This window comes from Haemaphysalis longicornis, unplaced genomic scaffold (assembly GCF_048455015.1).
Source record: "Haemaphysalis longicornis isolate Haplotype H1 unplaced genomic scaffold, Haemaphysalis longicornis Haplotype H1 scaffold_10, whole genome shotgun sequence".
Lineage (NCBI taxonomy): Eukaryota > Metazoa > Arthropoda > Arachnida > Ixodida > Ixodidae > Haemaphysalis > Haemaphysalis longicornis.
Window position 1 is genome coordinate 73887980 of NW_027526204.1, and position 144179 is coordinate 74032158.

The 144179-nt window shown below is 48.7% G+C and overlaps 3 protein-coding genes across 3 annotated transcripts; all 3 read right to left on the minus strand.

Annotated features, from left to right (window-relative positions):
• Positions 1-17906: 17906 nt before the first annotated feature.
• Positions 17907-94442, minus strand: LOC144158764 (ATP-binding cassette sub-family C member 4-like). Its single transcript, XM_077689902.1, has 27 exons — positions 94124-94442; positions 88480-88629; positions 86132-86266; positions 84056-84199; positions 82720-82860; positions 78009-78076; positions 76193-76315; positions 69516-69647; positions 68393-68549; positions 64904-65161; positions 63992-64195; positions 63215-63361; positions 59583-59676; positions 56973-57166; positions 54107-54283; positions 52555-52722; positions 50790-50974; positions 48105-48180; positions 47030-47237; positions 42976-43286; positions 39784-40116; positions 35547-35648; positions 33682-33873; positions 31961-32119; positions 26783-26949; positions 23213-23407; positions 17907-21080 (listed from the first exon to the last, which is right to left on the minus strand). The coding sequence occupies exons 1-27, from the start codon at positions 94139-94141 to the stop codon at positions 20927-20929; spliced, it is 4392 nt and encodes a 1463-aa protein (XP_077546028.1). The 5' UTR covers positions 94142-94442; the 3' UTR covers positions 17907-20926.
• Positions 94443-102392: 7950 nt separating this feature from the next.
• On the minus strand, positions 102393-105234 carry LOC144158765 (uncharacterized). Its single transcript, XM_077689903.1, has one exon. The coding sequence runs from the start codon at positions 105156-105158 to the stop codon at positions 102882-102884; it is 2277 nt and encodes a 758-aa protein (XP_077546029.1). The 5' UTR covers positions 105159-105234; the 3' UTR covers positions 102393-102881.
• A 19451-nt stretch (positions 105235-124685) lies between these two features.
• Positions 124686-127097, minus strand: LOC144158766 (uncharacterized). The gene has a single exon (XM_077689904.1). The coding sequence runs from the start codon at positions 126995-126997 to the stop codon at positions 124844-124846; it is 2154 nt and encodes a 717-aa protein (XP_077546030.1). The 5' UTR covers positions 126998-127097; the 3' UTR covers positions 124686-124843.
• Between the last annotated feature and the right edge of the window lie 17082 nt (positions 127098-144179).

Below are 144179 nucleotides of genomic sequence, written 5' to 3' on the forward strand. Positions count from 1 at the left end.
GATGTTTATGATGTTGCTGAATCCCTTTATAAAGATGAAATGTAACATATGATGCCCGTGGAAACGATTATTTTTCCGCAACCTTTATTGTTTGTGGCAGCGACACATTTATGTAATGCTACCTGTTACACGCTGGTTCTCTTGTAGCGTATTATTACATAGATGTGAGTATTCCGAATTTACATGGATAGCGTGTTTTGAACGTTAAAAACGAAAAAAAGAAAACGGGAATCGGATGTTGGGGAAAACCTCTGAGGATAACAACGGAGCAAGTGAAATATGGATGTTCTGAAGAAAAAGTACAGGGAAAAGTACGGTTGAAACTATCGACAAATTATCGAAAAGCTCGCAAAGCACTGCCAATGACACAAAAATTAAAGCGGCTTGGGGGCTGTGATGCCGTGACGGGAAACCACTATAAGGCAAAGTGGGCCACATTATGGTTTTGCTGGGTAGTCAGCGATGCCAAGTCGCATGGTGTGCAGAATCTATCTCCATAGTTACGTCTGCGCAGGAGGCCTTTCGCAACCGTGATGTGCCGAGGCAACGCCATGTTTTATCTCCCCGTAAAGAATGCCGCGCGCATTAATAAGTAATACACTCAGTTGTACAAGGTGGAACTTTGTACGTTGTTCGCACATTGTACAAATTTTGTACCTTATTTGAGATCAGCAGTACCGACTACACGGCTGTCCTATCTACGTGTCCTTGAATTTTAGCGTGGACTTCTATGCTTGCGGTTCAGTTTCCTCAAGCATATCCAGCTTACGAATTCCAATGTAGCGACTTCAAGCACAGTAATGGCTGAATTGACGTATGCACGGATGAACGCATCGTCTGCGGGTATTGATGTTCCTAGAAATGGGACAGAGATCACGAGCTCGTCGTAGCCTAACAGAAGGAACGACATCCGTTTGGCCAATGCCCAAAGAAGAATCTTGTATAGTCATTCCTAAGTACAGTCAATGGGTTGTTTTCGATGATACTTTCAACACACACACACACACACACACACACACACACACACACACACACACACACACACACACACACACACACACACACACACACACACACACACACACACACACACAAAAAAAAACAAATTTTGTCCTAACTGCCAGGAAGTGCTCTCCATTCAAAGGTCTTGAGAGATTAGACGACATCATAAATCTTCCAAGCATGAAATGTGTTTGCTCGTTTGTGGCTCAAGGTTTGCCTCATAGTGCGTAGAAGCTGCCCTCGACACTGTTGGGGCATAACGCCCAACTGCAGCGGTTAAGAAAATTTAGCGAGAGTGCTTAGGTTCAATAGATTCCATCTCGCTACATCCGCCGACGGGCTGAATGCAGGTCGTTCTAATGTTGGCGGCTTACGGAATATTGGTTTTCGGCATACGCCTCCACGTGGCGCGTGGGGCGAACACATTGCCCCACCACAAGCAGCTCTTTACTAACGCCTCGTGCATCATGGAACGCCCATATCAGGCCAGAATACGTCATTATTTCCAACCTTTACGTTACTCAATGCACGGTAATATAACCAGAGCCATTATCTTGCAGCTGTGTGCTGCTTATTGACTTACTTATGGTTTCAGATTAGTGATGAAAGTGGTCTTCCGTAGTCACCTCAGGGCTGGTTACGTCCGCTTATTCGCAACGCAGTGTCTGGAGTGCCGTCGGCGGCGTTCGTGTTTTCAAGGTTCAGACGACTCTGGTCAGTACGTGCCCTGACACTGTTCAGTGAGTGAGTGTAGAGGTAGTAAGGTACTTATGCCTTCAGAATGATTACGACAGCGGTATTTAAGTGTCGAGTCAGGAGTGTTTACGATTACATATTCGAAGCGCGAACGGTCTAGAATAGCAAGTGACAGTGCTCGTGTTTTCAAGGTTGAGTATGCAGTGTTCTATGTGTGGGCTGACATTATTTTGTGGGCGTGCTTAGACGGTGTATTAATTTTCTTTGCCTTCAAATAACGACGAAAGTGGGTTCTGGCTGTGGTGCCTGAAATCGGTGAGGCGTATACGTATTCCAAAAGTAGTGTAGAGTGACAACTTACAGCACTTGTATTTTCAAGACTAAGCTGACACTGTTCGGTATGTGAGGTTACATTGTGCTGTATTTGAACAGGCACATACTGTTGAGTATGGTGTAGATAATAAGAAAGCGGAAGTAAAGATGGGGCAGGGGAACCCTTCGCTTTTGGATGCGCTGAGGGCATGTTTGATTACGGTTGAAATGGAGCGCTTTTAGGTGCGGAGTGCTTTATAGGACCGCACAATGTCCGCCCGCGTCCGTGCGCATAGCATTTACAATTGCAAAAAAATCACACAGGTACCGGGAGGATACGAGCCTGTGTCGGGTAGACCAGGCAGAGTTAGTGTCAGTCGTCTTACCGATTGGGCTACGACCGTGAGTTAGTACCCGAGAATAAAACGGCTTACTTCGTCGCCTGTAACGGTGCGGAGTACCTTAGGACCTCCCAATGTGCGTCCGCGTCCATCCGTGCGCACACCAACATCAAGCGAAAATCAAGCGAATTTCGATTTGAGCCGTGAGTTTCAGTTTCATTTAGGGAATATAGTCAAGGTGCAACTCACGGCCCAAATGGAATGACGGTCGGGGCGCAAATCGGATATCACTCGGGGCGCAACCTGGATGCCATTTCGAGTCCCCGTACTCCGCACTATCGCCATCATCCACGGAGTGGAGATGCTGCCAGTTTTTTCTTTTGTCGTTTATTTCCCCCATCACATCACAATAATGTTTTTGTTCATGATATCTTTTTAGTTTTTGGGGCTTTGTGTGATTGTTTTTGCTTCTTTCGTTAGGTTATGGAAAGTGAAGAGGCGCAACTAGAGCCCAGTCCAAGAAAATGCAATGGAATGACTTTTGAACAGAGTGGTGCCGGAGGGCGGTGCAGGCACGGCGTATGCAGTTATGAAACCGGTTGAAGAACAGGCTTAAGGTAGCTCATTTGCGGGGAAAATTGAGGTGAATGAGTTCATCCCGGTTCGGACTAACCACGCACGGGCACACGCATACGCGCGCACACACACAGCCATCGCAGCAGTTAGATTGGTAAAACGTAAAGACGCCAGAGATTTAAAAAAAAAAAAAAACTACGCATTACAAAATAATTTGATAAGCCGGCGTGGAAAACGTAGCGTGTCCTAGATTGAGACCAGAATTCGCGCAAGTGGAAATGAAAGGCGAGCCTTCGTTACTAAGCAAGAGAATTTTGTAATTAGGGATTACAACCGACAGCGCACAGCCGATCTGCCACAGGCCAAGGAGGTTCGGTGTACCGCATCAGTCCGCTTTGACGCTATCGTCCAAGGCCAGAGTCGCTGTATTTGTGACGGCGTTCTGAGGGAGTCACAATAAAGCTCCAGACGGGACCAGTTTGTCCGCAACACGTGTGCGCATGTGTGCGTTGCGTGTGAGTACCGCGTCATTTATGCTGCCCTGTCCTCTGTAATCCCTTCAGACCTAGTAGAATTTTAAAAGGTATACAGTACAAGATAGTCTTCAACCACGGTCGTTTGGCGACATCTGAAAACACCGCAATCTACATAAATGGGGTGATGTAACTAATACTCAGTTCAGCAGTGATTACCTGCGCGTCTAAGTCGTTCCGTTTCCATACACATTAAAAAGGCAGTGAAGGCAATGTTGTTGTTTTACTTGAAACTTTGATAAATCGTTCAACTTCATTCCGGTCCTCAACGGCGCTGTTTTGACCTAAAAAAAGACGCCAACATGTTGACAAAGTATGAAATTTTCGTATTCGAAATGTTAGCAGTGTTAACAGTGGTGAGATAGAAAAACTAGTGTCATATTTCCCTGTCAGAAATGTTAACAGAGCTATCATTCGTGAGATAAAAAACCAGAGTATTGATGAATGGATTGATTAATTTATTGATTCATTGATTTATTTATTGATCTTTTGATTTTTTGATTGATTGAATGATTACAAGGTTTAACATGATGACGCTGCAGAAGTGATGAGGCGCGCCGTAGTGGTGGGCTCCGGATTCATTTTGACCATCGGGGGATCTTTAACGTGCGCCGCAATTTCGAACACGCTAGTGTGTTTGCTTTGCGCCTCCATCAGAAAAGCGGCCGCCGCCGCCGGGAATCTAACCCATGTCCTTGGGCTCCGCAGCACAACGCCATAGCCACTGAGTCACCGCAGCAGGCTCAGAATATTGATTCATGTTAACATTTAAGCACCGGTGCCATCAAACGGGGCCAGAAGCGCCACTGCAGTCGTATACAATCAGGTTTGTTGGGGGGGGGGGGGGGGGGGCAGCATTTGTCGGCTTCCGCCAATTGCACAAACCAGTCCACGTGACTTTGTCACCCTTTCGTGTGTTTTTCTGCTAATGTAGCTCAATCGCTTTTGGTTTGAATTAAATTGGCATGGCCGTTACAATGGTGTCACAATCTCCCGAATGAACCAAACGTGCATTTTGTCTTCATGGTCTCTTCAAAAAGAAAGAAAGAAAGAATTAAAAGAAAAAAGAAAGAAAGAAAGAAAGAAAGAAAGAAAGAAAGAAAGAAAGAAAGAAAGAAAGAAAGAGGTCGATGCAGTAATTTATTTATGAAGGCAGGAGAATATACCATTTACACCACCACGTTCAGAGCGCGTTAGAATAAATGAATGCGTCAAAACGCATGTCTGGCTTCGGCATATTACACATAAAAAGAAAAAAAAAACATTTAAGATTATCTTGCCTGTTTAGAAGTTTTTGAGAGAAACATAGAATCTCAGGTAACCGATACACCCACCCAACGCACGCATTCATTTTTGAAAGGCTTTTCACTAAGAGGAGCGTGCCGTGCCCCATCGTGAATGCGATCCCACTGTCTCTACCACCTCGCCGGTTGTTATCTCCTTTGACTGCCACACAGCAAGCACTCCGAAACTTCGCTCACCATGCGATAAACCAATTTAGTCACAACCAGATTGGCTTCTTGATGTTAGCTCCATATCCTATCGAAAATATCAATTTGGTATGATTTACTGTTCCCGCTGGCATCGGCGGCAGTGCTCTGGCAAACACGGTAACACCTGTACACCTTACCCGGGTCCGCCTATGTCCCGGTCCATCCTGTACCAGGTGCCGACCGTTGGCACCCAGCACTGCATTTTCCGCTGCTTTCACTTACACGTCCAGAGTCATGAACGGACACGGATATTACCCGGCAGAAATCAGCCGGAAACATCACTATTACTGTCTTCTTTGACATCAAAGCGGCATTCGACAGCGTCACGCACGAAGCCATCCGAAGAGAGATGGCATGCATAGGGCTTCGAGGACGCATGTTCCAGTGGCTATGTGACTACTTGCAAGACCGGTACGTCTACATGGCCACCAGTGCTGGCGAAACGGCCAAACATCCCGTCACGCAAGGAGTTCCTCAAGGCGGCGTCTTGAGCCCGACGCTTTTTAGCATGTGTCTCATACGCCTCCCAACAGTCCTGCCCAAAGGTGTCAACATTTCACTTTACGCAGACGACATCTGTATCTGGGCTTCAGGCAGGAACCGTCGAAACATTTGCGCCACACTTCAGAAGGCAATTCTGAAGATGAGAAAATATCTCAGATGCTGCGGTCTCATATTTTCCCCGGAGAAGTGTGCTGCGATAGCATTCAAGCGGCGCGATGTTTCACGTTATACGCTCACCGTAGAGGGTACGCCAATACCATATGTCAAGTCGTGCAAGTTTCTCGGTGTCACGTTTGACCGCTCAATGTCATGGGCCCCACATATTCGGCGACTGAAGGAGCGGCTTCTGTGCTTTGTGCGCATTCTGCGTATGCTCGGTGGGAGTTCGTGGGGCTGCCCTGTATCCTCACTCTTTTGCCTACATAAAGCCCTTTTTGTCGGCCTCTTGCGCTACAGCCTGCCGACCCTACATCAGCTATCGCCTACAAGCCTGAAGGTAATAGACTCAGTGCTGGCAAAAGCTATGCGCACCTGCCTGGGTCTACCTAAATGCACATCGACGGTTGGAACTCTTTGAGAAGCTCAGTGCTTTTCCGCCACAGTGCTACAACGCCAAGAGGTGCTTCGAACGTCTTTGCGCCATTTGACTCGGTGTCATACGCATCCATTGGCAGACCTCTCCACACAGTATGCAAGACACTTGCTTCCGGCGAGTTTTCAACAGCCTCAAAAGTCGATAGTAGCCCCGTGGGTACTGGCGCCATGGAAAATTTGCACGACGATACCTGGAATTAGCAAAAAGTCTGCCATGCCTGCGGCCGCGCTCAAGTTCTTCACACTCGAGTATATTTCCAGCACTTACAAAGGCTACACACATGTTTATGCGGATGGCTCGGTTCGCCCGGGCTCATCCGCCATCGGCGTGTGGATCCCATCAGTCCGGTGCACTATCGAAAGAAAACTTAGCCATGAAACATCCTCGACTGCTACCGAGCTGGCAGCTGTGAGGGCTGCACTTCATTACATCAGCGGCCATCATGCCCAGCAATGGCTAATATTCCTCGACTCGCGCAGTGCCTTACAAGCGCTCCGAAAGCTTAACAACAACCGCAATCAGCTTGTATGTGAAATTGCCGAAATTCACACAATGGCAGTGCGCGAAGGCCATGCAATCATTCTTCAGTGGGTACCTGGTCACTCGGACATACAAGGCAATATTAGATCCGACGCAGCCGCCAGCGCAGGCCACTTGCTGAGCAACACAACCCAGCTTCCTTTCTCCCGAGAGGACAGCAACGCCCTTATCCTCGCAAGTGGATGGGCTGCACATCGGAGTGGCAGGACCCTCACCGCAGGTATCTACCACTGCACGCTATTGACCCGCATTGTGACTTCCGTTTTCCACGCGGCCTCAACAAGCGGTGTGAAGGAGTTCTGCACCGACTGCGCCTGAATGTGGCGTTTACTCGGAGTTTTAAGTTTAAGATTGGTTGGGAAGATTCCCCCCTGTGCCGGACTTGTGGTGTGCGCGAGACTGTAAATCACTTGCTCTGCGTCTGCCCTCGATACGCTGCTGCGCGAAAAACTGCAGCGAGCTCCCTCTCTCGTGTACGTCATGGAGGCAGCCTCAAACTTTTTCATTTTCTTGGGCCCTGGGCCAATAGTGCTGACAGTACCTTAGGTACAAAAGTTCTGCTCCAGTTCCTACGAGAGACTGAACTGGACAAATCTCTCTAGATCAGAGACAGAGCCAGTGTGTCCCGATATCTTCTCTTTCGCACTGTGGCATTCATCTATTTCTTTTTCTTGGGTTGGTGTTGTTACTTTTTTTCCCGCCGTTTACTTTTCATTTTGATTGAGCGTTTCCATTAACGATTTTCTTTCCAATTGTATTTTTTTTGTCCGGACTCTGTTGGCAGCAATCTCTTGTTTTTCTTGTCCTTTTTTTCATTTTTTTTAACGCTTCATGTTTGTCTTCTTCCTACTGTAACCCTGATGTCTGATATGCACCACTCATCAACGTAGTCACCCCCCATCTGGTGTAGCAAGCCTTGTCCCTAGCAGGGCTGACCTCACCAGTTCACATTAAAGAGCATTCTCTCTCTCTCTCTCTCACGGTACTCAGTCCCCATTCCACTCATGAGGCATCCAGCCTCGTTCGGCAAGCTCTAACACCCTCAATCCCCTCCTATCACACCTTTCACTGCGTTTATAGGTGCCTTGGCCACTCTTCCTGTCCAAACTGTTCCTCCTACCCATCCATCCCTCATTCTTATTGAGAATACACCCACCATCTCTTTACAAATCCCTCGCTTGTACCACATGCTGGGAGCTCTGGCTGACCCCCCAGCCGGAAGGGAACCAACACGCTGGCGAGGAAGGTCTGTGCGAACATGTGTACCGGATCAGCGTCAACACACTTGAACACTACGCAAACCCGGCGGACTGAAGGTTATTACTCGAAGTACCTGAACGTAGATTCTTTATATAACAAGGTTTGTTCTCTCTCTCTCTCTCGCTCATTAAGCGGAGGCGCGTATGCCAGGAGGGACCCTGAATCAGCCGGATGACACAACCATCCCTCTTTGAAGGGCAGGGATTGAGAAGGAGGAGGGAAGAGGAGGGCAGGACATGACACTTCTTCCGCTCAAGCGGGATGGCGGAGTGTCATCCCACTCTAGCGCCTACTCGTCCTCCACTGTCTGTCACGATAAGCTGGAGAACGGTGTTAATGTCAGGTTCGTGATAAGCGAGGCATGGCGTTCTCGATGTGTAGTGGCCCACGTGCGTACGCAAGGAGTAATTTTTGACCTTAGGCAAACTCAAATCTGACTCTACGATAAAAAAAGAAAACATCCGTGCTTAAAAATACAACAACATCGGACCCACGTTCTTTAATTGCACGCGGCAGAAGATTTCAAATTCTTTCTTCAAAAGGGGCACCGTTCCGTACGTCTACGTGCACGCCGGTACATACGGTACGGTTCTCAGCTTTCACTCGCGGGGTCGCGGGGTACAACATAAGAGCGGGAAACAAGACCGCCACCGCTAATACGACTCCCGAGGCCTTGGCGCTGCTTCCGTGCCCCGCACGTTTCCATTCTCGCTCCAGTTATCGCAGCCTTGGTGTTTAGTCCACATTTTATTGGTATCGGATACCTTCGTACGCGACCAGGAAATAGGGCGAACCTCCCCTTCCTTTCTTGACAAGGAACCGTCGCTGCCTGCTCTCTGCTTCGGCGGTGAATCTTGTTGCAGGCGACGTGCGGTTCCCTCTCCCTCAAAATAGCGAACATGCTCCCCGCGCTCTCCTCTGTGTCAGGAACGAGTTCGCCGTACCCTCACACTGCTCTGGATGCAGTGACCCCGCCGTCCGGCTCGGAGTCACCGGGCGCCTTCTTCACGAAAACACTTGAGATTATTATGAATGGCGCAACGCACGCCGGTGCATACGGAAGTGTATACATCCGCCCCCTCGCAGCTCGGCAGGGAGTCGTGTGCATGGAATTCAAGTCCAATTTACAATCGCTGTAATGAGGCGCCGGCCGGCGTGCGCTCTTCCTCGTACACCGGGCTGCTGCTTCTTCCTTTGTGAGGATTGCATAGGCGGACGGTGATCTCAAATGAGAGTAACGGACGGAGCACGAGGGAAGGGTAGAACGCGAGCATTTAACCCCGCAAAGTTAATGGGGGATTGTTCGTACCGTTAGGCCGGTGGCTGGGCAGCAGACGCGAGGTGAGGACGTCGGGATGACAGTTCGAAATTAACGGTCGGTAGGCCTAATGTTAGACATTCATTCAGTAGCCTATTTAAGTTCACTCAAAGACGAAGACGTAAATATGCTGTTGCTGTTGCTGATGGTGATGCTTGGTGTACTTTTTGCGGTGGCGAGATTCCCTTCTCTTGTGGGTACAAGCCCAAACTGCCTGTACGCACCGAGCGCCACCTGCGTTTTATCTTGGAGTGCTCCTATTGTTTTGAGAGAGTGCTACAAAAGCCCCACTATTCAGAGCCCCACTATGCTGAAAAAAAAAAAAAGATTTTTCTATTGATTTGACAGTTATATCAGAGTGGAAAACCAGGCCCGGTACGGTACCGTGTAGGCGACCGGCGCCACTGCGCGTCCGCAGAGGTGGCAAAACTACCTGAGCGCGTGTGCTGGTCTACCGGGTACCGTACCGGGACCGGTTCTCCACTCTGATTTAACTCTATATTGTCACGGTATACGGCTCCTGTGTGTAGAGGACAATTATGGTGTTCCTTATGATTTGTTGATGCTTTTGGCCTTGCACGGGATATGGAGGTCTCGCGTGGCTTTCCTCAACAGGTTGATGCTAGGCCGGCGGTGCAGTGCTTCTGCGAAAACGTCAGAAGAATCGTAGAAGAGTAGAAGGCCGAGCCGTGCGTACCGGACTGGGTTCCGGAGGAGGAAGAAGTATTGAAAATGCCGCGCTTTTAATTATGCTTCGCTATAACAACCGTAGCGATAGCGGTTTTACTCCTTTCCGTGCGTTTTTGTTGATGTCCAAACCCGGCACTAAAAAAAAAAAAGCCTCAGTAGACTAATGTATACGACCACTGGTTTCGACGAGAACAACCTCGTTCAACACCCAGAAGTACAGAAATTTGGAGCACCGTGTTTTTTCTCTAAAATGTTCTCTTGCGTCTATACGCCTCAGTTTAGTCGCAAATAAGGATGTTCCCGCATATTTTAGTCCGGTTTAGGGGTCGGCCCGGCATACGAGCACGTTTAATTAACGTCCTGCATCGCGCCGGAAGTGTCTGGCGTGTACCTATCACGGAATGGAATATCGCTTCCTGTTGAAGTAGCTGCCGAAGTGTTGACTGAGCTGTCTTGCACGAGGTTTCGAGTTGAAGACGAAGACGTGACAGTTGCACTTCCGGTATATACCGAGGGAATACGAAGTAAGTCTGTGTGCTGCCGTTTGTGAGGACTTCCGCTGTCTAATTTAAGGTGGACCTCTGCACACATCCGCGGAACCTCAATGACTGCACGAATAGCTTCGAAGCGCGAAAGGCCGCAATTGTAATCTGATAGATATGCCAACAGCACACTTATGAATTATGGGCCCCTTAAGACGCGTGTGCTCTAGTTTAATTCTGTCTCAGGATCGGGTCATGGTTCTCACTTCAAGAGGTCAGCGCTTGAAGGGAAGAAAACTGATTGCAGCGCTAATTCTAATTCCAAGACATACGGAAGACCACACAACGTGAAGACAGACGGTATGTGTATACATCCGCTGGAGTAAGTGCGCGAGTGCGTATGTATAAATGTAAATCGCTTGGCAGCCGAATTATGAATCCTGATAAGGTGACCCATCAAGTTACCAGCGAAATGCCTAAAGCAACTAATCGCTATTGCGCCTTACAAGTATTACGGAACAAGGGTCGCCCTTTCGTGCACACTGCCCGTCCGCGTATTTCGAAACGCTTTGCTGCACAGCGCGCCCCACGTGACAAGTGTGATGTCACGTCGCGCGGTGCAGAACGTTAATTAAACGCTGTCATAGGCTGCACCCCGAACGTGAAGCGACTTAAATGGTACCAAATCACCATTAAATAAGGGAAGCTACGCGTACCATTTTATTTTAGAAAATGTTTTTGCAATTTAAAAAAAAAAAAAAAACGAATGCACATACCACTGGGGCTACAACCCAGGACGCCAGTGCCAGTACTCAAAACTCTACCTCAAGGCCACGGAGACTTTTTATTGCCTGTTTAGACGTGTACAAACGCAACATACACATGCAGTTGCGAAAATGTGCCAGCCGGAACTCGGCTTAAAGTTGGCAATATAAAATCACTTCATAGTAACAAAAGCCTGACCTAGTTGGTTGAACATACTGAATAATTTGAGGCGCTAAACAACGGGGACCGGGAGAAACATGTAGGCACAGACAAGGCGCCACTTCAAAACTAAACTTTATTAGTAAAAAAAAAAAACCCTAGGTTAAATACATTGTTTTGACGTCATGAAAACGTCACACCAGCAACGTGTGCAAACCTACACGTGTACATCTAAGAACTCGAGTTCTTTGAAGGATAATGCAACCGACGGTGTTGTATTATTGTAAGGAGCTGCAGACAACGCGGGGGACGAGACCGAGGAGGCGTCGGCGCCACACGCAGACGAAGATCACACAGGCTTGCCTGCCTCCAGCGGGTCACGTAAAGCGCCTGGGCCCCGTCACTCGACACCTCGTGCGATCGCCGCAGACGCTCTTCGGGGCGGCCACCGGAATTCGGGGAGACCCCTCCGAGGGACGTCTGTTTCCCCGAGGACGCCGGCGCACGAGAGTTATGTCTGGGTTTGTGTGTGTGTGTGTGTGTGTGTGTGTTGTGCGCGCAGTGAGTGAACGCTGTGAAATGAAGACGACTCTCCCACGCCGCCCGCTCCGAGGAGAACTCTTGCGTGGCGGTGGATGCCTGCAGCCACCCTCCCCATTCTTTTCTATATGTACACTTCTTTTCCTTCTCTCTCGATTCTGCCAATAAAGTCAGTCTGGAAACGGAACCCAACGAGGAAGCATCTTCTGTTTTTAGGCTCCTGCGCGCGTGGCTTCGCCACCCCGTAACGATACGTGCAGAAGAGCGGTAACTTGTTTCGTATAGATTATGCTGCTAAGCAAGTTATCTGCAAGCTAAGAAGAGAGAAGAAAAACTACAACAATATTTTCTGGTGCCGAAACCCGGGAGGAGGGACTTCAAAAAAGATGGACGTCAGCCGCCTCAAACGCAAGCGGACCGTGGTGCGATCGTCGACTACAAAGCTGATCAACGACATCACCGACAAGAGGGACTCCGCATCAATCGGTGAGCTGGAATCCAATTTGGACCTTCTCTCTCTTAAAGAAAGATCTCTGAAAGAACTGGATGAAGAAATCCATACAGTCATTGAAGTGGAAGAGCTAGAAGACGATGTAGCAAGCGCTGAATCCTACGCTGAGAAAATCATCGTAGCCAAAAGCGAAGTCAGAAGCTGGATAAAAGATCTGAAGTCCGGCAATGAAAAGGCAGCAGCTACTGCAGCAACGCGGCAGACAGATCCCAGGCAGCAGGCAGAAACGAGCATGACTCCGGTTCCCCCTGTGCAAGTCGTGAGGCTTCCAAAGTTGGAAATTTCTAAATTTGGAGGAGAACTGAGAAAGTGGCAAGGATTTTGGAGCCAATTCAACTCTACTATCCACAGCAACCCCACTTTGTCAAAAATTGACAAGTTTAAATATCTGAACAGCTACATGACAGCGAAGGCAGCGGCGGCCATAGCAGGGCTTGACCTATCAGAGGCAAATTATGACGTAGCCCTTACCATCCTTCAAGAAAGATTCGGCCGAAAGGAAATGATAATCGAGGAGCACATGTCGCGCTTGCTTCATGTGAAGCCGGTTCAGGATGTACGAAACCTCGACAAACTGCGTGGGCTCGTCGACGAAGTGCAGACGGAAGTCAGAAGTTTAGCCGCATTGGGAGTGAGTGCTAGCGCATACGGCGTGCTATTGCTGACCGTACTCAAGAAGGCTGTGCCAGCTGATCTTTGCCTCGAATATTACCGAAGGCACGATGAAACTAAAGAGGGCAGCGAGGTAGAAACATTTTTGCTTTTCCTAAGAAAAGAGGTAGAAACGCGCGAAAAGATACAAGCAGCTGACTCCAGACACCGCGAGCCTACCGCTGCTCCCAACCGACACAAGAGTGGTTTCAAAGGATCGCATGCGGCTTCTGCTGCTTTGCTGAACGCCGTAACGGACAAAGACAGCATAGGATGCGTGTTCTGCCACTCTTCCAATCACGACGCTGGGAGCTGTGATTCTCGGATGTCAGTTTCGGAAAAGCGGAAACTTCTAAAGCGCGACAACCGTTGCTTTCGCTGCACAAGAAAAGGACATAGGTCTAAAGAATGCCGAACAGCCAGATGGTTGAAGTGCGCAAGTTGCGGGGGGAAACATCTCACCACGTTGTGTGATCCCAACATGTCGGGCGCTGACAACACGGCCAAAGAGAATGCAACCGTAACAACAGTGACAGAGCCAAAGACAGTGTTGCAGTCGTCACTGGATGCTCGTAATCACGGGTCACAGGTGTTTCTTCAGACAGCAAAGGCTTGGGCTGAGGGCCAACAAAAGCGTACACTGGTGAGACTTCTCCTTGATGGAGGTAGCCAACGTACATTCATACGAAGCGACCTGTCCAAGAATCTGCAGTTGAAGGTCCTAGGCGAAGAGGAGCTGAACATTTTTACGTTCGGAGGCGCGGAAGCTGCGAGGCATACCAAGTCACGTCGAGTCGAGCTCTGGCTCCGAAGCCAGCATGACAGAACAGAGGTGCGGGTTGAAGCTCTCGAGGTGCCCTGCATATGTGCAGATCTTATGCCTGTTCCATCGGACGCAGACGTTTTGCGAATGCTAGAGGAAGGAATGAAAGTCGCAGACGTTTCACACGGTGATCACAGTGACGAGGGGATCGGTCTCTTGATTGGGGCTGATTTCTACTGGGCAGTGGTCACGGGATCGGTCAGGCGACTGGCTCCTAAGCTCATGGCAGTGGACACTGCTTTTGGGTGGACTCTGCAAGGCGAGGTTGGCACGACCCGATCTACGGCAATTTGTTCCACTGCGATAAGTGTGATGAGAGCGAGCGTGAGTGAAGAAACAGACAAAGATATAGCTTCACAACTCCGCTCTTTCTGGGAGCTTGAGCACCTTGGTATCAACGAAACCGAACGAGTTTGTCCCGAAGATGCCGTTCTTCAGCATCATAAAGAAACGGTCCGGTTTGAAGACGGTCGCTACAAGGTATCGTTCCCGTGGAAGCCAACAGCAACGGAATTGAGCGACAACCAAGAATGTGCTGCCAGGCGTCTAAAGTCTCTAACAACACGCCTAAGCAAGAGCGAGCACCTAATGCAAGAATACGATACTTCCATCCGTGACTACATTAAGAAGGGCTTCGCGGAGGAGGTGGAAGAAAACAAAGGCAGTACAAGCCCGGTGTACTATATGCCACACCAAGCTGTTGTACGTCATGACAGCCAAACAACTAAGCTAAGGGTTGTTTTCGATGCCTCGTCAAGCACCAACAATCGCCCCTCTCTGAACGACGTTTTGGAGAGTGGGCCAAATTTGAATCCTGAGCTCATTGACGTACTGACCAGATTCCGCACCCATAACATCGCTATTGTTGCGGACATCGAGAAGGCTTTCTTGCAGATATCTTTGGCCAAGACGGATAGGAGCGCGGTGCGTTTCCTGTGGTACGAAGGAACGCCAAAGATCGGGGAAGAACTTCCTCCAGTCGTGACCTACCAAATGACAAGAGTGCCCTTTGGCGTAACTTCAAGCCCATTTCTTTTGGCAGCGACGTTGCACCATCACCTAAGAAACCTGCCTGAGCAGTACGACGGAACGGCGGATATCCTACGCCGTCACCTTTACGTTGATGACCTCGTGACTGGAGTGGACAGCCGAGAACAAGCGACGAAGCTGTGCCAGGAGGCAACTACTATTATGGGACAAGCAGGAATGAAACTGCACAAGTGGATGTCCAACGATGCCGAGCTGCTAAACTCATTGGAACAGGGTGCTGTTCAGCAGCAATACAATGACTTCGGACATGCTGCGGCCGCAAAGGTGTTGGGAGTGGGCTGGAACCCCCAAAGCGACGTGTTCGAATACAGGTTGACCGCCCTCATCGATTTTCTCTCCGCCAGAGTGGACAATAAGAGATTTGTGCTCCAAGTGTCAGCGAGAATTTTCGATCCATTTGGATTCCTGTCCCCCACCACAGTGAATGTTAAGATGATGTTTCAAAGACTGTGGGAGCTGGGAGTAAAATGGGATGAACTTTTGCCAAGTAGTTTGCAAACCGAGTGGGATCAGTGGTGCAGCGAGCTTCCGCTCATTCAACAGATTACAGTGCCACGCATGATCGCCGCGGATTTCGGGGACGATCAAACAAAGAAAGTGCTGCACGTTTTCTGTGATGCAAGCCCCAAGGCCTACGGCGCCGTTGCATACATCGTAACTACATCAGCGTCGGGAGAGGTAGGCGTCAGCTTGATAATGGCTAGAACCCGAGTGGCACCTCTGAAACGACTCTCTTTGCCCCGACTCGAGTTAATGGGAGCCCTAATAGGCGCGCGGCTGTGCCAATGCCTCGTAAAGACGCTGCGAATGGAGCACGCTCGGGTACGACTCTGGACGGACTCTACAGTGGCCATGTACTGGATCAAGGGTTCCGCCAGCCGATGGAAACCATTCGTGGCTAACCGAGTTACAGAGTTGCAAACACTGACCAACCCTGAAGATTGGGGGCATTGCCCTGGAGCGGACAACCCTGCGGATCTCTTAACACGCGGCATACTGCCCTCGGCATTGGTGCAGAGCGCACTATGGTGGAGAGGGCCCCAGTGGCTACTGAATGATGAGTCAGGCTGGCCGATGCTGGGTAATCAGGCGTCACAACAAGCGGATTCCTACAAAGAGGAAATGAGAGTGGCTGCAATGCCAGTGATGTCTCCATCGCAAGACCCGATCCTGAATCTCAAGGATCATAGTTCGTTCAACAGGATACTTAGAGTGACTGCTTGGGTCCTCCGTTTTGTGGACAACTGCCGGAAGAAAGATGAAAAAAGGAAGGGGTCACTCACAGCTGAAGAAATAATCACCTCTGAAAAGTACTGGTTGGCGACCATCCAAAAAGAAGCCTTTGGCGACGACATCTCGAACCTGCTCACTCAAAGACCGCTTTCGAAGAAATCTCCTGTGTACCTATTTAACCCGTACATCGATGAAGACGGGCTCATGAGGGTAGGGGGGAGATTACACTTCAGCCAGAATAGCGAAAGTACGAAGCATCCAATAGTGCTCCCCGGCGACCACCCGTTCACTTCCCTGCTCATACAGAGAGAACACCTACGGCTGTTGCACTCCGGCGTGCGGGACACCCTCGCTCAATTGAGAGAGTCATACTGGATCCTCAGGGGGCGGCAGGTCGTGAAGAAAGTTGTAAATCAGTGCCTGAAGTGTCGGAAACAAAGTTGTCCCCCGGCGTCCGAGCAAGTGGCACCGCTTCCTGCCGATAGAGTAACACAGGGGAACCCGTTTGACGTCGTTGGAGTGGACTTCGCTGGCCCGCTGATGTGTCGGGAGAGCGGTGGGACGAAGAAATGTTACATCGCCCTCTTCACATGTGCCGTAACGCGTGCAGTGCACCTCGAGCTTGTCAGTGATCTTTCGGCTACCGCCTTTCTATTGGCCTTTAAGCGCTTCGTGGCACGTCGAGGAATGTGCACTACGGTCTACTCTGACAATGCGCTCACATTTAAAAGATCATCAAGAGACCTCAAGTTGATGTTCGACTCACTGCAGTCGGAAGAAACTCTATCTTACTTCGCTGATCACAGAATTAGGTGGAAATACATAGTTGAAAGGGCCGCTTGGTGGGGTGGATTTTGGGAGCGCCTGGTGAGATCGGTAAAGGTGTCGCTGCGCAAGGTGCTGGGTCGGAGCAGCCTAAACTTCGAAGAGTTGACAACAATTCTCAACGAGGTGGAGGCAGTCATCAACTCGCGTCCATTGACGTTCGTTTATTCCGAAGCTGATGAGCCTGAACCGCTGTCGCCGGGTCACTTCCTCGTGGGGCGAAAACTCACTGCTCTGCCACCGCATCGTCTTCCGGCCGCAACATCTCCAGGTGGCCAGCAACTTGTTCGGCGCTGGAGATACCGCAGCACCATCGCGGACAACTTCTGGCGAAGGTGGCGCAAAGAGTACCTGTTGGAGCTGAGATCGGCACACCTAAGCAAGCCTACCGTGTCAAGTGGCCTACAAGCTGGTGACTTGGTGCTCTTAAAGGAAGATCACCTAAAAAGGCATCTATGGAAAACCGGTCGAATCACGGAAACCTTCAAGGGAAGAGATGGCCTCGTGCGATCTTGCAAGCTCAGGCTACCCGGGGGAGCAGAGGTCAGACGGCCCATACAGTTGCTGTATCCCTTGGAACCTTAAAAAAAAAAAGAAAAACCATGAGCGCAAGAAAACGCTCATCCGGGGGAGATTGTTGTATTATTGTAAGGAGCTGCAGACAACGCGGGGGACGAGACCGAGGAGGCGTCGGCGCCACACGCAGACGAAGATCACACAGGCTTGCCTGCCTCCAGCGGGTCACGTAAAGCGCCTGGGCCCCGTCACTCGACACCTCGTGCGATCGCCGCAGACGCTCTTCGGGGCGGCCACCGGAATTCGGGGAGACCCCTCCGAGGGACGTCTGTTTCCCCGAGGACGCCGGCGCACGAGAGTTATGTCTGGGTTTGTGTGTGTGTGTGTGTGTGTGTGTGTTGTGCGCGCAGTGAGTGAACGCTGTGAAATGAAGACGACTCTCCCACGCCGCCCGCTCCGAGGAGAACTCTTGCGTGGCGGTGGATGCCTGCAGCCACCCTCCCCATTCTTTTCTATATGTACACTTCTTTTCCTTCTCTCTCGATTCTGCCAATAAAGTCAGTCTGGAAACGGAACCCAACGAGGAAGCATCTTCTGTTTTTAGGCTCCTGCGCGCGTGGCTTCGCCACCCCGTAACGATACGTGCAGAAGAGCGGTAACTTGTTTCGTATAGATTATGCTGCTAAGCAAGTTATCTGCAAGCTAAGAAGAGAGAAGAAAAACTACAACAGACGGTGTACTGATGCACTTGTTTCCCGCCTGATGAATGAAGTACACTTCCACAATCTCTCTCTCTCTCTCTCTCTCTCTCTCTCTCTCTCTCTCTCTCTCTCTCTCATTTCATAGAAACGAGTTCATTTAATAATACCGCCCTATCGGGGGATGATTCTGAACACTGTAAGGTTCCCGAATTTCTCCCATAGCGGCGATGAAGTGCTTGCGGACCGGTCTGAAGGGCCAGGGCAAGAGATAATGCCGGTGAGATCATCTGTTACGACCTCCTTCTGCAAACTTCGCACTAGTACGCTTCCGGTAAGGGTATGGTTGCCAGAAAAATTGTTCTTTGTTCCCTGGGCAATTGACTGTACAGAATGTCAAAAACAACCTGGAAAAATAGAACACGTTTCTTGGACTCTTTGGACCCAATACTCTTTTGGGAGGTGCTGCGAGAATCCGGTATCAGGTATTTCTATCCTTTTGACATGTTCATGCTTTTGGGCCTTCGCAGCTTATCGAGGCGACAACGGCCGAACGTCGGGCTCTTTTCAGTAGTTGCACAATAGAATAGCGTGCGAAGTGACGTCATACAAGTCACGTGGGGGCGCTGTACAGCGAAGCGTTTAGAAACACGCCGCCCGTCCCATGGGGGGACAACGTATGTACAGGCCGAGCCGTCAATGCAAGAGGCAGGATTTTTCTCTCAGTTGGGTCGGCGCAACTCATGTCGCGGAGTGCTTATGGTTACGCACGACAGCTCTTGCCTCGCTTGTAGCGACATATTTCGCGGGAGCTGGTAAGCGCTTGGCTCCTCGTTTCGAAGCAAAGTGTGCGCAGAAGCTCGTGACCCCGGACGTAAAGCAGAAGTGACTCGGATGACTACACCCGCTGTTGGCTGCATGTTACGCGACACTCCGACGGCAGACAAAACTCTTAAAGGGGGCATGGAGACAAGATACAACTTTGTTTAGTTTAAAAGAACTAGTTTTTGGTGACTCAATCGGCTCCGTTCCAGCGGCGACAGTAGTTTTTGTAACCGTAAAGACAAAAACGCAAGAAGTGTTGAAGAATTTTCAAATTTAGCGTCGAAGAGATGTAATGGACGGCTTGCACTCACGTCACCGTAGCTGCCATGTTTGTGACCCACAAGCACGGCCAAAGGCTGAACACTTATCTGGTGCTCTTGTCTTTCGGGGCACCGGAAAAAGGCTGGAAGGTGGTCACAAGAAAGGGTTGTGTGACATCATGAGCAAGACACGTCACATGGGCCAGCACTAAAAGGTTGGTTATCAGTGTGCTAACTGCATGTTAGCATTCAAGCGATACGATAAAACGGAACCAGAGGCCCAGCTACAGTCGCCCAGTCATGTTCCTTGGCCGTGACGTAGGTCGACGGCAGCCAATCGCACACGAGAGATTCACGTCATCGACAAATCGCCGGTAAGTGGCTATGAAGTCGCCGCTGCTTCGTATGTGTTTTTAATATCACCAAGATTTGTTGGAAGTTTGTGACAATATTGGTGTCATTGTTATTGGAACAAAGTAGTATTTTTAATAAACCAAAGTTGTATTTTCTCTTAATGGCCCCTTTATCGGTAAAATGAGATGGGCATGACGATGTCGGAGAGCCTCATGGAGTCTGAGAGCTTCCATCCGGGCTCCCAACGACGACCTTCTGGACGAGGCCTACCAGGCCACGTTCCCCTTCTATGGTTTTTCTGGTAGCCAGACAGTATGCAGTGTATACAGTGCTGTTTAATTTTCGTCTATAGAGAATTTCCATAAGAAGGCTAACGACGTCATGTACCCTCATAACGTTCTCTTTCCTTCATGCCTGAGGTCTTGGATGGACCACCCACAACATGACGTCTCTTGCCATTGCTTGCTTTGGATGCGGTATTCCTCTTTTCCCCGCTCTAGCGTTCGTTCTTCCTAGAGACCATTGGCAAACGTGGTATAGAGTTGCAGAGCGATTTCTGCGGTGTTCACAGAGAAGTTGTTAGTGCTAACTAATTGATCATGATTTTAAACGTCCCCAAGCTACACAGGCGATGAGGCGCACGTAGTGGAGCGCTACGGATTAATTTGGACCACCTGGGTGCTAGTGCTAACTAAACCGCAATCTTTAGTTTCCGACGTCACCCAAAATGAAAAAAAAAATTCAGGGTTCACTTCCCTTTCAAAAGAATTTGTGAGAAAGGATTTTTATGAGAAATGATTTGCTTACTGAAACACGCGGAAACGTACGGCGTACGCACACATTCTCCAATGTGGCGAAAGACCTAATCGCTTCGTTATGCATGTCAGTGTGTTTTATTTAATTTCAATGTGAAATTGCTCACTCTAGACTGTTATCTCAGTCGTGCTTACGCGGAAAAGCGACAGCAAGGGCTTTTGAACGGCGCGTTGAAAATAGCTCGTGCTCGTTAAGTCTGTTTGAAATGAATATGCACAATACATAGGGCGTTCTTCTTCTTCTGCGTATCCGAATGCCACACGCTTCCCTTTTAGTCCAAAACAACTTTCACCGTGTAATGCTGCGCTGGCTTTGTTGCGAGGGATGCGGTGACATAGTAAGCAGCGTAGTTCATTCGGCAGGTCATGCGGAATTCAAGACGACTCAGAACGTCGCTTTAACGCCCGAATGGTACGTTGCGTAGCTACGTGCAGTGTGTCGTGGTCAGATGCAGTTGAAGCATGACTATGAACCATCGGGAAGAGAGTGAGCTTCGCGTTGGACACTCCGTGGGAGGCGCCAGGAGAGATGATTGCAAGAAAGCAAGCAGGCACGCCGTCATAGTATGGCCGGAAAGGATGGGTCCATCGTGGCGCTTGGAGGCAGTACGCCGGATTCTCTGGCTATTTCGTGAAAGAGGGACGTAGGATCTTCCAAGAGCTTGTTCGTGGGTCCAAACTCCAGGACCTCGCCGCCACCCATGACCAGGATCCTGAAAGCGATGCACGGAAAACGACATTACGGGCTAAGGAATTGGTAAGCATATATGTACTACAACTAAGCACAACTCTTCTATGACATCGTCATTAGTTGAAATGGCATACGCATTTCCGGCACCTTTCTCTTGGTAGCTCGTTTTAATTCTTGAGACGTTTTGAACCCTTCCGTTTAACTGCTATCAGTAAGCGTTTACTGTGAGGAGAGAGGCACGCACAAACAGGCACAACGTGTAAAGTGCAATTAATTGTCAGTGTTACCTGGCAACCAACGGGCAGACCGAACAACCAAACGACCGAAGCCGTTTATAAAGGCTTCGAATTTAAATGTGGTCTCTTTATAGCCGCTGAAAGCAGTGCAATCAACAAGAGAGGACTTCGCCCCAAGAAACAGGATTCGTAAATCTGCGGCAAAGTCAACAAAAAATTACTTGGGGCTCTAAAGTCCGCTTGCGTGGCTTGAATGCGAACGCATAATGACCCTGTTGGCAGTACTCATGAAAGACTTGTGTAACGCTACATAGTGTCTGCACAAGTTAGGAGATAACGACCCCCTTTGTGTAGCACCAAGTGTCCGGAGTTGGGTTTTGCTCGCTGCATTGGATACCCCTGCTCGTAATTTCATTTCATTTCATTACATTTATTTAAACAAACCATGTCTCGGGAGGAGAGGCAAAAGGCAGATTAACTCTGCCTGACGGCGGCCATCACCCCCGGACATGTAACATTGCAACATTGCACAGCAACGGTAGAAACAAAACATGACAATTAGCCATACTAAGGTGATGTAGAAAAAACAAGACTATACATCTTTTAGATAATATAGTAGTAATTACAATAGGCGCACAACACAAATAATTAGAAACTACACAGCGTAACGATACACAATTCCACACTTAATTCCAATAAAATACAGGAAACGCCAAAATTGTACATTTATCAAAAGTAATCTAGCAGCAAGCACAGCAGGCGCACAACAAAAATTATAACAAACTACACAGAGTAGCGCAAATATAAACTACGTGGAGTAGCGCTATAGAATTCCCGACATTAAGTAATGTTTAATTTTTTTCTTTAGCGCGAGCCAAGATGTGATGTGTTGCAGCAATTCTAGAACAGCTGGGTGCTTATTTAGATAGGTGAAAATTTGGTGGTCTAATTTTTCCATACGATAGTTTGTCCGGATCATTGGCGCCCTAAAACCACTCGGCCGAAGATCGTAATGTACATTCACTGGTATATATTGTTCTAAAAGTAATAAGTGCTTTGATATTTCAGGTAGTATACCCATCAGCGACTCACCCGTAGTCTATACGAGACAGCAGAAAGAAAAGACACACAGGGCATGCACTGACCAATGAATCAGCGCTTGCCCTATGTGTCATGTAAGTCTTCGTCCACCTTTCGCGCTGTTATGTCTTGTTTAGCGAAGTTACGGCTTGCCCCACAACATATTCACCTGTAGTCCTCTTGCAGCCGGTTGTATCGTACGCATGCATATCGTTAGGAATTCCGGTTTTCCCGACTGCCCGAAACAGCGGACATATTCCGGCTGTTGCTCTTTCGTTTCAGTGTGCGCTCTCCATAAGTGTTCTGTCTGACACACGAACCTCAATCTGCAATGTTAGCACGGCGACATTCCGTTTCCAAGTCACCCCAGGACGGGCACTTCCGGGGCGCTGCAGCGCCAACGTGGTGATAAGCCCTCTGAGCACCTGAACCGACCTAAAGGTTCTCAAGCACCCTAATTCAAGAAAGAAATGCTCACAACTGGTTCAAGGGAGCATTTCTTCAATATAAAACCCCGGAAATAAAAATAAGAAGGGTAGACCTTCTGGGGCTCGAACCCAGTTTTCACCCGTTAGAAGCAGCGACGCTACTCGCTAGACCATAGAGGCCGAACAGCGAGATTGCTTTACCACTTCATAGAGAAGGTCACGGCAGTGTTAAAATGTAACCACCAGACAGCGCCTGGTGTAAGAGGAAGTGCCCGCCGTGTAGTGTCTCGGAAACGGAATGGAAGTACTTCGGCGCCTGCTCCGTCGTTTCAGTGTGCGCTGTCCGTAAGGGTACTGGGTAGGTGAAGCACAATTTGAATCGTTGGCGCGCTAGCACGACAGACACGCACTTGTCGTAGTCGAGCACGGTGTGCACGCGGTGCGCGATGGCCAGCAGCGTGCATCCGGCGAAGCATCGGCGCAGCGTGGTCTGGATCAGGCGGTCCGTGTCGCCGTCCATCTGCGACGTGGCTTCGTCGAGGATCAGGATCTTCGGCTTCCGCAGGAGGGCGCGGGCCAGGCACACCAGCTGACGCTGGCCCACGCTGGGTTAGAAGGGAAGCGCACAACGAATCAGTTCGCAGTACTTCTAAAGGGGCGATGGAGATAACTTTGTTTAAAGGCTGTGTCTGTAGTGCCGTCCAACGGTACTATAGGCACTCTACTAAAGCGACGTCCACAGCCACTTCGAGGAATAAATGCCGCGTCTGGTACTACTTCGCCCCCTTATTAACGTAACGTAACGAGAACTAACCTAGCCTAATGAACAGAACAAATCATTTTAAATAGCGAAAACTAACGTAAGCTACGAAAATTACAATTACAGGTAAAGATGTAAAAAATTGCGGAGGCACTAGCCGGACTCGAACCACCGCCCTTTGTAACAGGACGCGAAGAGGGAACCTCTACACTATAACAGCAGAAGCTGTGGCCGTTGGCAGCCTAGTCTTAAAAATTCGAATGTCCTAAGACGGCACTCTAGCCATGCTTTTAGCGCTGAGCTGGAGTGCCTTCGGATGGTATTCTAGACACTGCCCTGTTTAAATTGACAGAACTAGCCTTTGCAAACTCACTGAATTCAATTCCAGTTCTGAAATGCTTTTTGTAGAGAAAAAAGATACCAGATAATAAGAAAACGTTCAAATGTCGCGCTGCATGGCGTCAGCTATGACGTAATAAGGGGAATACTGAAAACATCGTCATCATAGGGCCTCCTCGATTATCAGTCCCGGATCGTCCGCGGACTGCCCGAGACGCGATCCGGCGCTCGATTTTCCCATGTATTCCTATAGGACTTCGGGTCCGAACACAGTCCTCGGACTGCCCGCGGACCGTCCAGGACTGGTAAATCGAGGATGCCCATAGTGTTAACTGTACGCTAGCTTTCAAGTGCTACGACCAACGGAACTAGAGGCACCACTACGGTCGCACGCTGCCAGTCACAAAACTAAGTTCATTTGACAGCATAAGGAACAGGCGAGAGTTCAGCTGGTGAGTTGCCACTGCATCATCTGATATCTGAATATCTAGCTAAGTGTTGGAAGTTCGCGCTAAAATTATCGATGTAATTGCTATTGCGTCAGTGTGATCATTTGATGAACCGAATCTTTATTTTGCCTTCATGGCTCCTTTAAAGAGCTGCAGCCATGTCGAGGTGTGAGCAAGGCACCAGGCACAGCGACCAAACGCGGAAGTATGCGTTTGGTTTTATCACCGAATCGCTCGCATGAACGGGCATGCACTCACGGACGCACGCGTATACAGAGAGACAGCCACACAGTGATGATGCAACCATGTTCCAATGGTAAATGCTTTATAACAATAGGTTCCCCAGAAGGGGTTGTTAGGCGTCGATACAATCGCTCAACTCTTCATTATCCACTTTCCTTGCCCCTGCATGCATTACTGCGTACAATTGTCCCATATGCCTCCTGCGCTGCCCCGGGGGCGCTGCGCAAGCGGCTTCCGGGCAGTACTTCCGGGTAGTACAAAGCTGCGCGGGACCCATGGGATCCCGTGTTGACAGAAGCAAAATGAGCTCGATGCTCCCGATTGTTTTGCGACATGGTCACCAGACATCCCCGACGCGTCCGATCTCTTCCAGCGGTCAACTTGGCATTAGGGGAAAAAGCTTTGCAGCACTAAATACGTTTACAGCGCCAACGAAAGTGCCGGAACGGTGCTCTGCCACTCGTACGTTCACCGATCGATCGTCGTATGAAGGGAAATTTGAAGCGAAACTTAATTTTAACTAATACTTTAGGTGAGAAGGACTTTTCTACAACAGCCGATCAAAAAAGAAGAGTGACGCAGTCGGCGATGATCGCGCTTTAAAAAGCCAGCGAGTCCGGCGGACCACTGGCTAGCTGCGCCGCGCCGCTCTTTTGCGTACCTGCGTACTATGTGTGCACTTTCATTTATCAGTGCTCGCTTGCGTCGCCGTTACGAATACATGCAGCAGCGTTAGCTTGCAGTTTTGTTGCGTGTCTCAGTGACAAAATGCAGCGAGCATCAGAAGCGTGAAATCTGTTTTGCGATTCCGAAATTAGTGGTCGTAAAACAAGGTGGTCGGGTGAACTGAAAGGCCGCTCGCTTTCCTTGCTTGCTCTCACTTTACTTAATTACGCTCTTGCATCATATATTCCCAGTAGGCTAGAATAAGGGTGAGCAACATTTTGAAGTGTAGGGCCCTGCAGTAGCATGCATAGGAGGGCTGGACAGCAAATCGGGTGGGAGGGAGAGGGGGGGGGGGGCTTTGAATGCAAAGAGAAAAAATTCATCGAATTGCCAATAATATTTGACAATAATCTGGCGAAGTGTGAAGATGGGGGACAATTCAACTGGAAACGATAAATTCTCTGTTCTTGTCTCGCTGTCTAACTCCCTTTGAGGACAAAACTGGCGTGTCGGCGTTCAGATTGTTAGCGACGACCCCTGCACCAGAAGATAACCAACAGAGCCAGTGATGATCGTATGTAAATATTGGGGGCCTTGCGCCGTGTATGCGGCTGTGTTATGTCGTGCAAATATACAAGTACACATCTCTGCAGGCAGCGGGCGTGCGATTTGGTGCTTGTTTTGCGTCCTTTAAAAGCGGTTAATTTGTTTATTTGACGCTATTGGCTCACCTACTTGCTAGTATACACGTACCCTGCCGTTCGTAAATCGTGCGGCGTAAAACGTTTTCGCAAGAATCCTTTAGTTTGCGAAAATACAAAACAAAATTTTCACTCCTTTTCATGGCGGTGCCAGGCTAGCAGTGTCAGCTGAGTCGGCTGTGCAATTCTTGCGTTCGCTTGCATGCTCCCGCTGAAGCAACCTTTTGCAGTTACCTCAGGCTATAGGATGAGCAGCGTGCCGTGCTTATGCTACTCGTGAACTTTCTTTTGTCGACCGTACGCAAGAACAAAGAATGATAATTGTCGTCAGGAAGTTAGACCACCCGACCTGGTGATACTGTCCTAAGCGGCGACGACGGCGACAGCTCGCTCAAAAGAAAGCCGATAAATAGGCTTGTTCTAGCTGATATTATTTTGTTTAGCCTCTGCAACTACTTTAAAGGCTATTTCATAAAGTATGCAGTCATGTAAATGCGCCACAAAGCGATTAAACTAAGTACAACCAACGTTCACTCTGGCTTGTAATTTAAAACACATCGAGGACGGCGACGGTCGTCTGCTTTTGTACTACCCAAAGGCGTCGGCCGCTAGGGGCGCTGCATGTCGCCAAAACTCCAATGCAGAAGCCCTATACTTCTACGTAGACAACCTACAGTCACTATTCTAATAACGCGACTTCATGATAATTTTAACTGCTCCATACATTCACACACCAGATTTCTACGAAATATCAGACACCCTCCAGCCATTTCCCAAGTTTTTTCGCGCGAGCGAAAAGTCGTGGCATTACGTCTCGCTCACCTCAGGTTGCAGCCTCCGTCTCCGGCGGCCATGTCTAGGCCGTGCGGGTTGCTGGAGATGATATCACTCAGGTGCGATTTCCTCAGGGCTTCCCATATCTCGGAGTCTGAGTGGCTACGCGTGGGGTCCAGGTTGTCCCGAATGCTGCCCGTCACAAGCGTGGGGTCCTGTCGGAGACGTCAAACAATTTAACAAGGAACCTAGACAGTCTTCGTACAGGCACGAAGCATACAAAAAGCGCAATAATTTGGACCCCTTTTCATGAACATTGGAATAGGAGGGCGGGAGAGAGGTAGACGGCTCTCCCCTCTCAAGTTTTGTTAGGTGTTAAGGGCGTTCAAAGCGCAAAACGTAAAACGAGGGACGACGAGAGGGCACAGGGACACGCGCTCCCTGTGCCCTCTCGTCGTCCCTCGTTTTACGTTTTGCGCTTTGAACGGTCTTGCAATGGAATACCAAATTGCCCAGAAATCCGCCTTAATCAGTGTTAAGGGCCCAGGTGAAAAATGGCTTTGCATGACGGGCAGACTCACTGCATTTTTAGCGGGAAACGCAGTTACGCTATTAGTCAATCATTTTGTGTACTGGTGGGCGCATTGATGCAGTATAACTCGTTCACCCTCCGGCAGCCACCTTTTGAGCCAAGAACCCTTAAAAGGACACCTCTAATGAAATATGAAATAGAATAATTTCGCGGCAGACTACAAATGACGTCGCATTGCCGTGAACCATGCATTAGGTTTGTTTTTACTGCCCGGCTTAACCGGGTTTTGTTGTGTCCCAAGTGAAGCGCGTGTTGCATTCTTTCTTTCTTATGTCGCACGGTTTATATCATTTGATAGGGACGATGTTCCGCCCTAATGTCGCTATCCTAGAGTAGTCTTCTGTTATATAGTTCTCAATGTAATTCGACGGTTCGAGAAACACCCGCACCGAAAGATAAATGCCCACACAGCACACGCCGCGGCATTCGATTCGCCGACACTCGCCCGCGCACGTCACTTTGTTGACTGCGGCTTCGACGTCTGTGTATTCTTTGAGTTATTAGAGGAGCACAAGTTGGGTTGCTCCAATAAGCTTGTTGTTTTCCTTCAAGACAACTGCGGCGCCTTTGGCTCCGTGACAATATAGTCTGTCATACCGTTCAGCCATATACCAAGGGGCAAAAACAACTACAACAACATAATAATATTATCTTTCATCGTCATCATACCTGAGCAACAAACCGGGTTTGCTTCGCTTCCGGTCTAGAACATACAGTGTGCCACGAACTACCGGCATGAGGGATGCATTTGCGGTGATAAAGGGGCAGACAACCGATTTTTGTCGAGTATATTTTCTTTATCCCAAATGAAGGGACATCACTTAAAACATCTTAGCCCGAAACGATTTTGCTGATAGCGCCGTGAAACTTTTGAAATCAGAATTTTTAGATCTACCAGCGATACGTGCCCCACCAAAAGGATTGCGGGCAACCATGAAAGTTGACTTGTGTGTTTACACACTTAACTGCACGCGAGATAAAGGAGGTATTTAAAAACTTGTCCCTGGATAAAGCAACAATTATTGTCCAACTTCTGCTATTCCCTCCTGTGGTTTTGGAATCACGCGTTGGAATCGACGGAGTTGTTTGGACACGTAACGTAGTGTCACGTTTAGAAACTGCATCAGAGACGTTAGACGTGTATACTACGTTAGACTACGTGAGACTAGGTTAGACAATTAGACACGTGACGCCACCTTGCAGGCTTAAGAAATTTTAGCGCAAAATTAAAACTATATCCGCCTGTTTATTTGGAAATTCCTTGCGGTTATCCCAATATATAAAACACTGGCTTTCGTATGAGCTAGACGGCCTGCATTACACAAAAATCGGTTGTCTGTCCCTTTGAAGGCTAGTCTGATCCTATTTAGACCGAAACAGACAGCGCTTAGGAGCACAGCAGAGACTGGTTGACAACCACAGGCAGAAAAGGACGCGCAGAGTTAGGTCAAAGTGTTACTTTAGGCAGAGCTGCTCGCGTCGGCAAAGCGCCACCTGCCTGGCAGTTTGCCGTACATTTTTCTCGCATTTGAACTCGACAAGACGGCAAGGCATCTGGTATGGTATGACTATACCTCAAGTACAACCGATTGGACGATATGCCCCTCCGAACAGCTACAAAAGTAATGTAGCGGAATAATTTAACCAACTGTTTAAACACGAGGTGAACTTTATTACACGCGGACATTTCTTAACATTGGATAATGAAGTAGAAAGAAATATATTTCGTTGTGTGTTACACGGCACTGGAAAAATAAAAAAAATGAGAAAGAGAGACTGCACCGACGCCACATCATTATATGTAATTTTTTCTGCATGCATAAATTTTGGGGGGTGTTCTGACACCGAACCCCCCACGCTACAACTCTGAAGTTGGATCACGGGAACGCCCAGCGTTGCAGGGAGCAAAAACCCCGAACTCGCGCTCTTTATCAGAACGAATTACCAGTAAGCACCGCCACGAACAACTGCGAATCTATGTAACCTGCTATACCAAAATGCTCGGTAATCCTGCCGATATTGGGACGCTACACAGCTGACTCACACAACAGATACATTGAAGTCGCCCTGGCTAGGCTACGGATAGGCCACACACATGTAACGCCCTCCCACCGGCTCACTGGAACTTCGGGGCCCATGTGTAGCAGGTGTGATGAGTGCCCATCCGTAATCTACATACTCCTTCAATGCAAGGCACTTGACACAATACGATGTAAACAGTTCGTACAACTATACACACGACATATTCCACAACACCCGTCATACTTTTTATGAGACGAGCCCATGTTTTCAATCAAACGCGTTTTTGAGTTTCTTGCAAAAATAATATTTTTACACCTCATTTCTTATCATGCATCTTGACAACCTGGCCCTTTACACTAGTCATCTTCATTACCTTGTGTTTTACTTCGTTTATACTCCTTCAATGCATGGCACTTGATGCAACACGACACAAACCTGAGTTATACAGACGACACATTCCACTAAACAAATCGTACTTTTTAGCCGACGAACCAATGTTTTCTAGTCAAAGTGTTCTTAAGTTTTTAGCTGAGGTAAAATTTCTGCAGCTCTTGTCATATCACGTGTAATCGCCCTGGCCCTATACACCAGCCATCTCCATTGTCTTTCGTTTTGCGTCACTTTTACTTTTACTCGCAGGTTTTAGCATTTACGGACTCATTAGCCATTAAATAACGTCTTCTCTGGCGCCCTTTGTCCTTGTTAACCTTGCGCCATTAAACACCAATCATTATCATCACATCAATCCTACCGTCACTCAAAGATCGACGCAGTAGCTCAGTATTACCCTCTCTGACTCAAGCGTCCACTCTGTCCTATCACGTAGACGTATCTCCGCTCGTGTTTTTTTTGTTGTTGTTGTTACTGCGCCCGTGCTGTTTAACGTTCGACTATAAAGGAGAACGCCAAGCCGAAGACGAGGCCCAGAAATATCTTAGAGGGAAAACTACTCTTTAGAAGATTGTCATGAAACGGCAGAAGTTACGATTTGAGCACTGGAAAAAAGAAGGTTGTAGAAGGGAGCGTGGTTAGGTCATTTCAGCCATGATTGGCTTTCTTCCGGGACTAAGACGTATGCTCGTTGATCGCACTCCTTACAAATTGTTTCACTACGCCGGGCGTGAAGCAATTCAGCAGCAGTTGGGGGGCTTTCTTCCGGGAGGTAAAGAAAGCGCCTTTCACAATGTCGAGTTCCTAGATGGGTTGTGTGAGTGTGTGTGAAAGGAGGCGGGGGCTGGTTTACGGCCACGGAGATCGTGAAAAATGTATGACTACGCGAGGCGTTAAGTATTCTGCAAACGGGCGCTTACGAACGCTGCAGCAAGATCACTCCGTCACGCACTTCTTACAAGAGTTCATACGCCGTATAAACGAGGCGCTCTAGCGTGACGACGGTGCCCGAAAGGAGAATCGGTGCTTTACTTTCAGCCGAAAACTTCCGTCGAGACTTCCAGTCTGATTTCGTTAGTGTGCTCAAACAATATACGCAATGTCATTGGTTACGCCTTGACATGTGGTGTCGAGTCAAACCCAGAACCTGGGAGTGTTCCCGAACGGTTTCGCAGTTGTCAGGAATGAACGTGAATCCTTCGGAAATGGACAAATTACGCGGTTTAATACAGAAAAAAAAAATGTGGAAGTGCAGGAAACCTAAGAGTTTCTTTCAATGCAAGTAGCATTGGAAATGTGATACAGCTTGACAGCGATAGCGTATGCCAGCTAGGCAACGAAAATACTATGAAGTAACAGCATGGCTGAATAAACATTTTTATGACGCCGCATACGTTGCTCCAAGTATTTTACAACAACTGTTGCCTGGAACATGAATGCACGCACCCCAAAAATCTCGGGAACGTCGAGCGCCATACGTCAGGCACTCATGCGATATGTTTTCGGCATAAAAGCATGTCGAAGCTGATGGTGCCGGTAATTTACAGTCGCAACATTGAGTCGCTACATTCCTCAGACAAAACTCGAAGTGCAGCTACATTTATTGCGTTATGAAGGAGCCTGAGTTTCTTTTAACTAACAAGCATTTTACGACTACAATAACTGCTATGGTTGTGTATCACGGTCTCCCATAATCAGTGCACGTCTTTACGGCGGAGAGTTGAGCCAGTTACTTGCATGAACATCAACACATTATTAGCGATAAGGAAGACAAGGCATCTGAGGGGAATACAAAGAACAAAAGTGTGTTTGTCCTCTCACGTGTCTCGCCTTGAAATTATGGGGGTTCAGTGCGCCGACGCTACACCAGGGCCATGAGGCGCGCCGTTGTGCAGGGTTCCGGATTGACCCTGACCATTGGGAATATTTGCCGTGAGCCGGAATCTCGACACGCGGACGTTTTCGCTTTTCGTATCCGCCTGAAAAGCGTCCACCGCGGCCGGGCTGGAACGGGTACGTGCGAGTTCAGCCTCTCAACTCCTAACCCATCTTAGCCATCGCGGCGGGCGTGTTCTGTCTTGCAGCGCTGATAACACGTCTTCGCGTTCCCGTCAACTGGCAAGTTTTAAACAAACCGCCCAATTTTCACAGGTATCGGATGTTCCGTGCCCGTACCACGGCTAAATTATAGCAATTGTCGTCGTGGCAGTGTTTGTACCGACTTGCGGAATGACGGTCACTGCGGAGCGAAGCTTCTTGAGCGGCAGCGAGTCGATGTCGATGCCGTCGATGAGAATGCGTCCGTCGACCGCCACCAGGACCCGCAACAAGGCCTGGACGAGCGACGACTTGCCGGCGCCCGTGCGGCCCACGATGCCCACCTGAAAAGAAATTAATCAGATTAGTGGTGTGAAAATGGTTTAAGGAAAGAATAGCAACGGAAAGGACAACGCGAAGCCAAAGCCGAAGCTACAGCCAAAGACATAAGACAAATATAACGAAAAGACGCCTAAGTAAATCATTATGCGGACTGAGACCGAGCACGGTTACTTATGACGACCAGATGAAGAGGAAATAGGAGGGCCAGTGATGACCAGTATGAAGCTGTGGCCGCGAGCCAGTGGCGACGGCGGTTGCAACGCGCAAGGAAAAACGGGCTGTAGTCGCAAACAATGCTCACACCAAGCTTAACTAAATATAGGGAACTGTGTAGTTTTAAAGATGGTGGGCCAAGTGGAGACGGAACTTTCAACAGGGAATATCTTTTTCCAGTACCAATCCTCCTAGCGGCCGGGCCGGCGAAATAAAAATGGCAGTAAGGCACGCTCCCCAAAAAGTCGGACTTTCGGAGAACTCGTGCACCAAATATTCTGGCCCGACAGTCCCTCCCGCCCCCATCCGTCACCCGTACCTTTAACACGACTGTCATGGTCGCAGGTTCCAGTGATTAATCTGCAGTTGAAGAAGCGCACCCTTTCCTTTCCTTTTTTCACTTTCGTTACTACCCCCCACTGGTAGCCATGTGCTCGAATCGTGGTCAGGATCAAACAACTTTGCCTGTTTCCTTTGAAAGTCTTTTTTGAGCGCATGTAGGAACCCACCACGAGCTGTCGAAAGAGATGAGTTAAGAACATGCAGAGGCAGACAGCATAGCCGCTCCTCAAGCAGCAAGCTGAGGGCGCCATTTTGTTTGTTTTGCCCGAGGCACCTGCCAAAGATGACGGACCGGCAGCCCGCGCATGCGCAGATCGCTACTGGAAAATGGTCCATTATTGGACATCGGAAACTTAAATTCAAAAACAGGCGAGAGATACAGACGGTGCAACGGTTTTTGTGGAAATCCCGCGTGCGTCGGGCGAAGTCCCACCCGCCTCCTCCTCGCTCTTCGTGCATTACTGATTCTATCGGTGTTGAATCTGCTAGAAGTGAGAAGACGTTTGCATTAGCCCAAAAATGCAGCACCCAGGAGCATTGTCCTCTTGTCGCGAGTGGATTGCTTTTTGCTACCCCGAAAACACGACATGTGTTCAGTTTCTCCGGTCGAAATTATTAAGCCTGCTTTAGAGGTCCCGCCCTTTGCTTGGAGACCTGCACTGCAAAATGCCCGTGTGCTTTTATTGATAGAGCGTTTTAGCAGTCCGTATGTTCCGTGTTGGACGTGGGTACTGTGTTGACCGGGACCCGTCTGGGCACTTGCGCATTCGACGCGGTAGGGGGATTTGTTCCGCGGGCAGGCCCTCGCCATGCTCGTGCATTCGTAACGGTGGGGTGCGCCTCCTCGCCCTTCCTCCTCACCCTTCCAAGTGCGCAGGCGCAGTCGAGTCCCGTTAATCACAGTAACTACGTAAACGACGGAACAGACGGTACAATAAAACTCTCGTTGGCGCCGTAAAATCTCGACTGCATTCCACTTTGGTGTGTATGAGCACACTTTCGGCCTTGCCTTTTCGTGGCCTTCGACGACGAAGCTGACCCTAATGAGGACATTAGGGAGTGTGCCGGGCCGGTAAGACGCCGTGTAGCGCTGAAATTCAATCTTCCCCTGTGTCGGCCAGATCTCCTCCAGGCCGATGGAGTTGCTGCGGCGTCGCCAGCGAGGTCTTGAAGGCCTCCTCTTCGACACCAGTTCATTCTCCTGCGCAAGTAATACCGGGTGTACAGTTGTAAAAGGATTCTACGCGGGAAAAAAATAATAACGAAAAAAATGACCCCGCGAATCAAGATTTCGGTAGTATGAAGTATGAACTCAGTATGGTCAGATCAACCATAACTGAATTTTGTGTCGGTGCAATAATTTTAGATAATCCACATTTTGAAAAGTCACCAGCCAAAACTTCACGCCGAACGTGAAAAACTAACGAATCTGGGATTTCATCAGGCCTTGTGTCCCAGAGGACCATAAGGCGAGCGAGCTAGTGATTCACGATTAGATAGACATCGCAAACCAAAGCAAGATACAGAGATAGGATACACCGGAGCGTTAGTGGCATACACCCTCCCTTTGTAGTTGGTTCGTTTTTTGTTCCGTCCTGCGATTAAAGTTTAGGCGCCGCCATCAAACCTCTGGGAAAGCCGGCCCTTCCAAGCTTCCCCACTGTGCCGTTGCAGGACGTCCTTGCTAAACCGTTATACTCTCGGTGAAAAGCAGCTTTAACTTTGACAAAAAAAAAAAAAAGAAAACAACGGAGCGCGTATAAAAGAGGACAGGCCGCTGACTAACGACTGAATTTTAACAGGAATTTGTTTTATGCCGGAATACACCAAGATCTGACTGGCGTCATATCCGTCCCGGAAATGACATCGCCAGAAAAACGGTAGGATTCGACCCGGCGCTCCGTCGCCGCAACGGCAGGTGCCAGGCTCTTTACAGACTCCGATACGAGCTGAAGCGAAGGGAGTCGTATGAACGCGCCATATATCTTTTTTATAACCGCCTCTATTTCGATGGTGCTGCCGTCTAAGAGAGGTCATGCGAACTAGTGCATCACGATGCTAATGATCGCCGACAGTTGGCGCCCGCTGAGCTCGTCGCAACGCAACCGTCTGCCGTACACTCCACGGGGTAGGGACGCAGTGGTCGCACATTTGCGAAAGCAACGTGCCAGCAGGTTGTCGCTCGCCTAGCACATCCAGAGGACAGACCCGCAAATCGTGCCGTGCTCTTTCGCTGCAGCGGACTGTGAGTTCACCAAGCGATTCGCTGGGAACCCGTTTGGTTTTGTTCGCATAGTTTGTGAGCGCGTGTGGTTTCATTCGGGTTTACGCAGTGCCCCGGCGCGTTCAATTCAGTGTTTAATGTTGATAAGTCTGAAGGTGCCATACCGACAAAATATAAATAGCGATGTGGAAGTTCATATCGATGCAGAATAAACATTCAACTGATCCTGTGAAGGCAAATTACACTTTTGTGTTTTAGCGATTCCTATGCAAGAGGGATCAACCACATTTCTTACAAAAGGCGAGCACACATATATAAGTAAATATTATCCGTGCGTGCTCGAAAGCCTCTGAGAGAGAAATCTACGCTGACAATTTGTGCTCCGCACAATATGATTTTCATAATTTTCTATCATTGACCTCCGGGACTGTGCGGATAATGTTTATGCATATATCTGTGGTCTGTTTTTGTAAAAAATCACTCGTTAGTCCACGGCCTGTCCTGTTTTTTTTTTCTGTTCTCCGTTTCTTTTCCGTTGAAGTTCGTTCCAGCTGCTGTCTACCGAGAAATGCGCCAACTAGCACAAAACAGAGCCACCTTACACACTAGTCTTTCTAGACGTGCCGGGAAAGGTATCGGGGAAGCCGTACCTCTTGCGGTAGTTCCGTGTACTCGAGTGCCCGCTCGAACTGCACCAAAAGCTGGAGGCAGGCGAACAGCGACTGGGTGATGGACATCATCATGATGGCCACCTGAAACAGCGAAGAGCCCAAATCAAAGAAGTGCTGGCGACAACTCCACCTTGTCGATGTCGAGTTCCTTGCTCGAGTTCCAAGATTTAGCTCGCTTCCAAGAGCCCCTTGCTACTGCACTCTCACTCCTGCCTCGACAAGAAACAAGGAATTCGAGTTTCTCGAGTACCTTGTTCCTTGTCGAGGCAGGAGTGGTAGTACATTAGCGAGGGAGCTCTTGTAAGCCTTTTATATTAAGAAAAAAGGAAACAAGTGCGTCAGCGACACATCTCTTTTGCGTGCCACTGAGTTTGATTTTTCGGAAACGTCACTTTGATTGTGACTATCATCTGTTTGGTTCTGTCTGCATAGTGTATTCCAGTGGGCATGCTCCCAGTGATAATACCTGTGTAAATACGAAACGATGTTTCAAATAAAGGTTAGTTGAAAGTGAGCGCTTGTCCCGTCGTTCTTCTGTTGTGTCGTTGTCGGAGTCGCCCTCTATTTTTCGATCACAGCGCACCAACGAATAGCTTTGCTTAATGGAGTTCCTTGGCATCATCCTTCAAGTCAGGGGATAGCCACAGGGCCTTTTTACGGGCGTGATATTTGACTGTCTCAAGAGAAGAAAGAAAAACTAGCCCTTCTATATACAAATCATGCAGGTCCAAGTGCGGTGCTTGCTATCCTGTATTTCCGATGCACCACAACACGCTCGAGTGGCCCATCCATGCCGCCAAAAAACAACAAAGAATGGCCGCGTATCTGCTCCTCTCGTTGCAAATGTCGCCGAAAGACGATAGTCGACTGGCGCCCCTGCCAAGTGAAGGCCTCCCTTCTCTTTCCCGCTCGACCCGCATGATGTTCCTTTCCTGTGTCGTTGCTCCCGAGATAACACGCTAGAGGTTTGCTCAAGTCAATTTAAATTTACCGCGTTCCACTGCGAAATATGTCGTGTTTTATAGTGCCCGCAACGCTTGTCCGGCTGGAAAGGATGCCGTATTCGCTGAGAAATAATCAGTTTAGGTTAAAAATTTTGAGTTTTTTCGCCAAATCATGTTTCGGTGACGTCTGCCATGAAATCAGAAGGGCGGGTATTCAAATAGGCTTTCAGTGCGTCATTAGGCTCCGCAGCCTTGCTTACCGTCAGTCCTCCCAGATGGCGCTACCATTCTGAGCCGCGGACCGTTGACCGCCGTTGCTTTATTTCTAACCGTATTTTCACCTGACTTTTTTTTTGTTACCGTAGAAAGTAATCGTTTCCTGAAACATGGCACATGCTCGGCAAACAGGGTCACGTAAGACAACGTCGCTTACGCAAATCGGACAGTGCCGTGTACGACAACTCCAAAGCGGCGGACTGCTGTGCAGCTAAAACATGCATACTGCGCCCAGTACCAACAGCAGTGGGCATCGGTAGGAGGCAAGGAAGGGTGTCTCGGTTATAAGGTGGTGGGCGGGTGAGGGTCGAACTTACACAGGAAACAGTGTTCGCAGGGCACAGAGTTTCGGTCGCACAGGTGTTGGAGGTTTCCCTCGAAAAATGGAGCCAAAAATCTTCCGGGAAAAGCTAGCCCCACAATTCCTCGCAGAAGAAAAAAAAAATGAGGGGAAGGGGAGATTTTGCGATGTAGGTGGGGTTAATGTTTTTTGCTGACAGCAAGCTTATATCATATTCTACGTTTACATCTCTGCGTCCTTGCTTGCTTTGCCGCAAGAGAAGCTCAGAACAAATGGATCATGCCGCGTTCTCCTTTACCTTTGAGGGACGTCGTTGGGATCTGGCGGATGCAATTGTCCTGGTCCAGAGTATTTTAAAAGGCAATGGTGGCACGGCATTAATTTTTCGCGATTTCGCTATCACGGGGCCCCTGCTTAAAAGAAATAGACCCAGCTACTACCTGCTAACAACTTGGTAGCGTAGTTTCTTGCACGCATGCCCAGTGGTCACATTCACTGTTAGCTTTTTTTGCGGAAGGTGGTGGACCAGGTGATTGTTCCGCCTCGTGTTCCGCCACAAACGTCGGCACTGAAAACTCTGTAACTGATCTCTTCAATATTCAGCACAACCAACCCGTGAGTCTTCCGGAAGTTCATGTAAGAATTTTTGGTTTTCTGACAAGTATATTGAAATCTGAAGTGAAGCTCGGCCTTGCTAGGCTTATCCGCGTCCCCTTATCGCAGTGCTTCATGACCATGTTCAATGACGCCGATCATCCGGGACGTCTATAGACCACGCGTGTGCCAAAAAAAAAGCGAAAGTTGAGTGACTTCAGCCCTGGACTAGCCTCTTTTCCTTTTCTCTCTCAAACATGGTTAACGGCAACACCTGATAGAAGTCGGCTCCTTGCAATGTTGGGCAACAGCGTTAACAGCTGAGTTAGCTGGTACATTAGAAGTAAAAGAAGAACGGTAAACAGGCATGACTCAAATCACTGGCGAGCTGACGCTCCCGTCCGTTTAGTGTGGTCCCACATTTCCGCCGAATATTTTCTCCACCGCATGATAGAAAACATTTGCGCAGCACCCAAAACTCATGGTTTGGATATACAACCCATCTGACGAGGACAGGGCGGAAGAAAGTGCACGATAGTCTTCCGCAACTTCAACAGGCGTTGACAACCTGATAACGCCGGGCAGATCACATACATCACATACAGTTGCTAGTAGCGCTTCGTCCCGTTGTCTTTCTTGTCCAAGTTTTGTTTTTGCGCTGTTTCCCATTATGATACATCGACCGCTTTGTGGGTGCCTATTCTAGAAAGCACTACCACTCCCTTTCCCAAAGGTATCCAATTAATTCTGTTCCCCAGCCAAGTTCAACTCTGTACACACACTCCACAAAAGAAATCCGAACAGTGTCCAACAGTACTGTCATCGCGTGATGGCGGCTCACGTGCGCTCTCCCACTCAATCGGATATCCGACGCTCGCCATCTCAGTACACTAGGGTTAATGGTAATTGTACCTTTCAACAAAACTTTGTTTTCACAAATTCATAGCTTTGTCGTGTTCCCACATGAATTTCTGAAACCACGCCCCCTTGATGTTATTCTTCGCAAAGTTACCTATATCTCTTTACATATTGCCTTGCGTGCTGCGACGAAAAAATAAGCAATATACTAGAGCGAGTTTGACCAAGGCTTTAGAAACAGTGGCGTGAAACAAAGCAGAAATGAAAAAAACCAGGCATGGAACCGTGGTATTAGTCAGCATTCACCGAAGAACTATACTCGGGGACAAGTTAATAACGGCAATAGCTCATGTAAGGTATCACTCCGCCGAAGCGACGGACCCGGATGTCAACGGGCGCGCGCGTTTTGAAAAGAGATTGCTTATAGATGCGTGATATCGTCTGCCTTCTCTCACATAGTTTGTCGTCGCTGCAGTAGTTTATAAGCACATTAAGTCCAAAAAATAACAGAAACTGCTCGTGCCATGTTCAGGATATTCCCTGTAACGCCCTCCCTGCGCAGCGCGGAGTAACATCCGGGTGCGGTGCTGAAGCATAGAGACAACTTCCGTTGCCGTTCTACAGGTGTACCCGAACATGAAGGAAAGAAAAAATTGCGCCCACCTCCCCGCGAAGGGAACCCTGTGTAGATGCGACGCATCGTGGGGTTCACTTGGTGTTTCCGTTGGATTGATTCTTAAATCGCGTGAAACGTGTCGGGAACGCGTATGATTATTATGTTTTATGATTATTATTATGTTTTATTGGCAAATCTTGGTCAATCTCTCTAAGTGGTATGCTTGGGGCTTCGCTGTCGCAACGACCTTTACTCCATCATTGTTGCTGTAAGTGGGAGCTTCTTTCCTTTTATTGCAAGTGTTAATCATTGCCCCATCATGCGTTGTATAAGTAGCTTCTTGACGTATTTTGAATGAGTCAAGGATATAAGGCGCGTTCGTAGCACTTGATTCTGTCTCGGTTTTGTGGCGCAGTGGGAAGAGCACCATGTACCTCGCGTTCCGCCCACAGGGTCGTGGGATCGAAACCGGGCGCCGCTAACTATTATTTTTTTTATAGTGTAGGGGGAGGGGTGTGGACGGACAACAACGCCGTATGGAGGGACAACGCGAGTGAATGAGATGCGGTCGCATCTAAAAGCTCCATGTACCCGAGTACAGAAGAAACAACGGGCCGGACTGCGTACCGACAGCGCCGAGCTGAGCGCCAGCCCGACGTTGCTGTTCCCCGTGGCGTCGGGGCTGGTGGCGGCCAGCGTGTATCCCAGCGCGGCCAGCACCACGGCGAGTCCGGATAGCGCGGCCAGGCAGCGCGTGACGCGGAAGGAGCCGAGGTAGGCGCCGAAGGCCCTCGTGTCCGCGTCCACCATGCGGCAGTAGAGGCGCGAGAAGCGGCCCACCGCGCCGAAGCTGCGCACCGTGGTCAGGGAGTCGCGCGTCTCCACCACGTGCTGCATTGAGCGGGCCACTTGCGCCGACTGGGCGTACAGCACGAGCGAGGCGGCCTTCACGCTGTACACCTGCAGCCGAAGGGGAAGGACGTGGAGGGGAGCAAGCAGTGAAACGTAAGTACGGGAAAAATGCGGAGGATCATCATCATAATAATCATCCTCATAATCGACATCGTCATCCTCCCCTTGGTGCCCACTTCAGGATTAAGGCCTCTCCTGTATACGTTCCTCCAGCCGTTCCTGGCTTGCCTGGCCTTAGTCCGCTCTTTGCATCTGAATTTTCTGATTTCACCCCTGCGTTGAATAAAGGGCCATCTTCCTTCATATACATGGAGCCGGCTCCAGCGCATTCACTGGTATAATTTACGGGTAGTTCAGGGCTACAGTAGCGAAAAAATTCAACGTACCAGCTAAGAATCATCTAGCCCGTAGCAAGCAGTAAGTAGAACGAGCGGTAAATGAATGAATGAATGAATGAATGAGTAATGAATGAATGAATGAATGAACGAATGAATGAATGAATGAATGAATGAATGAATGAATGAATGAATGAATGAATCAATCAATCAATCAATCAATCAATCAATCAATCAATCAATCAATCTTCACAGGTTTCGCTCACACAGGCAGCATCTTGGGTGGCGAAAGATCAGGCGCTCGAGACCGCCAAAGACAGCACCAAGCGAACCGCGAAAGGAAGCTTTGAAGGACTCTGGCTGACGCCCAAAGAGGTCACTCCAAGCCACAGTAAGCGTGCGTCACCTGTCGGCCGTTTACTGTACCGTATGTTGGCGGCGACCTTCGCTCACCGCGCCGTAATGCACCGACGGAGCGTGGCTTCATGAATACCGCTAGAGGAGCCGCGTAATGCTATTTCGTTGGAATGGAAAGTTGAGCTAGTAGTATATAAATATGCTACTCTGTTTAAAACTATTCGCGTGTCCGGGCATAATTTAAAGTTTGGGTTTATACGGTAGCCTCGCGCAGCTCACTGCGCTACTGCTTCAACAGCGAAGTACAGGACAAGCAATGTCTACAGGACAAGCAAAGCGCTCCTGGCCGTGCGCCACAGCTTCTTGCTTAGAGGCACGGCAGAGGACAAGCGCAAGAGCTGCTGTTCAATTTACATATGTTGTGTCGTCTCTGCCACGGTTTGTCCGAAGGTGCAGAAAAAAAAAAAAACACATTCACTTTCGCGTTTAAATGAATATCCAACATAGTTTCGGAGTTGTAGGAGACCGAAAAAGATGGTCTGATAGCTGACTGTCATGATGTCATGGGCCCGCTAGATGCCGTATCGATGAAGTAAACATGGGCGCAGTGCCCAGACCAGCGATATTGTAGAAGTAATGGGTGAACCATGCGGTAGAGAAAGCGGGGCATGTTGGGAAACATTTTGCTCCTCTTTCAAGGTTCCCGGCAAACGGGCTATGCGCACGCATTCGTTGTGCATAGTTTTCTTGCAAGCATTCGCAGTTACGCCAGGGAGCCGATCGAACAGCGCCTGCTACGCGCGGCAGTTAGAATGAACAGTGCTTGCGGCAAAGCCAACTTTGGGAATCCCCCATGACGTTTCCCCAGGAAGAATAGCTTGGATGTGGTATTCGCTCACGGCCTCGCGAACCGCCTGGAACAGTTCCGGAAAAAGCAAACTCCCTTTCAGAATCCCGTGAACTATGTAGAAGAACCTTTATTGCGCCCAGATGGTTGTCATTCATCCCTGCTAGCCGTGGGAAATGGATTGTTGACACCCATTCAAAACATTCTAAATGCGCTGTGCATTGCACGCATCATCATCGTATTTTGGACGCAGCTAACTTTCTGACGTAAGAAGGATTAAAGCATTGATGCTGCCTGGTTAAATCTTACATTAAAGATGATCCCAGCCGGCGCCATTGCTTTCCATTTCCCCAGCCCACCTTTCACTGCAGTGCCGATATTGGGTTTTATAGCTGAACAGCCACGACTGCCTCCATCGTTTCTATACAACTGCGCCATTCATTGGGCCTTCTTGTAGTTTCTATTTTCTGGTGTTTACGCACACTACCCATTCGTTTTAGTTTCTCTATGGCTGCAAGAACTATTAGTTACGCACCAACTGTTGCTTCATTGCACTGCTTCACAGTGACGTCAGTGACGATCACGTCATAATGACAACAGGTACGGACAAGGACGGCTAAATTCCATTTAGCGTCTTCGGTGAGGTACGCGGCTTGGAATTGCTACTCTTCTGCAAATGGGCAACGTCTAAGGTATTGTTTCTGTTCTTGCCGGTGGAGAATCACGGTCCACCATGCCGAGACTGGGGTCGACTTTGCATGTGCCCACGAGACCGGCCACAACTTGCTCTTTAGACCTAAACGTAAGCTTCCTCTCCCATAACGAAGTCTTCTGACAAGTGACCCTGCAAGAGTAGCAGGTCCAATCAAGGCCACGGAAAGAGGAAGCCTTCTAACAACAACAACAACAACAACAACAACAACAACAACAAGAACTGCAACAACAACACAATCAGCAGCAGAAACGACAACTGCAGCAACAACAACATCATTATTATCATCGACCTATCTACGCCCACTGCAGGGCAAAGGCCTCTCCCATAGATCTCCAATTATCCTGGTCCTGTGCTAACTGCGACCAATTTATCCCCCTAAAATTTCTTGATCACATCTGCTTCCTAACCTTCTGCCACCCCCTGTCGCGCTTGCCTTCTCTCGGGATTCATTCTGTTACCCTTAATGACCAACGGTTATATTGCCTTCTCACTACATGCCCTGCCCACACCCACTTCTTAATTTCTAGTATAATAATATGTCCTTAACACGCGTTTGTTCCCTGACCCCCTGCGCTTTCTTCTTGTCCCTTAACGTTACACCTATCATCTTCCGTTCCATTGCTCGCTTGCGGTTTAATACAGCGGCTGCTTACCAGCCCGACGAGCATGAGCACGCCCCCGGCGGCGCTGACCAGGATGACCAGAGATGCCTGGCTGGCGACCACGCAGAGCTTTCCCGCGGCCACGAGCACGTTCTGGACGCACTGCTTGCCGGACAGGAAGAGCCGCAGGTCGATGGCGTACAGGTCGAACGAGAAGCGCGTCATGATGCGGCCCCGAGGGGTGGCGTCGAAGAAGGAGTTCGGGCTGGACAGGATGCGGCTCAGCATCGTCGAGTGCAGGCGGTTCGAGAGCCGCCGGTTGCCCAGCGCCATCGCCAGGACGCCCAGGCAGCGGAACACCACTGCGAGCAGCAGAGGCCAAATACGGCGTCTGAGCTTTCGGGCGTCACGAAAACTAATAGGCTAATACGCGAATACAAATAGCCTAATTCAACCAAAGAACAAGGGAGCATCCGGCGATGAACCAACAAACTGAATCAATAAGTTAATAATTATCCAATAAATAAAAAAAATCACGCCATATCCACGGAATGAATGATGATAAGTGGGGCGGAGCTCGAGAGGGGGAGATCATCGGTAACCGTAACTCTCCCGTGAAAGTTCGCCCATTACATCATTAAGAAAGGCGCAAGACTGTGTGCGTACATTGTACAAATCAACTTTTATTTTCGGAGTCAATGCTCCCAGGCCCAGACCTGGTGAATGACCCCGCGCCATCGAGGACTACCCCGCACCTCCACCACAATTTGTCACGTAGGGTGGGACACAACGGTAAAGAAAGAACTTTTATTTAGGGCGAACTTGTGCCCGAACAAGACGAGAGGAAACGAGCAAAGGTCTTTGCGTCTCGTTCGATCTCCGAGAACGACTGCCTGCGTTCGTGGCGTGATCTCTTGCGTGATCTCCCCCTCGCAGTGCACGTGCGCTCGCGCCTCCGTTGGCGAACACAGACAAGCTCGCGCTCCCGGTGCCGAGTTTGCGCTGCCGGTTGCAGCCGGTTCTTGCGCGTGCAACGCGGCCCACTTTGCGACATCTCCGAAAGCATGCGGCGGTCACGTACCACGAGACACAAGGGATGGACAGACCCATGGCTTTAGGAGCTTCGCCCCTAAAACAACTGAAATCACCAGTATGATCACAGAACAAAAAATTAGTAGTGGCTTAGCTCGGCTATGCCAGGATATACATAGCGTGAGCTAAGGTTGAGCAATCCAATCCAATCCATTCCAATCCAATCCAATTCAATTTAATTCAGCCCCGTCCAGTCCAGTCCAATCCAATCCAGTCCAGTCCAGTCCAGTCCAGTCCGGTCCAGTCCAGTCACTGCTTCTCGTGCATGCGCAGCACGGCTCTACAGGAGCCACGCGAAACGCCTATCAAGCAGCTACGGCGCAGCGTCAGGCTTGGCTACAACGCAACGGAGGCGCACAGCTGGGCACGCGCCGACGCCAGTGCGTCTGCCACGGCTATAACGTCACTCCTCTGGGATGCGCATGTGCAGACCCAATTCTCCGCACACCCGTACTCCAATTGGATTGGATTGAAATACAATCCAATTTAATCCAATCTAATGGAATGCAATCCAATCCAATCCAATGCTTCTCGCGCTTGCGCAGCACCGCCGTTCAGGGTCCACGCGAAACTGCTCAACCTCGGCCAGTGTAGCTTAGGCTACAAAACTTGCAATTAGGTGAAGAATGTACGGGTGTGGCTGCCACCATGACTACGTTTCCCGTACTTTTCGTCGCTATTCTGCTAAGCGAATGTAAATACGTAGTAAGTGTACGAGTCTCTGTGATGGTCACTACAGGTGCAGCTGTGCGGCGGTATCATTGAACCATTAAGACACAGTTGGCCGTAGTGCAATGCACGCTCTTGACAGGCATCGCAGTAATGCTGGCATTGCAAGAATAGCACTGACATTGGCCCTTTTCACCCCTGTTCACACTATGCCACCATTTGTTCGGAAAGTTTGCTGGGGTTCTAGTCTTCAGCGGAAGCGAAGGCAACTAACGCTTAGAGCAAAACAATATTATTGGAGTGTTGTATCATCTGGCTATCACAACGACCGCGCAATGCTAAAGTTCATTAAAGGGGCTCTCCAATACTTCCGATAAGCGCTTTCACCCTTTCCTTCGGGTCTGGAAGCACTGTGGAAGCTTTAGTTATCGCCGGCACAAACCTGCACTGAGGGTTTTGCTTGTCGCATCAGATACGTACGCCTTCCATTTCTGCTTTCCTTTTGTGGCTTTGCTTTTAAAATGGCTATCGAATGCGCTCATTGCTGCAACTTAACGAAAACCGGCCAATAGCCGCTACAACGCTCTAATGAAGCAATTCAAGCGTTCGAATTCCGCCAGGTCTGGGATACACGCAGAGAACAATCTTTTTAGAAAGTTTCCAAGTTATCTGATGGGCATAGATCACTAAATTTCGGCTAAGGTAATCGGTGACTCCATACTCTAAGTACAGGGTAGGCTTGTTGACTATAGTATGAAAGCCTTTGAAATTCAGAGAAAAGTTCAGAAAAATGTCCCAGAGTCCCTTCACAGGCGAAGCAAGCTGGCAGCATGAACCTGTCAGAAACTGTGAGTCCGTGCGTCAAACTTTGCCTTTGTGTGTGGCGGGTGTACCAGTGTCTTCTCTTTAACTTTGCGTCTCGACGGCAATCACCTCACCAGTAAATATCATTCGCCGGCAACTACAATGCTCGCTTTCACGAACCTTGCAATCACACATTACGGCTAAGGCCTCTGATGCCCGGCTACAGGGATTCCCCCAAACCGAAACGTGATGTCCACGGACGTCGGCCACTTAGCATGGTGACTCTTGACAAAAGCTTCTACAAAAAAGATTGAAAGAGCAAGATGAGGAAATGTACATTTTTTGCAGTTTCAGCATTGCGCGCAGTTGGCGTAGCCCTCAGCATGGCACTCCGGTTGACCTTGCTGATGTCGCCGCCCAATCCACCAGCCTTAGCTGGAATTCAAGACGAGATCTAGTGAGCTCTGTCTAAGATGGTGGTCTGTATGGCTGGTTTGTGCTTTTCGGAGAGATGATTTGCTATCATAAAAACGCAGTGATAAATCCTAACCAGGTTGGATCAACTAGTCCTTTTGCCGCGTTATTGGAGCCTTCGACGAGTCTTGCTGGCAAACAACACTTCTATTTAGTGCATTGGCAAACATATTATTTGTCGCGTGAAAGCACTCGCAACAAAAAACTGTAATAGTCAGAGTCGTCTTTGTACCCACTTGACGCAATTCTGATTCAGTGTGCCGGTTAAGAATGCACCGCATGTGTCAAGGTTGAAAGAACCACGTCACACCGAGACGTTTTGGTAGAAACGTGCGAAGCTCTAATCATCCAAGAAAAAATGGCCGCGCATCTGCTCCTTTCGTTGCAAATGTCGACGCAAGACGATAGTAGACTGGTGCCCCTGCCAAGTAAATGCTTCCCTTCTTGTTCCCACTCACCTCTCATGCTGTTCATTTCCCGTCTCGTTCCTCCCAAGATAACACGCTAGAGGTTTTCCCAACTCAATTTAAATTTACCGCGTTCCACTGCTCCAAGTCGGGTGCATCGATGCCAGCGCTGCCTTACGGCGGAGACAGACACACGCTTGAATCGAGGCACCCTACTAAACATTTATAGAACCACGTTGCTCCACTCCACGAGGGTTCGAAGCGGAACGTGGAGCCTATCTAGTGGAACCGTTCGTTGCTGTTGGCGTTTGACTTTTTAGGCATCCGCCAGGTGGCGCGGGCAACAGCAGGCGACCGTTATCTGCAGCTTATTTAGTATTTCATTTGCTATGGCAAAAAGCTAGCACTCATAATTTTTTAACAAAGGAACTCTGCAAATATTACTCCTGTATTGATTTTCTGCCTTATGTTTGCGTAATGTCTTGTTCTTGTTCAACAATGTTGACAAGAACATTAAAACCGGGCTTAGACGTTAACACTATTGCGCAGTATGTGGTCAGTTTGGCCGGCTGGCTGAATCGAGTTACAGACAGACAGACACAGACCAAAATTTTCCCGTTCAAGCAGCCCAAGAAAGACTATCGTCTTGAAAATCGTACCGTCGCAGAGGGATACGAAGACCAGGCCGGAGACCCAGGCGGAGTCTTTGCCCCAGGAGGCGCCCCGCTCGGCTATGGCGTCCGTCCAGCCCTTAACGACGAACTGCTGCCCACCCACGGCGACGGAGCAGGACAGAAAGAGCGCCAGGGCGGCCCACGTCCACGGTCCCGCGAAGCAGAATATCCGGTACAAAACTTCCAGTGAGCCCTTGTGGAGAAAGCGAAGCAGGAAACAAATAAGTCAGTCAATCAATCAATCAATCAGTCAATCAATCAATCAATCAATCAATCAATCAATCAATCAATCAATCAATCAATCAATCAATCAATCAATCAATCAATCAATCAATCAATCAATCAATCAATCAATAAAAATGATTCGGCTGGTACTCACGTTTAATAAAAAAAAACTGACAAGCAATACACACCCTCCGGAGCATTACGTCTAGGCACGACTTGGAACATAACAAAAGATCCTTTAATATAATTTACCGTGTCGTTCAGTCGTGTCCCAAAGAGGGTATTGTCTTACAGCATGATTTACGCCGGACTCCTAGGGAACAATTAACCTTATAGGCTTGTAAATCCTGCCGCACAGTCATAGCTGTCATCATTACGTCCTCCTAACTGACCGGCTGGTGACCCCGATGTTCGCGAACAAATAGGTACAGAACGGTGAGTGGAGTCGAGGTCATCAGTCATATTTGAAGGCCTTGATACAATTCCTCATTCGCGGAAAGACCGCTTTGAAGATGGCCGTGTGCGTGTGTCTGCCTGTTTAAGAACGCTGCCGTCATCACATCCGCGTTTCCTAACCCCCATTTTTTTTCGCGCGAGCAAACGAGCAAAACTCGATCATTTTCACAGAGTATTTTAAAGCTGCATAAATGTTGACTTTGTCTGAACTAGACCTTGTCTGGTTGTAATTTCGGGAACATAGAATCATATGCTCGAGTCGCTGCTGGATTGACCGCGTTAACCGTTCCTGTCCGAGCAGACGCAGAGCAAACGAAGAGATTGGCCGCTCCAAACAACCACTGCATTCGCTCGGCCTTTCACGGAACGATGATCTGACCTTTTTCGACTCCGTCCGCTCGTCGCTGGTAACTCTGCCGCTGTTCCCGAGTTGACCGGAGTCGGTGAGAGCCTTTCTGTGCCAAAGAAGAAAAAAAGGAAATCGAAGAAAGGAATGTCCGAGATAAATTGTCAAAAAAGAAAAGAACCACAGAAATCTTTAAGTACACTGCAAAAGCACGTCGCAGTCCTCCAAATCTCTGTTATGACACGACCAGCAGCCCACATTTGTCTCGCGCTTGCATCTTCCCATCGTTTTGAAACCCTCTAGTGCAATGCGAATACATACACACTTGATTTGATTTCGATTTGATTATGAGGTTTAACGTGACAACGCCTCACAGGCGATGAGGAACGCCGTACTGGAGGGCTCTTCCGGATTAATTTCGACCACCTGCAAGGGATCTTTAAAGTGCGCCGGGCGTTTTCGCTTTTCGCCTCCACCAGAAAAGCGGCCGCCGCGGCCGGGGATCGAACCCGCGCCTTCGTGCTCAGCAGCACACTGCGGTAGTGTGTGGTTTCCAAGATTTCTTGAGTCTGGGCAACGGGGTCTACAAATATACGCAATAGCGAATATAGGGCATGGTGGTCGATAATAGCATCATCATCATCATCACCAGCCTATCTACGTTCACTGCAGGGCAAAGCCTCTCCCATTAATCTCCAATTACCCCGGTCCTGTGCTAACTGTGACCAATTTATCCCCGAAAACTTCTTGATCTCATCTGCCCATCTAACTTTATGCCGTCCCCTGCAACGCTTGCCTTCTCAGGGATCTACTCTGTTACCCTTAATTACCAACGGTTATCTTGCCTTCGCCTTATATGCCCTGCCCACGTCCATTTTTTCTTCTTAATTTCTACTAAGCAGTCCTTAACACGCGTTTGTTCCCTGACCCACTCCGCTCTCTTCTTGCCCCTAATGTTAATAGCCCCTGTGGCCGACAAATATAGGACAATAAACAGCTTGCTAGTTTTGCTGATTTATTTGTTCTATTTTCTGCTTCCTGTTCTGTCCTGTGTGATAACGTTAAAGGGACCTGCAACACCTTTTTTTAACTTTGTGAAAACCTGAAGGCTTGCAGTATATAGTCAAGAAACTCATCCAGTACTTAGATTAGGGGGTCGCAAAGTATACCTCAGCCAGAAATCTTTGTTCTATGTCAATCAGAAAACTTAGAAACTTGCTCAAAACATCTTTCTTTCCTTCCCGATTTTGGCGTTCTTCGACCGCGGGAATTACATCATTAGAGTGGTGTAGCAGCTATTGGCCGGTTCTCCTTTAGTTGCAGCGACGAATGCATTCGATAACCACATTACAAAGAAAGGCAAAATAGCAAAGCAGAAACGGAAGGTGTATCTACTGCCACGAGCAAACCCCGCATGCAGTGCCGCTCCGTGCTGGCGATAACTGTAGCTTTCGCAGTGCTTCCACAATCGAAGGGAAGAGGGAAGGGGTTTATAAGAAGGGTTTTACAGTCACTCTAACAGGCTACCAGAGAAAGGTTGAATGGGGGCGGGGAGCGGGGGTTCACAGCAACTGCTACCGCGGTGAGGACCGTCGTTGTGTGTATTCGTTTAGACATCGAAATGCACAGTTACTGCTGCCGTTTTACAGCAGTGCTGTATGCGTCTACACCCCAACTGTTTCATCTCTGTGAACAAAAATGTCAAGGCACCAAAGCCTAAGGCGCCGAGCCCTTGCGTCAGGATAATCAGGCATACATCATAGAGCTCAGAATTTGTTTAGCTCAAAACAACAAAACCAGCATCGAAACCGCATCATGGATGATGAGCGCCTGTGGACAATAGACATCCCCCCAACAAGTGTTCATGTTAAATATTATGATTGCGGATTATCTTTGAAGGTAAGACAGGACTAGTGTCACTGAATGGAGCAGTTCTCGCCCATGACACCGATCGCACGCATCAAGCTATAGACAGGAGCCAGCATTTGCCGCCAGAGAAGCCGAGCGTAGTGAAAGTAGATAAGGTGTTAGAGTACCGCCTCTCAGGCACGCAAGTCAGCAACGAATGCCATTTTGTCGTTCATCAGTGTTGCGAGGTGGCCGCACGTACGGCGTCGCCGTTAACTTCGACGGAGCATTTGTTAACAACACTACCAAAGATACAGCAAAACGGCTCCTCTGGACGCCCTTCTGCAGCTGAAATGCTGTTACGCGCGTTATCTTTGATTCGCATTCGGAACGACGTCAGTAGCGCGCATCCGCAGATCAGGGAGGACATGCTAAGCTTATCAGAGTTGACCGACTAAAACGCATCGACAAGAAAATGGCGGTGCTTATCAACCGTCACTGTGTCAACATAAGTCGCGTAATGCGGACTGACCAATGATCATGGAAGCGGCACGGAACAAAAGGAGAAAAGAGTGCCGATACCTTGACCCTTATATAGTGACACTATCCGAGCACAAGCGACAAGCTCGCGGAGACGACGAGAAACATTCTGTACCCCCCTCCATCACCATGTGTAGTGGTTTACAGCAGCATTGCTGGACATTCACTTTCGCACGGTGAGATGGCGACCAATTTTTTGTTGCAGTAGTCTGCAAACATATTTTGGCTTGACGTTGCTATAAGCGAAACATCCCACAAACGTTTCTGCCACCGTCACCAGGGCGACGTCACTGGATTGAACACTGCGGGAGGCTTCGGCCAGTAGCGCACCTGACACCGTTGGTGAGGTTCTCCGGCTGCGGGTGGCCGTCGTTCGTGCGCAGCGTGCGCGGGGCGTTGGGGTCTTGTAGAAGCTCGGCCAGGCTGGCGTAGCTGAAGACTCGCTTGTCGTGCACGAGCAGGATTCGCTGCATCTGCTTGAGAAGGCTGCCCTGGGAGCAGACCACGATTCGTGTCTGGCAAAGAAAGCAGTCCTCAGTAAGTAGTATGTAACAAGTAAAGCCATTCCACACAATGCGAAACCTGCCGGAAGTGCAGAGCAGTGATTCGCCACAATGGGCTGTAGCGCCGTTCTCCGCTCACTGCTGCCACCCAATGCAATTCAAATTTCCCTCCTTCGCGATGCTCGCGCGCCCCCTGCCTGAAACTGCGCCAGCGGGAGATCTGTTCCTTTTGTGCTTGCTTTGCCTACGGCACGTGCCGGCGTTGCACTGCCACTCTTTTTCGCTTACTATCGCAAAAACCAAACCCAACGAGCGTTCCTAACTAAATGAACGCTGGCTGCTGCCAATTAATTACGTATATTTTGCCTCAAATGTACCTGCAGTTTTTTTTTACGCTAAACAACGGGTAGATGTATGACAAGCGCCAGCGGTTCACGAGTTTCAAATGAACGCTGGCGCTGCCAACTAATTACGTATATTTTGCCTGAAATGTACCTGCAGTTTTCTTTGGGCTAAAAAACGGGTAGATGTATGACAAGCGCCAGCGGTTCACGAGTGTCAAACGCTTATGATTAATAAACCGCGCTTGGCTTTCGAAGTCTCTGGGTAACGCCGCTACGACAGCCGCTACGCCGTAACGCCGCGTGGCTCTACTGGAGTTCAGCGAGCGAGCTACGACGACAAGGCGAGCTCCTAATGTGCTCTGCACTTAACAAGTAAATAGTCAAATGAAGTCACTGTACGTGAGATAGGAGTGCCTGGAAGCTTATGTGAGGGGCCTTCGTCCAGCAGTCCGCATCAATAGTCGAAGGATGATGGTACTGAGGATGATGTCCTAAGGAGTCTTAATCATCTGCTGCACCCAGCATCACTTTCCGTAAAGGGGAAAAGAAATTACGGCATATGATCTGGTTAACCATTTCGTGCTATGCCACTGCCTTACCTACGCTGAGGCCCCGTTAAGAAGGCTGTGCATAAAGGCTGCCGCACTTCATTGTTTGGCCAAGTGATACGCATCAGAAACGAGATGTAAACGGGTGCACGCTAGTATATTACTTAGAGCTTACACACTGCCATCCGCAAATTAGTCTCCAATGACTGTCCTGTGCTCATGCCTGTGCTCGTACTTGTAGCCACGACGTTTATTTCGTAAATAAGGTAAGAAGGTTACATAGAGTCTATATGAAGTGCAATTACTACATGTTCAAGGGTCCCGTTGGAGTCTGTTGACTTTGGGACCCTTGTCTGTATACTAACTTGTATGTATTTTACACCGTTGGAAATAATAAAAATTCAAATTCAAATTCAAAAAGGGCGATACGCCTGCAGTTACGATTTCACCGAAGCTGAAAGTGTCGTCTGGTATTCAATGTTGCACAGTGTAACTTTTCTGCCATAAATTACCTTTTTAGTGCCCTATTTGGTTACGGTACTGCCGTTTAATTTTTTAAGGTCTGCTTTCGTTATTTTCACTACAGCCGCTACCGATACCATCGTTACTGTATTTTTGTAACGTCACGCACAGTAGGTGCATGCTCTGTGGCGCCGAGAACGAACGGGAGCGAAACTCAGTCACCGCTCATATCACGTACTTTCCTCCGTAGCAGCCCCTGTGGCCCGAGCACCTGTTTGAAGACCTTGGCGGCCACCTGAGGATCGAGCGCGCTCAACGTGTCGTCCAGAAGGTAGATGTCCGAGTCGCTGTACACGGCACGGGCAAGGGCCACTCGTTGCTTCTGGCCTCCGCTCAAGGTGCTACCCTGCAAGATTGCCAGCGGCCCCCCAAAAATTATTGCAGCTACATGTAATGCATAACTTCCTGTCTAGCCAACCAGACCCAAAAACTTTTGCGAACGTAGGCGGGGAAGGGGGAAAAATTATAGGGTTTTACAAGCCGAAGTTACAGGAGACTGTCTGAACACTGGAGCGTCCCTCGCCCACGTACAAACTACACCTTGCAGATGATGGGGTATACCCTTCTGAAGGTGTTGAATGGGCTTGTATTTATTGGTTTTGATATTAACTCGTGTACCACATGTATGCTGTATAAGTTGTTCATCTGGAAATAATATATGATGTAGTTCCTTGCAGTTTTGTAGGGTTTGTTTCGTAGGGTTTGCATATATTTTTTTTTTAATGACTATTGCCTTCACGTCACTATGTGCACTGGTTTTATGCGCTATCGATTGTACTCTTGAATATATTGTATTTCGGTGCTAGGAGTTTTGTTTGATACACGCAAGCTGTGTCTATGTATTGAGTTTTTTTTTCCACCCCGCTGTTATTCTGACTTTGTGAAGTATGTATAGGGCATAGTCAAGTTACTGAGTGCAGCTTTTTACCCTATCATCTGCCATAATGTGTGTACGTTTATGAAAACAAATAAACAAACAAACAAACCTGGGCTATTAGGGGCGTCGTAATAAAGTGCTCTGGATTAATTTGACCACCTGGTACGAAGGTGGATCGTTATTATGCGCCGAAATCTCCACTCACGGGCGCTCATGTTTTTCGCCTCTATAAAAAAATAACCGCCAAGGGCGGGATCGAAACCACGCCTTTGGGTTCAGCTGCACAACGCCTTAGCAAGTGAGCCACCGCGGTAGGTACTGGCGGGAAAGGGTTTAAGGCGCTTGTTATCCTATTTGGAAAAGTATCATAGAGCGTAAAGTCAAACGCAGCTTGTCTAAAGCATGGTACCAATTATCAACGTAGCAAATTAAAACAATTAGAAAAAAAGTTTTTTGCACAAGGTAGAACAGGTGTTATTCATGCAATCGAAATGAATTCTACCAAAAACCAAACAGGTATTGTTGCTGTTTGTTTGCGGTTTGAGGGAAAAGGAAAGGAAGTGCACTGGGGATATTTTTGAGCTCGGCAGGGAGCTGACCTGTATACAACCCAGTGAGGGGGTGGGGAAGTAGAAGGGAGTGGATAGAGCAGAGAGTTAAAGAGATAGAAAAAGTGGAATGAAAGAATAAAAGACAAGGCCAAGCCAACCAGGGCACATCAGGCATTAAGGGAGTGAGGGCTACAGCCGCTGGGTGAGTCCTGCCATCTTTAGGTAATGGATCACATGGGTGAAGGTATTTATGTAAGGGTTCAAGACAATTTTAACGTCAGCCGCCGAGCGGCTCCACCCACCTTCTCGCCAACCTCGGTGAGGTCGCCGGCTGGGAACAAGGCCAGGTCGTCGTGTAGCTCGCACGCCCGGAGCACGGCCAAGTAGCGGAGCGGCTCCAGCCTCGAGCCGAAAAGAATGTTGTCGCGCACGCTCATGTTGTAGATGCAGGCCGACTGCGAGGCGTACGCGATCTTGCCCTGCGGAGACATTGCAAGGGAGCAGGCGAAGCTGATGGGTGGGGTAAATTTAAAGGGGCCACGAAGACAAAATTTACAACTTTGTTCAATTTGAAAGAACTTGGCCTCTGTAACTCACTGAGCTCTGTTACAACCACTAGAGGTGTTTTGAAACTAAAAAAATGGCTGTGGCTTAACTCAGTTATGCCCGGGTGTGCGCAGCGAGAGGTACGGTTAATGTTATCGTTTAGTTTAGTTCTCTGTACGGTCATGATGCTTTTCGAGACGTGCGGCTCGTTCGTCCTCCGTTTCCCCGGCTCGCTGCCTCCTCTTGGTTCCGTTCCGATGACTTAGCCCGGCTTCTTTCAGTCTCTCCGACTCAATTTCCACATCTGACGAATCCCACCGAGCCGCCCCTTCTTAATATACGATGCAACGCGGGCTCTTCCTCTGACGTCATGGCAGATGGCGCGGCGAGCGGCGCTGCCAGCTGCGGCGGTTGCTAGGCAACCACTCAGCTCGCGGTGCGGCCACCGGCCGCAGCGAAATGGCGAGAATATGGCCATTGTAGCTCTCAGTACAAAACCCAGAAAATGTTGAGAACCTTTCAAATTTCGAGCTGCAGTGACGTGGTGGGGGCAGGGGTCACATAATGCGAGCCCCTAAAGTGCTCTGCACTTAATATCTTCCACCGACTTTGCTACGCAAGTTCCGCAGGCGCACGTGGAATACAAGTTAGCTGCAGTCAGGGCCTGTTCTTGTGTTCTCTTTATGTGGCGCGTAGTTCGCGTAGTTTACTCTTTTAAGGGCGGAGCAGTTTAGGAGCCGGCTTGCCATCGTATCTTGTCCAGGGTCAAGGTGTCCAGCAACCGTTACAGTCACGCGGCGTCCAAAAATCACCGCTTCCCCTGGTCGGTATCGAAGCTGGGTCCCTTGCGCTACGAAGCCGATGTCAATCCCATGGCGCCACGCATGCACAAGATACCCATATGAAAAGTGTTGGGGGTGATCCTCGCGTTGCGCCATTGCCACGGAGGCTGCCGTTGCTCGGCCGCAAACAAGTACACAATAATAAAAAATACGGAAGAAAACAGGAATTCACGAATCATGTACCCCAAATTACTGAGAACTCAATCCAGTGTCTCTTTATAGGCATTTTAAGGGGCTATATGTCCTATCTTGACTACTTTCAATATCAATAAACGGCTGATACTGAAATTAGTCAAGAGAGGACGCCACAGCCTCTCTGGAGAATCGCTATTCTGCACCTAACAGCTTTCACGTTCAGTGAAACGTAATTTTGCACCAACTGCCCCAAGAGCAAGTATATCTAAACAAACTATGGTAGGGGGTCATATTTCAGGTGAAAAAGGCAGCTCTGTAGTGCTTTGGAAGGAACATAGCTTGATGTCCATTCCCTGCAGGGCGGCCGCCCCTAAGATGGGTTAGGGGGAGCAGTATAACAGATGGGGTAATGGCCGCCTAGTAACAGATGTACACAAAATTTCAGCTAGATGTGGACTTGTAGTCTGCGACATCGGGTAATGGACACCTAACAGATGCACACAAAATTTCATCTATATGGGGACTTGTAGTTTGCGACATAGTTTGAACGGTCGATATGCCGAAAGCAGTGAACCTTGTTTGCATGAATGTTGCTTAGCTGAAGTGGCGGCCATGATTTTTTTTTGCTCATAACGAGCGTCAGAGAGCTACGGGATTTGAAAACTTGGGAAGTCATGGTTGGCCTGAGAATGCCTCATGGCGGACAAGGAGCTTCTAGAAATCATGCGTACAAGGACAAGCACTGCGCTGGGAAGGAAAAATGCGCCACCATAATAGCGATGCCCGTAGCGCTTGTCCCATCGAACTTTATCTGCGTCGTTGCGTTTATGTTTTAGGACAGGTATGCACCGACTTGCCATAACAAAGACTTACGAAGTACTCTAACTAGACGTCTAAAAGAATAAAATTGGAACGTCGCAACGGACCCGAACGCAACATCAACGCAGACATGTTCAGAACTCAAGCCGCATATTTCGTAGATAATATTACAAACACTACGTGATTTAAAAATTGAAAAAAACTCACATTAAGCACTAGTAAATTATACTAAATATTTAAATAAACCAACGCGTGCTTTTGCTACAACGTTAATACGCAAAAAGGGGCTCTGGCGTCACTTATTAGTTTAGACAGGGAGGTAGCCTGCATCGTTGCTGACTTTGATGCCGTCTCCTCGAAGCAGTCTTTGTTGACTGCCTCGTTCAAATTGGAACGGGGCATAACAGGGCCGGCTGTCCGCGAAGACGGCCTTTAGACGGCGGGCTGTCCGCCGTCTAAAGGGTCAATTTGAACGCACCCAGAATGTCTTACGGACAGCGTGTCGCTCCCCTTTCACATCCTCTCTGTTTCCGTACATTCCGCACCCTTTAACTTCAACTGAGATTCCAGCGAAAGATTTGGTTGCTTTAGATGCTGTTAGCGCGGGAATCATGAACTACGAAGAGGAAGGACCGAGAAAATCAGCGGTTTCTCCCGGGCACCCTATGTAAACCTATTGGTTTCTGTTGCTCCTGCCCACTCCATTGTACAAACGTTACCACAGTTTACGCTACTTAGGTGAGATCGTGTTTTCCAATTCCTAATCTCGCCCTCCCCCCCCCCCCCCCCCTTTCCCCCGACGTCAAGCGAGCGTTTCCCTCCTCACACCGACGTCCAGCCATCCGCGGGTGCGTTGCATGTCCCCCAAGATGGCGGCCAGCAGCGACGACTTGCCGGCGCCGACGAACCCAGCCACGCCGACAAGAGTTCCCGGATCTATCTGCACCGAGACGCCGTGCAGGGAAAAGCTCAGCTTCTCGGACGACCAGCTGAAGTCGCACTTCTCGATGAATACCTCGCCTGCGAGAGAAACCGAACGTGGGTGGGGGTGTGCGCGTGAGAGAGTGCGAGAGACAGCGGGAAGGGCAATATTTAATGAACGAAGGCTAATAACGTCGAATTGTTTTGAACTCATATTTGTGAAGGGGTAAGAACAAAGGAAAATATCGAAACACAATACAAAACTACTTCAGCCGGAGATACGTGACGAGTTTTTTTAAATCGACATACCTGTTAAAAACGTGAAACAGTGGCAGAAAACCCGCACTGATTAGAAAGTTATAGCAGAGCAAAAAACCGGTCCCGGAACAGTACCCTGTATACCAGTTCTTCCACCTAGGCGCAACCAGTTCTTCCACCTAGGCGCACGAGCAGTGGCGCCGGTCGCCTACCATGTAGCGTACCGTGATCGGTCCTCTGCTCTGCTATAACTCTCTATTAATAGAGAGACAGACGGACTGCTAAAACTCTCTATTGGGCTCCGCGAGCATGCGTGCCAAGAGACGGACGAGATAGGTAAACTTTAAATAAAGGAAAGGTAGAGGTCATCCTGGGGAAATTGTCTGGCCAGCTACTCTGAGGGGGGAGGGGGGGGGGCAAAGGTGGAGAGATGTTAGGTGACTATGGCGCCGGAGGAAAACAGGAATGTAGAGAGTGTCCACAGTACCAGCCCACTGCCCAGTAGGGGCGTCCGGCATGGACCACTGAGCAATTTGAAACATTACACTATGACCGCAAGCAGGAGCTCGACAACACCGAATACCTGCACAACAATCTTAGTAGCCTCTGTCTGCCCGGCGTAAAGTAATGAACGCATTGTGTTAATTAAATGCCTTAGCATTTTCCGAACGAGCTGACTATCAAGCCTTTCGTGGTCGTTCAGTCGTGGATTTGTGCGTGGAGACTCGCTGTTTATAAGGTATGCTCTTGAAGTGACCTCGGGCCACTGAACATTTGGAGCAGTGCCGGTTTAAGCATGGGGCGGCCGAGGGGAAAGAGGGGTCAGTCTCTTGCCTCACTTGCACAACTACCGGTTGTGCTGGTTGCACATAGCTGAGAGGGCATAGAGCCCTTCCACTACTCTGACCTGAGTGCATCCTATTCCGCCGAACAGAAATGAGAGCCTCTTTTGTGGGAGGAGCTCTTCCTCATGATCGACCTCACCGCGCATCTCTCCTAGGGTACACTGTTGATGTTGCTTCATGCACAACAAAACAGTTCGCCCATTCGACGTCCGTTTTGCAACTGGAAAATTCATGAGTTTCCCAACAACGTCGGCGGAACATCTGGTTCTTGTACACGGCACTATAACATGGCTGTGAGCAGTCTACACTCATATACTGCGTGGACTGCTCATGCAGACAAAGCACAAGTTTGGTTCATTGGAAAGATTGCCTCGTTAGAATCATACTGACACCGCTCTTAACGCGAACTTCGCTCAAATAAGCTATATAATTAGAGAAAAAGGGAATGGCCATGCGACCCACGAGCTCATTTCCTGCAACAGAGCCAACGATGTCATATGCCCAGCTGTGTGATAAAATGAGGCCGGCAAAAGCAAACATTAATCAGGCAGGGCTTATAAGCTCGCTGAACAAGCTATATGCGCGTAAATGTTATGTACATTCATTTTACAACAGTAAGAACGGGGGCATAAACAATGGGATGAACACTGCTGTTGGTACTGGGAGCACTATGCTTGTTTTAGCTGCACACCTGTCTTGCGCGACACTGGCTGATATGCGTAAGCGACGTTATCTTACCTGAGCGTGTTTGTCCAGCATACCAAATGTTTCAAGAAACGATTAATTTCTACCATAACAAAAACAAGCCAGGTGCCAATACGGCCAAAAACAAAGCAACGGCGGTCAACGGTCCATGGCTGAGTATTGTAGCGCCATCTGGGACGACTGAAGGTAAGTGAGGCTGCACAGCCCAACGACGCACTGAAAGTTCATTTGAATACCCGCTCTTGTGAATTCATGGCAGACGTAACCAAACCACGTGATTTCGCGGGAGAATCAAATTTTTAACCTAAAATGATTAATTTCTCAGTGAACGCGGCATCATTTGCTGCCGGACATGCTTTGGGGGCAGAATAAAACGCGGAATATTTCGAATAAAACATCCTTGTATTTTGTCTGCATGGCCCCTCTAGGGTAGTGTTTCATGATTTTACTAATGGGCTTGTTGCGGAAAGCAGCAATCCCGCAGAGGCACGGTTAACTACCACTGTTTTGAACACCAGAAAGCGGGCGATAATATTATTCAGCCGTTTTTTCTTGCGAGATCTGCCGTTACTTAGTTTTGCCCAGAAAAAAGCTAACTGACATTTTGTAACACTTTTAACCAACATTTTGCTGCATGCCTAAATGCCACGGAAACAAACTGTTAAAGCTATTGCTCTGGAAAGCTATTGCGGTAGTGTACCACCAACCGTCAGTGGCTCTGGCGTCGATGAAGCAGGGCGTCCTCTCTATGTGCTCTTCTTCGCTGAAGAAGGCGCAGTACCTCTGCAGAGCCAAGCCAACCTGCAGAAGAAAAAAACAATTTAGTAAAGACGATAGCCTTTCTTAAGCTACTTAAACGAAGAAATTTTGGTCCGTCTGTCTGTCTGAAAGGATAAATTTATTATCAAAAAATCCTGGTATCAATGATACAACGTAACAACCAGAAACAATTAAACAAGTGCAGCGCCTGTCGCTACAAAACTAATAGAGCGCGAAAGCTGCCAGTTACAGACACTTACAGAAACACATAAACAGTTTCAAGTTGATTGTAGACAAAAGATTAACATACAAACAATTTAGAGTTGCTTACAACCAAAAGATTAACATGCGAGGAAAACCATGATACAAAAACATTCGCTTCAAGAATGCAGCAATATACAAAACAGAGTTGGTTTTATGTCACAACGGGTACTGTAGCGCACTAACACTCAATTCTAACACCAAGATCAATTGTTACAACGAAAATCCCTAAGGACACAGGTCTGGAAAACTGGCATGAATAATAACCCTTTTGTTTGAAACCTCAATAAACCGGGTAGACCAATGTCGCAAAAACTCTTCCTCACCCAAAAGGGCCAACTCGCCTTCCAAAAAGGTCACGAGGTGTTGTCTGAAGAACCCCGCAGTAGGTTATAAGCAGATTAAGTAGAGGAATCACGAAAACGACTCGTGCCACGCTCGAAATGCTCGCAGTAACGAACTGTTTCACCGCGCGGAAGAACAGTCGGCTGCGGCAATGAGGAAGGCGCTGGGGAAACTCCCGTTGTTCTCAAGTTGTACCCTAGTATATACAATCAGGTTCATACCGGCTCTTCTTGTATTCACTATCTTCATATGCTTGAAGGCTAGGCGTACACCTTATAAATGATGCTATAACTGATTCCACATACAATGACGCCATTGATTGATCACTGATTAGTATGAAGAGTGGGTTGAAAGATTTCAACTACTAGAATATATACTGTCTAATTACATCTTGAGGGTCTATGTTAAATGCCCCCACGAGCCATATCGCTCTTGTAGTAGCAGGTTTCCATACAGACAGCTACGCATGTATTAGGTTATCATTTGTACTACATGAACATCATATTCCAAAGGGACCCTGAAACACTTTTGTTAACCTTTTTCGAAATTTTATATGCTTGCAGAACGTAATAAACCCTAACGCCCAGTGCTTACGTTAGGGGATGGCAATGTACTTTAGCCAATAATTGCGAATCCATGCCCGTCAGATAATTTGGAAACTTGCCCAAAAAGTGTTTCTGTTTTTCTCGGCCTTGGCGTTCCTCGAGCGCCCGAATTATGTCTTTAGAGTGGCGTAACGGCTATTGGCTGGCTTCGTTTCAGTGGCAGCAACGAACACATTCGATAGCAACTTTAAAAAGAAAGCGACAAGAGCAAAGCAGAAACGGAAGGCGTATCGGCTGCGACCAGCAAATCGCGCAGCTTCGCTCCGGTCTGGTGATAGCTATAGCTTTCGTAGTGCTTCCAGACGCGAAGGAAAGAGTTAAAGCGTTTATCGGAAGTGTTGCAGAGTCCCTTTAAATTGTCTACACTTATTCTCTAAAGCTTCATCAACCAACACTTGATTTGCATATGCAGCAGCGAATCTCATTGGGCACCCGGATTCGGTTTCGGGGTAAAACGCGAAGTTACACAGATGAACGGAAATGCAATGCTACGCCATATTGGATCTCGCATGAACACAAAGCAACATACAAACCTATGTACAAGAGATAAACTGTGGACGTCAGGGTGATTAGGTACAACTAGGATCCCGTAAATCCGGTTGGGTACCTCCTACAGCTATTGTTGCAAAAATGTGCCTTGTCAGGGTCAGAACCCAGGCTCCTCCGCCCTTCCAGCCGGTATCAACCGTCACTGCTCTGGTGCCAGGAAGGAAGCACTTCTCATACCAGGCAGCCCATTTTGGGACAAAGTGAGCGGCAAAAGTGGCAGTTCTGGGGGATGCAACCCGCACCATGTATTCCTGTGGGACCGCATTCCTTGGTGAACACACTCCTAACGGTATTCCTTGCGTTCCTTCAGGTACGCAGGCAAGGGCAAAAATTCCACGAAGAGGCGGGCTGAGGCGGGCTGTTGTAAGCTCAAAGTGTGAAAAGGTCACACGCATCGAAATGGAAGCCAAAAAGAGTCGCTTTTACCCCTGCTGTGCGCATTGTTATTGCTCTTCAGTGCTGGGGGCACAACACTTGAACACATCAAAGGAATGTGGCCATGCGCTGACCCAAGGTATGCAAATCCTCACAGCGGAACTTAACCGTAAACAGGGCCGAAGGATCGCCATCTCAGGCCAATCTTCTCACCTCCAGTGCAATTTTCTTACTGGAGGTCAGCTGTTTACTCACATTGCAATTACTTTCGCACCCGTCACTCCTTTTTCTCCCTTACTTCAGCATTAGGAACGCGCACTGCGGGGCAGCCAAGTCGAAGATGAGGAATTTCCGATCTTCCGCCAGAAGACTGCTGCGGGAGCCCGCGGCCTGGTGTCATGGGATGGCAGCCCACTACTCCCTTTTCTGACCTATTTCCTCACCCCTCATTTCTAATTTTAGATATTTGTGTTCGACGACGACGATGACAACTACTACTACTACTACTACTACTACTACTACTACTACTACTACAACTACATCAACAAGAACTACATCAACAACAAAAACAACAAACAACAGCAGCAGCAACAAACAACAACCATAACAAAAAACACCAACACCAACACCACCCCCACCAACATCAACATCAACAACAGCAACAAACAACAACAAACAGCAGCAGCAGCAACAACAACAACAAACAACAACAGCAGCAGCAGGAACAACAACAACAACAACAACAAACAACATAGGCAGCAACAACAACAACAGCAACAGAAGCAACAACTATAAAAACTCCCAGCTCCCCTCGCGGGAACCCCTGTGTAGATGCGACGCATAGGCGCAGCGGCGAAGGGACCGCGTTTTATAGCGCGCATAACGTTGAGGGGACTGCGTAAGCCGGTCCCAGTCGATGACGACGTTGGCGTACTTGTAAAGCGGCGTGGTCTCTAGGTGTTTGAGCCAAGTGTGGATGTTGCTCCGCCGGAGAACGGAACACCGGTTATATGCGCAGCGCGCCCGAAGGAGAGGAAACCGCGGAAGAGAGAGTACTGCACATGCGCCGGCCCCAGCGCGTCTGCCGCGGCTATGACGCAACGTGCCGCGGCTATGACGCAACACAATCCACTTTAATCCAATCCAATCCAAATCCAATCCAATCCAATCCAATCCAATCCAACCCAAGCCAAGCCAAGCCAATTCAATCCAATCCAAGCCAATCCAATCGAATCCAATCCAATGCCCCTCGCGAGAGCGTGGTCGCTATCGGAGAGGAGAGGGGGTGAGCGGCGGAGAGCGCAGCTGGCGCGGCGAGGAGAATGGGGGAGGGGCGGACAACGCCGACAACGACGACGACGACGCCGGAGGGACAAGGCGAGTGAATCAGATGCTCTGCATCTAAAAAGCGGAGCATATTCGCGAAGCATGACATGCGCCCTTACCACGCTCCGGCTTCGCAGCAGCAGCGCTGTCGAGCTGGTAATCAGGTCCGTGGCAGAGATGAGGTAGATGCAGCAGAAGGACACCGCCGGCGTCAGTAAGGACGCGTCGCCCAGGAAGACCACCGAGGAGAACAGCAGGATCACCATCTGGGAGGCCGTAAGAACGAGCCAATCAAAGATACAGGGTGAGAAGAAAGAAGATGAAAGCCACCAGATCCCGCTTGGGAAGAATATGCCGTCCGTTATAGGATTCTGAAGGGTCTGAATTCTGTCTGGACAATAAACCTTTTAAGACAAACGAGGTAATAAACGCAACTTCTAAGTAAATTGGGCACATTACGTTTTGAAGCTTTGGTGCAGGTTTCTTTTAAAACAAAAACACAACTATCAGTGAGGCGATATCCATGGTGTTACGTTGAGTGGTGACTTGTTCGGTGCGTCCTGGTTTGCTGGCGATTGCTGACGCCTTGACCGAGAGGAGCAGAAGCGGCTAGAGCGCAAAGTTGGGCGCTTGCGGAAATCTGTGCATGCCCCGGCGTTGCCTAGCAACAATGGCGCACGTCTTTTTTGTGTCTTTTTTCTGAGGCACGTGGTATGGAGCCACATGGTGCGGCTACATATTTTTTGGTTTATTTCTGAGGCGCCCACTATGAAAAGCATCGGCGCGAAGTGTAATTGATCTGCTGCGTTTCTGGGATCGCAAGTTATTCTCTCAATCAACTACTAAATGCTCTGGCATTAACAACCGCAATTTATAACGGGCCGCAGCGCACTCACTATGGAAGCCGATGAGGTGTAGACGGAGTCGACGAGCCCGTCGAGCACGTTTGCCCTGTGGCATGCCTCTTCTTCCTTCTCTCGCAGTCGGGAGATGATGGATCCGAAGGCGTCCTCCCAGGCGTACATCTTCAAGAGGCGCACCGAGGTGAGTAGGTCGGTCGTCTGCTTCAGACGCTCGTCGCGCAGACTGAGCACACGGTCCTGGGCACGCGTTAATAACGGGAAGTGTTAGATTCTAATGTTCTTCTATTGCTGTCATGGTGTTGTTCTGGTGCTGTTCTAGTGTTGCACTGGCCTTAGGTGACATCCCCGATTATGTGCGCAGATAGCCAAAACACAGTTTACCCCGCGTCGCTTTTGCAACAAAACAGCCGCAGTGTCTTCCATCACGAAGTGGCCGTTTGGGCAAACAGGTCCGACTTAGTCAAGATTTGCCCCTTTTGAGGTTAAGAGAAATAATAGAGAAGATAAATTCTACCGTCGCAATAGTGCCCGGCGGTGTGTCGAAATTGGAGGTTGAAAGAACACGGGACATCATGCTGGCGCCAAACATAACTGGAACAGGTTAGAAGACGCGCCGTCCGCTTTTTCTTAACCTTTATGAGACACCATGAAGACCTTGAAAGACATGGTACAAGAGAGACGATATTAATGTCCGTAGTTAGTCACCAAAAAACGTGGTTAAAGCGTCACTGTTTGCCGTCCCACCAGTCGCCTATGCACAGTGTGGCTTCAACATGCAAAAGGCCCCGCTCGGCATCCACTGAAACAAAGGAAAGCCGCGTACACATCTTTTACATTTATGGGAAAAGTTCATCACATTCTTAAAGACTTACGCATATATTGAAACTAAAGTGCACTCGCGACGTTCTCTGCTCGAATTTCTGATTCGTGCGCGATTCCACTCACCCAGAGCCTGTCCTGGAGCACCGTCGCTGGCCAGATGAGGGCAATGGCAATGGCTGGCCAAATGGCCGTGAAGAGGGCGGATCCAGCGCCCACTCGCTCGCCGAGCAGGTAGATGGTGAAGGGGAGGACCACAACCCCGGTAATGGGCAGCGGGAACTGCGTGCAGGCGATGCAGACCTGCAGGCAGTCTCCGCTCAGCAGGGCGAGCACGTGGCCGGATGGGTTCCGGGACAGAGCACGGGGTGACAGCCGCACCATCTGCACACCGAAGAGGCCAGATATGAAAAAGGCTCTCTTTTCTACTCAAAGAGGATATGTGAATGGCCGTGTTTGAACATACACAAAAATACGGGCGCTGCTAGAGGAGATGAATCAGGCCTCCATGATTCTATTCGTGTTTTTTTATATAGTGTGTTCGTTTAGGTCTGCTTATGCAAATTGATGAGCCGCCTACGGGGTTGCAATATCCGAGGTAGTATGCATTATCATTTTTTTCCCATTGTCGATATTGTTCTAACTATCGATATTGTTCTATTTTTCAAAGTACACTCTTAAGCAAAAGTTGACGAAATACGAGAGGGCAGACTTGGGTCGATTTCTTTCTCTGTTACCCCGGGCGGATGTTAGCTGTGTATGCGCGTGCGTGTGATTTTTCGACTCCAAAAAAGCAAACACGCACAGCGATTGTTAGGCTGATACGCAGAAGAGAAATTCCCTCTAACTCCCTCTTTGTCTGCAATATTTTTTCACTCTGCCTGTCCATTAATAGCGAATGTATACGAGCAAACCCTTGCGGCAGGACTAACGTTTGACTGATCGGAAACAACGGTGTTTGCATCGTTTTGAGCAGGAGGATTAAGTATGCGGCGTTGCTGAAAAGTTGAGTGACTTATCCTCTTGGGGGGTAATAATGATGGCTTCGGTGTGGGGATGTTTTACTTAGTTGGCCGCAACTAAAATTATGAAATGATAAAAAATAATTATACGGTCGTTCCCGAAGTGAACTCGTAAACCGGGCGAGCATACGTAGTGCTGCTTCTGCCATCATTGGACATCTAAATGTTTCTTACTGTTTACCCAATTGTTGACACATTCCCGACGCGAGTTTTTATGGTTGGGGCATATATACCCACGCGTTATATTCAAAGTCGTTTCACTAAGGTGACTACGAGCGGGGGAGCGCCGCTTGGTTGGCTTGGTCACGCACGGTATCAGATTACGCTCCTGCAAAGCTTCCGCGCCTGCAGCGCCCCTCCAGGATTTTTCTCGGTGTTGCTTAGAAACATGTTTTTGTCACGTGAACGGATGGTGGGGTGGTCTTTACCAGCTTGGAGCAATGGACACAGGGAAGCCGTTGGCGAGTTTGACATAACACACATTTAATGCACACACAAAAAAAAACCCTCAGGCAAAGCACTTAATATTTAAACTACACACAAACGATAAACACTCAAACCTCTACATTCCCAAAATACAACTCGCATACAAACCCCTAACTTAACAGCTCAATATACAATTCAAATCAAAACTCAAAAGACTACAATAAAGTTCTACACCTTCAGTCCAAATTCACTCATTACGTCAAGTCCTACTTCATCTCTTTCTCACTACAACTCCCTAGTTGTATCCTACGAATATGTCCTTGATGGACGGGCCTACCCCGCTGTCGTCGGCGCTGACGTGTCGCACCCGTTGCGTGGCCGCGACCCGGTGGTAGCCGTCCTCGTCTCGCTTCGGTGCCGACGTTCGATGCGCGCGGTCACTCCTTGGATGGCGTGGGTTCCGCGCGTCCTGACGTTTCCTCTGCGGCTACTTCCTGGTATCCGCTCCCGCTGGATGTCCTTGATGCCGGCGTTCGATGCGCGCGGTCATCCCTTCGGCGGCGCGCTTCCTCGGTGGCTACCCCCTGGTAGCCGCTGCCGCTGGAAGTCTCAGGTAGGCTTGGCACGAACGTCGCCTTTCGGGGCCGTCGAGACGAACGTCGACGGAGCGTGGACGCTGGCCGCTGGTGCCCGACCGATGCCGCTGGGGCCACGAAGACGCAGGTTCGTGGTGCACCTAGGATGACGGTGCCGATGCGCAGTCGGCCCGCTCCCGCCCAGGCTCGGATGGCGTGGTCGATGGCCTGGCCGCGTCCCCCTGGCTCGTTCCGTGAAGCTCACGTGCTCCGGCCGCCTCCTGGTTTCTTCGGTTTCTTGCCTCTCCCTTCTCTTTGTGCGCCCCGCTTTTATACCCTCTGGGATCTCACGTGGCGCACTCCCATTGGCTTCTTGCTTCCTCCCTGTCCTTATAAGGCCATGTCGCCACTTGTCCCATGCGTGGCCTTCCCTGATTGGCCGACCAGTGTGCTGCCACCTTTGTCCATGATTCATCGGTGCGTCGGCGCTGACGCTTGCTGATTGGCGCGCTCCTGGCGCGCACTTCAAATTCTCGTTCCTTTGTTCTTTTCTTCTATTTTTCGGGGGTTTTGATGCATCCCCCTCTCAGGGGCTGCCCTAACACATGACACACAGCCAAGATTGATATGCTTCACACTCGGACAGAACGACGGTGCTTAGCTACACTCTTTCTTGGCTTTCCCATTAGGGTACATACGACCATGCGAAACAATTGTTCAACCTTGCGATGGTACCAAAATGAAATATTTTGGCGCCCAGGACTGATGACGTTCATTAACATGTAGCTTTTGTCGAAACAGAACTGTTCACGTCGCAATTTCTTCCTTGTCGGATGGAAGGGGGGGGGGTGCAAAATACACGGTGGCAGAACAGGAGGCACTCCGGCAACCACTTGCAGTGGTTCTATGATGGCAGCATCGGTGCATTTGGAAGTTCGGTGACGCCATTCAGTGGTGTGGGACAGCGTAATTTTGTCCATAACTTATAAAGTTATAACTGATGGAGAAGTGACAGGCAGCGCTGCTATTTAGTGGGAAGAATGGCTTTAGCTAATAACATGTGACCGAATTTCGTATAGTTGGTGTAGTCTGTTTTTTGAGTGTTTTTGTCTTAGATTCCTTCCTGTTTCTCTTAATATATAGGTCTACACTAGCGTCTTTTGTAGTAAATCCTCGTTGTAACGAATCACTCTGTTCCAAATCTCTCTTTCTTCGAAGTGTTTCGTGATCCTCCTATGAAGTCAGTTTTGTGTCTCGAGGACTTGTAAAATGACGGCTTGCTGTGTATTGCATACATCCCTTCATAGCAGCTGAAATATCATTTGGTATGGGTGCTATGCGTCTTCTGCAACTCGTGCCCAGTTATTACGTATTTCTTTTGAAAAAGTTACCGTGCAGTCATCCTCACTGTCCACCATTTTATTATACCGGAATCTTTTCCTATTCTGGCCTAAGCTGGTTTTGCGCAACCTGTTTTCAGATTCCTCTTTATTACATTGTTTTTTCCCTACCAAACCGATTATTAATATCGGTGCCAAAATAGTGCAGACCCCTCTCTAGTCAACTCACTGTCTCGGCGGAGTACAACTTGCCTTCCTGTAGATTGCTCCAAGGAGGAGGCAGCGGACTCGGTTCCCCAGTCGGAAGCACAGGTGCATCTGGTAGCACGCCAGGAGAGCGTCGGCGATGGAGGCTGCCACAAAGAGCCACGTGGTCACCGTGATCTCATCTCCGCCGTCCACGAGACGTCTGACAGTGAGAAAGCACACGTAAAACAGTCACAGCCTTTTTTGATGATCTGTTGCAAATCCGCATAGGGGCATAAACACGTATCTGATTTTGGAGTTTCGTTGAGTGATTCGCTCATTACACGGCCGTTTTGAGCATCCCGTGCTTCCGCAAAATTAATCATTATTATTAGGGCCGAATAGCTGTTGTCACTTGACTCATTGTCATCATGATCATCACCATCCCCACCGCCACCACCACCACCAGCTTGGTTGGGAACATTCCCAAAACGTAGAAACGCGCCCAATTCAGTATCAAGAGACCCAACTAGTCACGTTATTCTCGGCGCGGCCTTTTTCACCTCTCCAGCAACAAGCAGCCCACGTGCATGCATTGACTTGTTTGGCTTTGTGTACAGAGGAGAGGCGCGCGATGCATTTTTGACGTCACACATGCTTCCTAGTCACTGATTTACATCTTTTCCAAGACGCGCACTATGCGGGGCAAACATCAGTGGGACAGAGCCCACCTACAAAAACTGCTTTATCCGTGACATTGCAACGAAATATCTTTTACACACTTGACGGATGGGGCTCCTGGGTTGGGTGCCCCCCTTGCAAACTAAAAAGATGAAGTGCTGCCAGGCAGCAGAGCACATAATGGGATATCTGGAACAGCACCCCTCGCAAACTAAAACAGGTATACTCCAGGCAGCGGAGCACATCATGGGATATCTGGAACAGCACCCCCTGCAAACAAAAATAGATGTACTACCAGGCAGCGGGTCACATAATGGGATATCTGGAACAACACCCCGTGCAAACTAAAACTAAAACAGATGTTGTATTACCAGGCAGCGGAGAACATAATGGGATATCTGGAACAGCATCTCAGAGACTTTTGTCCTGGGTAGTACGCGCGCTGACCGGATACAAGGGCAGAGGTTAAGTGGTAAATGAGAGGTGTACATGCGTAAACAGTCCTTACTCAAGCAGAGGAACTTTTCCTAAGGCGTTGGCGTAGTAGGTGAAAGCGCTCAGCATGGTCCAGAACACGTCATCCCAGACGGTTCGGAAGATGAGGTACAACAGGCGGAGCCTGGTCAGTGTCTTCTTCTGGCTGTGGCAGAGGGCGAAAGAATATAGTCTGAACAAGTTCAAATCATTTGGGCGGTGATTCGAAAACACTGATAGTGCTGAGCGGGGAGAAAGTTACCATCCCTTCGTAAAGAAATTTGAGAGAAGTGAGAAAGGTAAAAGTGCGTCCAACCTTCGCTGTGTGTATTTTGATCACTGTAGTTTTGATTTAAGCAACCGCGTTGCCCAGATCGTGGCTTGCGTAATTTCAGTGGTTATCTGGATTTCAAGCTATACTGGGCGCCCATTCGATTGGTTGCCAAAGTATAAAAAAGACAAATTGCGAAATTTCAACGGTTATCTGTGTTTAAATGTACACTGGGCCCCCATTCAACTGTTTGCCAATGTATAACAACGACAAAATTGCGAAACTTCAATGGTTATCTCCGTTCCAAGGTACACTGGGCCCCCATACGACTGCTTGTCTAAACGTAAAAAAGACAAAATTGCAAAATTTCAATGGTTATCTACGTTTCAAGGTACACTGGGCCCCCCATTCGACTGTTTGTCTAAGTATATAAAAGACAAATTGCGAAATTCCAATGGTTATCTATGTTTCCAGGTGCACTGGGCCCCCATTCGACTGTTTGTCTAAGTATAAAAATACGAAATAAACAGTATTTCGCGCTGTATATAGCTCACAGGTAAAGTGCCTGTAGCAATGTACGCTGGGTTGTTCGACAGCCCAACCGCGGCTCATTCCCCTATAGACTTGCTAGTAGGGCCGGAATTAACACTTATTTCAAGTGCATTGTACTCGCAGATGTCGCGCTGTTAGGTTGTTTTGGACAAAACAACGCATTGAAAGTGCTAACAATGATGGGATCAGAATTAAGGAGTTTGGGAAAGTTACTAGACCATTAAAAGTAGAACAGCCATAAAAAATCTATTTACAGTAAAAGCTCGTTACTTCGAGCAGCAATGGGACGCCTTCTAAGTTCGAATTACGGAAATTTCAAACAAAAGAAAGTGAACAATCACAACAGTACACTGCTATGGGGAAGCAGTAGGGCATGCCAACAATTCTAATGTTTGAAAACGTCCGTGATTGCAGTAGGCCTTTTGTCCCTAAAGACGACAGTCAGCACTTCTTTGCTCTAACAAACGAATGTAGCGGAAAGCCTCATCTCCGCTTTTTTGAAAACTGAAGAAGAGATGGGCGCATTCCATGAGGCCATGACTTCTGAGTGGATGGCCGCACTATGCTTCCTCCTCGTCCACCTTGTTTCCATTGGCATGGTTCTGCTCATCTGACCTAAGTGCTTTCGTCTGTCATCGCACCACAAGCACCATTGCACTTGCATCCTCATCGACGCAGTTCACAAAGAATGCGTCTTCCAAACCATCCGCCATGTGGGACTTAGATTGGTTTTACCCTTTTTTGCCTCCTCCATTCTACGCAGCGTCATGAGTAGGCAGCCGGTGTGCGTCTAGAGTAGTTCGAATTGGGCGTTCCGGCACGGATACGTATCCGTGCCGGAAGGGAACGTACACTCGGGTTCGAATTAACCGGCTTCTTTGTACATGAACTTCTATGAAGACTTGGCCGGACCCTCGGAGCAAGTGTAATCGTGCTCCATCGCCGGACCAAATGATGCAGTTCGAATTATCCAGAAATTGGAACGGTTGAAGCCCGAAACGAATTAAGGAGCTTTCACTGTAATAACGTAATTACCAACACAACGTCCCGTATAGGTCCGAATATTCGTTTTGGGGTTCCTCATCTGCAAAACTAGGGCGAACTTGGAATGTCGCATTGTTTTGCCCACCTATTCCTGCAGGGTACTCTTATTCCAGTCACGATATATCACGTGATTTTCACTTGTAATACGGGCGACCGCAATGTTAACAACACGCTCCTCTATACCGCACTCAGAAAAACGTGATTTATTTGCATGCGTATGGCAGAACATGCGTATGGCGTATGGCGTATCCAGCCACGACGACCAAGTAGTGGAACGCTTCTATGAAGATGTGGAATCGGCAATGGCTAAAGTAAAAACACAGTATACCGTAGTTATGGGGGACTTCAATGCTAAAGTAGGCAAGAATCAGGCTGGAGACAAGGCAGTTGGGAACTATGGTCTGGGCTGTAGAAATAGCAGGGGGGACCTACTAGTTGAGTTTGCAGAACGGAATAACCTACGCATAATGAATACCTTCTTCTGTAAACGGGAGAGTCGGAAGTGGACCTGGAGGAGCCCGAATGGGGAGCACAAAAATGAAATAGACTTCATATTATGCGATAACCCTGGCGTCGTGCAGGATGTGGAAGTGCTCGGAAGGGTAAGGTGTAGTGACCACCGTATGGTAAGATCCCGAATTAGGCTAGATTTGAGGAGGGACCGCAACAAGCTAGTACGAAAGAAGCCGATAAATGAGCTAACAGTAAGACGTAAAGTAGAAGAATTCAGGATCGCGCTGCAGAACCGATATTCCGCTCTTAACGAGGAAGCCGAGTTTACGACGCAGGAAGCCAGCGACAACCTTACACGCATTATTACGGAGTGTGCAGTAGAAGTCGGGGGCACTATAGCTAGACAGGATACTGGTAAACTTTCACAGGAGACGAAAGATCTAATCAGGAAACGGCAAACCACGAGAATCTCCACCGCAGCTGACAGAATAGAACTAGCGGAGCTCTCCAAGCTAATCAATAAGCGTAAGACAGCTGACATACGGAAGTATAATATGGAGAGGATCGAATACGCTGTAAAGAACGGAGGTAGCCTGAAAGCAGTGAAGAGACGTCTTGGCGTGGGGAAAAATCATAGGTATGCACTTAAGGATAATCAAGGCAATGTCATCACAAATAGGGATAAAATAGTCACAGTGGCCGAGGAGTTCTATAGGGATCTGTACAGTAGCCAGGACATACAGGATAATGCCGAACGAGACAGTAGTTCACAGGAGTTAGACATCCCACCAGTAACGACCGAAGAAGTAAGGAAGGCTTTGAAAGAAATGAAAGGGGGCAAAGCACCTGGTGAGGATCAGATAACAGCAGACCTCTTGAAGGATGGCGGAGAAATTGTCCTTGAAAAACTGGCAAACCTGTATACGCAATGCCTAATGACCGCAATGGTACCGGAATCTTGGAAGAACGCGAACATCATCCTAATTCATAAGAAAGGCGACATGAAGGACTTGAAAAATTACCGGCCGATCAGCTTACTGTCAGTCGTCTACAAGGTATTTACCAAGGTAATCGCTAACCGAATTTCTGCAACCTTAGATTTCAGTCAACCTAAAGAACAAGCAGGGTTCCGTAAAGGTTATTCAACAATGGACCATATTCACACGATCAATCAGGTGATAGAGAAGTGCGCTGAGTATACTGAACCCCTATATATAGCCTTCATAGATTATGAGAAAGCATTTGACTCGGTCGAAACCCTAGCAGTCATTCAGGCATTACGGAACCAGGGGGTAGATGAGCATTATGTAACAATACTAGAGGATATCTACAATGGGTCTACAGCTACGATCATCCTCCATAGGGAGAGCAGTAAAATACCTATAAGAAAGGATGTCAGACAAGGAGACACAATCTCTCCAATGCTATTCACAGCATGTTTACAAGAAGTATTCAGAACGTTGGATTGGGAACAGGTGGGTGTAAGGGTTAATGGAGAATACCTCAGTAACCTCAGATTTGCTGATGACGTTGCCTTGCTAAGTAACTCTGGGGACGAATTGCAAAGCATGCTTTCCGCACTGGGCGAACAGAGTAGAACCGTGGGACTGAAAATTAATATGCAGAAAACTAAAGTAATGATCAATAACCTCGGGACAGCACAGCGGTTTGACATAGGTGGCGAGGCAGTGGAAGTGGTAAGCGAATATATCTACTTAGGCCAAGTTGTGACCCCAGATCCAAACCATGAGGCAGAGATAATTAGAAGGATCAGAATGGGGTGGGGTGCATAAGGCAGACATTCTCAGATAATGAATAGCAGCCTACCATTGTCGCTGAAGAAGAAAGTGTATGACAGCTGCATCTTACCGGTACTCACCTACGGGGCAGAAACTTGGAGGCTCACTAAGAGGGTTCAACTTAAATTGAGAACAACTCAGCGGGCAATGGAGCGGAAAATGATAGGTGTAACATTAAGGGACAGGAAGAGAGCGGAGTGGGTGAGGGAGCAAACTGGTGTTAAAGACATATTAGTAGAAATTAAGAAGAAGAAATGGACGTGGGCAGGACATGTAATGCGAAGGCAAGATAACCGCTGGTCATTAAGGGTAACAGAGTGGATCCCTAGGGAAGGCAAGCGTTGCAGGGGGCGGCAAGTTAGATGGGCAGATGAGATAAAGAAGTTTGCGGGGATAAATTGGTCACAGTTGGCACAGGACCGAGGTAATTGGAGAATAATGGGAGAGGCCTTTGCCCTGCAGTGGGCGTAGATAGGCTGGTGATGATGATGATGATGGCAGAACAGCAGGAATTCCTGGGATGGATAAATTTATTGAAGTATGGTTTATAAAACAATGTGTAGACTCAACGCACAGACGCTACGGGAAGGGTATGGGACGCGCCGTGGTGGTGCGCTGCGAATTATTTGGAGTGACAGGGCCAAGTTACTGCGCTTCAGAGACCCTTGCTCCTCCCTCCCCCCCCCCCCCCCCCCATTGATAAAAAACCCCGATAACAGCGTGCTTGTGTTGCACCAGACTTCATGACAGATATCACAATTAAATTTATGCGTAAAGCATATCGCATAATTATATTTTAGTGTGTGGAACTGCGCCATATAGGATTAGGCAGTTCTTGGAATTGTGTGGTTGTAATGACACAAGTTCATATAAACCTAAAGAAAAACTCTAACTTAAACCTACATTACCGTTCTTTTTAATGCAAAAGTCTTTGTAAAAGCCACAGTAACAATTATGTTATGCTGACTATAAGAGTTTTTTTTGAAAGAGTGGGGATAACTTCGTGAGAGAAGTGACAGTAATTTTGCTTCCAGACATTGTTCTCTCCTTGTGTCACAATAACAATCGCAATCAGAGAATCACAATCAGAGAGCGGCCATGCGGCGCACTAGCGACTTTTCCGCACTAAACATATCACATACTGACGAGTGCGGCGAACTGGGCACACTTGCCTGGTAACTACGCGAAGTTAAAAATAGGACTTCAGACTTCATGGCTGCGCCATCTGCGTCAAGCTTACTTCAACCGATATTTTTTTTCTTGCCGTCAATCCGGCGTGAAAATCATCACTTGAATTTCTCTTCGCTTTTGTGAATGTTGTCTTTGTACTCATTGGCAAATCGGCACTTTCTTCAGTACCGCAGCTGTGGTGCATACATTTCCCTTAAACACCAACGCTTCCAACAGAACAGGCTGCAAATGGGCGGGTTTGTGCCTTTTAAGCACTAGAAAACATCCCAACAAACGGCAAGTACACTAGGAGACAGGAAAACAGCGCTTACAACCAAATTCTGTCTCTTGCAAGCTCCCCGAAGACAGGTGTGCAAGGCAATCGAAAGCGAAAGGGAAGAAAACTTCATATGCGCGAAACGGAAAACGCAAATGACAGAATCTTGGGAAAACTGCCGGCATTTTTTCTTGTCTGAGTTGTATGGTCAAGTTAGCCCTCCCAAATGGTAATTTCAAACGGTATTACAAACGGTTTGCTTTTTGCTTACGCGCGTTTCATCCCACTTACTAATACAAAAATCTTTATAGGTTTCTTTGATGCATTGGTCAGCATTTTGCAGGACGATATCACACTGATCAAATTTCTTTTTGCACCCACATCCACTGGAATACGTAGCTAAGTGACTGCCGGCATTCACTTTTAGTGAATTGGCATGCTCTTGAAGCCGAACGTTAATGCACCTTTCGGTCTTGCCAAGACGGCTCCATGTATCAACCATTCATGCATTTCTGGATGAAGGGACACTGCAACTATCACTTATTTACTGATGCTTTGTCTCACATATACGTAATGCTATATTCACCAGTATGATTGTTGCCGCCAGGTTTAGGTGTTAAGAAATGGATTTGCCTATGTAAAGGTCTCGTTAATCTTGCGCCTTAACTTTGGTTGGGTGGCTGAATTGAGGGTCAGACAGACGGACAGAATTACCGTGTTCAAGTAGCCCAAGCAATACTATCGTATTTAAGACAACCGTATGCGGACAGCGGTCCCTGAGCCAATATTGTACTGCAACCTATCAAGACAAATGGTAACCATGCTAACAAAAGGCATGTTTATGCCGCTGTCGACAGCCTCAGTCAACATACTAACTTTTGTTTTTGGTAACTGCCCTGATCACTTACTTGCCGACGTCACGAAACACACGATGCAGCGGGAGAAATGAAATTTTGGTTGAAACCGCTTAGTTTTTCAGTGATGTTTGCCGCCCGGAAAGCTCCGGGAGTACTATAAAACACCAAACTTTTTGAATAAAACAAACTTGCATCTTGTATTAATGGCCCCTTTAAAGCATCGGAACAATCGTGGACGCGACAGCTAGCTTCTGAGAAGGTGAGATAACGACGGTAACGTGCACTCACTCTTGAACGCGCTCCAGGCGGTTGCAGACGTCTCGGGCGAGTGGCGCACATTTCATGCGCTGGCTCGACAGGGGAAGGTCCCTTTGTTCCACCTTCCCCAGGAGGATCACGTTCTTCATGTGTCTGCGCAATGAACAATGGGGAAATGTGTGTTGCAATTAGTCGGATACTTGTGATCTCTCGTACGTGAGGTGCAACGGAAGGAGGTGATGGAAATCAAAAAGTGATAGGCGCAACCTAATAGTTGTGAACGCAACTACACCGGTGAAATCAGACGGAGTACGTTGGTAGTGCAAGGCGGGGCGACTCCGATGTAAGTGGTTGAAGTCGACGACCTGTAGGGTGTTGGACGATGCACGGAGTTTGAAAATTTCATCATGATGGCTATCCACGAAAGCGAAGATTAATCAGCGGCGTGTATTTGTCCATATGTCGAGGTCTGGCCGTCAACAACGTAAAACTTTGAGCTGGTTTGTACATGATGTCAGACTTGAGGAAACGCACGGCACGAACGAATTAAGGACAATTAGATGAAACATTGCTTGTTTGCTTCTGTCTCCACCTTCAGCATGCCCTTATAAGGCGTCCATGGAAACAAAAACTTTGTTTCTTAGTCAGCCTATCGTTCTGTTGTCCTTGTTTCGTCCCGACCCTGTGCTCTTTCGAGAAGCGTTGTCCGCCCATGATAGCCGGACTGGACAGGATCATCCCCTTCAGGTAGTCGAAGTCCAGGTGAACGATTTAGCTGAACAAAATCTGCCTCGTAGTCAAATTGAAAAAAGACGCTGCTGGGGTGAAACCATGCCAAAGAATGTACAGAACGCAGAAAGGTGGTCCTTAATTCACCTCACTAGTATATTGGGGAAGCCGGTCTGCACGATCACATATCATCTTCCCTTTGCTTTTCCCATGGCCCCACATTCACCTCATTTCTTCCCGACTATGGCCAGCTGGAGTACCCGAATCGAACCAGCTCTATTAAATATATATTCTAACGGCGACCACAGGGCTGCAAAACCCTAAATTGGTGACTGTTTTTAAAACTGCTGTGGGTAATATCTTTATATTTATTAGCTATAGAGGAATCGTTAGAGCTGGTCGAATTACTAGTGTTAACACGGGGGGCACATACCACGCAACTTGTTTTAGGTCGTCCGTGTACGATTAGCCTTACGGCTGCTTTCGAGCGACGCCACACTGCTGGAGGAGCAGCTCTGTTAAAACCATGCCGTTTTATCGGTTTTAAATCTGTGATTTGTAATTCTTCATGTAGGAAAACGAGTGAAGCATAAATAATGAAGTTAATTCCTCAAAGAGACTGCGGAATATTTTATTGGCACAGAAATTAGAGCAGCCCAACGAGTTCATGGTCCAGTCGTACCATAATGCAGTGCCTTGAACACAACGTTTAATCTGAACCTGTTGCAGTGAGATGGCTGCTGGAAATTACAACAGAGGACATTTATCGGCCACAGGATCGCAAAGCTTGACACTGGAGACGTTTTCCTCGGTCAAAAAGGGCAACAGAGTTTTCACCCTTCTGAACTCAGTCCGAACAACCTGCCTTGGTTGCAGAAGAGCAGGCAGCGCAGAAATGCAGGGCGTAATGGTGTCCGAGTGAATGTTGTTCTTCTTGCGGCCGACAAGCGGTGCAAGACAAGAGTACTCAGGGTAGTTCCCTGGACTGTGAAAACGATGCGCTGAGAGCATGCATGTGGACTCGGCTTACTGAAGGCATAGAGACGAACATGCAAGACCTCCCCAAAACACCACAAAGCTCGAAGTGAGACTTAGCGTTTGCCTCGCCGTTTCTCACCTGTAGAGGGCCGAGCAAAACACGACCCCGAGTGGTGATCGGGTGTCTTCATTCAAGGATGTCTCAATCTGGAAAAGATCAGCAAAACGGCGAACACAACTTTTGTTGAGTTTTTGGTCTTCACAGAAACTTTAATGTCTGAGCTGTATTTCGCGGTAGAGTCTCGACTGAGTCAGTGTAAGTCAGTAGCCATAGTAGTCATGATAGTTTGTAATTGGCGATTTCAAAGTGCAAGAAGATTGTTAACATTCTGCATGTCCACATAAAGCGTGTTTAGAACGTAGATATTTAATAAACAAATTCAAAGACATGAATGAAATGAACAGGCAGTTTCAGTCTGAACATAAAAACACGTTAATAAACAAATTCAAAGACATGAATGAAACGAACAGGCAATTTCAGTCTGAACATAAAAACGTGACACGGCGTAAGAGTCAGTCTTCAATGGTTCCATGCAACCAACGTGACCATACACTTTTTTACTGCGCTGTATCGTTCTCTTAAACGTTACGAGTCATGGTGCAAGCCAGCAAAATTAATTTTTCATGCCTTATAGTGTCTCAGCATCTACTTCATTCATATAGACCGTCTAAGGAGCGCGAAGACTCATATAGCCCTTTTAAATTACGTTTTTATGAGCCACGTAGATATCCGTTGCTTGCCTGCTGCGCCGCCTTCAAGTGTTTTCTGCCCAGGCCCCGAGTGCAAAACAAATTCCTGGCATCTATGAATCGCGTGTGTACTCTGATTTTTATGGGTGTACGGTTCACATTGCTCACAAAACGTGAGCTCATGATCTTATTACCTATTGCAGCGACGGGAAACAAAACATTTGCTCTGCCTCGTTAAGAATGGATACCGTTTATACATGCATGTTGCTAAGACAGGCTCCTTAAATATTTTCTCTGTGAGAATACGCTTCTAAGACTGAGTCAGATGCCATTGGCTTCTATGTGTAGTTCAGCGAACACCTAACATGTACAACTTACATGCGAACTTAGCAAAAGTACGTAATGTAAAATGGCTCTGGTCTGTGCTAGTTGGTACATCTTCGGTGGGAATCAGCTTGAATAAAACGAACACAAAAGGAAGAGGGAGTAACACGACACACTGCTGACTATCAACTGGAATTTTACTGAAGGAAACACAGATATATACATACGAAAAACACAAAAATTATAAAAAGCTTGTTCACGTCAGTCAGTTAAATGATTAGCGAAGATTACTGCGCAGAAACTCTTTTTCGGTACGTGACAGTGCCACAGACGGCACACTGACGCAGCTATCTCCAGCTTCGTCTATCGCCAATGCTTCAACTATCTCTCGTCCGATTCTACTTCTCTTCCGTCCGATAACTGCGATTTTGTTCACGTAGGCTTCGCAGGGGCAGTCCCGAACGTGGGTGGCAAGGTGGCCGGAAGGGGTTCTGGAGCGAAGCAGCATGCTCTCGGGCCCTGTCGTTCAGGCATCGGCCGGTTTGTCCGATGTAAACGGACCGGCACTTCAGGGGAATTTTGTAGACGACATTTTTGCTGCAATCTGCGTACCTTGTCTGGTGTTTTTTGTCACAAACTGGCAACGCTGCGCACCTGTTAACCTGACGGCACATGCCGTAGGCCTTATTGGGGGCGGAGAATACGACCTTGATGCCATGTTTCTTTCCCACTTTTTTCATGGCATGAGAAAACCCATGTACGTATGGCAGCACTGCCAACCGTCTTCTGTCCTCTTCAGTGGGTTGAGGAGGCCGTCTCTTCTCTTTACCCTTTATCCTTTGCAGGAGCGTTTCGCAGACAGGTTTCAGCAAGCTTTTTGGGTATCCGGCGTTCTGTAGGCGACTGGCCTGTCTTTCGAAGCTGGTAGCCATCTGGTGCGGACAGGACTTCTTGAGTGCCGATAGCAAGGCAGTAGTGGCCACTGCTCTCTTGACAGTCTTGGAGTGGCCAGACGCGTGGGGAAGAAAGGCCTTGGACGAACGGGGCTCGTACCTCCAACAGGCGTGGTGCTGCCGGAAGTGAATGATGATGTCCAGGAACCTGATCGACGCGTTTTCAGGGAGTTCGTGTGTGAAGGAGAGGTCCGGGCAGCATTCATTGAAGACTTTGAGGACAGCGTTCAGGCAACGGTTTGGAGGAGCATCTGTGGTTGTGTTGCACAAGACGAGGAAGTCGTCTACGTAGCGAAAAATTGAAAGGACGCTGTCTTCTTCGAGACTGGACTCGATTGCTCTTCCACATGCGGCCAGGAAGATTTCGGATAGGTACGGGGCTACACGGGACCCTATACATATGCCGTCCTTTTGGACATAGTGCGCCCTCTTCCTTTTGTGTTTGTTTTATTCAAGCTGATTCCCACCGAATACGTAATGTAAGCTTGGCATGGTTGATAGCTGGTAAAATCGGTCCATGGGGCCAAGGAGTGGAACAGAGCAAAAAATTAAACCAGTTCCGCTCAACGTGAAAGCTGCAAGTGCGGAGCAGTGATTCGCCAGAGGGGTTTTGGTGCCCTCTCTTGGCTAATTTCAGTATCAGCCTGGCGGTGATACCGTGAGTAGTCAAGACAGGATGCCGCAGCCCCTGGAAAGGCTTATAAAAAACACTGAATTGAGTGTCTATTATTTGGGGTAATTAATGCGTTAATTCATGATTTTTTTCCTGGTTTTATATTCTTATGTACTTATTTTATATTATTGCGCAAGATCACCCTCCACCCCTTTGCATATGAGGGACGGGTGCCTGTGTGGCGCAATGGGATTTACATCGGCTTCGTAACGTGAAGGATCCAGGTTAGACCCCGACCAGGGGAAGTCTCTTCGAAGCCTCTGTTTGGGTGCCTGAAGCCACGTGACTGTAACGGTGGTTAGACAGCGTGACCCCGGACGAGCTATGACGACAATCTGGGCCCCTAAAGTGTTCCGCACTTAACCTTTCCGTACCGTAAAAAAAGAAATGTACCAAATTTACCGAAAACTGTTTTTCTCTCCATTTGTAGGGCTTTTTTTTAAATAAAAGGGCACCATTATTTCAATGAAATAACATTTCTTCGTTTCTCTAACTTTGTAAAAAAGATCGCTCCAAGATGGTTTCACATGGCACCAATATTTCGACAAAATAACATTCCTTTTTTTCTTTATTGTGTAAAAAAAAGATTGCTCGGAGTTGGCTTCACCGCATGACAGTGATGTCATGCAAAAAAGCGCCGTCGGGGCTCCAAAATGACCGATGACGAGTACAGTCATGACCGATGACGACTGTACTCGTCATCGGTCGAGTACAGTCACGACGGATGACGACTATACTTGTCATCGGTCATTTTGGTACAAAATCGCATGATGACTATACTCGTGAACGCGAGCGAAAGGGTTAAACGAAGTTTTTTAGGGGCCCAGCACCTTAGTGGCTCGGGCTGTCGGCGTCTCCTGTCGTCAAGCGAAAGCAGACGCCGACATCTCCTGTCATCAAGTTGTCAAACAATGGCAAAAGAACAATTGTATAATAGATAAAAGCGGTTCAAAATAAACTAACATGATGAACAAGATGCTAAACATGACTAACATGAAAAATAAACTGCGGTAGCAGTTTATCATGTTGACTGCGGTAGCGCGCAGACGTTTGTTTTAGCGTGAACGAGCGTAGCTCATCTTTGGTTGGAGCGGTACATGTGTGGATGAGCTCAGCTAGTCTACGGTGGGCGAAGGGTTAAAGAGGTGGGACAAGAGCTTAAGACGACGACAGACACAGCGCTGAACTACAAACCGCTGTGTTCGTCGTTTTCTCCGGCTCATGTTGCGCCTCAGATTGCTCCCCTCCTGCGGGGGATAAGCATGCGGTTTGGATGATAGTCCTTTTAGAGAGACAGAGCATAGCGGTGGTCGATTACGACAAGTCCAATCGGGAACGCGGACGCTCAGCCGGAGGCCTATTAAAGCATTCCTAAACTACTACGTTTCTAAAGACTCATAAGGCGCTTTTCAAAATGCATACTTGAAGCTTAGCTCCATGGCTACATTACATAAGCTTGATCAAAAGATCCCGAACTTCTGCTCGGTGCGTTGCAGGGATGAAGGGGGTCCGGGGGGGGGGGGGGGTGATGATATGAGGTACTATACCCGGTAACAATTTAAGAACGGCAATAGCCCATGTACGGTATCACTCCGCCGAAGCGGCGGACCAAGATATCAACGGGCGCGCGCGTTATCAACGGGCGCGCGCGTTTTGAAAGAAGGTTGCTATGAATACTTGATATCGCCTGGCTTTTCTCACATAGTTTGTTTGGCGCCGCTGAAGTACTTTAAAAGCATTTTAAGGTAAAGAAAATTACGGAAACGGCTCGCGCCATGTTCAAAATATTCCCAGTAACGCCGTACTTGCGCCGCGCGGAGTGACATCCGGCTGCGGTGATGGTGCACAGAGGCAACTTCCGTTGCCGTTCTCAAGTTGTACCCAAGTACTATATTACCACTATTTCCGCCGTGATGCTCTGAGAGACGGCGTTTCTTCCGGAGCAGATTTTAGAGTTTGGCTTACTTTCAGAAGCCTTGGTTGTGGATGTGAATTCGAGGCATCCGTTGTTTTTCTTCTGGAGCTTTGAGAAAGCGAGAATAAACGCCGACTCTGAACTGTGCGCACGGAGCTCCGTTCTCTTGTGCCGTAGAAATTGTACGGCAAAGGATAAATGAACATAAGCAGAAATCTCGCTCTGACACTCTTACCTTTCCTTTAGCCCTGTTGTAGTAGATCTTGTAGCGAAGACCCATGGAGCAGAATGCGCCCAGGAGAAACAACATAGACACGGCGTCTGTGACCACCAGTGAAGGCGCGTAGCCGGCGTCGGAGTACACAATGCCATGATGCTGCGACAGAAAATGTTGTGCTGAAGCCATGCATCGCAACCGCGTATATTGGAATTGGCAATGTCAACGGTTGTTAACGCCTCTATATTTTCTGCTCAAAACGGAGATTAAACAAATCACCTCCAATCTTTCCTCGGCTACTTGTCTTTTCACTTTCCAGTCTACGACCGTTCAACGAACCTCTCATTCTCAACTGCCATGCGCTACATGCATAGCGTATAGCCCTCGGTTTCGGTGCCCATTCTGCCACAAGCGGCATAAAAGGGTTTCCGGCCAGTAGACTGCTGCTGACACTCCGCGGACGCTCGAGTCATTTTCGCGAGTGTGTGTGTGTGTTCACACACACACACACACACACACACACACACACACACACACACACACACACACACACACACACACACACACACACACACACACACACACACACACACACACACACACACACACACACGCACACGCACACGCACACGCACACACGCACACGCACACGCACACACACACGCACACACACACACGCACGCACACACACACACGCACGCACGCACACACACACGCACACGCACACACACACGCACACACACACACGCACGCACACACACACACGCACGCACGCACACACACACGCACACACACACACACACGCACGCACACACGCACGCGCACGCGCACACGCACGCACGCACACACGCACGCACACACACACACACACACACACACACACACACACACACACACACACACACACACACACACACACACACGGTGACACGCGTAAAATACACCAGAAAATGAAAGCGAATGCAACCACCGTGGTAGCTCAATTGGTGATGCGTAGGACGCGTTAGCCGATAATTGTGTGCTGAGATCATACCAAGGGCGCATACTTTTACCCATGTTTTCTAAAACCTTTTTATATTTCACTGCCCGCACATAAAAGAAACGAATCACTTCATCTATCCTTTTCCGCCCTTCTTATCCCTTTTGAGTCGTGCCTATTTTGACCATACGGGAGCACGCGTGTGGGTGTGTTTGTGTGCGCGCTTGCGTGTGTGCACCTTTGTCTCTTTTCCATCACTCGCCTTCGTTTGCGCTGTATCGCATTGGAAATGCAATGTAACAACTGTCATAGTAGTCAACCCTGCTGATATTGTCTTCCAGCCCATAAGAATTCCGAAACGTTAGCGTTACGTACGTGTTCCACGAAGTGCAGCGCCCTGTAGCGGCCTGCGAAGTCTGCCACGCCCGCGGTGCACAGGAGTCCGAGGACGGCCCAGATGAAGCCGGAAACCGCTTGGCCGTCCTTGAAGCGCACCAGAGAAACGAATGCGAGGCCCAACTGGATTTCGCCACAGGAGGGAAGTGCAATGAAGACACAGAGTTGCGTCACACTGCTCAAGTTCTCGCTAGACAAATGTAAGATGAACGTGGGGAACATATTGAGTCAATTGAGTCTTTTAAGACGTAAGCTCAAACATGATCCTGCAAGTGTTAGAATGCTTCCATATACATCTATTGTAAGACCTAAATTGGAGTATGCATGTATCATATTGGATCCTTACACAAAAACTAACATTCATGCACTTGAGATGATTCAGCGTAAAGCTGTTCGGTTCATTTACTCGAAATACCGTTCTAACGATTCACCAACCCAACTCATGAGAGACCATAACATCCCAACCTTAGAATTCAGGCAGAAAATACAAAGATTAAAATATCTTTACCTTCTCAAGAATAATAAATTGTCAATGAGACCAGACCAATACAACTAACCACTCACCGCTCGCAGAACACGACACCAGCACGCCGACTCTCTAACGCCCTTCAATGCTAGAACTAACATTTTAAGATTGTCCTTTTTCCCGCGCACTGTAACCGAATGGAATCAATTACCTGCATCATTCTTAAATAGCATTGACTCAATTGACCATATTTCTTTTTGACCTGTATTGTTAATGTGTTAAATTTCTTTCTTATGCGTTGTTTGAATGATGTCCCTAACCTTCGCACTTTTCATGTTCTTTGAACTTTGTTGTTTATAGTACATCGTTTGTAGTTATGTCCTTCCTGCTTGGGACCTTCATTGGGCCTGCAGTATTGTGTAAATAAATAAATAATATTGCCGGGAACCATGCCTTGGGTTTGTTTGTTTATGTTTTGTTTTTACTGTCCGGCCACGCCCGGCTGTGTTATCTATATTTCAAGCGAAGCGCGGGTTTCATTCTTCATTTTTATGCCGCATGGGTTGTCTCGTTTCGATAAGGAGAGCGCTTCGCCCTAACGTCACTAGCCCAGAATAATTTTCTTTTATTTACAATGTCCAGGATGTAAATCGACGGTTCGAGAAATACTCGCGCCGAAAGATAAATGACCGCAAGGCAGACGCCGTGGTATTCGACTCGCCGACGCTCGCTTGCGCACGTCACTTCTTTGACTGCTGCTTCGCCGCCTGTGTATTCGTTGAGTTGTTAGGGGAGCACAAGTTCGCTCCAATAAACCTGTTTTACTTGAAGACAACTGCGTCGTCTTTGGCTTCGTGACAGTATGAACCTCACTTTCATGTATAATGGGTATGTGGTCGGCCAATCCTTTGCCATTTCCGATGTGATAATTCGCACTCATACGTCGATAACAGCTCCACCACGTTTATGGCGGCAATATTCTGAGAACCCTCGCACGGATATACACATCGGTTCCAGGTTTCTAGCTTTAGCTTTGGTGACAAATATTGTTTCGACTAGCTTTATACTCAGATAATTTTCTGGCGTTTATAAAAAGTTCAATATTTCGAACCTCCGATCGACAAAGCCCACGAAAAGGATCCTACACTTAAAACTGCAAGAAAATATTTATCTCCCCTATGCTCCCTCGAAGCTACGGATGCTCAAAGGGTGTGAAGTTTCATATTTTTGTTTAGCTCAACCTGTTTTTTACCACAACTGTTACAGTAAGCCCGCAGCCTTAGTTTTAATGAAGGAGCAATAATAGATCTACCTGCGCCGTAAAATTCTTGGACCTTCATTCCAATTAATGGCAAGAGATGAAGTTACTTTAGCATGGACCCTTTGTGGATAATTGAAGTCCCGGAGGGCAGTCTTATGTCGAGGGTCAAGACTTTCGATGTGGTTGCCGTCTGTCTGCTTTGCTGCTCGCAACCCTAGCGTATGTTCGATAATATCAGTAAAGCTACCCAGGGCTAAATATCTGCGAATATTTTCCAACCCGTCTCCTTTGTAGTGGAAGGGAGGAAAGCCCATTGGACTTCACGTACGAGAGCAGCGGTCTCAGCTAAGCTGGACAGGATGTCCTCGGTCGAGTGACGAATGGCGAACGTGGTTCCGTCGTCGATGCCTGCCACTTGGCCACTACGGCAGAGTGCGGATATTGATGAGCAGCCCACGAGGATCTGGAACAAACAGAACATAGAAACGCGCGCCAGTGTTAAAGGGACCCTGCAACGCTTTTTTTTTTCAAAACTTTTTCCAAGTCTTAAATGCTTGCAGAACGTAGCCAACCGACACATGCAGTACTTATATTAGGCGGCCGCAAGGACCTCAGCAAAAACTTACCGCTCTTCTCCCATCAAATAACTTAGAAACTTCCTCAAACGACTCTTGTCTCTTCTTGGCGTTCTTCAACAGCTTGAATTACGTAATTTGGGCGATGTAGCTGCTATTGGTAGGCTTTCCTTCGGTTGCAGCAATGGACGCATTCGATAGCCACTTTTAAAAGAAAGCCACAGAAGCAAAGCAGAAACGGAACGCGTATCTGGTGCGATGAGCAAATCACGCACTGACGCTGCGTGCTGACGATAACTATAGCTTTTGCAGTGCTTCCAGACGCGGAAGAAAGAGTGGATGCCTTTGTTGGAAGTGTTGCAGAGTCCCTTTAAGTAAGTCGCATCTGCAGCTTTGGTCAGAATTTCATCCTGTGCGCATTATCTACAGCTATAAAAGGGAAAAGGAGGAGAACAGGAGGAGAAGGGGTAGAGGATGTGGAGGAGATGGAGAAGGGGGAAAATGGAAGAAAAACCAGATGAAGAGGATAATGACGATTATGGTGAGGAAGAAGTGGAGAAGTCAAAGGAGGAAGAAAACAGATAGCAAAAGAAGGGAAACAAGAACGTGTATAAAACCAAAAAGTAAATGAAACTAAGCTCCAGCCAATACTCATGGTACGGCCCCGACCGAAGAAGGAGAAGCGAAAACCAAAGAAAAAGTGGCATTTTTAAATTCGGAAATTTCAGAGTGCGCTTTTTACCCGAAAGTCCGGTGCCTTTGCAACAACATTTTTTTTTTGTAGCAAGGCTCGTAATGAGCGCCCTCAATTCGCGGTAGTGTTGCTGCCTACAAGATGAATTCATTGCGGTTTACTTACGCGTTAATGTGTGTCTGTGTATGCACCACTCTACTTAAGGAACACTCCAACGCTCTTCGGTGGCTTACCTGTTTCAAACCTGGGTTGTTCGTGAGTTGTGCTCGCGGAATAGCCCGCATGTGCAGATGGGCGTATTCTACACATCCAAGCCTGCAACTTTAATGTATTTCTTCTTCATGTTTGGTACATATCAAGAAAACAAGTGCATGAACTCATTACATGTGTTGCTTGATTGATTCAATTTTCAGTTCCCTTCGCACAAATGTGCTCCATGTGCCCTTCCTCTATTCGCTCTAGTACACATGCATTAATGACTATCGTTTAATTGTAGTACTATCACTGGCATGCCTAATGAAAATATAGTTTGTTTCTATTGGTGTTAGGATGTTTTGTGTTATATTACTTTTGTGGATTCGCTCCGGAAGTATCCTAACAGGGTTACCTTGCAGGGCTCATCATTTACTTTGTGTATTACCTTTAAACCTTTGGTTTCAGGAATGTGGACGTTTCATTCACACGAATCTGAACGAATACTATCGCTTTGCGAATCATATATCTCATTCCTATTGAATACATTTGTCTCTTCAATGTGGGTATACTTTGGAACAAAGTTCTCTCGCCTTCTGCGACCAGATTGAACGTAATAAATCAAGACGACGCTCAACGTTACTCTTGAGATTTTCCTTTCTAGTGCCGCACTTCTCAACTGGGTACGGCTTTAACGGCGCTTTGTATTGCATTTTCTTCTGCCCTGCCGTCACTAGTTAAAACGTTTTGATTCCTTAAAAATGCCTTTAAAATATTGTAGCTAAGTGAATATGTTCGCAATTTTACTTATTGCGTGACGTTTTTCTGGCGTACGACAATAATACAGTTTCTCTCAAAACGTTGATAGGCAGGCGACTGCAACGATGTCATGAAGAATTCCGTTATGAACTTGGAGGGAGCCGTTCTGCAGGTGCTGCAGGATTCCATGATTCGTCTTGCTATAGGCTAAGTTGTGTTATTGCAATGGCTCCTCAATTTTATGTAACAGTAATAATGCCCGTGGCTTGAGTTTCTCTTCGAGTTCTTAAGACTAATTCTCTTCGCGCTTTGCATCGTAACTCACCACCGCAAATATGTCGAAATTGCGTGCTTTTTAAAAAACACTGGTCGAGACAAATGGATGCGCTAACTGACACACTTGAGCACCACTAGGGTGACATGTCGAATGGCTCTTGTGTTTCTACACGGGCTTACCAAGTATGCGACGTCCAGGAGTGAGTAGCATTTTATCCAGGTGTTGGGCAGCGTCCTCTGGCGAAGTTCGGGCCAGCCCAGCAGGAGAGACACGAGCGCAATCCACTTGAGCACCACAGAGATCACTACCCGAGGAGTGCTGAAGCGAGCCTAGGAAGAAATGGTATTTTCCATAACAAGGCAAATTGTGCAAGGAGAAAAGGTAGACATGACTTTAGTGGTGAAAACATTCACAATAACCTTACTGCTTGTCTGCTCTATGGGTTGCTGTCTTCAGCTTATATTTTTCAAGCAAAGCTTTTTAGCTTTACCATCCAACGGTTCTTTCGTGGCGTGCAAGACAACAAACTCCGCCCCCCCCCTCCCCCCCGGGCTGGCCTCGGGAGGGGGGGTGGAATTCAGCTTTTCGTACGTGTGTACGCACAGGCGTCTTTGCTCTTGGCGACGAGAATGAACTTGCATGAAGCGGTCGTCGAACGCCCTTGCCAGATCGCCAGATGGAGCGACCAACGCTCCGTTCAAGAGGGACAAGGTCGGGTACGAGCGTCCTTCGTACACATTCCATGCTTGGGCAGTATCTCTCAGGTGCTGTTCTGAAAGTGACTGCTTTACATGCTTGTATTACATAGGGCATGTGACCTTCTATCGTTTCTATCCAGCGAACGGGGTCATCGTGGAAGCCGCACAATACGTGGACTACCATCACCGCTGTCCATAAAGCCGCACTGCGAGGAACAGCGCACTCTTGGCTGGACGCGACGTGGCGAAGTCGTTGAGGCACCTCTGAGAGGGCCTGGATAATTCCAAATGTGTGACCGTCATGTGCAGACGCGGTGGGAACCATTAGAAGTGGTTGGCTACTGTTCACGGAAATCGCAGCACACAATGCAGGAAACAGCGGAAGTCACGGAGACCCTGGCAAAGTGTGGAAGGCCGTTTCCGAGGTTGGTTCTCCTGGGGGCTGGCGGTTAGCTGCGTGCAGCAAGGCGCTATTGATCGGCTGGTTGCCCCAACGGATTTTTTCGTACAGAGGCTCTAGAAGGCCTGCAAGAATTCGAAGCCTGCTGAAGACAGTTCCTCCGGCTGTATGGCCGGGAGGGAGGCCAGTTCTGGAAGATGGATCACACGGTGCCTGAAGGTTTGGCGGCTGCGCGAATTGTAATGAACGGAGGCGGTTTTCTAGGAAGGCTTGTTTGGCTGGTTTGTTGGTGCTGTACGAGCAGTGGTGCGCACCCACTTAGGGGTATTGGCCAAGACAAGTTAAGCTTTCATGCTGAAATTAGGCTACACAATAGAACTTTGTGCAAGGTGCGAATAAAGACAAAAACCGAACAAACAAACAAACAAACAAACGAACAAACTAGACTGAAATCGATGCCTGCCGCACTTTCGCCTTCGTCCTTCTCTTCCTTGCTCTTGCAGCTGCGCGCAGCGCGGAGCTTGGTCCTTAAGATTATGTACATATAAACAGTTGGCTCTTAGGTCTTTCGCAAGAAGATCCTTGCGTGAGGCGGCAGGCCTTAGAGTTTTGCGGAAATCGAGGATGCCGACAATCTAGAGGACGCATGAAAGCTCAGAAGACACGTGAAAGCTCAGAACTGATGCCATTTCGCAATCGGCATCAGCATGACGCCATCTGCTCCTCCTGGCCCAAAACTGCCGACGTGAGACCGGGGCCCGCACGTTGGCTGCGGTTCGCGCGCGCTCTTCCGGCGTGTCTATCACGTCATGATGTTGGAACTGGCGTCATGCTGCCCGGGCGCTGGGAGATGCATAGTGAAAACCACGGCCGGCCTGGACGCAAGCATGCGCGTCCAGAACGGAAGACGAGCGACAAGAATGGTGACGTCACGAGTGTCCTCCTGTCATGGCGGCCGCCTCCGCATTCGTTTTGTCGACCGAAACTGACACAAATAAACAAGGCTGTAAATAGTTATTTACGCTGCGGCTGACCATCTTATGTGCCATTCTAAGATTGGTGGGCTGATAGGCACCCATAACAGCGAGAAAGAAACGTAACACAAAGTTTGTGTCAGCTTGCTTCTTTAAACTCGCAAGTAGTGGGAGGTAATCGTCTCCACCAGTACACTGCAGATGAGGGGAGACAGAGAAAAAGCATCGAAGTTCACTATCATTGTCAACTTCCCAATACACGCTGGCGTGAACGAGCAGCTGCGCAACGCGTAGGAGACAGACCGAAGCCATTCGAAAGCGTTCAGGTGTATCGCAAAGCAAAGCATCTCCAGTGAAAGATTGCACAGCTCTTCGACAACGCGAGGCGAAACAAGGCACCTTGGGCATTTAGTGGACACACGTTTCGCATCCACAACAGAACAAATAGGCGCAATTCGCAAAGGTGACAAATACAATTGATGTATTGATTGATTGAGGAGGAGCTCTTAGGCGTCCCTGGATTTTTAAACGTGCAGCTTAGTCAATCAACCTTGCCTCAAGCTACCGAACAGCATTCTCTGCAGCACATACCGGTGTCGTTGCCTCGCGGCGAGGGGGCGAAAAAAGTGCAAAAAGTTACCCCCGGGCTCCAGAGACGAGGTGTGACAATGCTGACCTTTACAGCTGTGTAGACCCGAGCTATGACCTATATGTAATTAGTCTTAGCGCGCCTAAAGGCTTCGGTGTTTTCATTTTGTAGGGTCATGGACTTCTAGCCATGGCCAAGGCATCCCCCTTCCACTCGACGGGGGTTCTAACAGTGCCCAGCGTCAAAGCTAGGCTAATTAAGATTTATATATCCTCCTTCTCTTGCTTTTGAAAGGTCAACGCGCCTGAAGCTGAGGGCAATATGAATAGATAAACTGCCCGCACACAAAGAGAGATAATTGGACACGTTCTGATTTACAGTCGAGCTCAATTCCGAGGGGGGGGGGGGGGGGGCTGGGTGAAACCACGAAAAAAGGTTTTTTTGGCGAAATGTTTTTTTTTTTTTGCCTGCAATAGAAGGGATTGCACTGCAATGAGAGCTGAAAACATTACGGCGGCAGAGTAAGCGCAACTAGCTGCGCGTTTATTTCTCGAACTCTTGGGAGTCTACTTGGTATGCATAAACAAGAGAACGTAAACAAACGACGGCAGGTGGATAAACTACAGCGTCAGACACTTGAATGGTACATTGAAATCGTTCAGAACAATGACAGCGATAAAAACGCGACTCGTGCCCTTTCATCCGAAGACGAACTATAAACAACGGTGTAGACGGAAGCTAAAGGGTAATAACAAGAGTCTTTGTCCGCACCGGTGTAATAATTGGCGCGGACACTGCGCAGCAGTGGCGCTGAAAATGTCAAAAACCAACTTGTGCGCTTTCGTGATGGGCCTCACGGCGGCGTCACCCCATAGCGGCGAACCCGCGAAAAGAAATCATCTGAAAGCTCAGCGGGTTATAAAAACCGACGGTTCTCGGTTTCAACAAATTTTCAAATATAACTGCGCCACAGTCCTGTCTATATTTTTCTTTCTACTTGAAAGACGTAATTACAATGAACCGGGAGTGGTACCGAGGATGGATGGATGGATGGATGGACGGACGGACGGACGGACGGATGGATGGATGGATGGATGGATGGATGGATGGATGGATGGATGGATGGATGGATGGGGGATGGATGGTTGGATGGATGGATGGATGGATGGATGGATGGATGGATGGATGGATGGATGGATGGATGGATGGATGGATGGATGGATGGATGGATGGATGGATGGATGGATGGATGGATGGATGGATGGATGGATGGGTAGGTAGGTAGGTAGGTGGATGGAATGACAAGTGAATGGATTGATGGTTAAATAAATAAATGATGGATAATAAGTAAATAAATCAATGGATGGATAATAGGTTGACTGGTAAGTAAATAGGTATGATAGATAGCAGGAAATGAATGGAATAAAACCCAGAAGATATATTGAAATCATTGTTTAACCTTGGCGTGGGGTAATACGTACAATCTATTGAGGTGCGACTACACTGAGCATCCTCGAGGGCGTGTTGCAGGAAGGGGAACAGGTTAGTTGAGACTACCCTTGGAATCTCTCAAGTGCAATTCATGTAGCTAACACATGTTCTTTTGGCGTTTCTGCTTCATGAGAAAGTCAGTCACACGCATAGACAGCACGCCAATTCAGCAACCGAGCAAACGAGGCGGCATGAGTCGCGAAGAGATATAGCACACCTTCAACGGAAAGCCCTTTTCCGGGATATTATTCTCGGAGGAGGAACAATACCTGCAGTACAACATCCACTCATTCACTTTTATTAAAGTTCGCTGAATGAAGCTCAGCTGTCACCACTGATACCACATACGTTTTAACCTCTGGGTCACTAAAAGACTTAGGTGTCGATCACGTCGTTGTTGGAAGTACACCTACGGGAACGCACGTGAGGGCAAAATTTCCTGCACACGACAACGTCTTGACAAGATTGATAGACGCACACCAATTCTGTGTCTCACTTCATCTCGAATCGCTTCGTAAGCTACCTATACTGTAGTAACAAGCACCAGGCCTCCTCTACAATTCTTTTGGACGTTGAAAAAAGGCAGTGGCAGCAGCCTCTGCGTCCTCTTAATTCTCTTACTGGGAACACTCGTAACACACCGACAAAATCAGATCCCATGTTTATCACGCGCAGAAACAACTGGAACACGGTACATTGTCACAGGTAAGTTGGACAGGTAAGTTGGAAGGCAAGCGTTGCAGGGGGCGGCAGAAAGTTAGATGGGCAGACGAGATCAAGAAGTTTGCGGGGATAGATTGGTCGCAGTTAGCACAGGACCGCGTAATTGGAGAATAATGGGAGAGTCATTTGCCCTGCAGTGGGCGTAGATAGGCCGGTGATGATGAATGAGTGAGTGAGGGAGTGAGCGAGTGAGTGAGTCTATGCAGTGAGTGAGTCTATGCAGGTTTCTCTGTGTGCAGTAAAAAGGCAATAGCGTACATTCAGGTCATCCCTTGTTTAACCTGAAGCAGGACAATACTTTTGCGTAGAAACATATGTAGAGGTTTAATTACGCAGGATGATAAGATAACGAGATGTCAGGAGCGGAATCGAGGTCGGCTCGCGCTGAGCGCTGCAGTGCGGAAGCCATTGAGGGAGTTAGGGCTTGGCCTCGCGCTACGCTCTGAATGGTCACTGATGATAATGAACGAAAAAATAAGGCTTTGCCGCACACATACACTCCCGGGGTTGTCGGTGAATGAATTAAGATCCGAAAAAAAAAGGTAGGGAGATAACTGAGGCCAACAAAAACGCCATCCGAATTAGCCAGGAATGACTGCGCTCTACACAGAGCCACAATAATCGCCGCACGGCCTTGAGGACCACATGCGGTGGATCTAGTCATTCCTATTTTGTTTCAGTGAACTGGTTAAGCCTAATGGATGAGCACGCGCTAACGCAAAATCACGCGAAAAACAGGCTGTATTCGAACGGCTGAAACCAGGTTTATTGCAATATTAAATCGGCAACATTAACGTTTTACATTGCCCACAGCCCGTCAGGTATACAGTTATCGAGACGAGCGTAAGCAAAATAGTACACATACAATTTTAGCAGATAATAAAATACCCGTTACGTGGTGTGGTGTTATACGACAGGAAGTTTAAGCCTTTTCATCGCTTTACTCACAGCATCGGGGACGTCCATCGTTGCAACAAGTCCTTGCGAACCAGGCGTCCAACTGGCGTGTTAGTCCGCTGTAGCTCAATTTCAAACCTCACACCGTTACTCACACTCAGCACTAGCCGCTCCAACAACACGCCCACATGCTCCAGTCGCTCCGAACAGATCCGCAAGAAGATTCAACGGTCGTACACGCCGGGGGCAAATGATTCTCCATCACTCTCGGCACGAAAGGAATCTCGCTCAACGTCCCGCTTTGAGTCCCTTGTATTTTCCCCCCAGACAACGCTACAAGCGCGCACAGCGACGCTACTGCGACTGCGTGAACGGGTCAAACCTGTCACTGCCGCAGGTGTCCGAACGTGAAGAGGCCTTTGCGAGCGCGCGGGAGTTGTGTTTTAATCATTCCACGTTGCGTACATGTGGCTCGAGCGTTGAGCAGAGCGACGCGTTCGGCCGGCGGCAGGGTCATTTTGTGTAAACCGTTCTCTTTTTTTACACCCCAGGGTCGATCGCGTCGGCTTAAGTGGACCGACCATAGCGGGCTCATTGACGTCACAGACTGCTCGCGTCACTGGGCAGAATGACGGAAAGAGTAGTTGTCCAAAGCTGGTATCGCGCAGGCCAGATGGAATTTGAAAACACGGGAGTGAGCGCAGGTAGTTTGGTATGCGCGGAAAATTGGCGTTGCAGTACTTGTCCGCCACAGAAAATGGCCGCCACTGCAAAGAGTAAGTAAAAAAAAATTACCATCCTTTGCTAGGGAAAGTCGAGAGAAGCGTGGAAGCTTCCTCACGTAAAAAAGTGCGTCGAAGGTGCGAAGCCTTCGTTGTTCAACCTTCGCTGAAAACGCGTCCAATTGATCCTCAAACCTTCAAAGACCACAACCGCAAACGAAGAACGAGTCCATGCGACGATGTTTCGCGCTCTGATTAAACGCATCTACGAATGATTTAAATGTATGCCGATAACTGGTTTATGAGATAAAGGTACACGGCTATTGCACTTTTTAGGGGCGAAGCTCCTCTTGCTCGGGCCCTGTCTCGTCCCTCGTTGCTGGTGTATATCCGACATATTAATGATGATTGTGGCTGGATCCCCCTAGGGATTGGCCAACCAAAGATTGGCCGAAGAGGTCAGAACGTTCAACGCGTTCGTTGCTACCCAACAAGGAGGAGAGGAAGAAGAAGCGGTTGTCGTTCGTCGTCTGCGAGCTCAAGACACGTGCCGGGGGTACGCGACACAAGACGGTCTGCAGAAGGCGACCGCCAAGGTGGCTAAAATGGCACACACCGGATTCGCCACCTTACCCATGGAGATTCTCATCGTCCCAAACAAGCCCTACAAACCACCACAAACATCGACGTCGTCGACGGGCTTTTCAACGGAGCGGTGGTAGTCTTTATACGATGGGCGGGCGAATGTTTCACGGTTATACCGATAAGCATTTTAGCTTCGCCCCTCTCATCATCATCCACTGCGTGGAAATGGCGGGATTTTTTTCTTCTAGATCGATATGCGTGCATCGTCTTATCTAGAACCGTTCCTTTTTTCGCAAATTTCAAGCAACCTTTTGGCACAACGGAAGCCCGGTTTCACGCACCCACCGTGTGTCCGGAGATCTTATCAGAGCTTTTCGGTCGACCAACGGGTCTACGAGGAAATGCATTCATTTTCTGACAGAATTACGCCATCGGCCCCGCGAAGAAAGCTTTCACCTTAAAAAACAACATTTTACTTTGTGGTAGAACTGAACTCGGGTCCCTTCAAGCCATCCAAACAAACACTTTACCTCACTTCACCGGAGCCCACATTCAGGCCCCCGCCCAAGGATGGCAGTCACGAGCACAGGGAGGATTCTTCTCTATCGTCTGGGGCTGGCGTCCCCTCTGCACTGTCAGACATTTCAAAGGAGAAATCTCCACCGCAATATCAAGAAACAGCTCTACTTTGCGCCGCACCTGGAAACATGCACCCCGTGCTCCTCACTGGGCGCAGGGAAGCAACAGCCAAGGCTACCCACACATACTATACGGGAAGGAACCCGCCACAGCCTGCACGGACGCGTCTTCCGATACCGCCATAAGAGCAATGACAACTGTGGTTGTCCAGCACAATAAGCACGTTACCAGGCTAACCGTACCCGGATACGACCCCTTTCAAGCCGAAGAAGCGGCCACCGCTATCGCCATAAAGCAAACTAAAGACAGAGTAATCACCACAGATTCGCCGCAAGCGTGCCGTAACTTCTCGTGCTGGCGAATTCCCCGACAACCCACCAAACCATCTGCCAGCGTCCACCAGATGGATCCGTCGTGTTCACATGGGCACCCGCCCACTCTGCCGCCCAGGGAAAGGAAACCGCCCTCCTGTTGGCCCGGGAGTCATCTCGCCGGGCCCCGGGTAGCGAGCAGGATAGGCCAACCCCGTTGATCACGTATCACGAAATAACCCAACACAAAGTTTGAACGCACCATCTATTCAACACTGCATAAACACCTAACGAAAGAAGATCAACGGCAGCTCCGTGCACTCCAGACAAATGCCTTTCCCCATCCTCCCTAATTTCCATATATTACACCCCGCCGTATATTCCCCGCTATGCCGCTTCTGCGGAGCCCCCTGGACGCTCTTTCATATGGCAGGGGGCTGCGCGCACACCCCACTACATCCGCGAAATTCCTCCTTTTCTTCTTACGAGCTTTGGGAGAGAGCTCTGACCTGCTCCGACCTCAATGACCAGCGCCTGCTGGTGTTGAGGGCTGTTGAGGCTGGAAAAGCTGAAGGGGTCTACGACTGAGGACTCCTCCCCATTGCTTTTCGCAATAAACACGCTTACTCTCTATCTCTCTATCCGCCTCGCAATACCACTTCTGTGAGGCTCCGAATGACCTCTACCTTGTCACGTGGGGCTGCAATCGGATCGTACCCTGACGACCAGCTTTGGCTGGTAAACAGAGCCCAAGAAGCAGGACGGTCTCGAGGGGTCCTGGAATGAGGACTCTTCTTCCACAGGTTTGACTGCTCTACAAAGGTTTTTATTCCTTCTCCTCCCAGAGTAAGAGCCCGGTGCCATCCAATTCAGGCAGCTGCCACCGGCGGAACGAGACGTAAGCGCAGTGCGTGCGGTGTTGACGGCATGTCGCGTCACAGGTGAACGCGATGGCACGTGGGTAGAACACGTCCCCGCCAGCCACGCCGAACTCTGATTACGAGGCAGCTGTGCGGTGGAGTGTCCCCGGACTTCCCGCCCAAGTCGCGCCAGATGACGAAGAAAGGAAAGTGCAAAGACGCAAACACCTTGTAACAGTAAACAAGTATTTGATAAGTGTCACCAGAGAGAACTATATAATGCTTTTGCCTCCAAAGGACGTAAACAAACTTAAGTGCCCTGAGGAATTTCTGCAATTTGGCGCACGTTAAAGATCCCCAGGTGGTCGATATTAATCTGCAGCTCTACTGTATACCCTGGCCGCGTAGCCCGGGTGCAGCGTCGACGATTGAAGCACCACAATCGATCAATCAATGTTTGTAGTTGTTGAGGTGAAGACGTAGTTTCGTTCATTTGTTCCTGTGAGGTTTTAATCTGAAGCATTTCTTTGGCAAGTATTTCCGGCTTCAGAGGCATGGCGTACTGGCCTCTGATCCCAAATTGATTGATTGATTGTGGGGTTTAACGCGCCGACGCAACGCAGGCGATGTGGCGCGCCGTAGTGGAGGGCTCCGGATTAGTTTTGACCACCTGGGTATATTTATCGTGCGCCGAAATCTCGTACACACGGGCGTTTTTGTGTTTCGCCTCCATCAGAAAAGCGGGCACAACGCCTTAGCCACTGAGCCACCGCGGCGGGTTCCTACCCTAAATTCGCTCGAGTACGCCGTATAACAGCTGCCCTCAGCCTTAACAAGCTCCTCACGCAGACAGACAGGTATGCATACTCAAAACAGTATTTATGCCCTGTAAGGGCCCAGAGATGCTTATCTGTCAGTGACTGTCAGTGTGAGGTGATACTGAATAATTTAGTCAAAGAATGCTTCCGTATTCAGAGACGATTATCAGAGATGTCTTCTGCGTGTAAATATTTATACATAGTCAAACAACTTGCAGGGACATGCGAATTATCTGCACTGCCGCTCTAATGTTGCGGATCTCCTTCCGTTGCTTTCATCACTCGCATATTCCTGCAGGTTGTTAAACCATGTATAAGCATTTACACGTAGAAGCCATCTCTGATAATCGTCTCTGAATACGGAAGCATTCTTTGACTTTACTAAATTACTCACTATCGCTTCACAGTCACTGAAGCATCCTTGGATCCTTACAGGGCACAAATATATGCATTCCAGTCTGTCTGCGTGAGGCGCTCGTAACGCTTGTCGCGTTTATCTGTACTGGTGCAGTAATGTTGCGGATCTGCTGCTGTAGTTTTCATCACTATATATTACAGTACAGATCACGGTAGAGAGAAGTTACAGTATTCAGTTCCGGAGCGGCCGCTGTCCTAATGCGAAATGATCTCGCTCGACAGCACGACATTCATATCCTCAATACTGTGTTAACTTTATTCTGATTTTTCCTGCCATTGAATTCTAAAGTAGAAGAGGAAATCCCGCTCTTGCAAGGTGCTTCTACGGCTAGCTAGACATTATGTGCAATAAAGTAATCAATGTCCGGATTATGACTACAAAATGGTCAGAAATTACCTCTTCGAGTACGGTCTTTAGACACGGCTTCGGATTAAAAATATACAGGCACGTGTTATTGAAGTTAACCTACTTGAAAAACACACCTAAATCTGATTTGGAATGAGAGAGGTGCCCTCCAAGGTTTATCGTTAAACACACTGTTGTTCTACCTCGAAGTTAATAATAGACGTTATACGACGTCGAATGCCGATCTACTTGAAGCCTCTATGCCGCTTCTGCAGAGCCCCTGGGTTCCTCTTTCATCAGGTGGGGGCGGCAACAGGCACCACTACACTCGAGTAATCCATTAGATTCGTCATACCAGCCTTGGGAGAAAGCTCCAACAAGCTCCTGATGATAATGATATTAGTGGCCCTCCCTTTGTATAGGGATGTCGGTTGTCAGTAACCGACATGCCTTTTTTATTCCACTTGCCCTATTCTGAGCTAACCTAATAGATTTGCCTCACCCCATTTCCCTCTCACCCCTGTTTTAAACTGCCTCCCCTCCCTCCCTCCGCAACCTCCCTCCGACCACGATTATCAGCGCCTCCTGGTGTTGAGGGTAGTTAAATGAGGGAAAGCACCCGCCGTGGCGGTTCAGTGGCTAAGACGTTGTGCTGCTGAGCACAAGGACGCGGGTTTCATTCCCGGCAGCGGCGACCGCTTTTCTGATGGAGGCAAAAAGCGAAAACGCCCGTGTGTTCGAGATTTCAGCGCAGGTCAAAGATCCCCAGGTGGTCAAAATTAATCCGGAGCCCTCCACTACGGCGCGCCTCATCGCCTGTGCAGCGTCGGCGCGTTAAACCCTACAATCAATCAATGAATGAAATCTCAAGGGGAGTTGGACTGAATACTCCCCCTGCTGCCCTATATTATCATTTGTCGTTGTCTCATGTTGCTCCAAGAGTGGCCGAGAAAATAAATGCTTCAAAGATTGAAAGATTTTATTTCCTCAAAAGGACGAGCAAGGATTAAAGGCTACAGATGCCCAAGCCCTATTCGCTACAGTTGTACGGCAGCTTTTGAATGAAAGGAAAAAGCAAGAACATAATGGCACACGCTATCGGTAATCGATACTTTAAATTTTGTTGATGTTGCTGTTTTATAGTCTACACGCATGCGTGCACGCACACATAACTATGTTTCCTTTCCTATTGACTAGTTTTATTTTTTGCTCGTTATTCCAACCATGTGCGCATATGTATCACGATATTGTAAAAAAAAAGAAAGAAAAGGAAACAGCGAACCGGGCCAATTGGGCGCAACCGTTTTCACAACTCAGTGATAAACGGAGCCGGCGGATACTAATCCGTATCGGCTGTGTCGTGATTTCGGGAGCAACCTAGCAGCAGCATGCCTCGCCCTGGCGTGTGCGTTCTGCGCATGCGCCAACTATTCTTGGTTTGGCAGGTTTTTTTCCGTGATTAGATTCTGGCCCACTATGCCGTCAGTACCTCCGCTTGATCATGCATGTACCGCCTTATAGCAGCCTGTTCCGTGCGAAATATTACAATGGACATTTTCCACGAACTTTATCTGCGCATGCGCTTGCAGGCGCCGCCATTACTTTTGGTGGCTCGCTTTTATCGCGATTGCCCCCTTTTTCGAATGCCTTGGGCGCGCCGGGGCGAACTTCCAAAAGGTTCCGGTTGGCATTCGGTGGCCACTGCGAAAGAAGTATACTAGAGAGGAAACTGCGCCTCGTAAGCCATGTCGTCGTGGGGGTTTATGGGAAGACATCCTTTTTGGCTTGGGCTTGGCATGACAACTGGATTCTTAAGCGGTTTTTGGGATTTGCTTTCTTCACTATGCATTCACATGTTTACGAGCTGCGAGGAAGCCGAAATCATCCCGTTTCTGTGGTAGCCGTGTTCAGTGAAACAGCAGGCAATGCGTGATCGCACCTGACGTTGCTCATGCCGCAATCGAAGGACGTATGACTGAGCGGGTAATATGCCGCCGCGAAATTTGTAGCCGACGAAAAGAAGAAACAAAACGTGCTTCGACGAAGACAAGATACGGCAGATACGGGCGCTTGTATGCGTCCTATCTTGTCATCGTCCACGACTGTTTAACGCCACGTTTTCATTTTTCTTGTTATACTAGCTGGCGGTCGCGGTGCACCGGTTCACCACGAAGGCAACGTTTTCATAGGCACGCTCAAAAAACTTTCGGAAGTCTTCAAACAACTTATTTTTTGAAATAATGGTAAAATTAATAAAATTACATTCTCTAAGGATTTACCCCCAAATAATATTGTTCGTAACTACAACCTTCGCCTGCGGGATAGCAGGCACAACCGTTCCGGCAAAAATACGCTGTGCTTCTTTTTTTCTTAGTTTTAAAACAGCCTGTTTCTATTTTCCACTTTCATAATTGCACACTATTGTTCGCGTTTTTGTGGCACTTTGTTTAAATTTGCGGTCACTAAAACGTTTCAATCCAAGCCAATGATGAAACTAAGGCGAGCGCGATGTATAATGGCGGTCCATGACGACACAGACGACCTTGATGTGAGCCGCATAGACGCTAGCGCCAGATTCCTTGTATACTGTAAGAAACTCTATGGCGTCAAGTCATTGCATGGCGAATCATTGGCACTGCCAAACGTGCTAAACTTCGTCAAGAGCGCACCCAAAGAGTTGGCGTCTGCGCATCAAGTTAAAAAAGCGAAGCGCGATGTTCGTGTAAAGCAATCCCCCTTTACTGTCACTATACGGGCGCTCCCAGCGAGTAGCAATATTGGACAAAAGCGTCACCAGAAATCGTGGCTGAAAGAGCCACCACTTGCGATTTCCATATTCGCCGCTACTAGTGCTGTTCTCGGAGTGGATAAGGTCCATTCTCCCAGCATCCGAATATCCTAGCCTGATTTTGTAGCGCCAGAAACCGGTGCTCTAAATGCAAACAACTTTCGTTTTGTTTCAGACACAGTCACTAATTCCGCAGGCATCATATCCGAATGAGGCCCTTGTGCGATTAAATCTCGAACGGTGGTTTAATTCTTGTATTAAGCGTTGATGCGGATAGTGACTTATCTGGAAGGGGTATTGCACATTAACAAAACGAAAAGTAGCGTTGGGCAGCAATGCTGGTTTTACCGAAGTCGAACTGTGGCCAAGCACCACGTTGATAAAGTGGTTTCTTTTTATTCACGCAAGCGAAATATGCAGTGTCATCAAGCACACCTGGCGATGAGGAAAGGTTCATAAATGGAAACGAACTTTTCACCGATAACGCTTCGTGTTTCAGAGCCGATAGTTCGGCAGTGCGGCATTTGTAACGCCTGTGTTCTGACTCTTGACTGATTGTGGGGGTTTAACGCGCCGACGCAACGCAGGCGATGAGGCGCGCCTAGTGGAGGGCTCCGGATTAATTTTGACCACCTGGGGATCTTTATCGTGCGCCGAAATCTCGTACACACGGGCGTTTTTGCTTTTCGCCTCCATCAGAAAAGCGGCCGCCGCGGCCGGGAATCGAACCCGCGACCTCGTGCTCAGTAGCGCAACGCCTGTGTTCTGACTCTGAAAGAGGATGCTTGAGCTAGCAAGCAGTTCTCTGATGCTTATTTTAATTCATTTTAATTATTGTCAGGATGAGGCCTTACAGGCCATTGAAATAGAACTTTTTTTTTCAACCTATCAACACACAAATTTGTTCTCACACCCTTGTGTTGCTCTTTTTGAATTGGAGCGTCGACTTACGTTTGTTAAGCTTGACGAAATTCCACGTTTTCTGCCCATTCAATTTCGCGTCGATGCCGCCAAAATGCCAAAAATAGTGCCTCAAAACTATCTGGGTATGCTCCGTGGGGACTACAATCCGTATCAACGTCATGCGTTCAAAAACACTACTACATCTTTTTGAACTCAAGATGTCCCGCTTGCTAGCATGACAGTGCTAATGCGATTTCAATAAAAAGTTTTATGCACAGCAGTCGATGTGTCGTCGAAGATTCCTACACTGAAACGTTCAAGCGATGAAGTTGGTCAACATTAAAATCCGATATACTACTGTCCTGGTGGACGTCCTAGCATCGACAAGTCACTGACGTCGTTGACGGACTCCGCTTGGTGCTAAAAGTGAAATTTAAACGCGACGTAAACACGGAGAAATCCGTCACCGATAAATCCGGCAGTCTCAATGTCCTCCCAACAGAGAAACTCAGTCAGGCAGCCTGGATTGCAGGTGTTGCGTGACGGCTTTCGGAATATCGTCGCGGCAGCTGCCTGGCTCAACAACAGCGTCCAGCTGAAGTTCATCGAGCTGTCTTCAGGATGAACGAGCTGCAAGGCCAACCTGCCGTCGAAAGGCCACAGACACAAGTCGTCGCTTTCGCCGGATACGAAGCAAAACTCGAACGCCACCGAAACAGCGCCGCCGCTCCTACGGAACAAGCAGGACAGATTAAACGTGTACCCGAACACCGTGGCTTCGTCACTCCGTATTAGCAACATGTCCTTGCCCTCAAGCAATGGTCGTACGAGCATAACATCAGGGAAGCAGCAAAGAGCCCCGTCAGTCGAGCTCGTCAGACTGGAAATCACACTCGGTGGAAGACTAGGGGCAAGGCGTTCCGAATAAAGGTCATTTAATGCGTGTGTGGGGGGCACTTTCAAACTCGTACGGCGGCACGCGAGGAGATCCACGTTGCCCTGAATTCGACTGGCTGCTTTCTCCGGCGTGGAGCAGTCGGTTATGACGATTTTCGGAATTACGAACTCGGAGGATCCGTGGTTCGCGAGAACGTCTCTTTGATGTGCACTGGACTCCGCTCGACCTTGTTCGATGACGTCCGTGGATCGTGGTTCATCGCAGGCGTAGTCAGAAGGAAGCTGGGCAGATGTGGATTGGTCGCTTACCGCGATCGGCGGAACGGTGGGTGGTTGAGATGGTGCTTCCGGCATCGAAGAGTGTCTCCGACGTTTGGGGGCCCCCACTTGGCCGCAATCGCCGGGGTCGGCAGCGTTGACGCCAGTGGAGAAAGCAGGCACATCCGCTGTTGAACTGCAGAACATCCAATGGTCGCTCAAAGAAGCTTCGCTCACAATCCCGAGATTGGAAGCTCCGGTAGCGCTTTCAGAAGTCCCTGCTGCTTCTGTCACATTTGCGGCTGCTGAAGTCGCCAGGTCTTCTTTACTAGTGACCCTTCTTTCTTTACGAGCAAGAGCATTCGATTTAACGGAGTCCAGGTGGTAGCTTGCCGCACTATCTGAGAGCAAGAGCCTTCTCAGTACACTGGGGGGACCGGGAGACTCCTCTTTCTTGAGGACCGTCAAGAACTCCGCTAGTGACAGTTTGCCTGGCTCAGTGGCGTCTGGTTCCTTTCCAGGCGGAGACGATGAAAGATCTCTCACGTGTGTAGGGAGGTGGCCTACTACCTCTGTCGGTCCGGCCCACGGCTTTGAGCGGGCAACGGTTGTTACAATCTTTCCAGATGACCTGAGAGTACCGACAGCCGCGAACCTCGGAGCTCCACGGGTCTGGAAGTGTGCACCCTTGGATCGAAACGATGCCGGTTTATTTTCCGAGGACAGCCCAGCTTCTGCGGCACTTGTGGAAGGCCGTGCCTCCGGGGTGCTGACGTTCATGTCTCGGCGATAGGCATCGCGGCGGCTGTACGGACTCGCCCATGGTTCCACTGCCAGACGTTCCGCCTCGGATATATAGGTATCTAGCTCTGACACCACCAGTTCAGGCCCGCGCTTGGCCGAAGTACTAAAGTCTGCTGCGCTTCCAAAAGCACCCATTTCTCTTGCAGCATCCGCCTTTTCCGGAGACCTTGTCGTGTTTGTCGATTCGTCACCGCCTTGGTGAGCGTGCTGAGGCATAGTACACGAGATGTCAATATGACTCAACGGTTCTTGAGCTTCGACGCCTGCAGGCAATAGGCTGAACTTGCAAACCATGCGGTGCTCTACGGCGCGCTCTCGGGAGACGGGATTGTGACACCTGGGGCATCTTGCTTGGCCGTAGCCGCAGTGTTCGATGAAGTGGCGTTTCATTACCGACAGCGGCCCTTCAAACGGGCAACCTCGGGTGGCGTTGAAGCAACGCACCTCGTAGTCATCCATGCACGACTCGTTCAGCAGGAGGACCTCGTTGTGAGGGATCTCTCTGTCACAGACTGGACAGGTTGTCTCGCAGAGGGCGATCATCTCCCAACAGAAGAAGCAGAAAAAGTGGGAGCAGGGCGTCACCTTGACGCTGATGGCAATGACGCTGCACGCGTCGCATACGTTCCTGGGCTGACGAGAGCCGACGAACTGAAGCGGGCGCCAATCCAGGAGGGGGCCGAAACCCGTTAATACGTAGTGCGGGTAGTCGTCGCCACCGCTCCCACAAGAAGCCATCGTCGACAGTGGTGGAAGCAAGCACTACAGGAATGCTGTGGATGCCACAACGAAACATGAATGAAACAAACGCAAGGGTCAAGCTGAACCAACCACGCGGTCCTTCAACACAAGGACGAATCAATTTCCTCCTTATTACGACGTATCTGCGAGTTCCGTGCATTTGAATTTCGTTTGGTTAAGCGTGTCATCACAATTCTAGGCCCGTTAAGGTACACAGCACTGGTCCGAGTGGTGATATCTACAACGAATTCAAAAGCGCACGTGTACCACTTACTATCATGCTCCGTAGACGAAAAGGTTTCAATCCGCACCAACTGCCTTCAGGCTTGTTATTCCCAGCGGATTAAGAGGCTGCGTTTACGCATGCTGTTTGCTCAGATATTTACATCGCTATGCTTCAAACTTCTGCTATCGTCCGAAGAAAGATTTCCAGGTTTAAAACGCCAAATAGCGGTTCGATTACAGGACGATCCCTACGATGCAGTGACCGACTATTTTCTATCGAAAAGAGATTTAGAAGAGGGAAAAAAAAAGATAGAAACTGACTCCAAAAGCAAATCAGCAAATCGCACTGCAAAAAAGACGACGAGTAAAATTTACTGCGTAGCTGCCCACTTAGTTGAAAATTTTGCCGATTCATGCTTGTCTTCAGCCATGTCTGCCACTTAAGTGGCTCCTTCATCTCTCCTCCTCACCCCCCCCCCCCCCCCATCTCTTCCGCTGTTCCTCTTCCGTCTCGTTCGTCCCACGATAAACACGGTGGAAGTGGTTGATTGGGGGGCTTCAACGCGCCTTACACATCTGGGCTATGAGGACATTAAAGAACTCCGGATTAATATTGACTAACTGGGGACTTTTAACGTGCGCCGAAGTCTGGACGCACCGGCGATTTCGCTTTCCGTCCCCACTAGAAAAGCAAAGCGGCCGCCGCAGCCGCGATGGAATATCCGTCCTCGGACTCAGCAGCGCATACGCCTTGGGAACAGGTCTACGGGGGCGGCTAAACATGGTGGAGGTTTGCCCAATTCAAATCAATGTTCCCGCGTTCTACTGCTCACGCGCCATCTTTTGGAGCCTTCTGTTGCTGTCTGATTTGCAATGCCGCCACGAGGTAAAAGTTCGAGCACGGGCTCTTTGTGTATTTTTGAATCAAAATGATGGTTTGACCAGATTTTTTTTTATTTGTTTTCGTAAATATCCAGAGCACATCTGCTTTCAGTAAAAAAACGCTCCCTAGTACCAGTTATGTATGGATTTATTGCCTCAAATATGTTTGATCTTTTCTTTTTGACCAACAATGTTAATCAGTGGGAATTACGGTACCAGATAAAGGTTTCACATATATACAGTTCTCGTTCCAGAATTATTCTGCCTTTTCGTCCGGGTGTCTGAATCGAGGGTCAGACAGACGACAGACTGAAAATTTAGGTTTTAAGTAGCCCAAAAAAGATTACCGTCTTTTCTAATGGCAGCAAAAAAAGCTCTGTTCTGATTCTGAACAAGGTATACGTGAAGCCGGAACCGACACGAATCGAAAACCGGAAATGGGCCAGTAATTTGGTTGGAAATCGACCCGATCCCAAAGCGTTATTTTTAAAGCTGAGCTGTATACCTCTACCCCTGAAAGGTATCATCACCGCGGGTAAAAACGCCAGGGCGCCAAGGCCTAAGACGCCGAGCGCGTGCGTCAGGCTCACCAGGCATACAGCACAGGGCTCAGCATCAGTTTAAGGAAACCACAAAACAAGCATCAAAACCGCATTATGGATGATAAAAAGCCTGTGAACAATGTGACCAATTTCCACCAAGTGTTCCTGGTAAAGATAATGTTTGCAGATCATCTTAGAAGGCTAGGCAGAACTAGTGTTTCTAAATAGAACAGTTCTTGCCCAAAATGCCGAGCGTAGGAGACTGGCTAGGCAGGACCCAGTATTGGCCGATAGAGAAGCCGAGCGTAGTGTCAGTAGATAAAGTATAGAGTACCGCCGCTGAGGTGCAAGTCAGCAACAACGGTCATATGATCATTGTTGCTGACTTGCACCTCAGCTCGTCGTTCAGCGCAGCTCGTCGACTTGCTGACTCATCGTTCATCAGTGATGCGAAATAGCCGCATTTACGGCCTCGCCGTTAACTTCGACCGGGTCGTTTGTTAACACTACCGAAGATGCAACAAAAGCGGCATCTTCGGACAACACACTTCTGCTGCTGAAATACTGTTAGACGCGTTATCTTTCATTCGCATTCGGAACGACGCCAGTCGCGCGCAGCCGCAGAGCAGAGAGGACGAGCTAAGCCTACCAGAGTTTACCGATTAAAACGCATAAACAACAAAATGGCGGCGCCAATGCACCATCGTTGGGTAAACAAATGTCACACAATGCGAACTGACCAATTATCGTGGCGGCATATAACAATAGGAAAACAGAGTGCCGATACCCTTCTCTGGTGACACCAGCCTGCAGCGCAAGTGACGAGCCCGCCGATACGACAAGAAACATTTGATACCCTCTTACATCGCCATTTTGTTGTTGTTTACAACAGCTTTGCTGGGCATCCACTTTCGCAGGGTGGGATAGCGCCGAATTTTTTTCCACGAGTTAGAAATTTGGGTTGGTTGGTTCATTTTCAAAAACATGCACAGCCAGAACCGGAACTGCAGCGAAAATAGTACCTCGGAGCACTTATATTCGCTTGCTGGCTTCGATGGCGAAAGGCTGGCTGTACTAACAACTTTTTGACTCGCATTTGCGTCTCTGTCTCTGCTTCCGTCTCTCGATTGATTTGATTGATTGTGGGGTTTAACGCGCCGACGCTTCACAGGCGATGAGGCGCACCGTAGTGGAGGGCTCCGGTTTAATTATCACCACCTGGGGATCTTTAACGCACGCCGCCATCTCGTACACGCGGGCGCTTTTGCTTTTCGCCTCCATCAGAAAAGCGGCCGCCGCGGCCTGGAATCGAACCCGCGTCCTCGTGTTCAGTAGCGCAACGCGTCTCTCGGTCTTTCTACGCGAATCACTTTGGCAGACATCTTCTTTGCTACAGCGTGTACGCATCGTTGTCTTCATTTTCGTTGCTGCATATGATGGTGCGAGATATGGCAGCAGGCACACTGGCAGGGGCCGCAGCTTCCCTAGAAGGGGGGTCCTGCACAGCTGGTGTGCATTTGTTCTACTCATGTGCCACCAGGTTCATTGCAGGCACTACTGTACAATTTTTACGTCCTAAATTCCTATTTTCGTGACTCTTTCAAAGTTGGCCCACCAGGCCCTACACATTCCTGGCCAATCTCCCAAGTGGGTATGCGCCATGAAGGAACAACCACTTCTGTTCTGCCGCTGGAAACGAGTGGGAATAGTTTTCTGTGGCAGAACAACAGTTGCTGTTGTAGTTCCTTTCTTCGTGGCACCGACCCGCTTGAGGGATATTGGTCAGGAATTGTAGCTTCGAGCAGCGCAAGTGCCCTCTTCACAAAACTTTTCAAAAGTATGAATTGCCATATACTTCGGTAAGTGCCATCAGTCTTCTCTCCCAGGAAGCCTGGAAGTGAATCCTCCGAGTACCCGTATTGAGAGTAGGAAGGCGTCATGAAGATAACGTTTAAAGGGCCATGAAGACAAAATGCATGTTTGGTTCATTAGAACGATTGTTTCGTCTCGATAACAATTACACCCATTTTATCGCATACTTCAAACAGGTAATGGAGATTTTAAAGTAGACATGTGAAGCAGTGGCGACTCCCTAGGCACTTTCCGGCAACTTTCCTACGACGTCACCGAGTGTTGTTTGTTCGATTGGCAACCGCCGAATTAAACCATTGCTAAGACACATGACCTGGCGATTGTAGTGGCACCTCTAGTTCGTTTGTGCAAGTAACACACTGAAAATTATGTTTTTACTTCTGGCCCACATGACGTCACTCCTGCCCCCAATGTAGAGTAGTGACGTCACTCCTGACGTCACTACTCTAGCGGGAAATTTGAAAGTTCTTAATACACTGTTGGGTGTTAATACTTATTGGGGTTAAAAAACGTCCTTCGCCGATGGAATAGAGCTGAATCAGGTAGTGAGTACTAGTTCTTTAACCTTACAGAAAGTTGTATTTTGCATTCATGCCCCCTTCAGTAAGGAAATGCCGGCAGCGCGTACTTTACGATCCACGCAAAACCACCGAAACCACTCCCGACGATGACAAGCACCACAATATTGTCACCAGAAGGCCACTTTCGTTCGCTGGCTCTCCACTCCACTACCGCGGACGCGCCGTCTCCCACATTATGCCGTCTCTGAACAGCATTTGGGCTAAAGACATTCCTTCGGTAATGACGGGCAGCCCTGTCACGTCGATCAACTAAGCGGATTAGATCACAGAAAAAAAAAGACATGTAATTCACGAGGACGAAATTTAGGAAATGTATTTCACTAAATTCTTTAATTCACGCTTGTGCTGCTGCCGAATTGGTGTAAAAAGTGACCAAAGCGATGTCCACGTCGCCGCACTTTGCTCGTGCAACGAACGTGTCGCTCACACCGTCAGCGAAAATGATATCGGAATGTCGGTCACCTACACCGAAAAATTAACTGGGACGACTGCCAGATTCGTCGTGGTATCGGTGAGAGAGAGAGAGAGAGAGAGAGAGAGAGAGAGAGAGAGAGAGAGAGAGAGGACTTTATTATGTGCAGTAGCTTTAAGGGGTCGGGGTGGCCGCAGGCTCCAGCCTGGCGGCGACTAGCGTAGCCCTGTCCACGAGGGAGAGTTGTGTCCCTAGGTCAGAGCTACCCAGCGCCCCCTCCCACTGCTCGTCGGAAGAAATTAGAGGGAAAGGGTCTTTAGGGCAGCTCCACATGAAGTGGGGTACAGTGGAGCGTGTGCCACAGGCAGGACAATTGGGGAGGTATCGGTGAAACACCGCAGTCACGGCGCCGTCCTTGACGTGCGAGACTAGCGCCACCCTGTGGTGTTGCAAAAAAATCAACCGTATACCTCTACGGGAACAGAGGGGCACGCGAAGCTTATGCAACCCTGTGAACCCGTCAACACAATAACATAAAGAAGCCATGCAGAAAATCTACAAGTTTGGATCGTTGTGTCACGGCGCAACAATTGATGAAGGCCGGTAAGAGAGAGGAAAAGAGGGTGTATTTCGGGAAACTTGTGCCTGATGCCTGGTAGCAGTCACACTAAGAACACGCGCTCACGAAGGGGCACGTTCTCGTCTTCTTCGCGGCTTAGGCGGTGGTGATCATGCTTGTGATTTCCATGATGATGATGAGGATGATGGAGACACGCCAGAACGGCGCACACCGGCTCCGGATAACGTCACTAAATAAGCTACGCTTAAGAGTACCGCCACTTCGTGCACCCGGAAGCGTCTGGAGGTTATTTTGTTTCTGGTTTGCAGTGTTGCCATCTCTCCCAACGAAATAGCCGCCTCTTGTGACGGGCACAGTGCGACCGGCCGCTCTGGCGTCCGCGCAACAGAGAGAGAGAGAAGAAGCACCCAGAAACAAAATAGCTGCGCTCATATGTAAACAAATATCACGTGGTGCCGACCAACCAATGAAAATCCTTGCGGCACATAACAATGAGAGAAAAGAGTGCCGATACACTAAAGGCCTTCATTTAGGGACGCTGGCTCCGGACGATTGGCTTGCCAACAGAGAACGCTGCGTCGGCGCCGTCTGCGCTCTGTCGCTGGTTACACACGTAACAATTGGAAAGATTTCCTCGTGGGAATAGCACTGACGCCATTTTTAACGCAAAATTCCCTCAAATAGGCTGCGTAATTACAAAAGAGAGAGAGAAAGTCTAAGCGACCAACTAGATCAATTCCCGCCGTAGAACCTATGACGTATTATGGGCAGCTATGTTAGTGGCTGTGGCAGGCAAAGTTCAGCGCAAATTAAACAGGGATTATAAGCTTGGAGAACGAGCTATTTGCGCTTACATTTAATGCATATTCTTTTTATAGCAGCAAGAGTTGCGTAAACAAAGGAAGTTACGAGCGCACACGTAAGCGTTCGTATAACCGGCATAGTGTGTACTGCGCGCACTATGCCGGTTATAGCTGCACAGCCATATACGGCGCGTTGAACTTACACTGGCCGACTGGCATAAGCGCCATGGTCCTCTACGACTCTGCTTGGCGAGCATTCCCGATGTTTCACCAAACCGGCACTACCAATCGTAACAAACATTTTCGAGGCACAGATCTGGTCAAAAAATTACTCCCACCTCCCCTCGCGGGAACCCCTGTGTAGATGCGACGCTTAGGGGGTTCCGTTGTTGTTTCCGTTAGGTTGATTCTCCCATCGCGTGAAACGTGCCGTGAACCCCCTGCCGCGGCTATGACGCAACACAGTTCAACACAATCCACTTTAATCCAATGCAATCCAAATACAATCCAATCCAAGCCAAGCCAAGCCAAGCCAATCGAATCCAATCCAATGACCCTCGCGAGAGAGTGTTCGCTATCGGAGAGGAGAGGGGGTGAGCGGCGGAGAGCGCAGCTCGCGCGGCGAGGAGAATGGGAGAGGGGTGTGGACGGACAACAACAACGCCGTATGGAGGGACAAGGCGAGTGAATGAGATGCAGTCGCATCTAAAACAAAGCGAGTGTAGACAGCGGTTCCGAGCAGTATCGTGACACCATCTGGGAGGACGAACGGTATACCGTTCGTACCATCCGCCCAAACAGCGCCACAAGGCGACAAAACACGTTTTTTCCGCTTAGTGCATTCCTAGCAATCGTTTCAAGTATAGGGTTTCATACTAATGCAAAATAGAGGAAAATCTGGCGCTGCAATCGCGGGCCGTCGTGGGCGCCGCCATTGCACTTGCAGCCAGCGCCGTTCCTCAACTACGAGAATTGGGTAGCCACAAGGTTTCTTGTTTGTCTCGAAGCCAGAACCAACAGAAAAGGTAACATATTTTTTTTCTTTTTCATCTTGCATGAAGTCTCTAAATAATCCCTGACAAATAATTTTTTGGAGATTCAAGTTAATCATAACAAAACATATTTGAACGATCTTCTGAATAATATTGTTGCGTATTTGCAGCCAGAGACAGCATTCCAGCCTGTTCATGAGCCATGCCAAGGCCAAATGGAACATGCCTCCCCGGTACATGACGGAACGCTCGCTGAAGCGTGAAACACCTAGAGAAGATTTCCCTCTAGTATATATTACTATGAAACTATATGGTTTCAAGTATCTGCCCTCGACACGCCATCGCAGACGTCGCAAAACACGCGACTCAGCGAGAGAATCCAAAATTACGTCGTAAATCGTTTAATTTCTGGATGAATAAAGCATCGTTTGGGACCGGAAAACCTCTGGAGACCCTATAAAGCAACAAATCTGTCAGATAAAACGAACATGTATTTTGTCTTTGTGGCCCCTTTAAGTGTGCAATTGTTGTCAAACCAAATGCCCAACGCCTGCTTGCCGAACCCCTTCAGCCGCACGCCGTTGTCGTTTCGCCTGGCTTTCCAAATGCCGGATCTCAGATTTGCTGTTCGAGCACGTGCACATTCACGGGCGGGCCCGCTCCGGTTGATGTTGTTTCAGGGCTGCCCGTTCTTCGGCAGAGCGGACCAAGCGTGGCCTACCCATAGCGCAGATGGCCCCGAAAGGGCGAAAAACGCGGCGCGCGGGGCGAGCTAGCCCCTCTTTTTTTGCAGCGTATAAGCTACACTGGCCGAGGTTGAGCAGTTTCGCGTGTGCCGTGAAGGGCCGTTCTGCGCAAGCGCGAGGGATATTGGATTAATTGGGATAGGATTGGATGGGATTGGGTTGGGTTGGCTTGGCTTGGCTTGGCTTGGCTTGGCTTGAATTGGATTGAATTTGGATTGGATTAAAGTGGATTGTTTTGGATTGTGTTGCGTCATAGCCACGACAGGCGCACTGGCGCCGGCGCGTGCCCAGGTGTGCGCCTCAATTGCGCAGTAGCCAAGTCTGACGCTGCACCGAAGCCGCTTGATAGCCGTTTCGCGTGGCTCGTGAAGAGCCGTGCTGAGCATGCGCGAGGAGCAGTGACTGGACTGGACTGGACTGGACTGAATTGGACTGGACTGGACTGGATTGGACTGTATTGCTGAACCTTAGCTCACGCTACGTATATCCCGGCATAGCAGAGCTAAGCCACTACTAATTTTTTCCCCTGATAGAGGGAGCGCTTGTGATTGGCTTGGAACGTGGCGTGACCCGGCGCGCAAGTTGTGGGAGCGGGAGATTTCCAGCCGCCATCTGCGGGTGAGGAGGGGGTATTGGCGTACGCCGCCAACAGCAACATTGACGGCGATACGAGTGAGCCAATACAAGCTGCGCTGATAAAACGAAGCGACGCGTCGCACGGCAGCGCTCACGAACTCTTACCGCCATCGCCTCGGTCTAACTGCAAACCCCTATTGCGATTATTGTGGATTGCCCGAAACAGTAGAGCACGTCCTTCTAGAGTGTCCGGCATACATCCAAGAAAGAACTCACCTCGCAGAAAATATTGAGTGCCTCAACAACGCATCTATATCTTTGAAAGGTCTCCTTGGACCCTGGCCCTCTCCATCGTCCCAGAGAAAAGTGTTGGTTGCTTTATTTGACTATTTACTCGGAATCGGCCTCGCAGAGACGATTTAGAACTTTACGTGTCAGATCGTGTGGACGTTTAAGTCACCACGCAAAGCTTCGTGTTCACTTTTCTTTTAATCTCTTCTTTTCCCATCTTTCTTCTGCCCTACTTCTTTTAGGGCCTTTACTCCCTTCTCCCCATCCCCGCAGAGTAGCATGCAGGCGGGAACATGTCGGCAAACCTCTCTGCTTTCATCTAATAAAGAGCTCTCTCTCTCTATCTCTCGCTCTTGCACGCGCGCTCGTTCTGAGCAGAGGTGCACGTGGGAGCAAGGCCTCAGCACCAGCTGAAGGATCCAGAGACACAGAAGAGGAGGAGGAATGCCTTTATTATCAGAGGGGCATGAATGCCCTGTTGGGGAAGGAGAGGGACATGAAGGAAGGGAGGAAATATTCGAAAAAAGAATGCTGTTCAAGGTTCAATCACCTGAAATGGTGGACAGCATTTTAAAGTCCACGAACATATTGTTCGCAAAAACCGTGAAGAGATAGGTAAGGCTAGGACATATGTATTGGACATATGTATTGGAGATCTTCGGGGAACCCTTTAGCAAGGGGGCGTCCAGATTTCCATGCAGTCGCCGCCTCATTGCCGCGCACGGCGGCGTCCGTGAAGATGTCGACTTCGTTCTCCATCTTGTCGTTCTGGATAGTGCGAAGGTATAACTCGCCTGATCTCACCTGCCGCCGAGGTATAGGGCGACGCCGAGGGATGCCAATCGCAGGGCGCTCCTAGGGCGGAAGGGACAATGGGTAACAAGTGGGGTCGAATTTACTGTTCATATATATAGTCCCATGAGCCGATAGCCTTGCCTGGGGGACTGCTCAAGATGTTCCTTAAGACGTAGCTTGGTCTCTTCGATGAGGGTATCAAGGTTGGGAAGGGGTACAATTTTGTGAAAAATGTCTACGGGGGTGAATTGAGGAAGACAACTAATTGTACGGAGAAGGTGCGGATTTAATATATGAAGATCCTTTACGTGAGCTGGGCGAAGATCATATACCGGAAAGCCGTAAGTGAAGGAAAAACAGCTTCTATGTAGAAGCATGTTTTCCTTACCTCCGCTACCAGCCCGTTTCCCGGTAGCCGCAATACTTGCCAGGGTCGTGCAGAAAAGCGTTCCTGGAAGTACAGAAAAAGGTACTACATTTGATTTGCGTATTCGCCGTATACTTTGGTCGCGAGTTTCGCTGTGTTGCCCGATAGTGTGAACATGGCGTCTAGCGCTTCTATCCGTACGATGTCGCATCCGTGCATCGGCTGTTTTTTACTGGTATGTTGCCGCCCGAAAATAGAGATACAAAAAAGGATGCGGGCGCCAGCCATCACTGGATTCAAGTACACGTCGAAGTTTGTCCCTGCATAGTTGCCAAGCAAGGAGGGCCAATTGCCGCTCGGACTGCCCCATAGCGCTGTCCTCCACCACGCAACTTGTTGCATGTGATCCGAAGACACTTTCTCGCTTACCGTGCAGCCCTCGCTGGTCCACCCCGTGTGGGGATCAGTGCTTCCATCCACGAGGGCCCACTGCTACCAGCCACCTCGCGATTGGTGACGTAGTCTGAAGAAGCCGGGTAGGCCCTGTTCACTTTCGACGACTTGTACACACGCACACTCACACGCCACGCGCGCGCGCCCATACACACACAGGCACACACTCACACGCACACACAAGCGCACTCGTATGCAGTCGCAGTAATGCCTCACCTCGCATCTCAGACATACACGTCTTTAAAGCCTATTTGTGTTTACAACGAAAGGTGTGGTTGAGGGACTGCAAAGCCCGGCTGATACAGCATGTCTAAGCTTCTGCCAATTACTAGGAGGGGGCAATTTAAAACTGCACGAATAACCATCTGCTCGTTGGATCGCGCTGTGTTGAGGCGCTATAGATGGGACATGCTCAGGCTGGGCGTGTAAACCACGCTGGCGTCTTGCACACACCGCTGTTTATACCATTGAATCTCCCGATGGGTATGAGCCGCTCATCGCCATCGTCATCATGAAAACACACCTTTCATTAAACGCAGTGTCTAGAGTGCCGTCCGACGGCACTCTAGCTGATCGTTGCAGGCATGGCTAGAGTGCCGTCCGACGACATTCGAATATTTAACACTAGGCCAGCACCGGTCAAACTGTCTGTCGTTGTAGTGTAGAGGGTCCGTCTTAGCTTATTGATCCTAGAGTCGGTGGTTCGATACCAGCTCTCGCCTCGGTTATTTTTTAGGGGCGAAGCTCCTAAAGCCGTGGGTCTGTCCATCCCTTGTGTCTCGTGGTACGTGGCCGCCTAGTTCGATGACTCACTCGCAGGTGGCGCTGGTGTGAGTGACGTCATGATGACGTCACTCGCACGTGACTGACACTATAAAAGGCAATCGCTGTTGACGCGCTTCCTCTTTCGCAACGAGTCACCGGATGGAGGAGGTGGTTGTTGACAAGGCTGCGGAGCGGAGGGCGCGCAGGGCGGCGGCAGCGCGCGCTCGCCGACAGGATCCCGCCGTGCGCGAAACAGAGGCCGAAGCATCTCGTCTAGAAAGTCGCGCTTAAACCGCGCGTCGGCAGCTTCGGGCTGAGCTCGCTTGATGCGTTTTGCAGCCGCCTCGCGAGCTCTCACTGCATCGGGGTTTGCCTGCCGATACGAGCGCTTGCTTGCAGCCTCACGAACCTTACAACAACAACCACAAACGAACAAGAACAAAATAAAAGTTGATTTGTACAATGTACGCACACAGTCTTACGTCTTTCTTAATGATGTAATGGGCGAACTTTCACGGGAGAGTTACGGTTACCGATTATCTCCCCCTCTCGAGTTTCGCCCCACTTATCATCATTCATTCCGTGGATATGGCGTGATTTTTTTCATTATTTAATTGAAGTGTGAGTTTTGTGACTTAGGTTAGTTTTGGTGTTTTAGATTATTTCTTTGTGGGCGTTATGTTATGTTTAGGTTAGGTTGCCTAGCTTTACATTATGTAGAGCGATGTACTGCCAGACAAGGCAATTTGGCCACAAAACGCCAGTGGACGTGGATATAGTGGAGTGCTTATAAAACCGTCGGACGGCACTCTAGACACGGCCTTCATTAAAGTACCATCACCGTTTTTGGCAGCCATGGCTGCGGTCTTACTTTCGCTGTTCTTCCGCTACTTTTTTCTGCCTTGTGTCCCAGGATCATGACCCTGCGTGACGAAAGAGACCCTGACGTCCCCTCCGGCATGAGGTACTGTCAAGCCTCGAAGCAGTTTTTTCCGAAAGCGAGTAAGAGTCCAGCAACTGGCTGAAACAGTGTGTCGGAATAAGCAGCCCGCTTTTACAACAGGGACGTGAGCGCGTGAACGCCTAGCCCGGTACATAGCGGTATGTAGCACTCCTCCACCAGGCTAGTTCGGGTCTCTATACCTTGCTTGAAGACGTCTGTTTCTCGGTAAATTGGTACGCCGTTGCCATGATGGCTGATTGCATGCTGCTGCGCCTTCTTCCGCGCCGACAACCACATTGGGCGCTAGCTTTTCTCCGGAAGTGCTCGCAGCGGGTGTGCAGTCTTTATCGCCAAGTGGCTCGTTCCGGGTTCGCTCCGGTCCCGATGTGCCCAGGGCAAACGACATCGCTAAAGACGACGTTGATCTGGGTACTCCGTCCTTCTTACGCGAAAATGGTTCCGTTGTCTGCGAACCTGTCCAGCGGACGTCTGGACTACCCACGAGAGAAGGCCTTTCCTGTCGAGGAGCACGCCGGGAATTTATGGGGGCCCATTTCCGAAGTTTCTAGCGGAAATGCTGTCATGGTTGCCAATCCTTTTTCAAAGTGTCGGATTGTTCTGGATGACGTTTTCGCGGTACTAGCAGCAACTGTAAAATTGTGCGTGATTGCCGACCTAGCATCAGTTGTGCTGGGCTTTTCCCTATATTCACGAGCTTACAGTGCAGTGCTGTTTAAAAAAGAATCTTGCCAAGCGCAGGTAGATAGATGTCCGAACCTTTCTCTCTCGCCAGCGCCAGCTTAAGTTCATGCAGCATGCGTTCCGCTTGGCCATTAGTTGCCGGATGGTATGGAGCACTTGTGATTTTCTGAATTGTGTTTCTCTGGCAAAACGTTGTCATTACGGCTGAAACAAACGCAGTACCGTGGTCGGTGGCGAGCTTCTCTGGAATCCCAAAAGAAGCAAACAGTCGACGAATCTTCAGGATGGCCATTGCCTAAGTAGTGTTCCGGACGCACCCCGCTTCCAACCATTTGGTGTATGCGTTTACGATGACCAATAACATTCGACCTTCGAGCGGTCCAGCGAAGTCCATATGTAGCGTCTGCCAAGGGCGCGATGGGTGTTCCCAAGTAAGCAGAGGAGCTCTGCGCCTCTCCGGGACCGTTGACCATGAATGTTGATGCTTAGTGGCTCGAACCATAACTTTTGAAAGCGAGTAACGCATATATTATTTAGAGTTCTGGGAAGCATCTCTCCTGCGTTCATGTACAAGTCGACTTCCCGCTCCATACGACATATCACTTTCCTGCAGTGGTTCCACTAGGTTCGTAAGAATTCGTAATTTTGGGCGGAAAATATGGAGATGGGACGGCATTTTTCGCCTTTATGAATGCCCCCAGTTCCGAAAGAAAAAGTGATTTCGACGTTACTCGTTTTCAACAGGTGTATAGCTGAAAGACCTTCGCACGAGGCATTTGACGAGCTAATCTCTCGTCTGAAATATTCGATGCGTCGATATCAATCAAAGGACGGATGGTATATTGGCTTTACCCCTTGCATCTGGCTCATACTATCATGATACTAGCCAGCTACAGTGGACAGAGTGACCAATATCTCTGTGCTAACAAGCTGAGATCTCTTAGGAAACATCGGTTGCCTAAGCGGTTGGCACCAATCCCATAATTACTCACGCTCTGACAAGTTGTCAGCAGTGCGGCTAAATATAACGAAATATGAATGCATCCGTATCATAACACGGCAATTTTCCTAATATAATGGTGCATCAGACAATCAGAAATGTACGGAACAAAATTAAAACAAATGATCCGTTGTGCATACACGCACTCTAATAATATAACAAATGCGGTAAAATCTACGAGAACATGTTAACGCATAGTGTAACTTCTTTCTTCAATTTATCTTTGTATATTTAACTCGCTCGCTTTGTAAATATTCATCGTGCAAGCCTGCATTTGGTAGCATGAATGTGCGCGCCTCGTAGTATGTTCGCGGTTGGGAGGCGTGTTTATAAATGGACTTGAAGTATGTTAATTTTAGGGGCGAAGATCCTCTTGCTGGGGCCCTGTCCCGTCCCTCGTTGCTGCCAAGCACGGTGGAATGATGGTGATTGTGGCAGGATCCCCCTAGGGATTGGCCAACCAAAGATTGGCCGAAGAGGTCAAAACGTTCAACGCGTTCGTTGCTACCCAATAAGGAGGAGAAGAAGAAGAGGTTGTCGTTCGTCGCCTGCGAGCTGAAGACACGCACCGGGGGTACGTGACACAAGACGCTGCAGAAGGCGACGGCCAAGGTGGCTAAAATGTCACACACCGAATTCGCCAACTTACCCATGGAGATTCTCATCGTTCCAAACAAGCCCTATATAATCACCACAAACATCGACGTCGTCGACGGGCTTGTCAACGGAGCGGTGGAAAGCTTGACGTGTCGAGTCTTTATATGATGTGTGGGCCAATGTTTCACGCTTATACCGATAAGCATTTGAGCTTCGCCCCTCTCATCACCATTCACGTCGTGCAGATAGCGGGATTTTTTTATATTTATTAAATGTGCAATGCTTTCTTGCATTGAAAAATAAAAAGGTATATAATCCTGGGCGCTACCGTTGCCTCGCTTGGAGGGTACCGTCGCCGTAAATTTACTAACTGGACCTTTTACTGCTGGACGATTGTGATTCTTTAGGCATATTATTCATTGCGGCACCACGGTACCGCCCCTGCAGAAGTACTCAAAGAAAATAAATTATATTTCAAAAGAAATCGTAACAATATTAACAATATAATTAGCGATAGTGTTTACTTGAGCATACGCTTCGTTTCCGCCAGGGAAAAAATAGTTGCAGCGCCACTTCCAGAAGTGCACCCCGGTTTCCAGGGACGTCACCGCCTTGGACGAGGCACGCACCGCCCTGGCCCGCATGGTGCAGACGATGCACCTCGGCCCCGGGATGTGAATAACCTGGCTCTGCGGCCGCCGCCCGCAGGCATTAGCAGTGACGCCCGCTGCCTGCTGCTCCGCATACGGCTCGACTACTGCAACGTGACGGAGCGGCCGCACTGATACGGGCGCAAGGACTCCCATACTTGTGCGGACTGTTCGCAACTAGCGTCACTAAATAAAGGCTTTTAGAGTATCGGCGCTCTGTTCTCTCATTATGTTCGCCAGGATTTTCATTGGTCGGTCGGCACCACGATATTTGTTTACATATGGGCGCAGCCATTTTGTTTCTGGGCGCCTCTCTCTCTCTCTCTCTCTCTCTCTCTCTCTGTCTGCTGCGCGGACACTAGAGCGGCCGGTCACACTCTGCCCGTCACAACCGGCGGCGGTTTCGTTGGGAGAGATGGCAACACTGCAAGCCAGAAACAAAATGGCCCCCAGACGCTTCCGGGTGCACGAAGTGGCGGTACTCTTCAGCGTGTAACTTATTTAGTGACGTTATTCGCAACCAGAGACGCTGGAGCATCTACTCCGCTGTTTCCCCTACGTCGCGGAGCCGAGAGCAGAGCTCTACCAAGCACTCCAGCGTCGAGGCCTTCCCTTCGCCGGCATGGAGGACCTACTATTCCCTAAGAGGCCTGCGGCAACCCAACGGGACGTCTTCGCCCATCTGTTCCACCATCGGGAGACGATGGGCCTCACACAGCGGCTTTAGCCGGACTGACTTGGCCTTCTCATTTACTCTTTCTTCTTTATTTCTCTATCTCTTCAACACTCTGTCTTTCACTCCCCCTCTACTTCACCTTCCCCCGCACTGGGTTGTACGCGGGTGAGCTCCTTGCCGAGCTCAAAAAATTGGTCGCAATCTCGCCGTGCGGAAGTGGATGTCCGGCAAAGCTGTTTTAAACCAGTACAAATGGTGATGCAGGAGGGTATGGAATGTTTCTTGTCGCCTCGGTGGCCTTGTCGCTTGCGCTCGGCTAGTGTCACTAGATAAGGGTAAACGGTATCGGCACTCTATTTTCCTATTGTTCCGTGCCGCCACCGTGATCATGGGTCAGTTCGCATTACGTGACATTTGTTTACACTGCCACTGTTCATGGGCGCCGGCATTTTGTTGTTTATGCGTTTTGGTGGGTCAACTCTGGTAGTCTTGTCCTCCCTGCTCTGCGACTGCGCGCGACGGACGTCGTTCCGAAAGCGAATCAGAGATAACGGGTGTAACCGCATTTCAGCAGCAGAAGTGTGTTGTCCGAAGATGCCGCTTTTGCTGCATCTTCGGTAGGGTTAACAGACGACCCAGTGGAAGTTAACGGCGAGGCTGTAGATGCGGCAATCTCGCAACACTGATAAACGCCAAAATGGCCGCCGTTGCTTACTTGCGTGGCTCAGTGGCGGTGTATCTAATACCTATCTACTGACACTGCGCTCGGCTTCTCTGACGCAAATACTGGGTCCTGCCAAGCCAGGCGCATGCGCTTGGCGTCTTGGGAAAGAACTGCTCTATTTAGTGACACTAGTTCTGCCTAGCCCTCAAAGATAATCTGCAAACAATCTTTACCAGGAACACATGGTGGGTGGGGGGTCCCATTATCTTAGCCGCCTTAACATCCATAATGCGGTTTTGATGCTTGCTTTGTGGTTTGCTTAAACTAATGTTGAGCCCTGTGCCGTACGCCTGATTAGCCTGACCTATGCGGTCGGCGTCTTAGGCCTTCGTGCCTAGGGTGTTTTTGCCCACGGAGATGAAGTCGTTGGGGGTCGGAGGTGTACAGCTTTGCTTCAAAATATCCCCAGTGCACGCACTTTGATTTTTTTTTCACGCATACCGATGATGATGATTGATGATGATTCCTATTGGTTGCCCCTTTGAAGCGGGGTGATGACATGTCATCTTACCAAAAAGGACTAATATAACCATGTTTTACACTCTTGGCTTAATACTAGCGCTGCTTAGGGAAGGCACTAAAGCTTATTAGGCCCGAAATACTTTCTTTTCCCTGTTACAGGTGGTAACTGTCCTAGGCAATATTCCCCTGTCTGCTTTTCGTCCACCAGCATTCTAATCTTCTTTTCGTCCCCTCGACAGCCTTGAAGTTAACTTCCTCTCTGATACCCTTAAATCCTAGGGCTTCTGAAAGCCCAATATTCTCTTCATGTAGATTTGGATGGATACCCTCACATTCTAACACTATGTGCCGCATAGTTTCTGTTTCTTTTCCGCAGACCACACATACCCCATCATTTTGTGAATACTTCCTCACAAAACTCTTAGTTCGCAGGCAACCTGCTCTAACCTCAAAAAGTAAAGCACTGCCCTAGAAATTATCATAGAAATTTTCCTTTCTGATGTTCATCTTCTCAGCCCTGTACATCTCTAACGACGTTTTAGCTTCCATTTTTTCCCTCCATTTATTCGTTTCAATCTGCCTTGCCTCTTTTTTGGTTACCTTGGCTGTTTTGGATTCCCCACTGTTCTTTCCGTATTTCATCGTTAGCCCTCTAGTCTTTCTTAACCACTGCGTGTCCACGCTTTTCAAGTATAGGTACCTAAAAACCTTAACTGCCCACCTTCGTTGATCCATTGCCCTCAACCTCATCTCAAAGCATATTTTACTCTGAGCTTCTCTAACTTCAAACGACGCCCAGCCCATATCTCCCTGAACTGCTTTTTCCATGCGCGCCTAAGGCCAAACGTCCTACCGTTCTCTGGTTTACTTCAAGGCCTGATAGGACGTCTTATTTTAAGCAGAGTACAGCATTCGCAAACGTGAGAACCGGAACCATTACTCTTTTCCACATTCCTCTTACTACTTCATATTTTTTATACCCCCACAGAGCTCTATGCTTCATTATAGCTGCGTTTCGCTTTCCCTTAACCTTAAGTTGCTCCTCGTGAGTACTTAAGTAGTTATCCCCTTCGTTTATCCACACTCCCAAATATTTATATTCCTTCACTCTAGGTAATTCGCCTTGCTGGATAGACACTATGTCGGTGGTAGCGTAATTGAAAACCATTATTCCTGATTTTTCTGCACTGAAATTTAACCCGAGGTCAGTGGCTTCCTGGCCGCAAATATTTATTAGCCATTGCATTTCAGTTTGGTTATCAGCTAAAAGAACAATGTCGTCTGCGTATAACATTCCCGGAATGTGCTGTTGTACCACTTCGCCTTGCAGCATATGGGTTAGGCTAAACCCTACTTGACTTTCTTCCAGTTTCTTTTCTAACCCTGCCATGTAAAGCATGAACATTGATTGATTGATTGTAGGGTTTAACGCGCTGACGCAACGCAGGCGATGAGGCGCGCCGTAGTGGAGGGCTCCGAATTAATTTTGACCACCTGGGGATCTTTAAAGCGCCCCGAAATCTCGTACACACGGGTGTTTTTGCTTTTCGCCTCCATCAGAAAAGCGGCCGCCGCGGCCGGGAATCGAACCCGTGACCTCGTGCTCAGGTAAAGCATGAACAGTATTGGGCTCAAAGGGCATCCCTGTTTCAGTCCCCGATGGATGTTGACCTGCTGGGCACATTTCTGTTCTTCCCAAGTAAGGTGCACTCTATTGTCTTTATAGATTGCTATAAGGAACTGTACTAACTCGACATCTAATCCCTGGAGTTTCAACATTCTCCACAGACGTTCTCTGTTTACGTTGTCATATGGCCTTTAATGTCCAAGAACGTAATCCATAGTGGTCTATTCTGTGCTTTCGCAATTTCAATGCATTGCGTTATCACGAACAGATTGCGTTAACCCGAACCACAACCGGAACCCTCTCCCTCCCCCCCCTCTTGCCAACGCCAAAACATGCGCCGCGCACGCCTCAACAAGCTGTGCCCAGTCAAGCAACTCTGCGCGGTATATGGCATTTTGAGCAATATCGTCCAAATCATTCCGGTATGCAGCGAATCAACACGGAAGGTAGAAATATAAACAACCACCGGTTTAATCGCACAATTGGAAAAAAGCATGCAGGAAAACTGGAACATTGCTCGCAGCGTACACCTCGAAGAGCTAAGCGGCCGAACCTTGAAATGCTTAGGTCCCCTCAGATTTGTAAGAGGGGAAGGTGAACTGAATTTGGTTGAACACACAACTGCGATAATTCGAATTGAAGTAATTTTCACCTCGTTATTGAGGTTTTCCTTGCGAAAGCATACTACGGCGAAACATGTAAGTGTTCGCTTGCACACAGCGAACGGCCGCTGCCTGCTATCTGTCCTCCTTGAACGTACATGTATAGGCTTCTTATCGGCATCACGTTACACCCGGTTGTTTTGAAAAATGGAAAGCTTGCTTTCCTATCACTCGCTTTTTCGAGAATGTTTGCGCCCGAGTAGCATGTCTCTAGGAAAGCCCACGGTATACAAAACATACACCGTGCAAAACGGCGCAGCCTTCGATTGAACTAACACTAAAAACAGCGCATGTCTCTCAGACTGCTGCTTCGCCGCCTGTTTTACTTTGGGAGTACAAGCAAACTTCTTGCAACCTGTGAACACGCGTTTCAGTGGGTCTAATGTGTACCAGTTCCGTACGCGCTATTCGAAGTGGGAGCAGTAGTATGCATCTTCTCCCACAATCCATGCGTCTCTCTTCGGCGTACCAACGAAATGAGCGTATATGCGGGAAAGCAAGAAATATTTACGTGTGGTATTGTTAGCCCTACACAGCCGGGCAAAGTCGACGTGCCATTGAAACGTCTTTGCCCAGGCTAGCATGACAGTACGAATAAATTGTCAGGGAAGGTTTATTCACACCACAAGATGTTTCGTCAAGCGATGCACTGAGTTACAAGGGAAATGAAGTCCGTCGCCACTAAAAGTTCCCGTCCACACACACACACACACACACAAAAAGACAGTCGCTACAAGATCCTCATGGAAATGAGCAGTCATTCAAAGGTGACATCCACACGCAGGATTCCGTCAGAAGCAAAGCCTGCAGCTTCGATCTCATCCCAGCAATGCTCAGCGGTCAGCAAGCCCGGGTTGGAAGTATTTCGGCCTGGCCTCTGACATGCCGCGGCAGCATCCGGCCCAATCAACGGTAGCGGTAAGCGAAAGGTCTTAGAGCTATCGCTCGGATGAGCGAGCCGCAGCACGACTTGCCGGTCGAACGGCCACTGGCAGAAGTCGTCGCAGTCGCCGGAGGTGAAGAAGAACTCAAGCTCCAGGGAAATGTCGCGGCCGTGTCTACGGAAAAGGCAGTACAGCTGGAAAGTGTACCCGGACACCATGCCTTCTTCGCACGGTATCAGCAGCCGCTCGCTCTGTTCGAGCGAATGTCTGACGCCCGCGACGTCAGCGAAGCAGCGGAACACAGACGCACAGGCCGGACTCGTCAGGTCGTGAAACTTTCCAGAGAGTGCCCGCAGTGCAGCTTCGACGCCCACATCAAGACCACTGAGGGTGTCCGCCAGAGCGTGCACATTCTCTTGTATTCCACGGGCCGTTTCTTGTCCGGAGGGCTGCTCCTGGCTTTGCACAGTCGCCGAGGCGGCCGTCGTATCGTCTGGCGGAGTCAGGGTCACCGAGGATGCTTGCAGCGCCGACAGGTCTGCCCCATTTTCCCTAGCCTCCGCTTGACCGAAGTCCCCAGATTCGGCGGCGCTGACGTCTTCCGAGAGGGCGTAAGCGGCGCAAGGCGGAACCTCGACCGCTCTTGCGCAACAAGTCATCTCATTACAATCTGGCGATGTTTGGGGCTCATCGGCACCCTTCCAAGTGCCGGTGGTACTTCTTGTGAACAACATGTCCTCCAGTGGTTCTCCCGGTTCATCCCTAGCGGCTGCTGTGTTCGTAACGTCTGCCGACGGTTTCTTCTTCCCAGCAGCAGCTCCATATGCGGCTAGAGGCCACGCTTGAACGGGGTCCGGACACTCACTCGCAACGGCGGTAGTCATGAACTCTTCGGGCAAGACACTTGGCACCGAAGACGCGCCGGCCCTGAAACTCGTCACAAAGTCCGCCATCGAAGACACCCTGCCGTGCAAACTGGATCCCAGTGCTTCCAAAGGCGGAGACGGCAAAACTGCGCCGACGGGCTCCGCGTAGTAAGCCGTTCCTCCAGTGGGCCCGGGCCAGGGCTTCGAGCAGGCGATTCCCGTCACGAACCCTCTCGAAAGCCTGCGAAGGCCTTCAACCGTTAGCCTGGGAGCCTGCCGCGCCCCGACGTCGAGAGTATTTGGTCGGGAAGGCGAAGTTTTTTTTCCACCGGGCGGCAGAGCTTGTGCACCGTCCATGGGCTCCGGAATAGCGGGAAGGCCCTCGGAGATGGGTGAAAGCTCGTCTCCGCTGTTCCCGGGTGAAGTTCGGTCTGCTGGCCACACCATGCTGCGCTCCCCATCACTGCACCTGCGTCTGGCGACCTTCGGCTTGCGCCTGGGCATCTTGTCGAGGTTGTATCTCCCGGGAGACGGCCCCGGCGCGGTGTGGGCGGAATCGCCACTTCCTGCTGGAGCACCCGCCCTGTCCGTGCCCTCGCAGCCTCCCCCTTCCTGCTCAGTCACCTGACACAAGAAGTCTTCGCTCGGGCTTGTTGTGCCCACCGCCTCTATAGCTTCGATCGCCTCCTGCAAGAGGCCGAACTTGCACTCCGCGCGGTGTTCCGCGGCGTGCCAACGGTTGACTTGCTTGTTGCACCTGCTGCACTTGGCATAGACGAAGTAGCAGCCGTCCAAGAAGTGGCGTTTCACGCGGGACAGTGGTCCCCAGAACCTGCAACCGCGGGGTGCGTAGAAACAGCGCGCCGTGTAGCCGTCCATGTGGTCCTTTTCCAGCTCGATTTTGACGACCTTTTCGTGGACTATCTCCTTGTTGTCTATGGGACACTTCATTTTTCGGGTGACAATGATCTGGTAGCAGACGTCGCAGAAGAAGTGCGAGCAAAGCGTCACCTTGACAACCCTAGCGATGACGTTGCAGGTGTCGCAGACGTTCTGGAGCGGGCGCGACCCGAGGAACTGCACCAAGCGCCACTGCAAGAGGTCGTCGAAACCGGTGAGCACATGATCCCGGGTTTCTTCATCGGTTCTACTCAAGGCCATCGTAGACGGCGATGGGGCCGTTCCGGGAACAGGTGGCAAAGTGTTGCAAGCCGGGATAAGACACTGCAGGGATAAAATACGTGTTCGGGCTTAAGAAGCGTCGACCACGTGACCTGCTGAAACGCAAGGACCAATGATTTGGCCCGTTGACGCCCACATGTTCATGTATCCCTCATATCTGGATTTCGCTTCTTTAGAGGCCCCCTGTTGTTTACAGGGCGAAATGCTCTTGGCGAGGCCATATCTGCTATACTCGTAGAACGTGCGGTGCAAATCGCATGTCTTCGGAAAATTCAGACGCGATAAGAAACGAGATTGACGAAATCAAGCTTTGTAGTCACCCAAGGGGGCGCGTGAAAGATGGTTGTTTAATATTAATTCACGCGCAGCGTTTTCGCACGCGTTGTATTGATACTGGATTTTACTGTAACGTGCTCTGACGAAAATACTTTGGTCTCTAAGGCACGTTGCGTTTGTTAAACGGTGCTGATTACTATGTGATGCGAACATTCCTGCATACCAAACTAATTGTAGTGGGAAGTGCTGATTGATTTAATACGCGTTTATTAAAACGAGCCAACGGAGAGTGGTGGTAGGGGAACATGACCTCCTGGGCCCTGGTTGGAGGTCTCGCTGGTGACAGAGGTCGGAACAGGTCACGTTACAGGCGGCTAGATTAGGTTCCCATTCCCCCAAATTCAGTAAAGGTCGTAATTCTCCAAATTAAGGGGACTTGGAGTGGTCCATTGGAAAACACCAAACAATTACAACAGCAGATGCACGAAAGCTATTATGGGAAGAAGTTATACGACAATGGAATATTGCCCGAACAAGATAAGCATGTAACCAATAAAATACGCGAATGAAAACGGAGCAACTAGTGGAGCAATGGCATTCTTGTCAGCGACCGTGATTTACCTTTCCCACGCGCGGGATTCACAATTGTCACAGGTGCACATTTGGAAAGATGCAATTCTAGAATTATACGTATCAGCGCACTTGCCTAATTGTATGCTTAGCGATCTAGCGGTCGATTCCAAAGCGCTGTTCCGGAAAGTAAAGTACGTTGTTGGGCTAGTTGGTCGATCATTATTAACAGATGTATAGCGAAAAAAAGACGAAGGACAAAGAAGGACAAAGGACAAAACAAAGAAGGACAAAGGACAAATAGCGCTTCGTCCTCGTGCATTCTTTGTCCTTCGTCTTTTTTGCGCTATACATCTGTTAATAATGTTCCGGAAAGTAGGCTGTGATAAACATATGAAAGGGGGGTTAACTTCCTTTCAGTCGGCGAGGGCAGCGTAGCTAGCAAGTTCGAGTGTACGCGTTTTTAATTAGCTTGTAAAGCCTTCTTCGTCGTAACATGGGCTGTGTTGGAGTAGTCACTGCGCATGACTTAAATGCGCTACTAGCTCGCGCACATTTGATTCGAGCCTACTGTATACCTTCGAAACCTCTGCTTTCAGAAACGTTATCGCGACAAAACCAGCCGGAGGGGGCAGTTCATAAAAAGGAGCTGCTCTGGTTTTACTAACAGTACTTTATAGCTGAAAATAAATATCTGTGTTTTATTTATCTGTGTTTGTAGCATGCTGTCGCCTAATAGACGCAAAGGCGGAAGCCTTGACATATATGCACTTTTAGGACTGAGTGGTTCACGTGGTATTTAAGGCACGTTTTATGATCTCACAGTTCTGATAAGGCACGCAAGAATCGGAGTTCCTTCGACATCCAAAACGCGTGCAGCCTGCTTTTAATGCTAAGAAGCAGCGGACGTCGAGACGATGCGTGGTCAAAACGGGGATATGCGCACGCCTTAACAAGACACCCACAAAGCGGCTGTTCCAGCGCTGGTAACAAAACCTACACGCGTTACACCTACTTCCTCCAATGTGCTTGACCTAATCCTCACCACTACTCCCGACACCATTTCACCTGCGACATACCTAAGTGGTCTAAGTGACCATTGTATACTACAATTTACTTACAGTACCAAATTTCCTCGTAAAGAACAAACTACAAAGATAATAAGAGATTATGCAGGGGGTGATTTTGCTGCCATCAAATAGAACTTGAAGCGTTTACAGATTCTTTCATCAGCAGTTTCGAAAATCACACAGTAGAAGATAATTGGAATGCATTTAAAACCAAAGCTTTATCACTGATCGACAAATACATACCCGCCCGTACCGTAAGTTCTAATTACAAGTCTCCGTGGTTTACGTCTAACCTTAACAGGCTCCGCAACAAAAAAAAAAAAAAGCGCCTGTTTCGGCGCGCTGTGTCGGCAGATAAGGCAGACACATGGTCCGCTTACAATATCGCTGTTTTTGAGTACAAACGGGCACTTAAAGAGAGCAAATCAACGTTTTTCGTTACCACCTTGCCTTCTTTGCTCGAAACTAACCCGCGCAAATTATGGAATTTAATTAATGGCTCTTCACAAAAACTGATCAACCTTTGCGATGAACAAGGCGCGGCTATTCCTTCTAACCAATGTTGCGAAGCTTTACAGGATGAATTTACTGTCTCATTTGGTAATAATCATTGTACCGTTTTGCCCTGCACTTACAATGTGTCTTTACCGCCAATGCATTTCATTGTTATTGACTGGGTAGGAATTGAATCGTTCATTAATAATATCAAGAATTCATCCCCTGGAACTGACGGAATTCCCGCTCAATTTTTAAAGGGCACTGCAACGTATTCTTCTATAATCTTGTCTCACATCTTCACACAGTCCTTGCAATGTTCTACCCTCCCCAGTGATTGGAAGGTGGGAAAGGTGGTGCCAGTGCCCAAGCAAGGTAACACTTCTGACCCGTTGAACTACAAACCCATTTCACTAATTAGTATATCGTGCAAAATTCTAGAACACATATTGTATTCTCATCTCAGCACTTTCCTTGAATTAAACAACTTCTTCACTAAATTCCAACATGGGTTCCGAAAGCACTACTCTTGCGAAACACAGCTACTACTTTTCACTAACGATCTGTACTCTACCTTTGATCAGGCTTCTGTCACCGACTGCATCTTTCTCGACTTCCGGAAGGCATTCGATTCTGTGTCACACCACCTTCTTCTTTATAAACTGAGCAAGCTTAACCTAGACTACAGCCTACTTAAATGGATAGAAGCTTTTCTAACAAATCGAACGCAGTATGTCACCGCCAATAACTGCAATTCACGCATGCGCCATGTAACACCCGGGTTCCCCAAGGCTCTGTCTTGGGCCCCTTGCTTTTCCTTATTTATATTAATGATCTTGCTGACCACGTTTCTTCTTCAATTCGACTTTTCGCGGATGACTGTGTAATCTATCGTAAAGTAACCAACCCCGCAGACTCTTCTTTACTACAATCTGACCTCAATAACGTATCCTCGTGGTGCAACAACTGGCTCATGAACCTTAACCCAAACAAGTGCAAATATATGAGGGTCTCTAACACTACTAATCGCCATAACCTGCCTGAATGCTTTCTTAACTCAACACAATTAGACACCGTTCTCTCCTACAAATACCTTGGTGTTCACATAAGTAACGATCTATCATGGCACAAACATACTGATTACATCACTAACAACGCTAACCGCATGCTTGGCTTCATCCGTCGTAATTTTTCGCTAGCTCCAGTCTCTTTAAAACTGCTTCTTTATAAGACTCTTGTTAGAAGTAAGCTCGAGTATGCTTCAGCGATTTGGGACCCTCACCAGCTATCTCTTTCTTCCCTAATTGAATCGATCCAAAACCGCTCAGCTCGTTTTATCGTTTCTAACTACTCCCGCACCGCTAGCGTATCCATTATTAAATCTAACCTTGGGCTTCCTGACCTATCTATCAGAATAAAAGTATCTCGCATCTGCCTCTTCCACAAAATCTACTTCACCAATCCTGATATTAAACACGACCTTCTCTCACCACCTGCTTATATTTCCGAACGTATTGATCACAGATTTAAAGTTAGCGTGCCGAGCTCTAGAACAAACGTGCACTTCAATTCATTCTTGCCAAGGACAGCCACCGACTGGAACCACCTTCCCGCCTCCATCGCCAGCAACCCTGACCCATCATCGTTCAAGACGGCCATTGTAAACTTTGTATAAACCTTACCCACCCCTCTCCGTAACGCCCTCCGAGGCCTGGAGAGTATTGTAATAAATAAAACGAGGATATATATACGCCGGCAAACTGTCGTTTGACCCGTCTTCAGAAGGAATTTTTTACACGTTTCGTGCCTTCAAGTTTTGAGACGACTGCGAGACGACTTTTTCTCGAGGTCATTCAAGGTCACCTTCCAATGAAGCATAGAAGACCATGGGTTTGTAGTTGGGCAAGTTCGTACGCCTTCGAACGAATAGCGGGAGACGCGTCTTCTCTTCACTTTACCCCGTGTTCCGAATTGTTTCGTTCGAAGGCATGCAAGTCCTTTGCCTTCAAAATGGTTCCTTCCGCTGCCCCCGCCCCCCCCCCCCCCCCCCCCCAGCCGCGTCTTTTGAAACGTTTCGCCGCGCAAAGCACCCACGTGACATCAGTGATGTCACTGCGCGCGCTATTTTTTTGAGCGCCAGCTAAAAGCAGCCCAGGGTTCGGGCTCTGTAGCCTCGAAGTAGAGCACTGAGTGCTCGTGCTGACGGCTTCGGTTCGAGCCCCGGCGGCTCTATCTTTTTTTTTTTTTTCATTGCGCACCTTTTCTTCTCATTTTTTTTCTAAACACAAATCTACGTCTTGTTTTTGTTAATAATAGTGATTTGGTATCTTTTAGGTCGCTTTAGATTGGGGCGCAGCCAATGACATTTAATTAGCGTTCTGCATCGCGCGAACGGAAATGTCACGTGGGTGCTCTGTGCAGCGAAGCGTTTGGAGATACGCCCCCAGGCCTTGAGCGCACGCATACGCGCAAGAGTTCTCGGTTCACAGCCAGAAAGGCAGCCGTTGCGGCCGCCAATCGAGCACTCGACCTCGAAACTCTGCAGCCACTGAGCTGCTGGGGCAGGTATGCCATCAACTATGGCGAAGCTCCTGCCCAGGTATATCCTAGCCTTATCGCGACCCTTTCGGTGCAATGCACACTCAACGCGTTAGGGTTAGCCAGCAAGAAAGACTGACGCGGCCGTAAATGGCTGTGAGGCGCTTGTCTGCATTCGGACTCGGAACGGAAGGATTCAGGAAAAAAGCTCACCCGGCACTCACCTACGTCATCGTCTTCGCACTCGTCTCGTCGCCCGGTGCGTATGTCGGAGTGGTGGTCCCGAAGACCAAAATGGCGACCGTTACTTCCCGTTGTTGTTGTTATTGTTGCTGTTGTTGTTGCGCCTTTAGATATGGCACATACCCAACATGGGGATCGGCCAATCATCAGGAGACAGTTAAAATAAATGGAATTCTTATCTAATTACGAGACGCTTAGAAAAGACAATTTAGACTGGTTGGAAAGAGTTTTGGTTCCATAAACGACCGAAAAAAAAAACTGGAAAATCAAGGCGAGGGTGACTAATCGCAATGATAAAGAGAATCTATTGGTATTTTTGGAAGAAACAAATTGCCCCTACGAATAGGTTTCCATTGAGACCTCCACAAAAAAGTCGCAAAAATTCTTTGTAAAGTTTGTACATTAGAACGTGCACAATGAAGGAAGACATTACAAACCTGCGCACGCGCAAACACAGAAATAGATCCTTCTTTCTTCTCCTCTATTTTAATCTTATGTACCTTGATTCGATGACTAAAGCAAATTCTTCTTGGTCAATTCCCCTAAGTGGGTACGCGACCTGTAGTCTGACAAGGGCAGCCTGGTTGTTGTAGTAAAAACTTCTATTTGAGCCAATGAAAATAACATAAAATGAAGGTGAATGGCTTCTTAGTTCAGAAAACCGCGAGCGTTCGTTAGTCTCGAGCAGGGAACTAGTAAATCCACATTAAAGAATTTTAGCACTCCGCCTGTTCCTTCATGTACGTAGTTACCGTGTTGACCGGGACCCTACTGCGCCTGCGCGCGCGGAAGGGCGAGGAGGAAGGGCGAGGAGGCGCACCCCACCGTGACCTATGCGCGGACATGGCGAAGGCCGGCCCGCGGAACTAATCCCCCTACCGCGACGAATGCACAAGTGCCCAGACGGGTCCCGGTCAACAAGGTAACTACGTACACGACAGAACAGACGGACTGCTAAAACTCTATTCCCAGTGCTCCGGGGTTGGGTACGTTGTATCGGGAGTACGGCACGTTGAGAAGTTTTAAGGGTATGAAGTGGGTGATTTGTGATGAAGGATAGGGGTGTTGTAATATGCTGGGATCTGAAGTCTGCGCCATAGTCGGGTGTCGCAAGTGTAGGGGGGGGGGGTGAGGGGAGGTAATAGCGGCGGCTCCTGAAGTAGTGGTGGAGTTTATCGGTGTAGCAATTGGGAATGGGGAGGTTGGAGGGGTGGAGTGTTCTGCCAAGTCTCCCGTCCTCGATGGGAATGCAAGGAGTAGGATATCGCGGGCAGCTGCGTGAGCCGCACAAGAGAATATATTATAAACCACATATCAGCGCGCAGCGACTAGTGGTAACAGCGCTGCCCTAGAAAGCGAAAAAACCCAATCAGTTTCCAAGTACTCCGGGCGGTCAACACTTTGCACGACAAATGTCTATGGTGGTGAAACAAGCTACTCCGAAATCAATCCCTAAATGCTCACAGCCGCCCCATTCCGTGAGAGAGAGGCGTAACCTCGGGTCCACACGATTTCGATGCGGGGGAGGGTCTTGATTCTCAGAAGAAGCTTGAGGGCGGGAGGTGAAATGCAATCCGTGAGAAAGTACCGGCAAGCTTATTGTGACTCGGCAAGCTCGGTTCGTGTCAGTTTATATTCAAGATATTCTTCAGTTAAATTTTAGTTGCAAGTCGGTGCTTGTTCTGTTGTTTCTACTTTTCGTCCCTCATCTGTGCCCGCTGTCAGTAGCCATGACGGCGACTCGTAATCCAACCTCTACACGGGGGCTTTGAACTTAGAACACAGAGTGCGATTGATGAGTGGTGGACCATCCCAGGGGAATGCTTTCCCTTGAGGATGCCAGTAAATACTATATTTTCCCTGACTCGTTAATGTGATGCTCATACACAGGATGTTTCAGGGAAGAGTTTATTTTTTTTAATAGGCTTTCGGTAGGAGGTAAATTTTTTTTCTTGCGCGAAGTGCACAGGGGCCGTGGCGGGCGCAGTCAGACGAGTTCCAGTTGCTACTTAGGGCCGCAATTAACTAGTACTTCTTAATCATCTTTTCAATTCTTCCAGTTAGGCATGTGATCATAATGTTGAAATAGTAGTGTCATCCGTCAATCCGATATGCATCGTTAGATTTGCGCAAACGTAATTGCCCGCAGAGATATAAGCTGAATCCTTCAGTCCTGCGGACGCGCACGTATCTCCAGCTCGGCTGCTGCAAGGCGCCTCAAAGGCATGCCCCCGTGTTGACGTCATTCGGGACACCATAAAAGGACATCTCTGGGCAGAGGAAGGGTCCCACTTTGCTCAGCGATCCGCAGGAGCCTACCCGTATAGGAAACGGGGCTAGTGCAGACACTACCCGTGACTCTCTCTACCTTTGCAGACACGCAGTGTCTGGAGTGCCGTCCGACGACACTCTAGCTGATCGTTGCAGGCATGGCTAGAGTGCCGTCCGAAGACATTCGAATATTTACCACTAGGCTAGCACTGCCGAAAGAGTCTGTCGTTGTAGTGTAGAGGATCCGTCTTAGCTTCTTGATCCCACAGTCGGTGGTTGGAGACCGGCTGTTGCCTCGGCTGTTTTTTTTTTTCGTTATTTAATTCAGGTGTAATTTTTATGCCTTATGTTAGTTTTGGTGTTTTAAATGATTTCTTTGTGTACGTTAGGTTATCTTATGTTATGTTTAGGTTAGGTTGCCTAGCTTTACGTTGTCTACAGCTATGTACTGCCAGACTCTGCAATTTTGCCCCCAAATGCCGGTGGACGTCGATATAGTGGAGTGCTTATAATACCGTCGGACGGCACTCTAGACATGGCCTTGGAAAAAACACGTGCACGGAAGAAACCTGGCTACACACCTAGAAAAACCTCGGTGGCGACCACTATCTTGTCACTATCGGGGTTGAATCTGGGAAGCCAAATAAAAGTCCGATAAAAAACTTCAGCTCATGGACTGGCATGCATTCCACACTCTTAGAGCCAAAGAACGAGGACCGCTGGGCGCAGAGGACGGTACTTCTGAGGTCGACATAACACAGTCAGAGCTTGGCAGAACAACTTCACGCAGACAATAAACGTACCACTAAGGCTATAATACCAGAAGAGGTGAAGCTCCAGCAGGCCGGCATAAAGTTGCTGCTAATGTGGGAAGTTAAACACGGCTTACACACACCACTCCAGAACCAAAAACTTAACCTGTGGCGACGACTAACGACCCTCAAACGTTGTACAGAAAAGTACGTGCAAAAACTAACTCGTCAAAACTGGCAATTGGCATAGCACATGCGATCACGTGGACTACAAAATTGGTTTCCCCGAAACCCGCAACATCCTGTGCTGTCTCATTGACCGTAAAGACCGTATAACTTCCCAAAGAGACAACCTCGCCATACTTTATCCCAAATTTCAGAGAACAAACACACAAGTGCTAAAAATCAGGACTACACGGGCCGCTGCACAGGCGTAGGGGCTTACTGTCTGGGGGGAGGCAACGACAATACTCTTGTTCACTCCTCTCAAAGCCCTGAGCCATAGCCCTGAAGAGAAGCGAAGAAGGAACGAGCTTGAAAGGTCGAAAGAGCTCCTGACCCAAGTACCACCCCTTGAGGATCCCCTACCTTAGGGTCTTCCCCGGGGCGCCCAAGTGTTCATGGTGAAAGCACGAAGTGGCTTTGCCGGCACAGAGGACGTGGTGGCAAGGTGGAACCACGCACAGAAGTACTCCAAGCAGCCGAACCCGCCACCTTTCTCGCCGCCCCAGTGTAGTGTGCTTGGCCGCCCAGCCGGTCAGTATGCGTCACCTGGTGTGGGACTGTGATGGACTGAAAGACGCACGTGACAAACATCGCCCGTCACGTATCTACATGCGAGGACTGGATCCGGCCAACACGCGACCACAAGAGAATTCTACTCTTACTGTGGACATTTATTTGCGTGTGAAGCCTCCATAGTGTGACGCACGTAACCCCCTTTCCTTTCCCCCTCCCACCGCAACATGCCTAGTGCGGTCCTATTCATAATAAATTTTACAACAACAACAACAACACTGGTCAATCCCTGTAAGCGAGAATAGGGATGCTCTCTTGGCACTTCCCCTTCGCTCTGCTCCTGGCCCCGGACGACACCACAAATAAAATGCTCAGTGTCGTAGATCACGAGCCCCTTGAAGCCCTCACACGATTCATAAACGTATTATGGGAGACTGTGTCACTACCGCCTCAGTGGAAAATGGCCAAAGTCGTCATGATACCTAAACAAGGCAAAAAAACTCGAAATTGAAAATAATAGACCTATTTTCCTCACTTCCTGCGCAGGAAAACTACTGGAACACATCCTTCAAAATCGAATCACCAACTACATGTAGGACAATGAACTTTTTCCACACTCCATGATGGGGTACCATTCCAAACCGTCAATATAGGATGTCACGCTCCGTCTCAAACATGACATCTTCAATGGGGAACACTTTTCAGCTCTAGATACAAGAGACACGTCGGGATTAGCTTTGACAAGGGCTTTTGACAATATAAAACACTCGGCAATCCTTGACAACTTGGGACGACTCGGCCTTGGGAAACGAGTGTATAACTACGTCAGTAACCGTGTCTGCGAACGCACAGCTACTCCAGCTGTAGGGGCGCCACACACATGTGATCGAGCTTGGAAGCAGAGGGACTCTGCAGGGTTCAGTCCTTTCGTTGTTTATTTTCAACGTAGCCATGATGGGGCTTCCTGAAATACTGGAACAGATCGGTGGTCTCCAGCGCAGCCTCCATCCCGACAATTTCAGGCTTTGGGTCAGCGAAGGCAGTGACGGGTACGTTCTGGACATCTTACAGCATTAAGCCGGTCGAGCGCTGCATCGGTCCCCGGGGTCTCAGCTGCTGCTTGAAAAACTCAGAACTGTTGCTCTACCAATTACAGTAGGAATAGATGTAACAGACCCGAACCCCCGGCTGTAAAGATTTTCGTGAACGAAGGCAACCCATCACAACAGTGTCCAGAACACGGCCGGGTTCTCGGTCCCCGTATACAGTCCAATGGACAATACTAAGGGAGTGTCCTCATGCTCGAGAAAAAGCGTGCATCAGACAACTCAACTCATATCGCAAATTGCGAAGTGGCATCACGGTATGAAGGAGGACAATCTCATGTGATTGGCTAATGCCTTCATCATCAGTAGGATAGCGTACATCACCCCTTTCCTACACCTAAAAAAGGACAAAGAACTCGAAATTGACGCCCTCATTAGATGGACCTGCAAGCAGGCCTTCGGCATCCCAATCACTGCTCCGGCCGAACGTTTCAAGGCACTGGGGCTTCATAGCATCCCCAGTGAGCTAATACATAGAGGCTCAACAGCCGGCCCAACGAGAGCAGCTTAGCTACATCAGCCCTTAATCCAAACCGTCCCATTATTTAGCCGTAGCAACCACTAAAGCCAAGATCATCACCTGCGCCTCAATCAAGACCACATCTACCTGGGCCACGGAAGAATTTGCTGTGGCCCTCGCCATCACTCAAACACCCGCCACAATTCTAATTACGGACTGTCAAGCCGTCTGTCGCAGCTTTTTATCGGGTTACGTGGCCTCAACTACGTGGAACCTCCTGGCTCAACACGCTCCAACAGGAAGATCGACATTGTGTGGACCCCGGGACACTCCTCACTAACGGGCAATAATGTTGCCCATAGACAAGCCTGCGAACTCTCCTCCCAGGCCTCTGAGGAACCACCAAGTCTCGTTCCCCTGCTCACATTTCAAGACATCACCCAGCATTACCACACATCAAGACAACATTTTCCCCCTCCTCACCCGCATCTTACTAAAACAGAAGAAGTAATACTCCGGAGGCTTCAAACAAACACCTTTCCTCACCCAACGTGGCTACATCGGATGTACCCCACCCAATACTCTGCCACATGTAAATTCTGCCCTAACCCATGTAGCCTCATACACATGATCTTGGGGTGCGCACACAACCCAGCCCTCCCTCCTTTACCCACTTCCCTTCCCCTTCCTGAGCTGTGGGAGAACCTGACGACCAGCGCCGGCTTGGATGCACAGCAACTCCTGGTGTTCAGGGCTGAGACAGCAAGGTCGTCCCATGGTCTCCTGGACTGAGGAGCCACTCCCACATCACCAGGCTCACAATAAAGGTTTTCCTCCTCCTCCTCCTCCTCCTCCTCCTCCAGACGGGTCGGCATATTCTCAGCTTCCAGGGGATCAACCACTTGAAAACAGCCCACACACGGAGTGCACGAACACCCGAAGTGCGCGAACACATTCACATCCAACTGATCCCTAAACAGGTGCACCCGATCCACAATATGGAACGCACACAAGCAATGGTGAAAGCCGTGTACGAACGATTCAGAAATTCGGAGGACGTGGTAAACGTGGACGCGGCCGATTACCCAGGTCGTGATGCCATATCCCTTGGTATAGTCTAACGAGAGGCTCATTCGATTACGTCCCGGTAGGTCCTCACGAGCGAACCGGAGGTGGGCGAACAGGTGGCTGATGACTCACCGATGATGGCCTCCAGAAAAACCAAATAGTAGTGGCGTGGTGAGCGACTCAAAATCTGCTATTATAAATTACGCAAGGATGCAAAGCATCTCTTTGCCTCCTTGCTCCAAAGCATCTCTTGCATCCAAAGCATCTCTTGCTCTCGGCTCCGTCGTCCGTCATCCGTCCATCTACCGGCCCAGGAAGACACCGGCAACACTGTCGCTCCAGCATCTCATGGTCGGGGCTACGTCCCTCCTTTGTTGTGGCGCCGTCCACACCGCCACTGCGCATGCTCGGCTCATCTCGGGCCGGCCCAGGAAGACACCGGTAACACTGTCGCTCCCGGAGCCATTAAAGGGTAAGACACCACCGGGCGTTCAGCAAGCCGAGCATGCGCAGTGGGGGTGTGGACGGCGCAACAACGACAAGGGAGGGACATAGCCAGGTCGCATCTAAAAAAATTACACCATCTTTCCGTAGGGGAACCCTGAGTAGTATGCGAAACAGCCATGGGCTCAACGCAATTTCCCATTTCGTAGTTCCGGTAAGTGAAAAGTGTGGTAGTTACCATGGAAACCAAACTGTAAATATAACGGTAGCTACGTACCTCAACCTAACGGAAACGACGAACTGAAAACTAATGGGCACTTGAATAGACCCCATGGCTGCTTTGCATACTACTCAGGGTTCCCCTACGGGAAGATGGTGTAATTTTTTTCTCTCTCTCTCTCTTTGCACCGGGGATTTTAACGGCTAACGAAAATTGCTTTGCTGCATAGATGATTGTGAACTGTTGAAACTATAGGACAGAGCAACCGTGTTTTTACCATGAGTGCTGAAAGAAACCATTACCGGCGATGCTGACTGCATGGGGCACATCATGTAGCGATGGCCCGTTGTGAAGAGTGTAATAAAATCGCAAATCAAACATTCTGTATTTAGACACATCTAAAGAAAGGCAACCAAATAAATTCTGAAAGCTGATAATTGTATTTATTTCACGTTTGGTGAACATGACCGTTTGTGAAGTGTACGTGATTCATGTTGTATTTACAAGAGCATATCGTTGCACAGCGTGTCATAATTGTCCTCTGTTGTTGAACACTCTTTTCGACTTGGCAGGGGTGCAGGCTGCGTGCTCTTGTTTCAGCAAGGTGTGTTCCCACCGAAGCCGCTTGTCCTCCTTTTGCAGACGCTGACAGGACTTGCATGGGCTGCTGTTGTTCTCTTCGTTCTGCACAGACGTGTCTAGAAACGTGAAGGAAGAGAAACAAATCTGTCCGTGTTTTAGCAATTCCTTGCCACTCTTTTTAGCAATTCCTGCGATTCCTTTCAGCAGTTCCCTTTTGAACACTACCGAAGTCAAATGCCTCCTTGTGAAATTCCTTGTCGCTGTGCTCAGCAATTCTTGCAATTCCTTTCATCAATTCCACTGCAACACTACAGAGTTCGAATGCGGCAATGATGAAGTAATGCTTCTTTTGCGAAATTGACTAGTCATATATCCTATTGGTTTTCTCCGTGTATGCTTTTCGTGCCAACCAGGGCGACCAGATGCGGCCCAGCTGACAATCGAATAATTGCTCCAAAAGAAGCTTAGAAAACGCGGCGTGACTTTTGTGAGCAAGTCCAAAAAAAAAAGTAGTGGTTTCATTTAATGCTCCCACTTTTGAAGCAAAGTAAGTACATTAATTATAATTTCAACTCCCATTATTACGTAGTCTATGGGGACCGCAAAACAGTCCGAATTAACCAAACTTCCAATTAAAAAAGCACAAAAGCTCCATTGTTATCATTCATGATGTCGTTAAGATTCTCGACTTTCGTCACTAAGTCGAGTGTACGACACGCGTTGCTGTGAACGTTCAATGCATAAAATTTGGCTACTTGGTGACACGACTTCAATGTGGGAAAAGGCGCGACAAGTCGGGGACACACGAAGAGACAGTTTTACGGGACGAGCGCTAGACATCAGCTGGGGCTTTATTGACGAGAGAGGCAACAAACATATCAATGGGCCGAAACGCTAAGAAGATACGGAAGGCGCAGCTTTCACAGAGGAGGAGATTGAAGCCGTAGATAGGCTTTTTTTTGTGCGCAAAGGCAGGGAGGGTGGGCTCACACAATCGTCATTTTCCTTGTAAATACAGAACGCCTCGAAGATCTATTTTCGCTGCTGCGTCGTAAAGCTGCAGAGGACGCGTGTTCCTTAAAGGGAAAGTCCCACTTGAAATTCTCTGAAATTCCCACACCCCCTCTTGCTTTGCACACGAAGTAAACAGCCTATCTACAGCTTTAATCACATTCTCCGGGAAAACTACTCCTTTCGTACATTTTTAGCGTTTCTGAGCATTTACATGTATTTATTTATTTATTCAAAAATACCCCTAAAGGCCCTCACTAGGAGGGTATTACATAGGGGGCAGGATACATTGAGAACGAAAAAAAAAAGAATACTAGCAGCACGTTAATCGGCAAACAAATAAATACAAGTGGGTGTGAGGCAAAAAAAAAGAAAAAAAAACAAGAAAGAAGGAAAACAAACAAAACATCTTGAAAGAACTCTAGAACCTATAAAAGCACTTTTTAGTAAAGTTAACATACGAAGTAAGTGTGTAAAAGTTTTTGAAATTTGGTCGGATCTGTAAAATTTACAATGTGAGATGGTAGGGCATTCCAATCCACAATTGTGCGAGGTATGAAGGATTGTGAATATTTTGGAAGTGTGGCACTTCACACGTGTCACTTTTAAGGCATGGTCCCGTCGGGGAAAGATGGTCGGCGTCGATGAAAAGAAATCAGGATGAAGAGAAGAGTGATGGTACAGTTTATGAAACAATGATAAACGTGACAGTTTACGTCGATCTGATAGGATAGGTAAAGATGCGCGATGTTTTAGAACCGTGACGCTGGTATGTCGTGAATAATCTCTCGCTCTCGTCAATAAAGCTCGAGTTGATGTCTAGCGCTCGTCCCGTGTGACTGTCTCTTCTTGTGTTCCCGTTTTGTCGCACCTTTTACCATGTCGAACTTGCCATGAGCGTGAAGACATCGCCAAAATCAATGCATGAACTGAAGTGAATACCACACAAAATTCTCACACGGCGCTGATCACAACAACAACAAAAAACAAGTTGAGAATCTCAAAAGAAACGAATGAATACACTGGCGTGGGTCTCAACAGACCTGCCGCTTCGTCAACTCCTCAGTTGTGATGGTACCGACGTCAGTATACAGAACAGAAGACGCTACTGTTTCGCTCTAGAAAATTATGAATTTTGTTGAGAAATAACCGTCACCTCAATGATTTTTATTCGATATCCTTCCATTTCTTGTCCCTTAACCTTACACCTATCATCTTCCGTTCCATTGCTCGCTGAGTCGCCCTCAATTTAAGTTGAACCACTTTCGTGAGCCTCCAAATTTCTGCCCCGTAGGGAAGTACCGGTAAGATGCAGCTGTTATACACTTTCCTCTTCGGGGACAATGGTAGGCTGCCATTCATTATCTGAGAACGCCTGCCGAATGTACTTCACCTTATTCTGATCCTTCTAATTATCTCTGCCTCATGGTTGGGATCCGGGGTCACTACTTGCCCTAAGTTGATATATTCGCTTACCACTCCCACTGCCTCGGAGAGAGCGGAGTGGGCCAGTGAACAAACGCGGGTTAAGGGCATATTAGCATAGAAATAATGAAGAAGAAATAGGCGTGGACAGAGCATGTAATGCGAAGGCAAGATAACCGTTGGTCATTAAGGATAGCAGAGTGGATCCCTAGACAAGGCATGCGTGGTAGGTGGCGGCAAAAATTTAGACGAGCAGATGAGATAAAGTTTGCGGTGATAAATTGGTCTCAGGTAGCACAGGAGCGGCATAATTGGAGATCTATGGGAGAGGCCTTTGCTCTGCAGTGGGCGTAGACAGGCTGATGATGATGAGGATGAACTTCCTTTTAACCAATATAATGGGTTTTAGGTTCAAATTATCACGCCATTTCTGGCATTGAATTGTGTGTAAAATTTCTGGAACCAACACATCAATTTACAACGTTACAATTACGCGACTATGAATAATCAAAAGTCGATTGTAGTGGAAAAAACAACTCACTCGAATACTGTGGGGAAGTCAACAACTAAAATTAGAAAGTTTGGTTCGCGAAAATACCCAGGACTATGAATGAAGGCCCTTTTTAATGCTGAAATAGCTTCCTAGTTTCCACCCTCCTAATGCACGTCTGTAAGTACAGTGAAACCTCGATATATCGAACAGCGTGGTGCCCGCGAAATAGTTCGATATAACCAGAATTCAATATATATAATCACGAAGAAAACGCGCCATAAACTGGTACAAATCAATAAATGAACGAATTGTGCAGTAAATACTACCTTGGTGCTTCAAAGTATTTATTCTTTTGGCTTAAAGTACCGCAGCAGGGTAGCTGGCGTGTTATACACGACTTCCTCAACGTAGTCCAAACGTTCCACAAGCGACATGCCGGTGCCTTTTATAGCGCTGCAGTAGCGGTGCGGTAGGGCCACAACCGCTGAAGCCTCGGTCGAAGTCGGGAGCGGTGCACTATCAGCGCTTGCGGGTACAACCTCGGCAGCGCCTTCGTTTGTGCGCTCAGTAGTAACCTCTGCTAGGATCTCCACACCCGTCAACTCTGCCGTCGTACCGATGCTGTCGTCACCGCCAACTAAGTCATCAATGCACATGCTTCGTGGCTCAGCCCCAACAAAGCGCTCCAGCTGGTCCAGGTTTCTTCAAGTTCGCATTCTTCTTTTGCACCGTCTAATTCAGCTTCGGTGCAACCGATGCGAAGCAGTCGGGAATGCCCATCACGCCACCGCTATCCTCGAGGGTACTGCGGGATAGCCCGCCGCTTGTCAACAGAGCGCGAGCAGCCTGGCAGTCTGGGGTGGCGGAGTTCGATATACCCATTTCATGTCCGTCCCAGTTCGAAATAAAAAATTAAAAATGCATGTGATTTCCCGCGGGATATAGAAAGTGTTCGATATAGGCAATAATTCGATATACCCGTGTTCGATATATCGAGGTTTGACTGTAATGTCAATCAACCCAATACAATATTAGCTTACTATTCGACTCCCCAAGGTATTCGTCGTTGCACGTGTCCAATTCATCTTGAAAATCCCCAGCTCCCACTTCGGCTGAGCCATACATATTTTTCGATATGTTTCCACTCCGGATGAACCATGCATATATTTCGATTTAAAAAGATGCACCATATTTCTGTGGTGAGTTGAACGTCCCGGAATGAGACATTTCGAGGCCATAACGTATGTGCAGGATGCTGCTCAACAATGAATTCTTCATTCCATTTCGATAACGCACTTCCACAATGTACATCATGACATCGGCATTGCAGATGGGTATGGCCAACAACAACAGAGCAAATCCATGAAATCTAAAATCTCTGCCCAGAATGAAGTGCGGC

Excerpts from the sequence above, each read along its gene's own strand:
- LOC144158764 (XM_077689902.1), bottom strand. Across the intron at positions 33,874-35,546 it reads ACACGGAACTACCGCAAGAG|GAGAATGAACTGGTGTCGAA; the intron begins GTACGGCTTCCC and ends TTACTTGCGCAG. Across the intron at positions 23,408-26,782 it reads GACGGAGGCTGCAACCTGAG|CGTGGGCCAGCGTCAGCTGG; the intron begins GTGAGCGAGACG and ends CTTCTAACCCAG.
- LOC144158765 (XM_077689903.1), bottom strand. The coding sequence starts at position 105,158 with ATGGCTTCTTGTGGGAGCGGTGGCGACGACTACCCGCACTACGTATTA.
- LOC144158766 (XM_077689904.1), bottom strand. The coding sequence starts at position 126,997 with ATGGCCTTGAGTAGAACCGATGAAGAAACCCGGGATCATGTGCTCACC.